General features: G+C 37.5%; 3 protein-coding genes and 1 non-coding gene across 4 annotated transcripts; 3 read left to right on the plus strand and 1 right to left on the minus strand.

Moving 5' to 3' along the window:
* Nucleotides 1-75222: 75222 nt before the first annotated feature.
* LOC125224592 lies at nucleotides 75223-76050 on the plus strand. The gene has a single exon (XM_048128007.1). The coding sequence runs from the start codon at nucleotides 75226-75228 to the stop codon at nucleotides 76048-76050; it is 825 nt and encodes a 274-aa protein (XP_047983964.1). The 5' UTR covers nucleotides 75223-75225.
* LOC125224996 (uncharacterized protein K02A2.6-like) lies at nucleotides 76015-79654 on the plus strand. Its single transcript, XM_048128514.1, has 2 exons — nucleotides 76015-76142; nucleotides 76559-79654. Exons 1-2 carry the CDS (start codon nucleotides 76138-76140, stop codon nucleotides 79344-79346), a joined length of 2793 nt encoding a protein of 930 aa, XP_047984471.1. The 5' UTR covers nucleotides 76015-76137; the 3' UTR covers nucleotides 79347-79654.
* Nucleotides 79655-101987: 22333 nt separating this feature from the next.
* On the plus strand, nucleotides 101988-111460 carry LOC125224593. Its single transcript, XM_048128009.1, has 8 exons — nucleotides 101988-102347; nucleotides 102993-103219; nucleotides 104851-104910; nucleotides 105648-105710; nucleotides 106219-106329; nucleotides 107122-107220; nucleotides 110972-111093; nucleotides 111428-111460. Exons 1-8 carry the CDS (start codon nucleotides 102256-102258, stop codon nucleotides 111458-111460), a joined length of 807 nt encoding a protein of 268 aa, XP_047983966.1. The 5' UTR covers nucleotides 101988-102255.
* A 25863-nt stretch (nucleotides 111461-137323) lies between these two features.
* On the minus strand, nucleotides 137324-137395 carry Trnah-gug. Its single transcript has one exon. It is a non-coding gene; the product is annotated as a tRNA-His (tRNA).
* Nucleotides 137396-138595: the final 1200 nt, after the last annotated feature.

The following is a 138595-nucleotide window of genomic DNA, read 5'->3' on the forward strand; positions in this document are numbered from 1 at the left end:
TTATTAGGATAACCTTGCCACTTCACTAGTATTTCCTTTCTGCCAGCAACTCGACGTGAACGTAATATTTTATCAATTTTATACTCGTTGGAGGGGAGGTAAGTTACTTTTTGTATTTCTTTTGAATAAAACGTCCCAATTATGCGTTCGCCTTCCAAATCCCTTAGTGTATAAACAATCCGAGGAGATCTTTTAATAATTGAATTAATTATAAATATTTCATCACTCCAATTACTTTCGTAACCTTTTTGAAATATATGTTTGTATTTAGTGATTCTAACATGATCTCCTACGTTTAGTTTTGCAGTTTCTGGTGAGATTTGTCTATCTGTATTGCGATCATATAAATTACACCAAACAGTCATAATATTATTAGAGTTAACATCAACTGGACACATTTTTATGCTTGAATGATAGCTGTGGTTGTAAGAATAAAGAAGATCTTGTAGAACATTTATGTAATTATATGTATTCTTATGAGTGAAGTAACGCCACATTTTCGTTTTAAGAGTTCTCTGGAACCTTTCTACTATACTTGCTTTAATAATTATCAGGGTTATTAGTGGTATAATAATTAATATTTTTACTTTTGAAATAATCTCTTACCACCTTTGAAACGAATTCCGTACCTTTATCAGATTGGATATGACGAGGAACTGAGTTGGCTTCAGTAAATATGCTTTCAAAACAATGTTTAACTGTTGCTGAATCCTTCTTCTTCATGGCTCTTGCAAAAGCATATTTACTGAATACATCGATAACACAAAGAATATATTTGTAACCATCATTAAATTGACTATATGTACTCATGTCACTCAAATCAGCTTGCCAAAGTTCATTAAAGTTAGATAGAATGTATCTATTTCTAGTAAACCGCCTATGAACAGGTTTATGTAGTGTATACGTGTCTTGAGATTGTAACCATTTTTTTACATCTTCTTTATTCATTTGACCTTTCATTTCCTTTGTTAAATTATTTAAACTACTATAACCAGCGGGATGAGAGATATCATAGTAGATTCTGTTAATATCTAATAAGGAGTCCATCTTTCCCAATTTATAGTTTTTGCAGATGATTTTTGTACTCGTGTAGTAAGAGGAGTAGATGTGTTGTTTTCTTTATCTAACGAGGCTCGTGTTCTTATAGAAGTAGAGGGGGTAAAGGGCTCAATCAAAGGAGTGTCATTAATAAATGCTAAATTTGTAGGATTACCTATGCATGACTTAGGAACTTTGATATCTTTTAAAAGTAAAGCAAACACTTCCCAGCCAATTGGTTTAGGACGTTTAAGACATCTAACCGTGTCGCTCACCAAATCAGTAATATTGCTATTTTGAATAGTCTGGTTGTTTATAACAACTTCACCAGTCTGCTTCCACCAAATTTTAGGTTTACTTAAAACAATGTAATCTAATAGCGTTCTAGCTTTTTTTCATAAGATTTAGGTAATATCTCTATTATTTTTGATGGACTGATCGGCATTGATTCTTGATTTATTTCACCAGGTGTCGTGTTAAACAAAGATGGTGCAGCTATCTCAGTTATATCACCTTTCGCTGATTCCTTATATTCTGTCTCCTCCTTTTTGGGTATCTTTGAATTTATGATATCATTACTTTCTTTGTTGAATTGATCGAACCCCTCCATTACTATAGGTATCTTAAACGGTTTTCGATCTGTTTCAATAAAATGTAGAAACCGCTGCAATGCTTGAGAATAAAGCATCCATTTTTCACGATCGTTCATTTTACTTTTGAGAATTTTTTGCATCTCTTCATCTAGCCGAGATGAGGAATTTTCAGGAGGGTTCTCATTGCGTTTCAACTTTTCAATAAAGTCCGATTCAACTAATAACATTTTTTTCGTGTTTTCCATTTTGTTTATTTATGATAAAGAGTTAACTAAGGCACTTAGAACTGCTCCTAAAATAATAGGTAAAAAGGCACCTCCTTTTTGAATTATAACCGTTTTTCTTAATTTATGTTTACCTTTTGAAACTAATTTCCTTAATATGTCTTTGTACTTTTTTAACTTTGTTTTTTCCTTTTTTTCTAAAGGAATTTTCCCATTCAGAACGTTATAAATGCACTCGCATATAATGTTGATCTCTTCATCATCACAAGATTTAAGTAATGCAGTACGATATTTGGGTTTAAGCAAGTGCAATGCTTCTAATAAATGTTTATATGTGTTTACTCTTGCATGCATCATGTAGAACTGACTAAAATTTGTTGATTTTTATCATATTTAAATCCTTTTTTGGGTACATACACTGTGCAATGTCCATCAAATGGAAATATTTTTGTTTTAAAACGACATATGTCATTTGTATTTTGTTTCAGATCAATCATAAGGTAACCATGAGCATCCTTTGTAGCATCTTTGTAGGCTTCATCCACGAATTTTGAGTTTTCAGGACAAACTTGTCGTGACAGGTATCGTATTTGAGTTTTATCTCTAGGGTTCTTAAAAAATACAATGTAGCTTGTGTTCAGTGAAATATCACGTTGACCTCTTCCTTGATGAAATATGTTTTGTGTTATATAAAAAACACTTAAATTTCTATGATGACTTCCTTTAGTAAAAATATCAACAACTCGTCCATCTGATTCTCTCATTAAATCATCTATTATTAGAAGTTTAGGTTTTTTCCCATCGAAAGTTGAAAAATCTGGTATTCCTTGACTATAATTTACATTTTCTAGATTATAAAGAGGTTGCATTTCATCATAACACCAAATAATTTCATCAAATTCTACGTTAGATATCTCTTTAGTATTATTCAAAAAATTTGTAACAAATTGAGTTTTGCCACACCCACTGGGACCTGCGACAATGGTAGTGAAAGGATGATAAAAATGAATCATCTTTGAATGCTGTAATATGTTTAACAGTGTTGATATGAATGCGGATAGACATTAAATGGTGCTATTCAATAAACATATTACTATTTAAACTAAAGTAGAGTAAAAAAAAACTGATAAAAAATATGTATATTTATTCTGATATTAACACTTTTCTTTATAATCTATTGTTACATTTTATATACCCAACCACCAATTTAAATTTAAACATAAAAAACAATAAATCTATGTTTACAATATTCTTATGCCAAAACACGAATAAATGTTAAATTAAACAATTAATTAAAATATAATTTACAATTAAATTTAAGTTAACTATTCAAATTTACATACAAAATATATATTACAAACAATAATTCGAATTTGAATGTTCTGTCATTTACATGACAAAATTTAAATTATTTTTTTATTTTACAATGTCCCCACGCAAGGGTGTCACAAGTGTTTTCTAATAAGTAACGTTTTGTATCATCATGAGATAATGATATTTTATTAATTTTTTGAGTGAATATTACATGTTTTATAGATTTAAATCTTAGCATTTGAGCACGTTGCACATTTTTGTTAAATAAACATGTTTTGAAATTATTTAGAGTAAATTTCTTTGTAACACATACATTGACTCCTTTAGCTTTTGATAAAACACCATATTTACCTTTTTTGTCATCATTCTCATCATATTTTTCAACATCTAAGGCATACATTTTAGATTTTAGACCAACGAACTCTTTTAAAATTCTACCATTATTTTCATCTTTGAAAAATCCTAATCGCTTTTTATTTATAAGTGGGAAATTATATTTATTGATAGGAGGATAGTCAGATGTATCAAAATAGAAATTAAGATCTTTTTTTATATCTGCATAAAAATTTTCAGTGAAAATTTGATAAATTAAACTATCCGTATCTGTATAAAGAAGTTTGAGTTTGTTAGGATATTTGATTTTCATGTAGTTGTAGTGAAAGTCATACATTAAAGTTTTTGATATATCTAATACACAAAACCCCAAATAAATCGGTTTATTATAAAAGACTTTAGTTTTTTTCAATTGAACAGCTACTAAATTCTCTGAGAATATGGATAGACTGTGGAACTCAGGTCTAGCTATCAAAGACTGAACCCCTTGCGATTTCCCTCGATTTTCCCAGTGATTTAATAATTTGACGTTTACACGTTTTGCAACATTTTCCATAGTCTTACCGAACACTGAATTGTTCATTAGTTTAAAAAAATCTTTTTCAAAATCAGATGATGCCAGCGATCTCATGTGGGTATTTAAATCTATGTAACTTTTTAACCACATAGACTGCTGAAATTTAAGAATGCGATGTATTTTACTTAATACCAAACCATTCTTCAAACACTGTTTTAGATTTCGATAATGAATTACATAATTAGTTTTTCTATTTAAATTAGGAATCAGTTTTTTTTCTTTACAATTACCCAAACAAACGTTTTCAGGACAGAATGGTAAATCTGAATGTGAGTCATGAATTTCGTTAGGGTATTCGAGGTCAACTTCTAATATGAAACCATGATCAGCGTCATCGGCTATATTGAAGTCTGTATCTACATGAACCCATTCAAATTTACCTGTAGGGAGACATTGAGACATAGCCCATCCGTAAAGGTTGTTTGCATCAAAATATATAAGATAGGACGATGGTATGTTTGAATCAAAATCACCCATAAATTTATTATTAGCTTTCGCATATCTGTTACTACATTGCGATATGCCACCTCGAATATTTTTTGCAATGAATGATATTTTATCTATATCAGTTAGGAGTTCTAATTTTATTTTTGTAGTAAATAACATTGCATCCCAACTTAATCCTGGAGCAGTATAATAATGAGCGGGATCTAAACCATACGTCTTAAGACAAAGGTTTCTAAAATTTTCAAATACGTCAGCCAGTAACAAAACATCTGTTTTTAGGTATAAATCGGAGTAATCGCCCATATTTTTGCAACGAAAATGGGACCAAACATCTTTTGCATGATTATAATCATCTTCTGAGATGTGACTATCAGTCAAAGAACTAAAAAAATTGTCTTTAGAGGGAAGATCAGTTAACTTTAAAGAATCGTATGATGTCATGTATTCATACGGATACACACCCTTTCGTAATAAGCGTTTAAAATCGTCCTCACAAGTGAAATTCAATTTTAATTCATGAAATTGTTTAGGAAACAAGTTTTTTGCTAGTTTATCAAGACTGCTGGGCATAAATTTAAGTGAATCTACAAACCTCAATTTGATTGTGCGATTATTTATTTGTAACTTCTTAGAAAATGAAATGTATTTTTCTTTGTTCTGTGGAATCAATTCAATGTCCCCTTCCACCAAACCAAGTCCATGTACTATGAAATGACTATCATAGTTACTCAAATTATGAAAAAATACAGGTATAAATTGAGGTGCTTTGTATTTTTTAGAACAAAATGTATGTGCTACGCCTTCGTAAAGACCAGTATGGAAATTGTAGGAAATGATAGAATCACTATTTAAATTTCTATCACAAATGTAACATGTCCTACTCTGAGCAATATGTTTATTATTTTCAATGGATAAAGGCAATGGAGTTTTTCTGAAAGTATTCCTCTTACAAATGCTTTTTAAATCTTTTTCTATGTACTTCATAAATACCTGGGTGCAATCTTTACCTTTGTATGTTCTATACACAGACAATTTATCATTATAAGAACACTTAATATAATATCCAAAACTATATACCTCATGTTTTTGAATATTTGTAGTAGAAGATGTTGTAGGGTTATTTGACTGTGTTGCTATTGGGTTTAAAAAGGCTTCAAAATCAGCATAAACAACAAAAGGCACCCTTAATTTACGTTCGTAATTATCGAAGGTAACTTCATTGGTGGGAACGTTTTCATTGAACCAGTTTTTCTTTTTATCTTGTTCTGAAGGTAAATGTGTGCAAACATGGAAACAATCGTTTTTTTGATGTTTCATTAAATTTTCGTGAGTTGTGAAGTTGGATAAGCATCCATCGCAAATATGAACAGCATGCTGTGTATTTGATAATTGCTTAGATACTAATCTAGATAAGTTTTTGATAAAGCAATAATGTCCGTTACTATTTTTGGATATATACAATAAGTTCAAATGGATATCTTTTCTACACTTTGTTAAATGCAATGGTCCTACTATATCATGTTTTTTATTTTGAGAATTGTATTCAATTCCAAAAACGTTTATGCTCATATTATTATTATTTTCAAATTTTGGAATATCCCCCAATTTTATTGGAAAAGTTAAATCTCTAAAATTCAATTTATTTTTATGAACAATATACGATTTAGTACAGTTTGAACGATGGTTTGTTGGGGGGTATAATCCTGACAATACTGCCCATCTAAAACATTCTTGATCACTATTTTTTACATTAATAACTGCTTTTTTATTTTGAATATCTCGTGGTAACTCAATATAAGAAGAACCGCGCAACGGATTAAATTTGTTAACATTAACATCTAGATAGTTAAATTTTACTAAACCCCACCCACTGTCTTTTCTTTCAAAGTTAGATAATTTTGTTAATATATCCTTAATCACGGACTCGAAAATTTCATCCTTGTCGCTACTAGTATCAATAATATTGTTACATAATTGGAAATCAAAAGTATTATTGATTTGTTTGCTCTCTTGTGTAAAATCGGCATTTAGAATAAAGTTAACTTTCAATGCAAAATGATTACTAAGGGAACGATCCAATAATGCAAAGATTTTATCTCTATTCTTTTGTAAAATAGTTTCAGGTGTAAAAGGTTGGTAAACTTTTTCATTAAGTAGTATTCTATAAGTGGCCACCCTATTCTTAAACGCATTCTCAATTAATTGAACATCAATCCATTCTAAGTCAGATCTTATAACATTATTTTTATGAAGATTACTGTTTAAATGATTTTTAAAATATCTTTTAGACACTAACTTTTTACATACAGAACATTCAATTTCAGCATTATTATTTGTACTTACAATGACAGAAGGGGTTGGTTTAGATGACGTTGATGATGTAGGCTCAACAGCTAGGCGACTTTTCTTAACAGATACTTCTTCTTCTGTCTCTAAAACTGTAGCCGACCTTTTCAATCCACCTCCTATTTGAGAAGATCTAAAACAACGAAAACATATACATTTATAAATACTCTGATGCGAGATATAATTAAAAATATTTAAATGTTACTTCATTTATACTAACTCAAATCTTTTCGACACTGCTGACAATAGGCTTGCATCATTAAAACACCGTCAATTACATCTTCAGATACAGTTTTCTTCTTGGAATCGTTGATATAATGACCACTACATGGTGTAAAGTATGGTTTAATATCAAAATCTTCCACTAATGTAGAAGGTAACTTATTTTCTGTGTACCAGAGCCTTATACTGTTATGGAAACATTTTAAAATAAATTCTTTACTTAATTGTGCAATCTTGTCACGAGGTAAAGTGGGACCAATATGATAGTAAGTAAAAACCATTTTGGAAATGAACGTCACAAATAAGTATTACAATTATTGAAGCACGGTGGTAAAACACTGAATGATAACAATCTCAGATACCCCGTTTATATATGTGGGCTCTCCCACCTCACCATCAACGTAACAATAAGATCAAGTATCACCTCGTTAAAAAACTATCCTATTGTTCAGCAGGTAATGGAATAATCGCTACAAGTAGAAACAAGATCCGGTCATAACAAGTTAAAACTCAACATGAAGCAGGTATTCGTTAAATGGTTTGAACATGCAGGAACATGAATATTTTAAGTGGAAATAACTTACGTCTCTCCGTGACATTGGCTCACAAGTCGGGCGGCTTCATATAACTCTTCATCTAGTTCGATTACTTCACAGAGTCTTATAAGTTCCGCATCATAAACATCACAGTTCAGAGAATCCATTGTCAAACGAAGCCGCCTCCCCACATTGAGTTTCTGCGTTAAGTAATTCAATAAAGAGTATACATTTTATAAAACAAAGAGGGTTATTACATATTAACAAATGTAGTGGACCGACTTAACACTTTTCGTCATTTTTAATGTGAAACAATGCAAAAGAATATCTTACAAGGAAATTTACTTAAATCATAAAAAAGAAAGATAAGAAATGTGAAACACTTTAACACTATCCTACTGCTATCGTTAAAAATTATATTTATCACTGTTTCTTATTATCTATAAAATATTTTACACATGTGTCCTTAGAAGCTAATTGTTTTGTAATATTATATACAATATTTCGCGTATTTTGTAATTCCAAGTCGTCTTCCAACGCAAAATACTTCAGTCTGACGTCCGCGTGCTTCCAGTGTTCCGTGGATGGGATGTTTTTGATTGTTTGCATATCATATATCTCTATTTTAATTAAGTGAGATGAATACGCCCCATCATCTTGTCCAGATGATAAATTAGCCACGCCTTCTGGCGAACTTTTGCTTACATTCGAAGACCGTTTCAAGGTTTTACACTGCTTTTTAGGTCGTTCAAAGAAGCTGTCAATATTATTTCCAGGACGTTTCTTTGCGAGGGCTTGCTTAACTTTGAAACCAGCTGTACCTTCCTCATCGGTTGAATCACCCTGATTTTCCGGGTAGTAATAGTTCTTGAAAGTATTTTCAGAGAACTGAAACAATGAAAGACAATATTTTAAACACTATTAACAATTCTATTAATTAAATACAAAGAACACTAGACGAAACAATATTATAAAAAGGCAATATGGGTTACAGTAATTTAAAAAGAAAAACATACTCACGTCCATTGTTGGATCTGTCTATAACCACTTCACTTTTGAACGCACACTCCACTTCTCTATATACCACACTAGATACAAGGAGCTCTGGTACAGAAGGCTGCCTCTACAGGAATACTTATTCAGCCTCGACTCTCTTTGGCTTTTATACTCGTAATATGGTAGAGAGCAGGGGAACGTACCATAAATCTTGTTTCAACCAGTTCATCTTATACCTGAACGCAAACAATAAACTTTTTGTCATTTTACAATACAATAAACATCTATAATAAAGCAACTAAGTTGTTACAATAATAAATTCAAGTCACAAGAATTACCGGTGCGTTAGTCTAAAACATGTTTACACCAGTTAATGCTCTTTGTTAAATATGAATAGAAAGTATCATGCCTTGACATGTTCGTCGAAGGATCTCTTTACCCAAAACCCGAATTATTCAAATAAGCGGAAACAATAAATATATATTATCTTTAAAAATGCACAAAAGACATTTTTATTCACATAGAATTAGCCTTAAACATGTTTTAACCGGTTCTCAGTTTCTCACGTCGTAACAAGTTTATTGAAAGTATGCATTCTCTTAAACAATACACAAGTCATAAAAAATAATAATAGACATAGGTAAGTAAATTATTCAAAGAAGGTACAATAAATAAAGCAATTAAGCAAAAACGCAACTTCACAAAATTACCGAGGTTTATTCAGATACAAAACATTGAAATATATGTAAAAAAAAAAGTTTGATAAGATGGGAAATTAACTTTTATTAAGACGTAATCAAAAAATTGACTTATTAATCATATGTACAAATTTGGTAATACAACAAAGAGATGTATGATAGAAATAGGTATAAGATATCATAAATATTCGAGAAAAAGAAAGATACGCTAGATAGGATCGTTAAGTTTAGGTATTTGGATAAACTTAAATGTAACTCAGAAGTTCTTAAGTTAAAACGTAATTATAATACATTTCATAAATACCTACATTTATAGAAATAAAAGTAAAAGTAGGTGAAACTCAGTTAGGTTTCATAAAGGTAAGTCTAGACTACTTAGGTTAACTAAGAGTAGGTTTTAATTAAATTTGGTTAGGTTACGAATGGAAAAGTTAGGTATTTTAATTAGGTTAGGTTAGGTTAGAATCGCAATCCATATGATTACAAAGTTATACTAAAAATTAATTATAAAATACCTATCAGTATGAGACACAAGGAAAAGGTGTGCATGACACTGCCAGGTAGCTGGGTAGGGTAACAATGGTCTAGCGCCGAGTCCAGATCGAACAATAGAAAGGGTCGGTAATCCTTTTGTGACCGTCGTGCACAAGGTTTATTGTGTAAAGAACGTATTCTGTAAATACTAGAAGGAGGCTTCTGAGAGCGTCGAGACCCAGCGCAATGAATCTAAATGGGGGGCTATTAGTTTTTTTTTTTTTTTTTTTTTTTTTTTTTTTTTTTTTTTTTTTTTTTTTTTAGGTTCAGTAAGACCATGGATGGGCGGTGGTGGGGTCCTGGGAGCAGGCCCCAGACCCGGGCTGGTAACGGGGGTACCCTACTACTGGGCATATTGGAACGGCCGGGAGAGATTGTAATGAAACAAATGCTGACGCTGAATTATAATTATGTTTTCAAGATCACTCTTCGTTTGAGTTTAATAGTAACCGGATGAGTTGTAGGTAATTAAAATAGACAGTTGATTTGTGATTTATTTATTACCTAGTACTACTGTAGTTCGAAATGGTAATTTTTTACCCCCCTACGCAAAAACGACGGGGTGTTATAAGTTTAACGTGTCTGTCTGTCTGTCTGTCTGTTGTGTGTCTGTTTGTAGCATCGTAGCTCCCGAACGGATAAACTAATTTAGGTTTAGTTTTTTTTTTTGTGTGAAAGCTTAGTTAGTCGAAAGTGTTCTTAGCCATGTTTTATGAAAATCGGTCTACTATGTCGAGGTTTTTTTTGTAATTTTAATTTTGTGGTTAAGTTAGTTAAATATCAAATCAACCATATTTCAAAATCTGAATGTGGTTTCAAGACAGCAAAAGGTAAGTCTTGAAATGTGAAGCAATAGTATTTGCAGCAAAGTGGGAAACGTGGAAATGGCCTTTGACTTCCACATACGCCATTACTTCGTAATATAAAACTGCCGCAGTTTTAGACTATAAACTTCTGTCGCAGCCTTTGCTTTTTATATGTAACTCCGTATAGACTGATAAAGTCTAAGAAAAAACCTCGAAACCATCATGAAAAATACACGGTCGTCTAGATGGCATTACGCGTCCTTTTTAGGGTTCCGTAGTCAACTAGGAACCCTTATAGTTTCGCCATGTCTGTCTGTCCGTCCGTCCGTCCGTCCGTCCGCGGATAATCTCAGTAACCGTTAGCACTAGAAAGCTGAAATTTGGTACCAATATGTATATCAATCACGCCAACAAAGTGCAAAAATAAAAAATGGAAAAAAATGTTTTATTAGGGTACCCCCCCTACATGTAAAGTGGGGGCTGATTTTTTTTTCATTCCAACCCCAACTTGTGATATATTGATGGATAGGTATTTAAAAATGAATAAGGGTTTACTAAGATCGTTTTTTGATAATATTAATATTTTCGGAAATAATCGCTCCTAAAGGAAAAAAAAGTGCGTCCCCCCCCCTCTAACTTTTGAACCATATGTTTAAAAATTATGAAAAAAATCACAAAAGTAGAACTTTATAAAGACTTTCTAGGAAAATTGTTTTGAACTTGATAGGTTCAGTAGTTTTTGAGAAAAATACGGAAAACTACGGAACCCTACACTGAGCGTGGCCCGACACGCTCTTGGCCGGTTTTTTTTATTTTTTATTTATTCTGTATTAAAAAGGTTTGTGTGGACACTCGATTCGTGAATACATTTTACATTTAATTTGTTGTGATACATAGGATAAATTAAAATTACAAATTAAAAATTACCACTACAATATTAGCGGATAAAAATTAAATAGCGCCCACTCAAGTAGATATAGGAGAAAAACTTAAGAAAGTACCTGTTGTATGTGTGAGTGACGTGTTCGAATAGGCGTGTGTTTTGTTTGTGTTACTAATTTTAAATATGTGTTCTCTATTCGAACACGTCACTCACACATACAACAGGTGACTTTCTTACCCCTATACACAACTTACAACTGATCGTGCATTGCATTCCTTATCTCAGGGCAGCGTGCGCGTCAAGAAGGACTTAACGTCAAGAATGACTAAAATAATCCTCGTCTTGATTCTTGGCTAGATGGCGCCTAATATTAATAATTAACAATTTTAATACATTTAACAATAGTCAAAATGGAGGCACAAAAGTTTTAATCCTGTGTCGAGAGGGTGGGGTCGACCATTATTACAGTATCCATGTATCTCTTTGGAGTTGTCAATATGAATTAGCTTTGAGCACTAATTTCACCAAGTAACAAGGACTATAGTTCTGCTTACATCAGAAATTCGTTGCATATTTCATTATTACTGATTTCGCTGCAGCTCCCGATCAAATTACGAATCAAATGCTTTGAATTTGAAGCCTATTCGACGCGCATAAATGAAACCGATATCAGAATTGAAAGTGGGCATTAAAATTTATGCTTTTCATGTAGTTCATAAGTTGGCAGAACGTTCTATGCAGAACAAAACGCTAGATGTTATGAACGCGTCTACAGATCGCCCTTACGCACTGCTTTTTTGCTAAAAGTGCGCATCTGGCATGGCTTGAATTACGCCAGAGGGTAATGCCATATTTGAGTAGTGAGCAAACATATCCATGATAAGCCTGAATCGCAATTTGCAGTCTCCTTGGTACTAATCTTAGCCAATTCCCAAAGGACATAATATAGCAGTACTGGCTAAGGTGTGAAGCTGAAGCGTCAATGTTCTAGTTTATGTTTCCGACCACGAGATGGCAGAGCCTCCATCGCGCACGGTCGCTATAAAATATCCGTTTCTAATAAAATCATGTCAATTGTAATTTGATTTGTTCGGTATTTTGATCTTATCAGCGAATATATTTTACACCTCGGTCAAACTTGTCAATTTTTTTTTTCTTGAATATAATTGTGTTGTTATGTTCGTGATTGTTATTCACACGTATGAGTGCGAGCGAGACGCCCGATGATTCCAATATAATTCTCATATCGATTGAACGCCAGGTGCGCATTCGAACAGGCCTGAAATGCTTTGATACCAAAATCTGCTTTTAATAGGATTTTCAAAGCTTTTGAAGCTCAATCCTATTACCGGGGATTCGGTCTTTTGTGTTACATTTTTATTCTTTGCGGTTTAATTTAGACTAGAGGTTTCGTATTGTGTAACTTTTTAATGAAAATGGTTTATTGTTTCGGTTTTAGCTTCGATATATTTATAAGTAAGTAAAGTCATCTTCTTTTTGTAACTTAAAACACATTTTAAATTTAATAAAACCCCTGACAAAGTGGATCGATTTTCATCAAACATGGCTAAGATCACATCCGATTAATGCAGCTTTCAAACAAAAATAAAACGGAATCTCAATCAGTTCATCCGTTCGAAAGCTCAGATGCCACAGACATACACACAAATAGACAGACACACAGACAGACACGTCAAATTTATAACACCCTGTTGTTTTTGTGGTCATATATTTATATTATATATTTACATACGCATCCGGAGAGATGGGCCAAGGTAGCGACCGAATGGGTGCCACAAATTACCAGAGGCCGAGGTAGACCAAAGATGAGATGGCGGAAAGACCTGGACTCATTTTGTGGCGGCTGGCGAGAGCATGCACAGAGCCGTGACGAGTGGCGGAAAACAGGGGAGGCCTTTGCCCAGCAGTGGGACACACTATAGGCTATTAAAAAAAAAATACATACGTTAATGTTATCTGTTCGCCTGCGGAATCCGGAATCTCTCCAGCGTCCATTTTTGTATTTTTTTAAATGCAAATTAGACTAATATTTAATTAGCACATGTTGACACCTTTGTAAAGTAAAAAAAATATAATATAAATGTTATATTTCAGATCAGGTCAGGGGCCCATTTCTTAAAACTGAAAGTTACAAGCGGAAGTCTCTTTCCAACTTGTCATATTAGACAATGTCTACCACTTGTAAATTGTAACTTGTAGCTTCGAGAAACGGCCCATGGTCTTTTAATTCCACTTTCCATACCTATTTCCGCTACCCAAAGATTGTCTGGTAGAGATCGCTCTTTAGCGATAAGACCGCCTGTTGTCTGCCTCTATTTATAATCATTTGTTTTGTCTCCACTGTATCTTTTGCTGAGGTGTGCCAATAAAGAGTATTCTATCTATCTATCTATCTATTTCGTTTTATCATTGTAGGTAACGTAAAATCATATTTTGTCGTACGCAGGCAGAAATAAAAAGAGAATCTGTCTAGACAAAATAAGAGTAAAACACAGAAAAACAGATAAAATGTTTGCAGTCGGACTCAGACTGAGTAAATCATTTTCATAAAGGGAATATTGTGGAATAAATGGTGATAATGAAGTAAGCCCTTAACTGAGGTTTAGATAAAGATTTTGACAGTTATTAAATTAAAACGGGACTTAATCGCGTAAAACTTACGTTTATATTTAACCCGACGTTTCGGACATGGCATTACTAAAATGAGTGAAGATCGTGTTATTTTAAATCAATATATTTTGACAGTTCTTTTACAAACACGAACTAAAGATGTGCAATGTGCATGTTTAGCAAAATTTTGTTGATTGTTGAAAACTTTTCGGATATTAAAGGGTCTATTTTTCAAAGTAGCCAATAGCAATAAGTAGGGACTCGTTTTGAAAATCTATAAGGTTAGGAATTTGAAGGTATCTGTTAAAACCATGCGACAATAAAAAAAATCGCAATTATTTTCTCATACTGATAAACCTACTTAAACAACGCTGGATGGATTGTGTGAAAGAGGATATGAGGAAGAAAGATGTGAGTGTTGAGATGACGAAAGATAGAGGAGAATGGAAGAGGAAGACGTGTTGTACCGACCCCACATAACGTGGGATAAGGGTAGGAGGAAGGAGAAGACTGATAAACCTACTTGTATAAACTAAAAAAACAGAAGAATCAGAACAAAACAGCATATACGCGGTTTTGATCATCCATTCCTAGAGGAAAATACGTTCATAAAAGGCCATTGTTCAGATTCCTCTTGAAAAACCCGAAAACTTAGTTTAAGTAACCTTTGTCAACGATAAATAAGAAAATTGACCAAACCATTTTCATCCTTTCCCCTTTTCCCAAAGATAACCCTTTCATCCCATTCTTAAACCCTTCACGACCCTGCGAAAACAGATCCTACTTTTAATTCAGTTTAACAATGAAATAAGTTTTTATCACTACTAGGCTTGTACTATCAGCTGCAAAAGTGCATGGAGAAATTATGAATGAATTCATTGATAAATTCGCCATGCACTTTTGGGGCTGATAGTACATGTAATAATAGTACAAAAGTCACGATTCCCTCCACTGTACTAAACCATTCCCAAATGATTCTGTTCTTTAGTACGTTTAGTACGCTACAGACACGAAATAACGGGAGCAAGGAGCCGAAGGAGTGACAAAGACAGTACCTAACCGGACGGACACGTACGGATTTGTCCGTCGGATCTGCCTGAGAGATGTGCCTGGCGAACACATCCGATCCTTTGGTTTTCAGCACGGTCAGCGGACGAATGGGTATTCGCGGACAAATCTGTATCTATTTCTCGCCACACATGGCAGCAATTCCCGTCAACTTTGTACAAAAATTAAGGGAAAAGTTAAATTTGTTTTTATTAATTCCTATTTTGTTACCAAGATTTTGTTGATTAATTGAGATTTTATTAAGTTTTATTTCGTCATTAAGGTTCTCTAGTATCTATATTTTCTTAATTATAACAATTATCCTGTATATATCTTACGAAAGTCGAATTATATTACTAAATGTTGGTAACAAAATAGGATCAATTAAAATTTGCTGACGTGGCATTGTACAAAGTTGACGGGAATTGCTGATGGACGGATGTGTCTGCCAGGCATAATATGTCAGGCAGATCCGACAGACAAATCCGTACGTGTATGGCTAGCTAGTATAGCTAACCGACTGACCCGACTCCGACCGAACTAGAACCGACCGAAAGCACGGACGGCCCTCGGCGAGTATGAGCAAGATAGCACATAATTGTCATTCCGCAATGCTTAGTTTGTCTAGATGTACTAGTGAACTAAATGTACTAAAAGACCGAACTAGTACATTTGTGAGATTGTACTAACTAGTGATCACCAACACTAGTGATTGTACCAACTGGGAGTGATCTTTTCAGTGAACGAGCAGGCACAACTCTAATCACTAACACTCTTCCCCCGATTCTAAAACGGACAAGTTCAAAAAGAACTAAAAGGTCGCTAAGTCTTTTCGTCTTTAAAATATCCTGAAGAAGGAAAAGGGTCCTATTACACTGGGAAATAAAAATATAGCGAAGACTCATTACTAATTCGGTTTGAGCATATTGTCGGAGGGGTCCGCCGTAATGAAAATTTAATAATTTATTTCTTCGCGGTTTCTTTCTAAGTTTGTGCTCGGGGATTTGGGAGTAATTTTGTTTCTTTGGTATTTATTGGGATGTGTGGGTGTGCTTTTTATGTGATTAAGAAGTTCTTTTGAGTTAATATTGATTGAGGAGCGTAACTAAGATATTAATTAATTGTTGGATTTTTTTTATGTGTATCATTCGTTTTATTCAGGATGATGTGTGAATTTGTCATCACGCTCATCGCCTACCTTTAATATTAATTTAACTGCCTACCCGTAGTTTTCATCAATTTCTGATAATTTCTCATAAAGGAATTAAATTTTAACATGAAAAACTACGACGTTGATGAATGTTTTGTAAGACATCCGCTTAGTATGCCGTGTTTGTAATTTCCCTTCAAGACACATATTTCCCGTGAGACTCAAACATATTTAAAAATATTTTAAGCGCGTTACTCACGTATTACATCGACTTAACACGTGAGTAACCCGCTTAAAATATTTTTAAGACACATATTGTTTTAAACATAATGTTTGTCTGATCCAATCAAATATCCTTGAACAAGTTTGATCTTGTTGTTTGGAAAAAATTTACTTGTATCATCAATATTGTGATTTATCATCAATATAAACCCGCAACAAGTCGAACTTGTTAAATTCACACTGCAAATTAAAAAACATAAAACATAAAAAACATAAAACATATTTATTCAACTTTACAAATTCATATACAATATACACAGACTTTAATTACAGAACTTTGAATTTGAAAAGCAAACCCTTTGTGCCTTACCAATAGTTGGCGTGATTCCTACACTAGGCAATGCCTGTCCCGTAGGAAATCAAATTACAACCGAGTTACCATTACAGGCGCGAATTGCTACAAAAAGAGAATAGATTGACTTATATAATATCTAAGTTCTAAGTTAAAACTAAAAACTAACTATTTAGTTTAGGTATTTATTACAGGACAAGTGTGGGTGTGAATTCGCGTTTATGAGTGTGTGTGTGTGTGTGTGTGTGTGTGTGTGTGTGTGTGTGTGTGTGTGTGTGTGTGTGTGTGTGTGTGTGTGTGTGTGTGTGTGTGTGTGTGTGTGTGTGTGTGTGTGTGTGTGTGTGTGTGTGTGTGCGCGCCCGCGCGCGCGTGTGTGCGTGTGTGTGTGAGTGTGTGTGTGTGTGTGTGTGTGTGTGTGTGTGTGTCTGTGCATGTGAGTGAGAGCGTTAGAACCAGACTAATTTCCTTTCAGAAGGCTTTCGGTTTCGTTGTACGTTAAATTGCCTAGCCATTCATGAAGCGTAGTTTTCAGTTCTTTGACAGTGAGGGTTTTAGTGTTTACCTTGCTGCTTACTTTATTGTAGATAAACGGATGTAGGTGCGAGCTAAATCTTTTGGCAAACACGGATACCGACTGAGGCAAGGGGACTTTAAAGATTCGCTTTTCAAGCAGTGTAGTATAAATGGGAGACCTCAGAACCTCAGAATTTCTCTCAGTGTACTGTGCCTTCATTTCACTGTAACTTGTTATGGTCCTCCCACACTGGAGTGGACTGTTATAAATGTTATATATCATTTTAAAGTCAGTATAAGCGGATTCTACTCTATTAAATGTTTGGTAGGTATTTAATATACACGTGTTCATGGTCTACACGTGTAACTTCATCATTAATCAAATAACAAAAGTATTCTTGTATTTTTATTGAAAATAAAATTATTGTTTTGTTACTAACCACTCCTGGAAATTAGATCTGTCTCGTTTCGCATTTTCAGTAAAACGAAACTTAAATAAATTATTTTTTACCTAAACTGACGCTTCTACTTATTCCCAAAAGGGCTTAGCAGGCCACTTGCCTGTTTCAAGCTGCTAATGTTTCTGTGCCACTCTTTCCCATCACGGAACAATGGTGTTCCGGACCTTGGGGAGGCGTGCGCCGGGCCGAAGCCAACGCGTAGAGGCCCTTTTGACACTTTAATGAAATGTAAGGGGTACACCGAGCGGATGTTGCCCTTGCCCGTATCATGGGACACACGCAGAGGCAGCACCCGCCAGGGTGTAAGAACTATTTGAGAGTTAATGGAATCTAAAATGAACTGGGCTATTTTGATGAAAGTGATGGACTAATTACTGCCACTCTTATTATTGTTGCTGCTTAATTTCTTGTTTGATCTTATTTGTTGTATGTAATTACTTAATGTGCACAATAAAGAATATTATTATTATTTGTATCTCCGTTTAAAACTCTCGGGTCTTTCGAGCCCGGTCATTTATAAGGCGTGCGTGGGGATATAGATCCAACACGTAGAGGCCATTTGGAGAGCTTTGATGTCATGTAGAATGCCTGCTGGAACCCATTCACGGGTACATGAATAGATACCCGTGAACCGGTTTCAGCAGGCATTGGACTATTGTAGAAAATGGAAAGATGCCTGTTCTATGGTTTAGATTTGGATGGAAATAAGACTGGGCTATTGCTAAGAGTTCGGGACACCTACCATAACATTGTAAATACAGTGTTATCGAGGCAGGCGGTGACTCGCCACTCGGTAGATGGGCACCTGATTTGCCATCACAAAGACGGCCAGGCGCAACACCGGCATGAGTAGCTCAGGGGTGTCGAGAGGTGGTGCTGCGCTTTCTCCGAAGTTACTCGCGGCGTTATGCCCTTTAACGCTCCGTCTTGCGTGAGCGACGGGCGACGCGATGCGATGCGACGCAATGCGACGGCGATGGCTCAAGGTCATCGCGTATCCATCGCGCGAAACTTCGGCACTAGCATTTTGGTGATTAGAATCACAAGATTCGCCGTCTTTCACAATGTGCAAATGGTCTAGCGGGTTTGACTTCTAGGTGGAATCGTTTGCGCCATTAGTGTCGTGAGTTCGAATCTCGGCTCACGCAATCTTTTTGCATTTTTATTTACTTTTTTTCTTTTATGTTCTACTAGCTTTTGCCCGCGGCTTCTCTTGAAAGACGGACAAACAAACAGACACACACACTTTCCAGTTTAATCAGTATGGATTATTTGATTTTGTGTACCTGCTTATTTCTTTCTCTAAGATTCTACTTTCTTATTTTTTTTTTTAAGAACTCCGGGTTTTATACTAACAAGGAAAGTTTTAAGTAGCACACAATAATACTGCATTTTGTTTTTATTAACTTAATGTTTATTTTAATCCATACTAATATTATAAACGGGAAAGTGTGTGTGTGTCTATTTATTTGTCCGTCCTTCACGGCAAAACTGAGCGACGAATTAACGTATACTATTTACTTATAACGAATGCTATTTACTTAATGTTGAAATGAAAAAATGTCATACAGTGTAACCCAGTGTTTTTTAATGCTGCCATCTAGTGTCTACTGGTATAACCACTACACTAAGAGCCCTTATTCCTTAGAGCGTTCATCAATTTCGTGAAATAGCCATTGATAGATGGCGTTGGTGCTCGGTACGCGAGCCACCGGTAACGCAACACACAGGCAAGAATGATCTTGATAGTTTTGAATTTAATTGCTAGTAACAATTCTTTTGGTTTCATGTGTTAACTTTTTTGTAAAGTTTACAAGAGATAAGAATATATTATTATTATATGGTACCTACTAATTGTAAGTAACTTAAAATAAACAGTTTCAAAGAGCTGAGCTGTGTGCATAAAATTACATGTGTTATTGGCCCGGCTAATGAGATCAAACATGGTCGAGTTACGATAAGTAGAATAGCAGTTCTGTTATTCATTTCCTGACTCGATCATGTGACCTTGGACATCATCGAGATCGACGCTGCTCATCAGCCCAAATGTAATAAGCCCAAACATAGTGGAGTTATTATGAGTAAAATAGCAGTTTTGTTGACCATATCCTGACTCCACCATGAAAACCAGAACCTCATCCTGGGGGCCGGTTTTTGAATCTTACATATGGGATTTGTCACTAAAATACCGGTTGAAAACAGTGAATTGCTTATTATTTTCAGTGACAATTTTCTGAATTCGAACGCGTGAGACTCAAAAATCGGTCCCCTGGTCCCGAAATATAATAATAATTCAAACTCTCATCAGATTTCAAGTAAAATTTCTTGGATAAAATTGCATGTGTAAAAATAAGGCGGACCGTATGCCTGTTTGCTACCAACAGGATCAAGATTTGTTTAGTCGCAGTACCTATACAGCACTTCTCAGAACTATCTAGCTGCTTACGCTTACGAGAGCACGGTGCGCCGGACTATCGAACGTAGGTCCACTGTCTATGAGCGCTGGGCGCAGACTGAACTGAGCAGTGAGCGGGCCCGTGTCAGCAGTGTATTTTATTCGAATTTTATGTGCTTTAAAATAGTACATTACGATACAAGTGCGTAAAAAAGGAAGTTCGAAACGAGTGGCGATAAATTAAAACACGACCGAAGGGAGTGTTTTAAATCGACACGAGTTACGAATTTCCTTTTCGCACGTGTATCGTACGACGTTTTTCAGTACAGATGAGCCTCCGAAGTTTCGACCTGGCATATAATGAACTACTTCTCGCACTAGTGCGTAAAAAAAACACCATCTGTACTGAAATAGTACATTTCGTTACAAGTGCGAGAAGTATGTCATTACTTCACGAGTCACGAGACATTTTGCCACGAGCGGCACGCGAGTGGCAAATCTCGGGACGAGTGAAGAATGACATTCTCGCACGTGTGACGAACGACGTTTTTTAATACAGTTGCGAAAAAACACTACTACTTACAACGAAATAAAACAATCCGAACTATCAATTTTCCCATGGACATTGACGGATTATTTGACAACTCAAAGGCGTATTTTTGAAGCTTTTAAACTTGCGTGCATGTTTTCGAGTTTGCTATTCATCTAACATAATTTATTTCATTGGGTGCCATAAAAACATAAACATTTACGATTTGGGACGATTGTTTAATGTACAACTACATTTTAATTTAATCGATCCATTTATGCCCCGACGTATTGCAAATAACGTAAAATAATTATGACAAATCGCGTAACATATTATTCTCCTTCCTTTCCCTCCGGACCTCTGAGGTGATCAGACGTGTAAAATATAAACCTCCGCGCAAAAATATTTCAAATTATTTAAATAAATACTTAAAATTTATTCGAGCGGTTACCAGGAGCGCAGAGGCAACGCGGAGTCTACAACGGCACAAAACTACGCAAGTGAGTAAATCGTTCTCATTCATTACTACAAGAGCTCAAGATATAGTGGAAATGGAGTAAATTTGGGCGATCGCCAGTCTATGTTGACCTCCGACTGATAACAGGCAAGCTAAGCCCCGCGCTTAACCAGTACTGACTCCGGCGAATCTTTGGTGCCCGGTAATACATAGACTAGACAGAATGTCCCCGCAACGTAAACCTTCCTCCAACATCGTGTCTGAGGCGGATAGTAAAACTGTTCGCACACAAACTTCTTCTGGAGCTGACTCGGAGGCATCAATTAAATCAATAGACAGACGGTCTAACCCCCGCCTTAAAAGAAAGCGTGAAAGCAATAGTGAGCAAATAGCGGAGATGATGGCGGAAATGAGAAGTATGTTTGCCGATTTCAGAGCTCACCAAAGCTCCCAGGACTCTACGTTAGAAAAGATTTCCTCTTCTATGGATGAAATTAAAGCCCAGAACCTTGAATTGCGCCAAACTGTGGATTTTGTTTCTAACAAATTGGACTCTGTGCAAACTCAAATAGACAAACTCGAAACGGATCGCAACAAAAACTTACAGTATATCCAGGTCCTGGAACAAAAACTGGAAAATCTTGAACGATACAGAAGGTCCACGTGTGTAGAAATTAAGAATATACCCCATAGCAAAGGAGAATCCAAACTATCCCTCATCACACAACTGTCAACGCTAGCGAACGTCTTGAATACTCCCATAGACCCGCAGCATGTCAAGGATATCTTCCGTATTACCACCAGGGACCCTAACATGAAGACAATTATTATTGAATTCAACAGCGTACTTACAAAAGAGCACCTCATACGGAAATATAGGGAGTATAATAAAAGTAACAGCACGTGCAAACTAAACACGGAGACCCTGGGCATCACTGGCCCGCGTAATCCTGTGTATGTATCTGAGAATTTATCCCCACAAATGAAACGGCTGCACTACATCGCGAAGGACTTCGCAAGCTCCAACGGATATAAGCACTGTTGGGTGACTAACGGTAAAATTTTCCTGAGGAAAAAAGAAGGAACCAGTCTGATCCTTATCAACAGTGAACATGACTTAAAGAACTTAGAAAAACCTAACAACATTGAGTGACTAGACCTTGTGAGAATTCGCGCTCAACATGATTATGATTTTATGCTTTTTGTTATCATATTTAGTTATTATTACTTGATGCATGTTAACTTTATTCTAACGGTCTTATCAGTTATGAAATTCAATTTATATGTTTATTGTAACGCCAGCCTGTCGCTTTTAAATGTACACTTTAATAATTCAGTCTGCTTCCCAATCAAAAAAATTCAATGCTATCTTAAGACCTTAGCTAAGAACCACAGATATGAAAGCCCTTGCATTTTGTCTCTCATCCTGCGTGTGATGCAACCTTTTATACACTTTGTTGATATGCCATTTGTTAAATTCTTGAAATCACCGTGATTGATACACTACAAATCTGTGATGACTTAGAAAATATTGCAGTTTCCAAATCATATATCTCATCTCCTGAAAATAGTCTTGCGCTTCTCCCCGACATAAATGAATCGCTCACAGTATTTCACGTTAACATTAGAAGCATTACATGTAATTTTAACAAACTTCAGATACTTTTGGAAAGAATAAGTTTTTCTTTTGATGTTCTCGTGCTTACTGAATGCTGGCTTAGCAAATGCCCGTACATTCCAGCCTTACCAGGATATACATCATTCATGTCTGATTACACAAACCAAAATGATGGTGTAGTAGCTTATGTCAAATCCGGCTTAACTTGTTCGGTTGTAAAGCGTACATTTAATGATGCTAATTGTCTTGTTCTACAGTTTTCTGACGAAATAGCTTTAGTAGCCCTATATCGATCACCGTCGACAAGGAACATTACAGGATTTCTTGACTCTCTTGAAGACACACTTTCCTCTTTAAATTGTTTTAAGTCAGTTGCCCTAGTTGGCGATATTAATATTAACATAATACCAGGAAGCGGTGATAATAATGCGGACCCTTATCTTACTCTTGCTGCAGCTAACGCGATGCTGCCTGCTCATATGTTTCCTACTAGGAATAATAGCTGTCTGGATCACGTGTTCCTTAAAACGAATACAACGTCTGTTACAATAATTTTAGACTCACTCATTACTGACCATAGCCCTGTTATCCTCTGTTGTAGACGTAAAAGAATATTAAATAAAACCTCACGTAACCAAACAATTTTTGACGAAACAGCTTGCAAGAAAGAAATTGAAAAAAGGGATTTTTCTTTTATTGTATCAATTACCGATGCTGAAAAAGCTGCATACTCACTGGTTACTACATTAAATGAAATTATCAAAGCTAACTCTAAAACTGTCGTTATTACTAGCAAAATGCGCACTATCAAGCCCTGGATGACACCTGGTTTGTTACGTTGTGTCAGAAATCGTGATCGTTTATATAAGTCAAGTAAAAGAAACCCTCATGACCATCTAGCAAAATTAACATACACGCGATATAGAAATTTCTGTACAAATCTGCTTAAAAAAGTTAAAAAATCGTATGAGCAAATGGAGTTCCAAAAAGCAAAAGCGAACCCAAAGGCCACGTGGAAGCTCATTAAAAATATAACTAATATTGACCAAAAAACATCCTCGTCACTCAACCTACTTACATTAAAAGAAAATCCTAAGGCTGCAACTGATTCGGTAAATGAATACTTTGGTAGCATCGGGGCGAAGCTCGCGTCAAAACTTACTGAGAAATCCAACATTATACAGAGCACACCTATGGAATCTTGCAATCCAGCTAATTCTATGGTGTTAATTGAAACGGATAAAGAGGAGGTTGAACGCATAATAATGGGACTACGAAATTGTGCTGTTGGTTGGGATAGTATACCAGCGACACTACTTAAAGCCGCGCGTCACGTTCTTGTGCCTATATTAACTCATGTTTATAACCTATGTTTGTCGTCTGGAATATTCCCGCGGGTATTTAAGAAAGCACTTGTACATCCCATACATAAGGGCGGAGACAGAGACAGTGTCAATAATTATAGACCTATATCCGTATTAACTACACTTTCTAAAATTCTTGAAAAAATCCTTAATACTCGTTTGATAAAATATCTGGATACATATTCAATACTTTCTGATAATCAATTCGGTTTTCGCAGTGGGAAATCTACAGAGGATGCTGTACTAGCTCTCACAAACTCCATTATTAATAATTTGAACTCCAAGCAAAAAGCTATTGGTATTTTTCTAGATCTGTCCAAGGCCTTTGACACTGTCTCTGTTCCTATACTTTTGGCCAAATTAGAATGCATCGGTGTAAGGGGAATCGTGCATGACATGTTTAAAAGCTACCTTAGTAGTCGTACGCAGCAAGTTCGTATAGGTAATTATACAAGTGATGAAGTGAGTCTTTCGTTTGGCGTACCCCAAGGTAGCGTCCTAGGGCCAACATTATTTTTGATATATGTTAACGATTTATGCAAACTGAAAATCAATAATGTTAACATTTTTGCTTATGCAGACGATACTGCTCTTCTTGTGCACGCACCAACATGGGAGGAAGCACGTCTGCTGGCCGTAGATACATTAAGGATAGTGATGCAATGGTTAGCTTCAAACCTACTAACAATAAATGTTAGCAAAACTACTTATGTCACCTTTGCTCCTAAAGCATCATCCTTACCGACAACTTTGATGCCTGTCTATGCTCATAGCTGTAGTCCCAATGATGCATCTTTGTGCAGTTGTAGTGAGCTAACGCAATCTGACAGTGTAAAGTATCTTGGTGTTGCAATTGACTCCTTAATGACCTGGAGTGACCAGGTGGAGGCAGCGGTGAGTAGAATAAGAAAATTGATTTACGTCTTCAAGACTCTTAGAAATGTGGCTGACCAATCAATTCTTAAAACAGTTTACTTCTCTATGGCCGAGTCTATATTAACGTACTGTTTGACGGCCTGGGGCGGGACGGGGAAAACAAGACTCTTACGCTTGGAGAGAGCTCAAAGGGCTGTGCTTAAAGTCATGTTTTCTAAACCTATCCGATTTCCTACTTCTGAATTATACCAAATGGCTAAGGTCTTAACTGTTAGACAATTATTTGTTCTAAAAATTATTTTACGTAAACATATTGAAATTCCTTATGTTAAAAAACAACCAAAGCGACGTGCTGGCCGTGTATGCAATCTTAAACCTACTCGCATTGCTCTGGTTAGACGTCACTATGACTATCTCTCGGCTAAATTGTATAACAAAGTAAATTCTTCGCTACCTATTTATCAACTGTCATGCTGGGAATGCAAGAAAAAACTAAAAAACTTTTTACAGAACCTCAATTATTATGAGACTGAGTTACTATTTGAATGAGCATGTTAAATATGTTTCACTATATTCATAAATATTAAACTATTACTTCCTGAAACAATTACCACATGTTTGAACTAAGTAAACTTAAGTTTACTAAACTTCTAAACTGATGTGTCTATTAGATATAAGTAAGTAGAACATAAAATTCACTATGTTCCGAGGTGGGCGTAAATAGCTGCGACACAGTTTAATACTAATGCAGCTGATTACGAACAAATTTGTTACTTAATGTATGTTATTATGTTCAATAAAAATCTTTAAATCTTTAAATCTTTAAATATTGAGGTTTTTTGTAGACGCCTCTACTTTGACAGTAGAAGACGCGTTTCGTTCCAATCATGTTCTGTTTACACGACTCATTATGACCGATTTTTCAAAGTATAAACCATTTTATAAATTATGTTTAGTATGACTAAAAGTAAACAATTACATATGAAATATTAACGTTTTAAATATTAATCACTTAATAGTATGTTTATAGTTTTATTCTGTCTTAGTAAACTAGACTAATATGAAAACAGCTCGGTAAGTATTCGTAAAATGGAACGTATATACTTTTTACGCACTAGTTCGTAAAATACAACTTCTCGCACGCTAAACAGCCAAAAAACGGGCACTTTTTGAGCAACTGTATTAAAAAATATCTATCGACACAAAGGTATGTCTTATATGTATTTTTTTTTATATGGCAACAAGAAGTTCTGGTTTAGGATAATATTATTATTTAAGAGTTACAATAAATGCAGGAATCGCAGGAATTACAATGAACGCCCCTTAAAGAGTAGTCTAATTTTATTTTTTTTGTATGGGTACCTTTCCTTGTTAGTATAAAAGCCGGAGTTATTAAAAATAAAATAAAAATAAGAATGAAGATTCTTACAGAAAGAAAAAAGTAAACAATCAAATAATAGAAAATAAAAGAAACAAAAATAAAACTGCAAAAGCACGCCTCAGCCGAGGTTCGAACTCACACCGCTGGCGCGGCGTCCAGACGTCGAAACCGCTAGGCTACGAGCCCGTTGTAATAACTAGTTAATTTTGTGATCCTATTCACCAAAGTCAAGTGCTAGTACATATATCGTAAGGTCAACGCACTAGTGTTTCATATTTTTAGTTCACACTTAAATTTTAATATTTTACGCAGACAATCACGTATCACCGTGCACATAATCAAAGGCTGTCAATACAAGTTACAAAAGTTGTAATTTCCTTACTTTTTAGGCACATTACTCCTTTGGTCAACTTATGTTAATTTGAATATTTTGAATTTTTATTATAAGAAAATATAAAGAATGAAATGTGAGACTAGTAATCAATCGTTATTTCTCTAGTCCGACCTCTCTACGTATTGAATTTGCTTCTAAAAATCAAATAGCTTGATCGCGCGCCCATCGCCATCGCATCGCGTCGCATCGCCGTCGCGGGCCGTCGCTTACGCAAGACACTCCCATATGAACACAGCGGTTTGATCGCATCGCGTCGCATCGCGTCGCTTAACATTCGCATGTTCATCGCTAGTTCGTCGCGTCGCATCGCCGTCGCGTTCCGTCGCCCACCTAAGACAAGTCCATAGAGATAGAAGGTTTGATTTCGTCGCATCGCATCGCATCGCGTCGCCGTCGCGGGTTCGTCGCTCACGACCCCTGGAGCGACAGCTCAGACGTTCCTCTCTGGACGGCCAATGAAGGCAAGCCAGAGCTGAGAGTCCTGCGGGTCCCCTTGGGGTTCCACTCCGACCGACGAAGACACGCCGGAGACGGAGACCCTGACCGACTCTCGGGAACACTCGGGTCCGTGGGGTCGTCACTCCCCAACAGCTCGCCACGAGCTGCCCTGCGATTATTATTATTAATAAATTGGCAGAAATCGAAATTGTGATATTTGTGCTACTGCTGTGCCAGGTTGCTAATCCATTGCACACACTAAAATTGAACCTATATCCCACTTCCATATACATGCACAGGTAATTAACAATATAAATCTAATTACAACCACATATGTTACATGGATCATTAATATAATGTTGATGAAAACGCTGAATGAACCTCACCCACCCTGACCCTGACCCTGACCGTCGTTTCAAGGTCAAACTACTTAATTGACTTTAACTTCTATAGCATGTGGATATCATGTCGTCACATTGCATGTTGGATGCCTCATATCTGAGCATTTCTTTTTTTTCGTCACTATTATGAAATGTGATATTTTTGAAAACTCAGAATCACTAGCTTCTTCAATCCTAATTGAAATTCAATTCCTTCAATCAAAATTGTCCCATACGTTTTTTTCTTATTTTGTTACCATTTTCCATACATGTTGTTTGGGGTAACAAAAGAGAAAAGTAACAAAAATGTATGGAAATTCTGGGACACTTTTTGTCTCCCAGTAAGATTGAAAGTACTCGTGATTCTGAGTACAATTTAGGTACCTAACATTCCCTAAAAAAATCAAAATAAAAAAATGGCAAAAAAATGAAATGCTTATCTAACCATGATGAGCCACTAAAACACTATTCGCTTATGACTATACTTAGATACTTTTCTGCTACGAACGTCAAGTTGTAACTGTTGTAAGTGCTTGACAAAATAAAAACATCGACAATCCTTTTATCGATATATAGCCTTAAATAAGATTATTAATTACCCCTAATAATAATCTCTAAAATCTTGAATAATAATGAAATTAATTAAAATATGGTTCGTTTTATTATTATTGTCCATTTATTTCCAAGCATGTGACATTTGTTATAAAACATTAATGTTATATGCACATAAATTCAAGCCTATATTCCCTAAACTACTACATGAAACTACTCAAGTTTCAGTGCCACGGCAATAATTAATGACATAGTTAATTATAATGATGAATGACATATTATAATGTAACTTATCGATGAACTAAATATCGGAAGGAAGTCACTAGTGTCACTTCGTTCGTGCTAGAAAAATATCTAGGTAAGGTACAGCGGGGCAAATCTCGACTGGAGGACAATTGTAACTAATCCATTTTTTTGATTATTACACTATGATGTTGAGTTCTACATGTATCCACTGAACACGCCTACCATATATAACCAGTGGACACTATTTAATAACGCAAACATTGTAAAACATAAATTAAATAAATATTATAGGACATTCTTACACAGATTGACTGAGGCCCACGGTAAGCTCAAGAAGGCTTGTGATGTACATGGAAAAATAGACCAGTTACATTTGCCCCCCAGTCGAGATTTACCCCGTTGTACTTTTAGTCCGAGTTCTTAACCAGATGTACAGTCCGGTCTGGCAGAAAGCATGAAACTTGGCATGTATATAGCTTATAGGTTTATAAGAAAATATGGAAGTAGAAACACGCCGAGGTGTCAATGTTTCCCCTCTTTCCCCCCACTTTTGTATCCCTGATTTCAGTTTTTTAATATTTCCTTTAATATTTATATAAAGCTAGAACTTATAATTTTCAAACTATGCTCATTTTCCTCTAACAATATTTTTCTTTGATGACTTGAACGATAAGTAAGACTAGCAACTTTGCTCTTTTACCTGTGGCGATGTTGCTTCACAAAATTGTTCCTTGGGTGAAACTGATCCGATTTAGCTCAATAGTCATGAAATCGCACGTCACTACCCCCCACAAAGACAAAGGGAAAGGGCCGGTTTCCTCGGTGAAATCTATGCATTACTTCTTTTTGCTCTTAGTGACTAGGGCAAATCGTATATCATTTTCGTGTAATATAGAGACGAGTTAATCATTTCTGAAAAAATCGTTGCACCTTTTCATACAAAACCGGCCAAGAGCGAGTCGGACTCGCCCACCGAGGGTTCCGTACAAACTTTCAATGGTAAAAATAATCATTACTCATACTCATATTCAATATTTGTAACGCCATTTTACACGTCAAGATTTGATTTAAAAAAATAATATTCATACAACAATAATACTTAGAGAATAAATAGACAGAAGATTGAAATTACAAAAAGTTAGGCAATATTCACATAAAAAATGCACAAAAATATTTTTCTAATTAGGTAATAAAAAAATTGTCATAAGTGTAGAACGGGTGCTCGACTCGACCAGCCAAATTTTTAAGCGATACTTAAAGTTCGACACATTAGGCGCTTCAACCACATATTGCGGCAATTTATTTTTCCCCTCACTACCTCGGAAACACGTTTTGTCCTTCAATACCTGCGGGTAAAAACGCATTTTATCCACTAGTGGATAAAGTAATTAGACCTTCAATAATAGTAATTTTTTATGCTTTAAAATTAATAAAAGTGAGTGAATCTAGTGATGACGATGATTTACCACCTGTGAAACTACTGGAAGCAGTGATAACCGCGCTTTTTGCGTTGTATTTTCCTCGCTATAGTGAGGGGAAAAGTTTTGTGTTACACTCGCTTCGCTCGTGGTTCAACTATAGAATCCTTTCACTTGCTCGTTTTTCAATTCCACACTCGCCGTTAAAATACAACTTTGCACCCTTGTATAACAAATAACTAATAGACGGCAGGGTTCATCACATGTGTTAATTTGTTGGATTTCGCCAATTTACGGTCGATACCTACTATAACTTTACGGCATTTCGAGTGTTGTACTTGGAACACATGTTGTTCGTTTTGTCACAGAATATATAATAGTACAAGTACAGAAGGCTCACTCCTTTGATGTTCACAAAATGCCGCCATTCTAAATTCTTACCTACATTAACAAACGGACCGCACGCGAGCAGCCAACATTGAATTTTATTGCGCCGCGTGAAGGTCGTCGCCAATGAATGGGCCGCGAACTCGCGGCCGCTGACATGTACACTGACATAACTCTAATACTAAATTGAATATACTCTAAGGCCGTTTTCACATTATCCGATCCGATATCGGATGTCGAACCGACATCCTACATCCGATAAACGCTTCCGATAATGTCGGATGTAGGTCCGATAAAACGCATTGTTCCAAATCAATGAAGTATGATTTTGGATCAAAAAATATTTAAAAAATAATTTATATTTAATAATTATAAGCACTATATTCCAAATATTATATTGTAAAACTAAATTATAAACAAAAAAAATATTCAGAGTGTCAGGCAAAATAAATAATTTTACATTCAACTATATAAATATATATATTATTATATATATATATTCAATATTATATATTGTAAATAATATTGCTATACTTGTCAATAGTTGTCATGCTTTCTAAATTTATTTTTCTCACTGCACCCACATTCGCGAATTTCTGTTTGGCCCTATGGTTGACTGGTAAAGAAAGCCTTAAGACATTAAGTCCGCGATTTGTACTTTTTTCCAATTGTGCAATAAAGTTTAAATAAATAAATATATCTACTAAAAGATGAAAAAAACTAGTATCCGCAATTCGGACCGATGCATTACAACCTTTTTTTTTTCAATGGAAATTGTCAAGTAATTTGAATTTCGATCAATTAACAGCTGTTTAATAGACGCCATTTTTGTCACGCACACTACTACATACGTATACCTACATTATATACGCACACAAACAAATATTATCGGCCGACAACTGGCGGGGGGTCCGGCATGCCAAAAATAGTCGGAAGCGTCCTGCCGATATCGGCAGTTCGATGGTGCCTCGGACAAAAACTGTTGTAGGAGAGTGCCATCGGCATTAAATCCGCAATTTTTGCGTTTTATATCGTTTTTTAGTAATAATGATCTATTAAATACATAAATGAAGACCTGGAAGCGTATAAATCTTACATTTTACGTCCTTCCTACATCCGATATCGGATCAGATAATGTGAAAACAGCCTAAGGTAGAGCAGAGTCTAACTGGGGAAGTATACCTCCGCTTTACAAAAGACCGCAGTCAAGTAGCACTAGAGTTTTGAATGATTCACGGTTATTTTCATTAGACTTAGGCCTCTTGTCCACGACACGGTTTCTCGCCGTGAAAACCTACGGTTAATTCGCCGCGTGTAGGCACGGTCGTCAGTGTTGTATGGATCACTATGAAAGCTTGTAGACGCGCACGGTCGCGCCACGGCACGGCGCCGCGGCCGTGTGCGCCGTGACTGCCCCTCGGCTCGCCGCGCCTACGCACGGCGTGATTTTCATCAGTGTTGTATGGCAGTCTATGGGAGCGTGTCGACGGCGCCGGATGTACGCACGGATTCGTGACTGTTTACATACGCTGATTCCCGATTTTGTTATAAAATGAGCATAAATCAAGAATTAGGTATTAATTACATTTATTCAAGAAAGTAATAATATACGACACACTTTTAAAAAGGTTGAAGTAGCCTACGTATATGGGATAAGACCATCGAAGATTATAAAATAAGCTGCTCAAACATGCCAAGTAGCACTAGACCTTACTCATTGTTGTGTTCCTGCCGGTGAGTAAGGCAGCCAGAGCTCAACGAGGGTGCGGTATGCTGACAACGGAAGTAATTAGGATAATAGATTGTCCTTTGAGTCGTCGGCACCCAGGCCCCTTCTAAGTACAGATTTGTACAAGTTTCTAATGAGTCGAGTCGGCAACGCACATGTGCCACTCCTTGAGTGGCAGGCGTCCATAGGTTACAGTGACCGCTTTCCATCAGGCGGACCGTATGCCTGTTTGCCACCTACGTGGTACAAAAAAAACTCTCGACGAATTCACCTTAAACATTAAAAACTAAATCAAAATCGATTGATTCGTTCGGGAGCTTCATAGCCACAGACATACAGACATGTCAAGCGTCAAACCTATTATTATTATAACACTTCGTCGTTTTTGCGTTGGTGGTTAAAAACAAGAAACCTCCTTCAAAACTATAATAAAACACAACTCTCTATGAACATTGGTCAAGTGCGAGTCGGATTTCGACATTTCCATACAAAAAGGTCATGAGCGCCTGACGACATGTGATGGCAACGTAAACTAAATTTCGTACTTTAAAGATTTTGCGTATATTTTGGAAACTATAAGAGATAGAGCAAATAGACTTCAGATTTTGGTTGTCGGTGGCACAATTTTTTTGTTTTCGTATATATACACCTTTTTTTGGACCTATGTGGGCAATATTATGGTCAGTAAAGTTCTAAATGGTCTTAAGCGCCTCCTTTTTAGTAGGAACTTAAGTCATTTTGGAAAATGATTTTTTTTTTAACAATTTCTAAAGCAAAACGAAACAGAAGTTGATTTCTTTATACCTGTCCAACGCGCTTACACCATTTTAAGACGTTTAGTAACTACTTGCAGCGGAAGTGAGTGAAATTCGTAATCTGAGTTTTTTTCTCTTAAGTCCGACTTACGCTTGACTGTAGATTTCTAATAGGTTTTCCTGTAATCTACAGGTAGAGGGCTATCTCGTGTATTTTTTTGAAAATTTTACGCTAAGTAGTTTCGGAGATAAGGGGGGGGAATGGTCATTTTTTGCTTATTTTCTTAAATTACTTCTAAATTACCAAAATAAAAAATATAAAAAAAATATATTTCAGATGCTGATAAAATGTTTTATCAGCATCTGAAATATATTTTTGATAACTAACACAATATAGTTTTAATAACTTTGATTTTTAATTTTCAATTTTACCCCCAAAAGTGACCCCTGTGATTAAATTTCATTTAATTAAATTACATGTCCGTCTTTGGGCCACAGGTTTACATACGTGTGCCAAATTTCAAGTAAATCGATCCAGTAGTTTCGGAGAAATCGGCTGTGACAGAGGGACAGACAGACACGCGAGTGATCCTATAAGAGTTCCGTTTTTCCTCTTTGAGGTACGGAACCCTAAAAATAACGATTTTATAGACAAATAATGATTTTTTATGTATTTAATTAAGTATGGAAGTTATGGCATTTACAGTTACATCGCGGCAATTATCAACAAATAAAACATAGGACAGATTAGCCAATAACCCAGTTCTGATGATGGAATCCTGGAGAAGTCGAGGGAACTCCTCCAATATTAAAGGCATAAGATATAGTGATTTTTGTGTTTCTATAAGAACAGCATGCATTTACGTTCAGAACAGTGACAAATCGTTATTTTTGTATGTTAAGGTGCAACGATTTTTTCAGAAATGATTAACTCGTCCTTATATTACACGAAAATGATATACGATTTGCCCTAGTCACTAAGAGCAAAAAGAAGTAATGCATAGTTTTCACCGAGGAAACCGGCCCTTTCCCCTTGTCTTTGTGGGGGTTAGTGACATGCGATTTCATGACTAAATATTGAGCTAAATCGGATCAGTTTGACCCAAGGAACAATTTTGTGAAGCACAGGTAAAACCGCCACAGGTAAAAGAGCAAAGTCGCTAGTCTTACTTATCGTTCAGGTCACCAAAGAGAAATATCGTTAGGGGAAAATGAGCATAGTTTGAAAAGTATAAGTTCTAGCTTTATACTTCTAAAGACAATATTGTAGAGAATTTAATGAAGAACATATTTCTCCTAGACATCGTGATGGTAGCTTTCACGGTTTTCATGGAAATATTAAAAAACTGAAATCAGGTATACAAAAGTGAGGGAAAAGAGGGGAAACATTGACACCTCGGCGTGTTTCTACTTCCATATTTTCTTATAAACCTATAAGCTATATACATGCCAAGTTTCATGCTTTCTGCCAGCAGGGAGTGTACTCTCATACTAATGAGCCGCTTCCGCCCCGCACTATTTATACTTATCACGTTTACAAACAAACTTCCATTATGCAGGAGTCACTTTTCTCTTTGCAGCTGACTTCCCAACTAACAAAAATTAGTCTTATAGTGGCTTATAATGCCAAAAATAGTACTCTTATAATAACCTTGTAAACCCTTTACAAGAGGGCATTTGGGCACACCTTATAAGGCCAAAAACCTTATATCCCCCTTGTAGTTGCTATATTATTAGCTTTCTTATCTTGTACGTGCTTTATTATGGCATGCAATAAGAAAGTTAACCTTATAATGGCAAGAAAAGTGCTTTTAAAAGGCTAATGTACTAATAAGAATCATATTTAAAGCTTTAATAAAGGCAATTATTCTTGTAAGAATCATATTCAAAGCTTTAATAAGGGCAATAGCTCTTGTACACGTTTTGTGATCATCAGATATAAGGGAGTAAAACTCATAACGGCGAAACAGGATGCTGTTTTAAAAATTTATTGTGCTTCTCGTAGTGATTTATGTGTACATCATCATCAAGTCATCCATTTTGCAAGTTAGTAAACGGTAAGTTAACTTTTACATATTACAATTATTTGCTTATTTATTATGAAAACGGTGTGGGAAACCAATTTCATGGTGAAATGTGATATAAAATGTGTTGTATTATTAATGCGCCCTTGTATTTCAACGGTTTTGTACTAAAAATGCGGTTAATTAATTTTGACATGTCTTGAGCAAGGCTGTTATAAGAATAAAAGCAGTAAGCACATCATTTACAGATACTCTATAAGAGTAAAAACTTTATAATAGCCACCGGTGTTACTTATGATTCGCCATTTTATATATCTTTAGGGTTCCTTCTCACAATTAGTGAAATCCCGAACCTTACCATCTAGTTAAATATTTGTAACGGATACCAGTTAAAAATTCATAACGTTATCGTTAGAGAGCAGATTTCAGGTAGCGATTTAAATATTAATATGAATATGACTCGCATACAATATTTATTATTTTTTCTACACACGAAAAAATGTATGGGAACATAAAAGTAAAACCCTTTTTGGATGCTTTTGTGAATATTGGGCAAAAATTATAATGATAATAAATAAAAATAAAAAAAATATTTATTTATACTTATTTCTTTAATATTTCTTCTGCGCATTGCACAGTAAAAATTTCTATTACGGCTCAAAGAATATAAAAATAAGAATAATTCGCTTCTATATATTTAAATTGAAAGTCCATTATTTAGAATAAAATACTTTTTTTAAAATGTAGTTTGTTGAAAAAATAACATTAATTTAATCTAATTATTCAGTGAAGTTTGTGGTGTGCGATGTAGGTAATAATAATAGATTATAAACCATATGACATGTATTTAAAAAGTTGCACTAGTCATATCCATATTAATATTTAAATCGCTACCTGAAATCCGCTGTCTAGTTATCATGTACTTGGCGCAAACCTTTGAAATTGCATTTTTGTTCGAAAGACCGTTCTTTTTAAACCGGTATTTTGGGGAACGCTTTGATAAAGGTTTGGTTCGATTAACCGGCATAGAACAAAATAAAACCGTGTAGTCCGCAGCATGTCAGGTAATACTGATATTTTCAATATTTCATTAGAAAGTTATACCTAGAATTTTCAATTTAAAACAAACTTGTGCTTCGGAATATTTAATCTTCTGGTGCCTTATTTTATTACTTCCTATTGATTTATTGTAAATGCTGAGTCAAATACTCTATTTGATATTTATTATTATGGTTATTGTTACAGAATCTGTGGATGAGATACATAGTCAGCCGTTTTTAGTGACGTGAAGATGACAACTCTTCTCCTCCTCTTAGTAAGTAAGTGCTATTGAAAACCACAGACGATTTCAGTACCGCCATCACAATGGACTTTGTGTCGATAACTATAAACAGCCTAGCCTAAGACTTCAAATATTTTTTTTTATTACAGATGAACTACAAAACGGCACATATTCTGATGGAGAAAATCAGTCACAATCATTACTTACACCCAAAAATAAGCCCGGAGTGGTGGATCAAAAAACAATGATCAAAATGGAAGAGGACGCAGGAAATAGTTTAGGTTGTAAGAAAATCACACCAAGCAAAGATGACGCTGATAATTCAAAACAAGAAAACGAAAATCAATATATCTTTTGTGAATTTGATGAAGACCTCGATAAAAGAAACTACTTATTATTTTGGAAATTTACTGATAAGTTAATTACAATTTCTACCACCGTGTAAGCGCTCTGAAGAATATATTAATATTTTGAAGTATGTAGACTCATTGAAACAGCAACATCGTGAGCAATAGAACTGAAAATATTAATCTTATAAAGTTACTTGTATCGGTTTGGTTTCGTTGCACATACATAAATATCTTAAAAACAGTGAGTTTGGCTTTATTTGTCCTCAATTTTAATCTGTCTTAGGCCCAAAAGAACTACATATAAAATCGGTTTCTTCTTAAAATAGTCGAACATTGTATTCACTTATTCAGATCGTCCAACATTCACAATGATAATCCGCAATAAAATATTTTTTTTATTTCAGACCAAAGTCCATAAAGTAAGGAATACAGTTTTGGAACTTATTCTAATAAAGTTAATCTTAAAAATTTATATTAGTAGGTACTGATGGATAAAAAAACTGAGTGCCTTGGTAATAGTCTCTTATACGCTCAGTTATGTATAATTGGCCACCTCCGAGTGCATGCTAGTCTGGTATAACCGGTGGACACTCTATTTAATAATGTAAACATTGTAAATCATGAAAACAATGGACCAGTCACATTTGCCCTCCAGTCGAGATCTGCCCCGCGGCCCCGCTGTATATACCTTAACATTTTTCACCGCAGAGCTACAGACACCTTAAATAAGAACAAAAACTATAATTATTAAGCTAAATCCAAACTCAATTCATCATTTAACGATATACCTGTATTACTGTCACTGCTGCTTGCCTGCATATTCTTATAATTATTCCATAATGGCATCCTCTACGGAACCACTAATCGATAAGTTGGGATCAGATTGTTCACATTCGCTGGATTTTCAAAATGACGAATCAAGTTTTATAAAAACTTTTAATACGACACTTTCAAGAATAATGCCTTTATAATTATTGTATAAGAGAAAATGTATTGCTTTAATTCTTTTAAATACTTTATAACATGCTATAATTTGTTTGCTGGATAGACGTTTTATAATATGCTCCTATGAGGCATAAAGCATCATAGTTATCTTATGCATTGCTTTTATAAGAATAATTGGCCATAACAAAAGCTTTTATAGTGCTTTGAATATTATACAGCGATAAGGCATTTTAAATGGCTTCTATAAGAATACATATTTTTAAACCCTTATTGCAGTCATATAAATTGGACTTATTAACGTGTACATGGCCAAGTTATAAGAGTAAATGTACTATTGGCCAAATCCTCTTATAATGAGCTACTATAAGAGTAAATATTTTTAAACCCTTATTGCAGTCATATAAATTGGACTTATTAACGTGTACATGGCCAAGTTATAAGAGTAAATGTACTATTGGCCAAATCCTCTTATAATGAGCTACTATAAGAGTAAATATTTTTAAACCCTTATTGCAGTCATATAAATTTGACTTATTAACGTGTACCAGGCCAAATTATAAGAGTAAATGTACTATTAGGCCAAATTCTCTTATAATGAGCCGCTATAAGGAACTCTGGCATAATGAATGCTATTTTAAAACTACTATGAGTGTTTAGCCCTTATAGATTGATTTTATAAGGTTGTTTTGTTTGTTGGGTTTACATCTTTATGCACAGATGCAGTGAAAGTCTAAAGTCATATTTACTCTTTCATGGGTACACGCTAAACAACTAGTAGCCAAAATTCTGGAATATTTCTATTACTAAGTTACTTACCTACTTGAGTTGACTGTTAGTTAGCTTTTGCTCGCGGCTTCGCTTGCGTTAGAAAGAGACAAAAAGTAGCCTATGTCACTCTCCATCTCTTCAACTATCTCCACTTAAAAAATCACGTCAATTTGTCGCTCCGTTTTGCCGTGAAAGACGGACTAACAAACAGACACACACACACTTTCCCATTTATAATATGAGTATAGATTAAAATGAGGTAAACAATTTCCATACATACTTATAAGTATTTCCTGCCATATTGAAGCATTTTACGTTAAAATTAGCGCTCTCATTTATTTTCTACTATTTTATACTTTCGTCCATTATATACCGTTTTTTGGTATTTCTTTAAATTCCCCTTTTAAATTGCCAATCTTAAAGATTACCCTTTTCTTTAATTTCACTAAGAACATCTCACAAAAACCCCACTAAATAGCGTAGCATATTTCACGCAAACAGCGCCATCTATCAGAAACCCGCTGAAACACAACCAATTTAATTTGACGCATCAAATCTCCCGGGAACCCTTCCACTTATCTCCGTTACCCACTTGACGTTCACACTCCGCCCGCTTTTATGTAAAGTTTTCTGTTAGATTCTCCGTTTTAGGGTCCCGTAGTGAAATGAACCCTTGAAGTTTTGTCTTGTTCGTCTGTTTATGTGTGTCTTAAAAGGAGCAGAGATAGCTAAAAGCAAATATCTGTTTTAATACTTAAAGCGTGATTGTATAACTTAATAAATAAATGATGATGATGACATTGTAAAAGATGATATTTTTTTAGGTAACGTCACTTTTAACACACAGTTCGGTATCATATATCGTTGTGACATCTTGCTCAAATCATAGAAGCATTGTTCAAATATGGCAATAGTGGCAACAAGGTGGAACAAATTAAACAATTTGTAAAACGTAAAAAAGTGCTAATATTTCGAAGACCATGACATTTTCGTCAAGGTCAAATTCGCTGAATGAGATAGCTATAATGAGATGTCCTGTCACCCCTTTTCGTTTTGACGTTAGTTTTAGGGACAACTATGTACAAATGACAATTTTTTGGCAAGCGCATACTTACTGATATTATATTGTAGAAACCGGTACTACCACAGAACTTAATTTAGATAGAAGAAACAAATTCATATATTTGTATAGGGGCCGAGCGTGTCAAATTTTGTACTGAAGTTGATTCTTGCCTGTAATTTTAAATATGTCTCAGGCTCTTGATTGTTCATAATTTTTGTGTTGTTGCAATTGAATATCACGTAACGAGGCATTTTTTATGTTTTGGTTGACTTCAACTTACAAAAATTGACGCCCGAAAGCTGCAAGCTGCGATTAAAGACGGACAACTCAGTGGATTTCACTGAGTTCATTTGACACGCTAAGTAGATACGTTTGCTTGATCTATGGTATATATGACATCTGTGGGTACTACAGTGCTGCCACTTTTTGATTTCTACAGTTTTTGTTGTTTTGTACAACGGAACCCTTTCCCTCATCTCCGTTCACACTTGGCGTTCACACTCCGTCTGCTTCATAAATATTGAAACGGAACCCTTTTATATAAAGTTTTGTTTGAAATTCTCCGTTTTTCTTTCTAATTGTGGTCTTTTAAATGTTTTGCTTACTTTAAATCCCTTTCTTTTATCATTGCTTACAGCCGTTTTATTTAGCGCAAAGTATTTTGATTGCTTGCATACTTGGAATTTACTGCTAGAATATTTTTAATGCAATTGCTTCAGAAAAGTTATCAAATTTTTGTATTTTTTTTTTTAATTATTACCTATCAGTGTTATCAATTTTGTGTGTTTTGTTTGTGTGTGTATTTGACGACCGGTCTGGCTCAGTCGGTAGTGACCCTGCCTGCTGAGCCGCGGTCCCAGGTTCGAATCCCGGTAAGGGCATTTATTTGTGTGATGAGCACAGATATTTGTTCCTGAGTCATGGATGTTTTCTATGTATAGAGGTATAAGTATGTATTTTATCTATTTAAGTATGTAAATCGTCGCTTAGCACCCATAGTACAAGCTTTGCTTAGTTTGGGGCTAAGTTGATCTGTGTAAGGTGTCCCCCAATATTTATTTAATTATTATTTATTTATCAGTCATGCGATACCGGTCTAGTGATAGTATCATGATTTAAAAAAATCATTTACACCTTCAAATCAAGGGTGAACAGGCATCTACTGGGCGAGCTCACTCCATCGTAGGCCACGTCTTTGCCTTTTGGATATTTCAGTCTGTGGCCAAGAGTAAGCCTATTTATATAATTAAAAAAAGAATCTTTACTTAATAGCGAGAATATCACGAAAAAGGACAACATAGTAAAACATTTTTTCAGTACAGATGGTGTTTTTTTTACGCACTAGTGCGAGAAACTTCGGAGTGCCATCTGTACTGAAAAACGTCGTACGATACACGTGCGAAAAGGAAATTCGTAACTCGTGTCGATTTAAAACACTCCCTTCGGTCGTGTTTTAATTTATCGCCACTCGTTTCGAACTTCCTTTATTACGCACTTGTACCGTAATGTACTATTGTATGCTTCTATAAAATACACCGTTGTGGGCTCGAATAACCCGAAAGATTTTAACAGTGTATTCCTGACCAGATTTAGAGACTATAATTTAATATAATCTTTTCTGGATATCGCCTAGTTTCAGAGCTATTACCGATTGAAAAAAATATTTTCTAATCTACGTTGATTCCATTATGAAGAATACTCTCCCTATCCTCATTGATACATGTTAAAAAGTAAGAAGTAAATATTTTCAAGATTGAGGTTTCTAAAAAAAAAATGTTGAAACTCATTTTAAATGCCAGTTTTATAAATAACATTTACTTTTTAATGTTAAAATACATTAAAAAATAGTAAAAAAAAAAAAATACAAAACTCATATAATATTTTTGTTTGTTTTTACGTCAAAAATGCGTGATTAAAACCCTTTCGTGTTATTCGGGCCCACGTTGTATATGTAGATAGATACTCTGTTTAAAACGATTCAATATGTTTATGTAGAAAAACACTGCATTTGCATAACACTGAACAAAATTTCGCCAATGCACTCTATTCAAACTAAAGACTTAGTTCCACCTGTGAAATTAAATTGAAATCGACACCGACACCCGTCTCGCTCGCACACACGGCCATCCATATCTCCGTCTCACGTCCACAGGTGCGTCGACTGAAACCCATAAATTGTAAACCTCATAATACTCCCCTCGTTTTCCAATTTCGAATATCAATAACTTTAGCAAAGTCTTAAGACGCTCGGTTTCTTATACGAACTTGTACTTTGAATTTTAGAAGTTAGCTTTGAAATTACAGTTCTAAGTTAAGAGGTTTGGAAAATTATACCTTGATATTTTCTTTTTACCCTAACAAAGGTTAGCTTTCTATACTTTGCTTGTGTGAGGTAATTTTGCGTCTCATGAACCAATTTGCGTACGGCGAGAGATTCTAAGAATGTGTAATTGATAAATTCTGAGGGGCGCGCGATTTCACGGACTCGAATAAGGGAAAGGGAATGAATGTATGGGAAATGTATCGTTCGTTGAGCGTGGAGAATAGGCAGGTGGGGAAAGTTATTATACGCATCTATCGCTTCCTTTAATCAAAGAGGATCGAGTATTATAGAGAGTTACACTCAAAGTAAAATGTGTACCTAAACACACACACAGACAGACAAACAGACAGACATACACACACACACAGACAGACACGTCAAACTTATAACACCCCGTCGTTTTTGCGTCGGGGGTTAAAAAGGAAGTACGAAACGAATGGCGATCAATTAAAACAAGACCGAAGGGAGTGTTTTAAATCGACACGAGTTACGAATTTCTTTTTCGCACGTGTCACGTGTATCATACGACGTTTTTCAGTACAGATGACCCTCCGAAGTTTTTAATAGAAGGAAACGATGACTTGGTTATGAAGATGTTTATTACTTGAACGGAGAACGGAAGACACTGATACAATTTAGGATGTTAATAGTAGTAGGACCGAAACAAGAATGAATTCCCAACGCACCAGAACATTCATCTGACTTTTTATTCAAACATTTAAATTAAGTTCTAAGTGCGTTTATGTGGCTACCTAACATTTTATTTGGTTTACAAAGCATGCTGATTTTTCCAACAGTTTTGACCTGGCATATAATGAACCACTTCTCGTACTAGTGGGTAAAAAAAACCCTCCCGGACCACCAGGTTGAATTCCTAAAATGTTGAAATCCCGAAATGTTGACTTTCCCAGAATGTTGATTTTTTTCAGTTTCGCAAAATGTTGAATTCTTATAACGTTGAAATATTAAAAAGTTGAATTCTCAAAATGTATACTTTCAACATTTCGGGATTTCAACATTTTAGGAACTCAAGTTTATATTCCTGGAATCTTTTTTTAACATGGGTATTTTTTAATATGATTTTTACTCAGAATCGCGAGCTTTTTGGTCCTAATAGGAGAAAAAAATTGTCATGTGTCAAGATTTCCAGACATTTTTGGGATTGTCCATCCCATTACCGATATAGCTATGAAAAAATGGTAAACGGAATGGAAAACAAATCTTGGGACAGTTCCTTTCTCCTATCAGGCTATCAGGATTAAAAGAGTCCACGATTCTTTGAACAAATCACATAAAAATTACCAAATAAACCAAATACCGTTTAACACTAAAGACCTACTTAATCTTTCTGGTTGGTTGACTGTTGGTTGACCATTGGTTGACTGGTAGAGAATGTTTCAAAGCATTAAGTTCGCCATTTATACTTCTGTATGCCCTGAGATAATTTCGACATACAGAAATACTCGGGTAATTTCGAAAGGGGAATCTTGATATGATGGAAATAATGGTGATTTTATGTGACTTTCGAAATTAGACGACGTTCTAAATTACCCCAATGCACCCTACTTCAACAGCCGACAAGGTCAATACCCTGATGAACTACGAAATGTTTTCACTTGTATCGCACTTAGGGTCATTAGTAACCCTATCAGCTGTTAAAGTATCACTCGGGACCTTTGCTACACCCTGTAGGTACCTACCGCAAATTCAATCTTATGGAAATTCAACATTTTAGGGTTCACCATACCGCAAAATCAACTTTCTGCAAATTCAACATTTTAGGATTCAACAAGCTGCAAATTCAACTTTATGCAATTTGGACATAAAAAGAACTCAACAAAATGCAAATTCAACATTTTAACATTCAACATCCTGCAAATTCAACTTTTTGCAAATCCAACATTTTAGGAATTCAACTTGGTGGTCCTGGAGGAAAAAAACACACCATCTGCACTGAAACAGATATTTTTGGTAATCGACGGTGTTTAAGTACTTTTTATTATGTATCTTTACGTTTTTTCTTTTTTGTTAATTCCTTTTTACTTAGAAATCGGTACAGCTATTTATGAATTAAATTAAAACTCGTGTGTCGTTAAAATTGTTATCACTTTCCTAGACATCGAAATAATTTTGTTTAAAATATATTAAAATTTTGGGTATTATTCCAAAGTCAATTAAGGCGGTATAGGCTTAAGAAGATTAAAAATAGAGGGCAGCCTTGCAGCGTTATTAAGATTCTTACGCTACACGCCAACAGTGGAGCCACACCTCGGACACTGGCGATCAAATATATGAAAGAGGACCGTTCCTAGCACACAGTCTAAGCTCGTGTAGGTGAACGCGTACTATGCTTGTATGAGTGACATATGACAGGTCGACTGTTCGCGTTTTTGACAGATGGTAACTGTGAGGTAACTGAGAGGGGGTGGGCGGCACTTTCAGAGGGGAGCGGGAGTGGCCATACTGTACGATAGTACTCTTTATTATACTGTGGTGGAGCGGTAGCAATCTAGCAATTGTTTGTGATGTACAAACTTGTATGAAAGGGGGCTCATGGTCGTTGGTCGTTGGTCATCGCGCGGTTGGTCGACTGTGTTGCGTCTTTCATAGGTTTTCAGATATTACGTATTTTATAATATTCTGTTTTACATAGGAAATACATTTTTTGTCAAATAATTATGTTAATCGTTTGTAAATTATAAATGGAAATATATAAGGTCCTAATTTATTAGATGCAGATATTTTTACAGCTGATAGTACTCGGTCTCTGGAGTATATTAAACCGTGAAACATTATAGCTTTTACGATGTTTTTTTGGAGAAAACGGAAAAACAAATTTGCTACGTAAAAACACCCTGTTTATGTGATTATTAAATGAAAACTCATTGAACAGATTCTAGTACCTCTTTTACGTACCACTTAACTGTAACTGGCCACTTCAATGACATGTGCAGTTTTCCCGCCGAACCTTTACGACATTTACAACAAACAATTGTTGACATGACAGACAGTGTTATTGTGACATGTGATAATGCACATGATGATTTTTTTTAGACGAAATTATAATAATTTTTTTTGTTAGGAAAATGAAATCAAAAAAGTTACATGAAAAGATTTCTTAATTTATATTTAAAGTTAATTATTTTAATGTAAAGTATCATGTGTTAAAATATCTGCAACTAATAAATTAGGACCTTATATATACATGAAAAAAAAAACGACAAGGCCCATTGGTGGCCGTGCCGGGAATCGAATCCGGGTCTTCTGCGCGCGGCGGGCGGTTGGTCTAGTGGTAAAGACGTTAGCCGCGTAATCTGAAGACCCGGGTTCGATTCCCGGCTCGGCCGCTAGTGGGCCTTGTCGTTTTTTTTTTTTCGTGTATGATATCTATGTCAGTTTATAATTTATAAGTGTGACTACTTGAAAAACAACATATCAAAAAAATATTTAATAAAATAATTTGCTTTTTTCCCTAGTCGTTTGTAAATTGTTTCTGAAACAAATTTTGACGCCTGAACTGGAAAAAAAAAAGATTGCTGCACTGAAAACAAGGAGAAATGAATCAAATTTTTAACCGATACTGTAGTTTCCGATTTTCCCTTTCTACTTATATAACGCCCCGCTTATCCCAAGGCGTCGCCTTACCTCATTTTCACTGTTCCAATGATTGCCCCCCCGGCGATATTTTAATATTTTCAATTAAAGATAACGTACTATCCGACTTTTTGAATTTATTATTACCTTTTAAATATTAATTTCCTTTTGTTTTCAGGTAAGGAGCTTAATGAAATGTCTTGAGAAATGAGGAAAATGTGAGTGAAAAGAAAATTTCGGGCCGTATTTTATGCCGCTGGCGTATTAATTGAAGCAGAATATTTTCTTTTTATTATGAGTACGAGTAATATGATTTGTGCAACTGTAACAAAATTTCGAAAAATTCATAACCATCGGCATCGTATGCTGTAGGTAATAAAGGGCAAATTGTAATTGAATAAATAAATATTATAGGACATCTTACACAGATTGACTAAGCCCCAAGGTAAGCTCAAGAAGGCTTGTGTTGCAGGTACTCAGACAACGATATATATAATATATACATAGAAATCATCCACGACTCAGGAACAAATATCTGCGCCCATCACACAAATAAATGCCCTTACCGGGATTCGAACCCGGGACCGCGGCGTAGCAGGCAGGGTCACTACGCGCAAGGCCAGACCGGTCGTCAATGCATTCCGCTTTGCGCGCTGTTTCTACCTTCTAATTTAAAATCTGTGTGAAGGTAGTGTGAGATGCTAAATAGTGTGAGAATAGCTGAGTTTTTTTTGTATCCGAATAATTACACAGTAAAATACTGGTCAATACACAGTGCACTTGACCGTCACGGACCAAATTGCGCGTCGAGTGGAGAGAGGTCTGTCAACTGAAGGAGTCAACTGAATTTACACTCGTGGGCACAGCCTTTGGACTAGTGGAGTCTATTTAATGGAGTTTATGTAGAAGTAAAACATTAGTTTTCCCTCGGCGCAAAACCGACGGGGTGTTATAAGTTTGACGTGTCTGTCTGTCTGTCTGTTTGTCTGTCTGTCTGTGTGTGTATGGCTGTGGCATCGTAGCTCCCGAACGGATGAACCGATTTAGATTTAGTTTTTTTTTGTCTGAGTGCTGAAAGCTGAGTTAGTCGGGAGTGTTCTTAGCCATGTTTCATGAAAATCGGTCTCCTATGTCGCGGTCCGGGCTTTTTTAACCGACTTCAAAAAAAGGAGGAGGTTCTCAATTCGACTGTTTTTTTTTTTGTATGTTACTCGATATCTCCCGAGAATCGTGGACCGATTTTCAAATTTTTTTTTTCAATCGAACGGGTATAACCCCGAGATGGTCCCATTGGCACCAAGTCGGGGTCTGATGATGGGATCTTGGAGAAATCGAGGGAACTCTTCAAGTTTTATAGGCACATGTAATGTTTTTAGTGTATTTTTCAAAGGTACACCAGTATTTACGCCTGATGGTAATAATTTTATGTGGCTGAGCTGATGATGGAAGGTCAACTCCTCAATGGTTAGGAGTTAAAGGATAATTCTTTCACTACTGCAGATATATTCAGACTGATACATATAATATCAATAGGAACCACTAAAAATCAACAAATAAATAATCTTAAAAAAAAAACCGCCTTCAAAAATAAGTGCGTTACAAAACACGGAGAAACTAAAAAGCAAAAAATAATAGACCTTTGAATTTAGATTTCTTATCGGATTGCAATAATCTAAACATCCAAATTATAAAGAAATCAATTATTTTTGTAGTCGGTACCAGACCTGTTCGTCGCCTTGCTATTTCCTGTTTGCCCCACCCAACCATACGCAGGCTGGCCCCGACTCCAAAAATAATTGATTTGTTTATAATTTGGATGTTTAGATTATTGCAATCCGATAAGAAATCTAAATTAAAAATTCTATTATTTTTTGCTTTTTAGTTTCTCCGTGTTTTGTAACGCGCTTATTTTTGAAGGTGGTTTTATTTTTTTCAAAATTTTAATTTTGTGGTTAGGTTATCATGAAAGACATTGATGACCGATGATCTGGCTTAGTGTACCCTGCCTGTTAAGCCGCTCTCGGCTGTCCTGGGTAGATATTTTTGTTCCGGAGTCATGGATGTTTTCTAAGTAAGTAACCGTGGGACTCGGTCAATCTGTGTAATAATGTCGCATAATATTTAGGTACTTATTTATAAGAAAATTTAACTGTGCGTGAGCATTTGAAGTCGAATATTTCAAGAAACGCTAATTTACTGTAAAACCATACACGTGGCAATAGTTAATGCGGAACTCGTGTCGATTTAAAACACTTCCTGGTAGTGTCTTCGTTTCTATCCTTATATTTTATCAATTTTATTTTCCTTACTTTGGTCCTTAGAAACCATTGAGTGTTTCTAGAAAGATCATAATAAATAAATATCAAATCATCGTTAAAGAAAACGCAGGTAGAATTAAAAATGTTCGCAAAAAAGTTTATTAAAATAATTTTTAGATAACAACTGGTTGTGGTTATTCCTGGGGCCCATTGCTCGAACGATATTAGACTAATAAAATTAGTCCACGAACTGTCAAATCGTATGGGTTTCCAAGACAACACACTAAGGGCCCATTTAGACGGTACGAGAACTCGCATACGAGTTTTATTACATTGCGGTATTTGATGGCTGTGCAAAATTGTATGTAACCTCAACAGCGCGCAACGTAACTAAAATCGCATGCGAGTTCGCACGCCGTCTAAATCAGGCCTGTTAGACTAATAACTTTCGAGAAATGGGCCCCTAGCCGAAACGTTGGAAAAAAAGGTAAAATAATGTTAATTAATCGCGTTCGACCTGTGGGTGACTTTAGTAATTTATATGTTTAAGTTACGCCTTGCCATTCTGCCTTCTCGAATATCACTGACAGGTATTTGTTTTCATAATAACAGTCGAATCAAATTTCACTATCAAAGATACACCCGAATATCAAACCCATTAAAAATCCTTGTTAAATATTGTATGATTCATGCAAATGTGTAGCCAACTGTCAATATAAACCTTATCATATTGAAATACAGTGTATGAATATTGTGTCCATAAGGGACCATATATTTCGGAGGGTTACACTTCAAACGAAGGGGCAATGTTAGGAGTGTCCCTCGTAGGGTGACCAGATGTTCTGAAATGTTTGTATGAAGTGTCTATTTTTTTATTTATGAAATACTGGCTTTTGCCCGCGGCTTCGCTCGCGTTGGAAAGAGACGAAAAGTAGCCTATGTCACTCTCCATCCCTTTAACTATCTCCACTTAAAAAATCACGTCAATTCGTCGCTTCGTTTTGCCGTGAAAGACGGACAAACAAACAGACACACACACTTTCCCATTTATAATATTAGTGTGGATAATTTTTGTCTATGGCAAATTACTTTTTTTTTCGTAAAATGAGGTACTACAATGGAAATAAGAAACACTAGTATGTAACGTCACGGTCGATCAAGCCGCCTACTCTTTATAGTTCTTTACAATTCACATATATAATGAAACAGAAATTGTCTATTTAAAAAAGTCTAATGTGCAATTTGGCTATCATTTGTTTTTCAATTTTACGAATCTACCGAATCGACTGCAACGATCTTCAAACCTTTTCAATTCAATTCAATTCAATTCAATTCAATTTATTTATTGTTCGAATGTGAGTGGTTATAAATGATGATAGGGTTAGTATTTTGTAACATCACAATCTGCCAGAATTTGGCGTACAATACTCTTGACTCTCAATATGCATGTCATTAAACCAATTAAAAATAAAAGTAGATATCGCAATGTCAGATTTGAAATACATAATAAGAAAATAAAAATTGTAAAGAACATAATAATGATAGGTGAATGTCATGCATACAGAAAAGTGGCTCATATAGAATTTTCATAATGTCAAAAGAAGTAATTATAAATTGATAGATTTGATTTAATTTTCAATATCAAACTTCTAATGGAAATAAAATAATTACAATTAAGACTTATACTATATATACAAATAACTAAATAAATTAATAATTACAAATAAAATTAGAAATAAACTACTCACTAAATCCACTCCGAGTCCCTCCAGCTGCAAAGGAGCCCATCACGCTCGCCGCGTTGAACCGCGATGGACAACCTTTGCAACAGGAACGACCCGGAGCGGGGGTCGTGACCACGCTCGCTCAGCCTCCCGCCCAATTCTCTAATAAAGGTTTTGGCCTCTGCGCACCAACAGCCAGTGGTTTCTACGGCAAGAGGGACAAAAATATAATTGGACAGGACCGCGTATTTTTCCCGCTTTCGAGCCGCCGCCGCTTCAGCCGCCGCCCCCGCCGAAATTATAATAGAATACAATAATAAAAAATAAAAAAAATAATTACATATTAGTGGATACAAAGTGTTCACCAATTGAATTGAACATTTTTTGTAAACACCACTTAAATAATTTGGTTTTGAAACCTTGACAATCTATGGATTTTAAATCATTTGGTAGATAGCATGTTCTTCAAGATAGCATGTTCTTATCTTAAAAGTCAGCTAGGCATTCCAACTCCTTATGGGTTCTATGTCCATAGATGGCGGTAATCGCTTACCTTCATTTCAGGCGATCCATCACCCATGCTTTCCTCCTACGTCCTTAAAAAATCATAAAGTCAATTACGTATCCGAAGTAAAACTACTTACCTAACCTAACTATCCCAATTCTAAAATACCCTTCGCATGGCCTTTGTCTTTCAACTGTTCCATTCGTCCTTTGCATATTTGTTTGTCCCGGAACTCAAACTCCCTTCAAAGTAATCCTTTTATCTGATCTACGGATCTGCTTAATGCGGATGTCACTTGTTTCCTCTAACTAAAGGGCCCTTTACACGACACGACGCGGACGGCCCAATATTTTGAAGAAGAATAACCACAAAAGTAAATTTTGAAAAAGCCCCGGACATAGTGGACCGATTTTCATAAAACATGGCTAAGAACACTCCCGACTAACTCAGCTTTGTTAGACTTCTGTCTGGCTGTGTGTCTGTCTGTCTGTGTGTGTGTCTGTCTGTGGCATCGTAGCTCCTGAACGGGTGAACCGATTTAGATTTGTTTTTTTTTTGTTGGAAAGATGAGTTAGTCAGGAGTGTTCTTAGCCATGTTTCATGACAATCGGTCCACTATGTCGGAGGCTTTTCTAATTTTGCGAAGCAAACAAGCAAATGACACGTTTGATATAAAAAAAACCTACGGGCGCAATAAAAAAATATTCGTGTTGCCTTAAATCTTGGTAATGTCTAACAAAAGACCCATTTATACGTCTGGTTTGTAAATAGGGATGTACCCCCAGTGTCTTCTGGGTTTTATGAGTCGATTGTACAAAAACCAAACGGCAAGTATCACCGCACGTTCTGAATATGTTCCTTTTTTTTTTTAAATACTACGTCGGTGGCAAACAAGCGTACGGACCGCCTGATGGAAAGCGGTCACCGTAACCTATGGACGCCTACAACTCAAAGTGTGTCATATGCGCGTTACCACCCCATTAGAAACTTGTACAGTCCCTTTTGCTGTGTTAAATACACAGTAAAAAGGAGTGCACAAGTTCCAAGGAGGGTTCGGGTTGCCGACGACTCAAAACTCTCAAAAGACATAGGACGGAATAAGTCAGTTCCGTAAGTCCTCCCGTCATCAGCACACCGCACCCTCGTTGAGCTCTGGCAGCCTTACTCACCGGCAGGAACACAACACTATGAGTCACGATACCGATGATATATGAGTCTACTCCGTTTCCATTTCATCGACAAATAGGAACACGAACGAACCTTAAGACGCTACAGGAGCGAAAATGCTAAAATGGAAAGCAGCGTCCTTTTAATTTGGGAATTTTAGTTAAATATACTAGATTTATCGAAAAAAATTGTTCATTCAGAACAACTCACTTAAAAGATATTGCCACAAAATCTAGGTTCTGCTCTCGACTGTTTCCTCCTTCAAAACTTAGCGTCTTTAAAAATAAAAATATCAAAAAAATCAAAACGGTCCGACACAGATAATAATAATAATAATCTGTGTTGAAAAAATCATTGCTCTATCTTCAGAAAATAGGAAGGAAATAGTCAAGAGCGTTCGTATGGAGAATTGACCCCTCCTGGATCCTGTATCGTCTTAAATTATTGTCATTATGATGCTTCCGTAGTAGCTGTTTAAATGTTTTCTTACGTTTTTTTTTATAAATGGGCTTACTCTTGACCACAGACTAGCCAAAGGCAAAGACGTGGCCTACGATGGAGTGAGCTCGCCCAGAAGATGCCTGTTCACTCTTGATTTGAAGATTGCCGGGTTATATGGGCTCGGAAATATAGCCGCCGGCAAGGAATTCCACTCCTTGGCAGTGCGCATAAGAAAAGAAAAAGCAAAGCGCTTCGTGCGGATTCGTGGAATATCCACCAAGTAAGGATGGAGACCGGCTGTGCGTCTAAGAGTCCGATGGTAGAATGGGGACGTCCTTCGGATAAGATATTATATAACAGCATTGTCTGTCCTGCATATCAAATCAAATCACAAATCTGATCATTTCTCAGGAAAATGATAAAAAGTCCTATGTAACTTAAGCATATTGGCTTCAATCAACATTCCCACTTTTCTTCTGTATGCGTAAATAGCAACCTGACATTTCGTAGACAAGTTATGAATAAATAAAATAAAATTAATTTATTTCGGACATAAAAAGTAGATAGATTTCTCAAACTAAGACGACCATATTTAACAAAATCTGGGGACTCGTACAATGTAAACGCCCCTTAAGCTTCTTGTTTTCAACGATATCCTCCTTGAAAGGGGCGGGATTGCTCGTATCAGAGAACTTGTTATCTTTCAGGAGATACATAGTTATCTGATTTTTCTGTAAAGAAGTAAAATTAGCTTTTGGAAGACGTTTATCCTAGGCCACTAAAGAACCTTTTCACAGTAAACGTCAATGGGACTTCTATGGGAAATATAACACGGTGTCAATGAGATAGGGTTCTAGACTGACCTAGGAGTCATATTGGCTGACCGTACTTATCCCGAAAAAAGCTATTCTTAACCCCCGACGCAAAAACGACGGGGTGTTATAACTTTGACGTGTGTGTCTGTGTGTATGTCTGTCTGTCTGTCGGTTTGTCTGTCTGTCTGTGTGTGTGTGTGTATGTCTGTCTGTGGCATCGTAGCTCTCGAACGGACGAACCGATTTTGATTTAGGTTTTTTGTCTGAAAGCTGAGTTAGTCGGGAGTGTTCTTAGCCATGTTTCATGAAAATCGGTCCATTGTGTCGCGGTCGGCGGTTTTTTTCAAAATTTTAATTTTGTGGTTAGGTTATGGAGTCACTCTATGTCAAAACTATTTAAGTATGTATGCAATAACATAACCACAAAATTAAAATTTTGAAAAATACTTCGAACGCGACAACCGGACCGATTTTTATGAAACATGGCTAAGAACACTCCCGACTAACTCAGCTTTCAAACAAAAAAAAAACTAAATCATAATCGGTTCATCCGTTCGGAAGCTACGATGACATGACACAGACAGACGCGTCAAACTTATAACACCCCGTCGTTTTTGCAACAGGGGTTAAAAATCCGTCGCTATAATAAATCTAGCCACTCCAAAAGTCATGTTATATTACAATTTTATGATGTGCTCTGAAGTAAATATCCATGATCAGAAAAACCCTCGGGTTCTATCCACTTCATTTGATTATAGTACGTGACGAATCGATAGTTCCAGCCAAAGACGAATAAATCAAATAGACTGACAAAGTATTTTTTCTACTCCCGTAGTGTTATTCGTCATTTACAGTATTGTGCATAGATGTTTAAAACCCTACATAAAAGTTGCCAGCCGGGGCCCAGCGCCCTGCGCACCCACACATACGATATAGCTCTTAAAGCATTGTTAGGAAGCCTTTAATGGATATAGCAGGGTTGCGCGGGGCGCCAGAGGGGCTGACGGCGGCGCGGGGGAGTGCAGAAACAGAGGGGAGGCCGATGCGTCAAAATACAGGAAACCGTGCGAATTTCACGAAAGTTATTCTAGAAAACTATGAAAAAGTAAGTCCATGGTCGTAGAAAAAGTATTATATGCAACGGTGTTTAACTGAGTCAGACAGATAGACATACAGACACGTCAAACTTATAACACCCCTTCGTTTTTGCGTCGGGGGTTAATAAAGAAAAAAAATGGCTCCAAATGTGTCTACAAACTTGACATTGCCCTTAGATTGACAGTCTTTATTATCCACTAGTCCCTTCTACCATCAATAAAGTAAAAAATCTCAGACTTCAAATGCTTTGCTACGTGCCTTCAAGTGAATTAGTCTTACTCAACTCAGAAAGCTAATATTAGTAAAAATAAAATAGCTTTAAATTCAAGGAGGGATTGATTCGAGCTACGTGCCCCGACTGTTGATTCAGGTTCAGACAATGATATATTTTTGTTGATTTCTTTCGGTACTTTTGGACTGAGAGATTAGGAGGCTAATTCAGATTTCAAATATCGTCACTACTTTGAAAAATCTCGTATCTCACTCTGCTCCTCAAAGTTAAAACGCAGTAAGTCTATATGCATTCCATACATACTTACTACAATTTTCTTTTAATTGACAGAGGAAGATACAAGTTTTTTTTTAAGTAGTGACGATATGTTGTGTTTTTTATTTTGATTGGATTAGTGCACGCTCAATAGAGCGACCAACAGGTCGTGCAGCGAGGCGGGGCGTGCGACATACATATCAAACAATTGAAACTCATACAAGTGTCCTGAGTCGACGCTGCATATGAACGCACGCCGCCCGCCCCGCTGCACGCCCCGCCGACCGCTCCGCTCCGAGCGTTCATTAAGACGGTACAGGAGAGGACAATTCTCCATACAAACGCTCTCGACTATTTCCTCCCTGATTTTTGAAGATAGAGCAATGATTTTTTCAACACAGATTATTATAAGTATTTTTTCCCCTCACTAGCTCGGAAACACGTGTTTTGTCCTTTAATACCAGCTGGTAAAAACGCATTTTATCCACTAGTGGGTAAAGTAATTTGACCTTGAATAAAGTCAAATTAACTGCTTTAAAATTGATAAAAGTAGGTGAATCTAGTAATAAAGATGATTTACCACCAGTGGAACTACTGGCAGCAGTGATAAACGCATTTTTTGCGTTGTAGTTTCCTCGCTATTGTGAGCCGAAAAGTTTTGTGTTACACTCGGGTGCAAATGTATTTTACTTCTCGTGTGTTAAAAACTCGCAAGTTCAGGATTCTATTCTTGAACCACTCGCTTCGCTCGTGGTTCAACTATAGAATCCTTTCACTTGCTCGTTTTTCAATTCCACACTCGGCGTTAAAATACAACTTTGCCCCCTTGTATAACAAATAACTATTTATCTGTGTGTGACCGTTCTGATTTTTTTGATATTCTTATTTTTAAAGACTCTAGAGCCCTTTAAATATTTCCAAAATGGGCGTTATTGATTATGGCGTAAAAAAGGTGTGGTATTCAAAATTGTTGACAATTACCCAATAAAGCTAAACGGTCAGACACTGATTATTTCGTTGTTATTCAGATCCTCAAATTTGGTTACGATTGATTACGTTTTGAAAGAGGAAACAGTCGAGAGCGGAATCTCCATTTAAAAAAAATATTTTAAATATCTTTTAACTGAGTTGTTCTTAATGGACAATTCTTTTTCGATAAATCTAGTTGATAACACTAGTTATTAAACTAAACTTCCTAAATTGAAAGGGGGACTCCTTTCCATTTTAGCATTTTCGCTCCTGTAGCGTCTTTAAGGGCCGAAACATATCTGTCAAGCATCGATCAGTTTGACCTGACACAATCAGAAATTTTTAAATACGATTACTGTCAATGATTAATGCAGTATATTTTATTGGTGTCGATTATTGGAAATATAATTATTTTATTCGTATTTTTAGTTCGACCAAAAATTATTAAATACGTGAAATTTCAAGCTTTACGCAAAGGTTAAGGACAGTAAAGAATATATATATGTACGGGAAAATTCCGAGTAGAAAATGATCTAAAACGATAAAGCTCCAAAACTCAATGGACCGCAACAGACAGCGCTGCAACAAGGTTTAGTGCAGCTCGGTGCACCGTTACGTTATTGGTGATTTTTGACGTCCCAGCGGCCCGATGCGAACTCTAAGATATGCCATATACTAAATGATCAAACGAACTTACCTTAAGTGATGTTCGACCATTATTATATGAAGTGCTTCATTCGAAGATATATAATTTACCATGTAGTATATTTATGTTACTAGGCAACTTAACGCATTTTTAGAGCTAGATTCCAAAGCTGGAAAAACAAAATAGTAAAATTGGATATGTTAGTGTCGGACATGGCGTTACGAAATACTACTTTCTAAGCTAGCTAAGCTGTCACATACTACTTTCCATCATCAGCCGTAAGAAGCATTTAAGTTGTTAACTAAAATGTCACAGAACGCATCACATGTATTTTTTTCTTTTGACAATGAAGTGTCTTGTGTCCATCATCAGATGAGTTCAATGATATCATTGGCGGGCGACAAACACCTCATAATTATCATTTTATTAGGTACGTAAGTTGGTCCGGCGAAATATGTGATACCCTCTTATGGCTCTATGGATTACTTAAGGACTGATTCGTAACGAATTTGACAAATTCGAAACTGTGTAAAAGGCGAACCGAAGCCGGCCGAATCAAACTTTGTTTTTCTATAATGTGATTGTATTATTAAATAAAATCTGCTAACAGATTTTTTAGCACTTTTTGCTGTAGATTTCTCTGTCGAAAAGTAACCAATGCCAGGTAACTCATTAGTTACCTGGCATTGGTTACTTTTCGACAGAGAAATCTACAGCAAAAAGTGCTCATACCATATCTGAAAGGCAATTTCTTTACGATTCCTGTGAAACAATGAAAATGTATACGTATTTCCAAATATCTACTTTACCGGGAATTAAGCTGATGAGGCATTCCTCATCAGCTTAATTCCCGGTAAAGTAGATATTTGGAAATACGTCTACATTTTCATTGTTTCACAGGAATCGTAAAGAAATTGCCTTTCAGATATGGTATAATCTTGGTTGCCAGGTAGTGTTGAAAATTATTTAAATGCAAGTTTCGTCAACAAAAATCAAGATTTTGACAGCAGTTTGTCGCCGAACTATTATCAGCGTTCACTTTAATTTTATTTATCTAGTTAGTTGAGATTTGCTTTTAAAAATGATTTTAAATAATATAAGAATTTTGTGATTCTGGCAATTTGAATGGTGGAATGTATAATACAAAGTAAACTAGAAATTATCCAAGAAAAAGCACTCTGAATTTATCAAATTTGTTACGAATCAGTCCTTACTTCAACTCTTACACTGGTTTTGGTTTTACTGAGATAGTGCTCTAGAAAATTCTACATACATAATTGATGGCTTCACTTCACTCTAAGATACTGGACGAAAGATGTGCTTCGAGAGCCCCAGATAACATTTAGGTATTATGTGAGATTTTCCACACATATGCTTTAAATGAATAATAATGTCTGAAGCTGGCCGTGTGAGAAAATGAATTTATTTAAACTTTATTGCACAGTAAAAATATACCTTGCCTGTGTGGTGACGGGTTAAGAATTTCACCACCCCCTTTCTTCCCGTGGGTGTCGTAGAAGGCGACTGTGGGATATGGGTTAAATTGTGGCGTAGGCGAGAGGCTGGCAACCTGTCACTGCAATGTCACAGTTTCGTTTTCTTTCAACCCCTTTTTTGCCAAGAGTGGCACTGAAGCTTTAGTAGTTTCATGGTTTCCGCCTACCCCTTTATGGGATACAGGCGTGATTGTATGTTGTATATAAAAATACACAAACAACATACAAATGTTGTATATAAAAATATACAGTTACAAAAGGCGGACTTAATGCTACATCAAGCAACGTTCGAAGTCTAATAACTTGTTTGACAAAGCTCAACGAGTATATCATACGATGCTTCTGTAAGTACTGCTTACTTACAGAAGCATCGTATGATTCAGTGCTCAATCTAAACACATAGGAGTAATTCCATTCCAATTATTTGGTATTATATTTTAGCTCATAAAATACCTTTATTTTTTACACTTGAACTATATCTGTCGCTGATACGCCTAGCTTTCCAAGAATCGCATTGACTTTCATTACTCTGTTCGTAAAATGCTCAGCAGTTGATATTATATGACACACTTTCCTACATTTCACATGAATCCATCTATCCAATCCAGAATTCCATCCAGCAGGAATTCCATTAGTCTTTCCAGCAGTCCACTCCGAGTAAATGTTGTGAAAAGCGTCCAATACACATTCCTCAGCCGTGGCCAATAAATAGCGAGACGTGGACCACAGACTACTTAGTCACTGCACTATGAGAAGATATATTTAACATAACATAAGATAAAACCAAAAAAAAGATAAGATATCAATCACTACTCATACTTATAAACGCAAAAATAATAAGACGATTGTACGAAGAGATTTTATATTTTATTAGTTGTTGCCCGCGGCTTCGCTGATCGCTCGCGTTAAACTCGAAAATGGCGGAGTGCTTCATCCAAACTTCCACCTCCGTCTTAGGGAAGTGGGGGGTTAGAAAGAGACAAAAAGTAGCCGATGTCACTCTCCATCCCATCAACTATCAACACTTAAAAAATCACGTCAGTCGTCGTTTTGCCGTGACCGACGGGTAAATAAACAGACACACACACTTTCCCATTTATAATAATTATTCTATATCTAAGTGTGGGATGCTACCTGCGTAGACACATTAGCACCGTCTCACCTCCAACGGACCAAGATAAAAGCGGGCGCAGCGGCAGAAAATGCCGAAAATTTGAAACGTAATAAATACAAAAGTCTTGGCAAAGAATACCTTTTTGTACCCTTTGGTGTAGAAACTCTAGGTCCATGGGGCCCCAGCGCGAACAAGTTGTTCACAGAAATCGCGAAGCGTCTGGTTGAGGTAACTGGTGATCGAAGAGCTAGCGACTTCCTCGCACAACGTATCAGCATTGCGATACAGCGAGGAAATGTCACCAGTATCCTTGGTACAATGCTTCAAGGGCCTATTTTAGACATTAGCTAGCTTTTAAGTTTAGTCTTAGTTTCTTATATAATTATGTAAATATGTTCATGTAAATAAAGAGAGTTTTGAGTACTAGAGAGAATTTAAATACAATCTAAGTGTGGAGCAACAGCCTTCCGATCTGCGAACCTAAAGGAGAACTAGCTCTTTTTAACTAGCTCTAAAGCAACTAGGATTAAATTCACATGTTCATAGATTTGTCCATATAAGAGTAAGTGATCCTCGGCCTGGACCTATTGGCTTGCTTTATGAACTACGAATAACCTTCCATGAGAGGTAAAATAGATGTACAGGTGTTTTGCGTTTCTAAATATTACAAGTAAATTCTCCAAGCCGTTTTTATATTTAACTAGCTTTTTCCCGCGGCTTCGCTCGCGTTAAAAAGAGACAAAAAGTAGCCTCTGTCACTCTCTATCCCTTCAACTATCTCCACAACGACACGACACAATTCGTCGCTCCGTTTTGCCGTGAAGGACGGACAAACAAACAGACACACACGCTTTCCCATTTATAATATTGGTATAGATGAGTAATAACATTATAAATTTACACGTTTTCTCCAGTAACTTCTTCTTAAATATTTTTCATTAATTTCTTACCTCTTGATTGTCAACTCCAGTTCATTCCTAATTACCCGAACAATACACCCTTTGTAAAAATCCTCGGCTTAATTACTCTGTATCAGTAGGTACAATAGCACCATCCGTTCTTATCTTATCTTATGTCCGTCGCCGAGAGCAAATCCCACGAAATCCGTGAATAGACGCTAGCTGGGTGCAAGTCAAGAAAGGAAGTCTGTTTAAAATTTCTAAAAAATAACATTAGGGCCAGTTGCATCAACCACAGTTAAGACAAACGTCAACGTCACGCAGGAAAAGTCCATGCAAATTCTCATGCAGAAACTAAGTGAATGATGTGGCCGGTACCTAAGACTCACTAAGGACTAAGGAAGTATCTTGAGGAGGCAGCCTACAACCTACATCTACTGCGTAAGCTATACAAGCCAAATGGCCGATGAGCATTTCTGGTCGCATTGATCAAAGCCGTGACTCCGTGCGCTCTACGAAGAAACTTCTGCTTCCAACCAATACTCTTTGTGATTTGCATTGCCCCCTGGTATGCTAAAATGCCACTCCGGTCTCATCTCCACGCCTCCTTTTATCCCACCAGCCCAAAATATACAATACGTTAGCGTTATGTACTTTGAGCGTTAGTGGAGCGCATTGATATATACCTGTATTTGCATGTACATGTACTTTATGCAAATAAACAATCTGAATCTGAATCTGATAGCGGTGCGCTGGACGAACGCTGGCGTTGCGTCCAGCGGACGCTGGCGGGAACTAACGAGCGCGGATTGCGAGCGGAATGCAAGCGGAACTCCAGCGTTCGTCCGGCGCACCGCTATCATTGCGCTCCGCTAACGGTACGCTATCAAAACGCTTTATGTGTGGCGACCACTCGCTTATAATTTATACTAAGCAATAATAAGCTTACAATATTCTCAAATATTTTTGGTTGATTGAGTACTACGCCGTAGCTTGCGTGATGGTCGCCGTCGCATTGCCTATCATCGAATACTACTTGAACACGCGCTTAAGACTTGTACTGAACATAGACAAGACGTCTCGGCCAGATTCTGACGGACAATGGGAGAATGGGGCCACGGTGGAGACTATTATCAAAGGGACGCCGGGGACACAGGGGTAGGTTGGACAGATCAGCCCTTTGACCGGGACTGTTAAAAAAATGCTGTCAAAGTCAGGTGTAACTTGGATAATGAATCATTCTTCTCCAATATTTTTTGGTTGAATGAGTCTTAGGCGTGTCTGGTGTGCATTATGATTATTATGAACAATACCCGGTAATCTGTTTTTCCTTAACAGTTGAGTGATTTATTCGTAAAAAGAAATGAAATAGAATAGGTGCATACATATAAGAGAGATATAGGTACAACCATCAAGTGAGGCGAATCACGTCAGCTACCAAGCAAGAAGCGACAAAAACAGAAATAAGTAAAGGTTAGATTAACATTTTACACAATCATACATACATTAAAACATAAACTCAAACTGCATTGCTAAAAGATGTAGGCAGAGCACATGAAACTGCTCAAGTTGCCACTCGGCAAATAAGGAGTTAACCGATTCGTTTCGTGTTCCATTTTCGAAAACTTTAAATTTTAAAATGACACGTCTGGCGTGTCATAGGTACCCCACACGTAAAAAACCTTGATGACACGCCTGTCGTGTCATCCGCACAGAAACATACATACACACATACATATAATCACGTCTGTATCCCATAAAGGGGTAGGCAGAACACACTAACTACCAAGTTTCAGTGCCACTCTTGGCAAAAAGGGGTTGAAAGAAATCCAAATTGTGACATTGCAGTGACAGTAGGCCTAGCACATGATTGCCGCGAGAGTATGTCGCCGCGAGATAGATCACACGTTTTCTTCTAACTGTACTAATGACATAAGGACGGGTAGTCTATTTCGCGGCGACATATTCTCGCGGAAATCATGTGCTAACCCTGCTGGTTGCCAGCCTCTCGCCTACGCCACAAGTTAACCCATACCCCACAGTCGACTTCTACGACACTCACGGGAAAGGGGGTGGTGAAATTCTTAACCCGTCACCACACGGAGCCGCACAGAAACGGTTAAAAGAAAACGAGAGAGACTTCGCCTCCTTATGTGTGTTTTATCGCCTGTACAATGGGTTGTGTTCTGAGGAACTGTTTGACATGATGCCAACGGCCACTTTTCATCATCGCATCGCTCGCCATCGACAGGGCGCTCATTCACACACCTTGCAACCTAAATGGTCGCCCACCGTGCGGTTTCAGAGGAATTTCCTCCCACGAACGCCCCAGGTATTCCCGATGAACTACAGTATGGGGTTTTTCCAAAAAAGGAGTGTACAAGTTTCTAATGGGTCGGCAACGCGCATGTGACACCCCTTGCGTTGCAGGCGTCTATAGGTTACGGTGACCGTTTTCCATCAGGCGGGCCGTATACCTGTTTGCAACCGACGTGGTATTAAAAAAAAAACGAAATTGTCATCAATCAACATTTTAACTCGTCCTATATAATATAAATAATTCAAGGCTTTTCTCGTCAATCTACCACCAGCCCACCACACACGCCGTAACGCAACTCCGTGTTTTTCTCGCCGCGTCACGCCGTGAATTTTGATGGCGGATAAAAATTGTATTTTCGCCCGTCAGACATTTGCGCTAATGCTATCATATGGAGCCGGGCAAAGTTTAACACCCTCAATTTTTTGTGGGATATTTTGACGTAAAGTTGCGTTGGTATACGTGAATTTTTGGATAGCCGCAAACACATCTCGGACAATGGCGATCAAATATATGAAAGAAGCGCGTTCTTAACACACATTCTAAGCTCGTGTAGGTGAACGCGTATCATGCCTGTATGAGTGAGATGTGACAGGTCGACTGTTCGCGTTTTTGATAGGCGTTAACTGTGATGAGGTAAAAGAGAGGGGGTGGGCGGCACTTTCAGCGCGGAGCGGGAGTGGTCATACTGTACGAAATTACTCTTTATTAGAGATGCAACGAATAGTTGTTTGGCCGGATACCGAATACCGAATATTCGGCCTAACCATCGGCCGAATATTCGGTATCCGGCCGCCGAATATTCGAACAGCAGAATTTTACCTACAATACCTACAATTTAAGCAGGGAGCGGGCGCGTCGTGCAGGTTTTGACTTGTTTCATAGTGAACTTCGCGCGGAGTCCATTTTTGTTTAAATGTTTATTTTATTTAATAATAAAGGGCAATGATTATATGTATTATAACCGTAACTGTTTTTTTTTACATTTAATTTGCTTACTCCAAAATCATTCAATCAAAAATAGCACATCCGGTATCCGGCCGGATAGTACGTCGAACGAATATTAAACAAAAATATAAACAGTAAAAATTGTAAACAAAAATATAAACAGAATGAAATAAAAAGATGCGAAAATAATATTAGAAAAATTTGGGCTACAATAAACTCTTGGCTAGGGGCCCCCAAACCGACGGTCGACTCCGTTGTTTTGAAATACCTAGGAAAGACTGATTCAGTAAAAAACATATGCACAAAATTTGCTAACACGTTTACTCAAGAAATAGTTAATATTAAACATAACTGTAACATCAAGTTCCTAGACCGCCAAAGTTATGTTAACCAATGTAATATTAGTTTTAGATTCCAAAAAATAAATCACATCGAAGTCGAGAAAGTTTTTAATACTATGAGTACAAAATCGCCTGGGCGGGATAGGATTAGGGCTCCCGGTCGCGTCCGTGTTTCGTGTACCCGTTGCCGGGTATCCGTTCCCGTGTTACACGAATCCGGATTTCTGGCCCGTTTGGAACGGGTAATTAGGGACCGTGTAATTAAGGTCCGGGTACCCGTGTAGTCCGTGCGTCCGGATCGACGGACTCTAAAAACCCGCGGGTCCGATCCGTTCTCGACCTATAGTGATGCTTGATGATCGTTCGCGTTCCTGGTTCAAGCGAATATGAGAACCAAAAATGATAAAACCTTAATAACTAAAATGAGAAAGGGACAGCGGAGCAATTGTGACTGGGGGACAAATTTTAACTACTCGATTTTTTCCATTTTCGGCATTATTAATTATATATCAGGGCACGCGTTTTCAGTGGCCTAAATTAGAAAGCATGAAACTTGGTATGCACATAGCTTTGACGTTCATAAGGATAAATTTAATAGAAGTAGAAACACGCCGAGGAGTCAATCTCTTCCCCCACTATTATCTCCTATTTTTAGCGTTTTTAAATTTTCACGAAAACTATTAAAGGTAGGTATTAAAGGTTTTGGTAAGTAAATATTACGAGTAGGTACTTACCAGAAAGATGTCTAGGAGAAGTACCATGAAATTCTCTACAATATTTCCATTTAAAGTATATTACTAACAGACGGTAGTGCTACCCCTACTCATCCCACTAGTAGTTAAACACAAATATTATGCGGGGGACTTAAGCATAATTTGAAAATGATGAGTTAAAGCTATATACCTTAACAGACAGTATTGAAGAAAAATTTATGGAGAATATACTTTTCCTAAATATTGTGATTATAGCTTTCACGGTTTTCATGACAATATAAAAAAAAACTGAAAATAGTGATATAAAAATGAGGGAAAAGAGGGGAAACATTGACACCTCGGCGTCTGCGTACTTTTATTTTTTTCTGTTAAGTGTTTGCAAGTTATCTATATACATGTCAAGTCTCATGCTTTTTGTCACACCCTATCCGACTAGCTCAAGTTAAGAACCAGGACTATGGATACATATTCACTTCAAAGTGGTTCACTCCAAAATAACAAAAAAAAAATACCATTCTTAACTAGGTATTTGTAAAACAGCGCGGCTACATCTAGAACTTTTCAAACAAAAGGTTTGTCCATGTCAAAGGGATGCCAGGTGTGAGGTTTGAGTGTCATTATTATCAGTAAAAATCACCACGGGTATTGGTTATTGTGCCGCCCACAAGTCATTATTATCTTTGTCTTCTCATGCGACGTTAATTCTACTAACTTCTTGGATAAAAACTAATAACTCGATAGTTCAAATACATTTCCTTAATTTGAAGGATATTTATGAAATAAAATGGATTATATCGCCTATAAGTAATGAATTTACAATTAATTATGGGTGTCACCCGTTGACCACGGACGCTGTAAAGTGTTCGAAACGTCGGGGTGAATTGTAAATTCAGTATACGTGATATAATCCGTTTCCATAGTTATGTATTTATCTATTTAAGTATGTATTAGTACACGCTTTGCTTAGTTTGGGGCTAAGTCGATCTGTGTAATGTCCCCAATATTTATTTATTTATTTTAAAACTATGAGACATAGATATAACTATAATAAATTGCATGAGTAACTGTCGCGGTAACCGAAGACAATATTTTGAAGTATATTTGTCAACATATGTACATATAGTAAGTACCTATAGGTGGTATGGTCCCTACAGGTAGTTAGTAAGGCACCATGAATATCATAAAACAATCAAGTAATAGAACTAATATAGTATTTTTCACACAAACCAATACCCTGTTTAGACTTCTATTAGTTAACCTAGAGACAAATAAAGTCCATTAAACTCTACTTTTCGCAATTGTCTTAAGCAACTTTATTGTAAAAAAAAAACAGTAGACTAGTGTGCCTGGCGAATTAGATTAGATTAGATTAGATTTCTTTATTTCATGATAAAAATTACACTATAAATTTGCTACATGTCAAAATTATGTTTATCTTCTCATCATGATCGTCAAAAATTACATAATAAATTCCAAATAAAAATAATTGTGTCTCCCAAATGAGGATCGTCATTTACAAAGAAAGAAAATACACATGCCAAGCTAAATAAAATTAATAAATTAAGTTACAATATCATGAAATTATCACGAAGCAAGAAAATGGCTTATGGGCCTATATGGAATACGTTTGTAATATTTATATTGAATATCATCATATTATTATCTAATCTGTACGAGTAGCCTATAACGTAACGGGAACAAGTGCAAAAAATATAGTTAACACGTTATTGATTCAAATAAAACGAGTATGTATAAAACCAATTCGTATTCGTTCGCTAAATTAATATAAATTTTAAATTTCACCTATTTTTTAAATACAAACCGGCACGGCAATAAGTCGATCGGTCCGCCGGCCGCCTCGTGTGTTCAATACCCGAACGGTGCCGAAGTCCGTGCGTCCGGCCGTCCGGCCCCGAACACCGATTCGGCACTACACGCGCGAACGGCACTACACGGGAACGGACTTCGGCGGGTTCGGGTAGTTCGGACGCTTAGCACCGCCGGGGCTAAGGGGCCGGGCGCACGGATCGGCGGGTAGTAACGAATATCCAGAGCCCTAGATAGGATCAGATTGCAAGATTTAAAATATGTTTCAAAGGAAATTAGTCCCATTTTAGCAAACTTTGTTAATATGTCTACGGTGTCTTTGTCTACGGGAAAATACCCGGATGAACTAAAACAAGCCCTTATACGGCCTATATTTAAACAAGGAGACCACTTAGATTATGGTAATTACAGGCCTATAGCGATTTTGTCTATAATTAATAAAATAACGGAAAAAATTGTAATAAAACAGATAAGTGCTTTTATAGAGAAAAACAAAATTATCAATGACAAGCAGTATGGTTTTAGAACCGGTCGTAGTACCTCTACAGCCTTGGCAGATTTTACAGATGAAGTAAATAGTAACTTAGATAAGAAGAGGTATGTAGGTATGTCGCAGTAAGATAGATAAAACCGTTATATAGTTATAACCCTAGGAATATAATTATACGTCGTAACATAGTTAAACGAAAGCGATTAATTGCTATCTTACTAGGAATATAACTATAATACGTTACTAGTTTAGTCATATAGTTATATGACTGGATTCAGTCTAGTGAAATGATTGTAGGTAGGAGTGCGACGGTGCGGCAGAGGTATAGTTATAACCCTAGGGATATAATTATATGCCGTAACATAGCTAAACAAAAGCGATTCATAACCATCTTACTAGGAATATAATTATAATACGGTAGGTACTAGTTTAGTTATATAATTATATCACTGGATTAAACTTAATCTAGGGATATAATTATAATACGTCTCTAAGTGGGACTGGAACCGGAAGTCCCGGTTCTTTATAGTTCTATACCAAAAAAAAACAAAAGGAACCCTTATGTCGCGACTCTGTCCATCCGTCTGTGTGTTTAGAGAGAATAAGCACATTGAATTGGAAATAATTAACAAATTCTTGCCCTACACAATTTTTCACTGTGGTTTGTTTGTTTAACGCATATAATTATATCCCTAGGGTTATAACTATACCTCCGCCGCACCGCCACACTCCTGTCTACAATCATTTCACTAAACTGAATCCAGTCATATAATTATTTGACTAAACTAGTAACGTATTATAGTTATACTCCTAGTAAGATAGCAATAAATTGCTTTCGTTTAACTATGTTACGACATATAATTATATCCCTAGGGTTATAACTATATAACGGCTTTATCTATCTTACTGCGACAGGTATACTTTTCATTGATTTTAAAAAAGCATTTGATACATTGGATCACGAACAGCTGCTGCAGGCGATGGATGAATGTGGTGTTCGTGGTCCAATGTTGAAATGGTTCCAAAGTTTAGAAGTCGTAGAATCATTTAAATATCTTGGCCTAACTATAGATAAACATTTCAGCTGGAAAAATCATGTAGACACACTTTGTAACAAATTGCGTTCAATATTATGTAAATTTATTAATTTGAAAAACGTAGCTAGTAAGAAAATCCTATGTATGATATATCATGCACTGGCAGACGCAGTTATAGGTTATGGAGCTATAGCTTACGGGCGTACTTTTAATACTTATCTTGACAGAATACTACAGTTACAAACTAGGATATTAAAAACCATATCAGATAAGAAAATATTAGAACAGTGCAACCGAAACTATAAAGTCCTATACCAAAAAATGGAAATCTTGCCGGTGCATGAAAAAATAAAGTACCTAATAGCAACGGACCAATTTAAAAAAACTGATTTTAAAAAGCCTAAATTATATACCCGTAGTTTAAGAGATACGACTATTCAAAAGTATGTTGAACCTTTGGCTAGTAACTATTACGGGAAGAGAACGCGCAGTTACCTGACACCCCGAATTTTTAACAATGTTTTCCTTGAAGAATCATGTAACAATAGTAGTAGTAAAGTAGTCTTTAAAAACAGAGTGAAAAAGTTCCTATTAGATACTCTCATTTAGATCATTTCAGTGTTAGTTTAAAAACATAGATACATTTATCAATAAGTAGCTTTAGTATACTATGCTTCTTGGGAGGCGGCGTAAGATGTAAACAACCTACGTGCATACATACCTAATGTAGATTGTAGCATAGGATATGACTGGATCTGTTGACATGTTACGTGTCCTCCAAATTCAAATTCAACTGTTAGTGGTTAGTTTTGTATTAACTGATGGTGCATGTTGATGAATAGTTATAAGTATTTAATATAAGAGTGCATAACCTCGCCGTTAAACTTTGGTTTGGCGAAATTGTAGCAGTAAGCATCTTTATAGTGTTATTAGAAATAAATTAAAAAAAAAGATCATAGACATTGACAGAAAAATTTGATTAAAAAATAATAACCCCGTAGTAAAATTTAATTATTTGATATATTAACAATTTTTTTAATATTATGATAAGAACATTTATCTTTTTTAGGAAATACATTAAACATTTGCAAGGTTATTTTATTTCCTAAAATCTACACTATTATTGACATAGATAAACTTATTATTTTCGTAAATATTTCACTACCGTCCTCTCTGACGGCTGACGACCAACTGAATGAAGCGCCAACGTGTAAACGCAGTTGGCAATTGGCGCCAAGATCCTTTGATGTGTGGACAAAAAACCGACACGAATCGGTTGGCCGGCAAGCGCAAGCGCCAACTGCCAACTTACGGCCAAGTAGCCCTCTACACACATGGCCAAGGGGGTTGGTGGAACTGTTGGCCATGTGTGTACAGCGGCCATAAGAATAATTTAATTTCATGACGCCCTGGTTGAGTTAACGAAATCTCGCTTATATTCAGGTAAAATGCATAACGAATAACCTTTATAGGTTAGCCATGCTTCATGAAAATCAGTCAACTATGGGTTTCTTCAAAATTTTAATTTTGTGGTTAGGTTATTTAATTTCTAGTGCTGCTTGTGTATCAGTATCTTTGTTATGAAATTTCTCAGACATACCAAGCTACGAGTATATATAATTATTTCTCAAACATGGTATGAAATATTGATGTTATGTGCCTTATAATTGGCAGCGAAGTATGACGTTGCAGGTGCGGCTAGGACGATTGATAGATAATGGAATTTCATACAAACCTTGCAGGCCAAGGCCGGCAAAGTCCTCTTTTTAGGGTTCCGTAGTCAACTAGGAACCCTTATAGTTTCGCCATGTCTGTCTGTCCGTCCGTCCGTCCGTCCGTCCGTCCGTCCGTCCGTCCGTCCGTCCGTCCGTCCGTCCGTCCGTCCGCGGATAATCTCAGTAACCGTAAGCACTAGAAAGCTGAAATTTTGTACCAATATGTATATCAATCACGCCAACAAAGTGCAAAAATAAAAAATGGAAAAAAATGTTTTATTAGGGTACCCCCCCTACATGTAAAGTGGAGGCTGATATTTTTTTACGTTCCAACCCCAACGTGTGATATATTGTTGGATAGGTATTTAAAAATGAATAAGGGTTTATTAAGATCGTTTTTTGATAATATTAATATTTTCGGAAATAATCGCTTCTAAAGGAAAAAAAAGTGCGTCCCCCCCCTCTAACTTTTGAACCATATCATTAAAAAATATGAAAAAAATCACAAAAGTAGAACTTTATAAAGACTTCCTAGGAAAATTGTTTTGAAGTTGATAGGTTCAGTAGTTTTTGAGAAAAATACGAAAAACTACGGAACCCTACACTGAGCGTGGCCCGACACGCTCTTGGCCGGTTTTTTAATTTCCAAACACAGATAATTGTGACATAACATCCAGGTATTTAGCCAATTTAAAAAAAAAACTATAAGGGGCTTTATAGACGTGCCGACTGCAACTGGTACGGGCCCTAGACAATATTTGATTTTGGGTGCGTTTTCATACAAAAATTCGTTTTTTTTTTAATTTTTTTTTTAACTTTTTGTTTTTTTATTGGGTTGGTAAGAAAGTAATGAGCGATCGATTGAATGCCACATAAAATATTTGAGAGAGTTCTAGAATTTTCTATGGTCAAAAGTATATAAAGGGCGAGTCGCACAGTTTCTCGTCAGTCATTCACTAGCTGTCGCCGAGCTAATATAAGGAAGAAAATGGACGAATTAAAAGTGCATGTAAGGCATTGCTTACTATATGAATTTCAGTCTGACCATTCAGCCGCCGAAGCAGTGCGTAATATATGTCAGTGTGTTGCTCCTGAAGTTGTGTCTGAGGCCACGGCGAAACGATGGTTCCAGCGGTTTCGTAGTGGCGACTTTTCATTATCAGATCAACCTAAGTCTGGTCGACCGGTGAAGATTGATGTAGCCAAATTAAAAACCTTAATTGAAGGAGATCCGAGGCTAACGAGTCGTACTCTTGCTACCGAGTTAGGCTGCTCTCATGTCACCATAGAAACACATTTACACGAGTTGGGAAAAAACTACAAATACAGTGTTTGGATACCGCACGAACTTGATAGAGATCAACTAAACCGTCGTGCCGATATCTGCATACAGCTTCTGTCTTTTCGCCGCACATTCAACTGGTTGGACCATCTTATCATTGGAGATGAAAAATGGGTCTTATATATAAATCACACACGCAAACGTCAGTGGCTAGCTCCAAACGAAAAAGGAATAGAGGCACCAAAAACAGAGCCTCACCCGAAAAAAGTTATGCTGTCCGTTTGGTGGGATATTCATGATATTATTCACTGGGAACTCCTACCAAGTGGAATGACTGTTACCGCATCAGTATACTGTAATCAGCTTGAAAATTTAAACCAAAAAATCTGTCAGAATCGTCCACAGCATGCTAAAGTTTTTTCTTACACGACAATGCTCGCCCACACATTGCAAAAGTGACTCGGCTAAAGCTATTGGAGCTAGGTTGGAAAGTGATACCTCATCCACCGTACTCTCCAGACTTGGCACCTACGGATTACGCATTGTTCAGATCGCTAAGCAATGCCTTGAATGAAAAAAAGTTCGATGATCAAGCCCATCTACGACAGTACATAGCTGAGTTTTTTGAATCTAAACCTAAGAACTTCTTCGCCGATGCTATTCATTCTTTACCAGAACGATGGAGACAAGTAGTAGATAACGAAGGCCGTTATATTTTTGATAAATGATTAAAATAATAAATTAAATAAAAATTACAATATTGGTTATGATTCGCTCATTACATTCTTACCAACCCAATATAAGCGTATACGTGGTATCAAAGGGGAACGAAAATTCGATTATTTTTGCGCTACGACGCACCGTTTAGGAGATACAGCCATCCAAAGTTACTATTTTCAGTAGACTTTATTTATTTCATACCATGTTTGAGAAAAGCACTATACATACCTCGGCGGGAAATGGGGTTGCCGGCCGAAGACATATAGACGGCCGAGCGAAGCGAGGCCGGATAGGTCTGAGGCCTTTGTCCCGGCCTCTGTAGTAATGTACTATTATATCTAGTACCTACCTACTAACCAGTTACAGAGACATTAGTCAGTTAATTATAGCGAAAGCGATGGCTCCACGCTCATTATTTATTGACGCGAGTAATGTCAATCCGAATGACGGAATGGCATACAGTATAATTGTAGATATCTACCTACATCCATACTTAATATTATAAATGGGAAAGTGTGTGTGTGCTGTGTTCGTTTGTCCGTCTTTCACGGCAAAACGGAGCGACTAAGTCACGTGATTTTTTTATGTGAAGATAGATGGAGAGACTTGAAGGGAAGGGAGGGAGACTTGAAGGGATGGAGAGTGACATAGGATACTTTTTGTTTCTTTCTAACCCCCCCCACTTCCTTAAGAGTTTGTGCAGCATTCCGCAACTTTTTAACTTAACTTACTTAGCATAGGAACACAGACGGGGGCCGCAATCCGATTGCATGTGTGGAAACTGCAAGCGTTTGCAGTCTGCCTGTATTATAGGCCTTTAGGCAAACTCTATTCTGTTCGGTGTTTTTAAAACTATTTTTAAATAGGGATAGCCTAAGAGCATACCACTACAGAGTGGACGGACACACCGCCGGCGGACGAAACACAGCATTCCAATAAGGTCCAGTTTGCCCTTCGGGTTGGAAGGTCAGATGGCGGTCGTTTTCGTAAAAACTACTACGCCAAATCTTAGGATTGGTTGTCAAAAGCCCCAGGCACCCATGAGCCGTGGAAAATGCCGGGATAACGCAAGGAGGATATGATAAATCTTTAATTTAACGTTAGTTCTCAAAGAGTAGTTCCAATATGTGACATCATTTATTTATGCCTCGATACCGTCTGGCTGCCTAATGCTTCGGATAGAATTTCCCAAGAGCACTAGTTTTTCTAGACTTTGATAGATGGGCTTGAGTTTCACTTGACAGCGGCCATTTTTAGGGTTCCGTAGTCAACTAGGAACCCTTATAGTTTCGCCATGTCTGTCTGTCCGTCCGTCCGTCCGTCCGTCCGTCCGTCCGTCCGCGGATAATCTCAGTAACCGTTAGCACTAGAAAGCTGAAATTTGGTACCAATATGTATATCAATCACGCCAACAAAGTGCAAAAATAAAAAACCGGCCAAGAGCGTGTCGGGCCACGCTCAATGTAGGGTTCCGTAGTTTTCCGTATTTTTCTCAAAAACTACTGAACCTATCAAGTTGAAAACAATTTTCCTAGAAAGTCTTTATAAAGTTCTACTTTTGTGATTTCTTTCATATTTTTTAAACATACGGTTCAAGAGTTAGAGGGGGGGGACGCACTTTTTTTTTCTTTAGGAGCGATTATTTCCGAAAATACTAATATTATCAAAAAACCATCTTAGTAAACCCTTATTCATTTTTAAATACCTATCCAACAATATATCACACGTTGGGGTTGGAACGAAAAAAAAAATCAGCCCCCACTTTACATGTAGGGGGGGTACCCTAATAAAACATTTTTTTCCATTTTTTATTTTTGCATTTTGTCGGCGTGATTGAAATACATATTGGTACCAAATTTCAGCTTTCTAGTGCTAACGGTTACTGAGATTATCCGCGGACGGACGGACGGACGGACAGACATGGCGAAACTATAAGGGTTCCTAGTTGACTACGGAACCCTAAAAATGGAAAAAAATGTTTAATTAGGGTACTCCCCCTACATGTAAAGTGGGGGCTGATTTTTTTTTTTCATTTCAACCCCAACGTGTGATATATTGTTGGATAGGCATTTAAAAATGAATAAGGGTTTACTAAGATCGTTTTTTGATAATATTGATATGTTCGGAAATAATCGCTCCTAAAGGAAAAAAAAGTGGGGGGGCCTCTAACTTTTGAATATGTTTAAAAAATATGAAAAAAATCACAAAAGTACAACTTTATAAAGACTTTCTAGGAAAATTCTTTTGAACTTGATAGATTCAGTAGTTTTTGAGAAAAATACGGAACGGACGGACGGACGGACGGACGGACGGACAGACAGACATGGCGAAACTATAAGGGTTCCTAGTTGACTACGGAACCCTAAAAAGGCTGTAATAAGTAGATTCGCTCAGAGTTCGAAAACTCGAAAATTCGCGTTTCCCGGGACCTTTTTTTTTACCACGTCGGTGGCAAACAGGTATAAGGTCCGCCTGATGGAAAGCGGTCACCGTAACCTATGGATGCCTACAACTCAAGGGGTGTCACATGCGCGTTGCCGACCCATTAGAATCTTGTACACCTATTTTAGATCCCAGCTTGATTAAATTTTCACCCCCGAAATCCCGTACATAACCAATTTCAGGGAAATCGTTAGAGCTGTTTTCGATATCACTTACAAAAATTTCTCGTTTAAAGGTATCAGATTATATTTGAAACCCTACTAGTTATCCCAATAATTAAATAATTAAATACGTCTAAATTAAATCTTCCTTCTAATAAATAACATACGACTTTATATAAGAAAACACACACAACACAATTTGGATTTCTTTCAACCCGTTTTTGCCAAGAGTGGCACTGAAACGTAGTAGTTCATGTGCTCTGCCCACCCCTTTATTGGATACAGGCGTGATTATATGTATGTATATAAGAAAATACACAAGAAAATATTCAACCTAAAAATGTTGCCAATCGCCTCTTTACTTCTTAAAATCTATAAATTCTCTCGGAAATGAACGTTTTTCCTGCAGATAAGGAACACCATCAAAAAGAATTCTCCATTATCTTTTTGGCTCTTAGTAGCTCGATTTTTTAGGGTTCCGTAGCCAACTAGGAACCCTTATAGTTTCGCCATGTCTGTCTGTCTGTCCGTCCGTCCGTCCGTCCGTCCGTCCGTCCGCGGATAATCTCAGTAACCGTAAGCACTAGAAAGCTGAAATTTGGTACCAATATGTATATCAATCACGCCAACAAAGTGCAAAAATAAAAAATGGAAAAAAATGTTTTATTAGAGTACCCCCCCTACATGTAAAGTGGGGGCTGATTTTTTTTTCATTTCAACCCCAACGTGTGATATATTGTTGGATAGGTATTTAAAAATGAATAAGGGTTTACTAAGATCGTTTTTTGATAATATTAATATCTTCGGAAATAATCGCTCCTAAAGGAAAAAAAAGTGCGTCCCCCCCCTCTAACTTTTGAACCATATGTTTAAAAAATATGAAAAAAATCACAAAAGTAGAACTTTGTAAAGACTTTCTAGGAAAATTGTTTTGAACTTGATAGGTTCAGTAGTTTTTGAGAAAAATACGAAAAACTACGGAACCCTACACTGAGCGTGGCCCGACACGCTCTTGGCCGGTTTTTTTAAAGTATGTTTTCTTTTAATTTGCCTCCAGGAAAATGGCCAGTCCCAAGATTGGTTTGCGTTGTATGTAATCTCAATTTGAAATGCGCGAATATTTTTTCTGGAACGTTATTCGTGTTATTTTATTATTCTGGATGTGTACCCAATTTCTTCATTACGGTTATTCTATTAGCAATCTTAATACAGTCGTAATTTTATTTTATCTAAGTAAATTTAATTTTGATTTGTGCCAAATTAGATTTCCTTATTGGAGGGAAATAGTACAGTTACAACGAATAATTATACAAATCACTAGTAGGACCTGATTATTTAGAAGAAACAAAAGGAATTTGAACCTGAGAAGTCTTATTAGGATTACAAAGTACGGTTTTCTCACGATTCACGAGTACATTGTTTCTTTACCTCGCCGACTAGGAGCTAAGGGATTTGATCGACGAAATCGACGTCAACGATTGTAAGCAGCTTGGCTAGAGGATCTAGCCAACCTACCGGACGACGAACGATCGAGCTATAAATCTGTGAACCTATAAGGCCTGAGCACACCTTCATATTGCGCGTTCAGCGGGTCGGGGCGTGCGGCGTGCATGTCAAACAATTGAAGCTCATACAAGTGTACTGAGTCGACGCTGCATAGGGTGGACGCACGCTCACCGAACGCTCCGCAATGTGTCCACTCCGGTCATAGTAAATCATAAAATATTTTTGTACTTTATTTTATTGGATCGACCGGCGACCCCAACCTAACGTATTCTCATACACCGGCCGCAGTCGACGCGCGTTATGCGCTTGAAACGCTCCATTGAATCAAAGCCGCTAGAAAGTTTAGATAAATAAAGCGTAGGTATTTGTCGTTTGCAGGTAAGTGAAGGACCTGTTACGTTAGTAACTTAGGGGTAAATTTTCCATACAAACGCTTTCGACTATTTCTTCCCTGGTTAAGATAGAACACTGATTTTTTCAATACAGATTATTATTATTTTTATCTGTGTCGGAACGTTTTGATTTTTTTGATATACTTATTTTTAAAGACTCTAGAGCCCATCAAAAATTTCCAACAACGGCCTTGCTGATTATGGCGCAAGCGCAAAGGGTGTGGTATTCAAAATTGGTAACAATTAGCCAAACTGTGATATATGTGTACCAACTTATATGTATGTATGTGGGTACGCCTATATTACTTACTTATGTATAGATAGGGTAGTTATAACCATTCAGTCTCGAATTAAACCTCATACGAATCGAATCAAGTGTTTGTGTCCAATACCTAGATTCCAGCCCCCTGTATCCTGGACTTTATAGTGGCGACGAGACGATTAGAACCTACGGTCATTACGTGTGTTAGGTATATAACTTCTTGTTGTGCGCGAGAGAACGATAACGCAAGTTTTTTTTTTTTATGGGTGAGGCGGCGGCGCGAACAATGGCGGTCGGCAAGATACCGGAATTTAAAATTGGAACGGATAATTGGAGGCTGTACATAGACCGCTTAGAACAATATTTTTTAGTAAATGAAATTGAAACGACCTTGTATGTGCCAACGTTAATTACAGTGATGGGGGCTGAGTGCTACGAACTTTTAGTGAATTTGTGCACGCCCGATAAACCGTCAACCAAAACGTTCGCACAGGTGACGTCGATACTTGAAAAACATTTACAGCCTAAACCGAGCATCTTAGCTGAGCGTTTTAAGTTTAGACACAGGAAGCAAAGTGCGAACGAGTCCATTTCGGAATATGTGGCCGTGTTAAAGCGTATGTCGAAAGATTGTGACTTCGGTACTTGGCTAGAGGACAGCTTGCGTGATCAGCTGGTTTGCGGCCTGCAGAGTGAGACTATACGCCAGCGGTTATTTACAGAAGAATCGTTGGACTTTGCGAAAGCGTACAAATTGGCGGTCAGTATGGAGGCGGCGGAAAAAGACTCGGCTCTCGTGGAGGGTCGCACGGGACCGGCGAGTGGAGCGGGCACCGTGGAGTGCCAAGCGATGACCCCGCGCTGGGCGGGAGGCCAGGCGGGACAGCGCGCGGCCGCGGGGCGCCTCGCGCGGGCCGGGGCGGCCGCGCTGGCGGCGGCGGCGGCGGCGGCGGCGGCGGCGGCGGCCGGGGCAAGGCTCCGGCGCGCGGCGCCCAGCGGTGCGCGGCGTGCGGCGGCGCTCACGACAAGGCGGGATGCCAATTTGCACGTTACGTGTGCCGGGTATGCAATAGACAGGGGCATTTAAAGCGTATGTGCCCGAATATGGCGGAGCAATACGAAGTGCATGCCAACACTGTGATGAAGGACGATAATATGTTCAGTGAAGATAGTGATGAGGTAATTATTACAACTTTAAATCAGTTATCAGCTTTAGCATATAAACCGATTATTATAAAAGTGAACGTGCAAGGTTTAGATATAGATATGGAGTGCGATACGGGCAGCGCCGTTTCGTGTATAAGTGAGAAAATGTACATGGCAGTTTTTAATAAGTTAAAGATAGAAAAGTGTAACTTATACCTACGTTATTATACGGGTGAGTGGGTGCAACCGGTGGGTTTAATAAAACCATTCGTGCGTTTTAGGGGCGTAGAGAAACACTTAGATTTATTTGTTATACGAAACGGCAAAAGTATATTGCTCGGACGCCAATGGTTATATGAATTAGATATAATTAAGGGTTTGATTCCCGTGGCAGAGTACAGTGAAGTGAATAATGTCATAGATTATGATTTTAATTATAGCGCTTTCAGTTCCAGATTCTCTGAAGTGTTTGCGGACGGCCTGGGGCGGTTCAACGGTGGCAAGGTCAGCATCCACCTGCGCGCGGATGCCCGGCCCATGTTCCTGCGCGCGCGGCCGCTGGCGTACGCGCTGCGCGAGCCAGTGGAGCGCGCGCTGGACCAGCTGGTGCGCGACGGCGTGCTCACCCCCGTCGACCGCTCCGACTGGGCCACGCCTATCGTGCCGGTGGTAAAAAAAGACGGTAACATACGTATCTGCGCTGATTTTAAATTGACCTTGAACCGGGTTTTGGAGGTTGATCGTTACCCGCTACCTAGGGTGGAGGATTTATTGGCACGCCTGCACGGGGGAGAACGGTTTAGTAAGATTGATCTGTCGCAGGCCTACGCACAGTTTGAGCTGGATGAGTCAAAAAAATATACGGTAATAAATACGCACAAGGGTTTATTTATGTATAATCGCTTAGTATACGGCCTATCATCTAGCCCTGGGATATTCCAAAGACATTTGGAACAATTATTTTCTGACCTGCCGCACGTGGGCGTATTTTTAGATGATGTCATTATTACTGGTAGCAATACGAAAGCTCACGTAGACAACTTATATAAAGTATTTGAGCGATTGCAGGCGTACGGGTTGCGGGTAAGGAAAGATAAGTGTGCGTTCTTTGAGGAGTCGATTAATTATTTGGGTCATGTGATTAGCAAGGAGGGCGTCCATACGTGCCCGGATAAGGTAAGGGCTATCGTAAATACGCCCGCACCTAGCAACGTGACAGAAGTTCGAGCGTTCATAGGCATGATAATGTATTACGCGAAGTTCATAAAAAACGTTAGTACAATACTTACACCATTGTATAATTTGTTAAAGGCTGGAGCTAAATTTGTTTGGAGCGCGAGTTGTGAAGAAGCGTTTATCAAGGTCAAACAAGTACTAACTTCGAGTGAAGTTTTGGTACACTATTCGGGTTCCCTGCCATTGGTTCTCACTTCAGACGCGTCAGGGGTGGGGATAGGTTGCGTGATATCGCACCTCACACCGGAGGGCGAACGGCCGATCGCTTACGCATCGCGGACGCTCACCCCAGCCGAGCGGGGATACGCACAGATTGATAGGGAAGCGCTAGCCTTAGTGTACGGTATTCGCAAATTTCATCAGTATTTGTACGGTCGTAAATTTATATTGAGGACAGATCACAAGCCACTCACGTATATTTTTGGCGATAAAGTAGGCATTCCGGTGATGGCGGCGTCCCGTTTACAACGCTGGGCTATTTTACTGTCAGGATACAACTATGAAATTGAATATGTACCATCGAATAAAAATTGTGCGGATGCGTTGTCTAGGCTTCCACAGGGGGTCCAAGACCAGAGACAAAAACAGGATGTGACTTACCTTAATTTTGTCGAAGATTTTTTGCCTGTTACTAACGAACAAGTTAAAACGGCCACGTCACGGGACTTAACATTAAGTAGGGTGTTATCGTATGTGCAGTCGGGCTGGCCGACATCGTGTCAAGACGAGGAGATAAAACCTTTCTTATTAAGGCGGCACGAGATGTATGTAGACCGAGGTTGTTTAATGTGGGGTTACCGGGTTGTGGTGCCAACAATTTTGAGGGAAACAGTTCTTAAGCAGCTGCACGTTAGTCATATGGGCATAGTCAAGACTAAGGCCTTAGCTCGTAGTTACGTTTGGTGGCCCAATATTGACGCCGATGTGGAGGCGCAGTGTAGGCAATGTGAGACATGCGCCGCGGAGGCGCCTGCACCGGCGCACTCGCCTCCGAGTCCTTGGCCGTACTCGACCCACGTGTGGAGTAGACTACACGTAGATTTTCTGGGCCCTTTTAAGGGTAAAACGTTTTTAGTACTAATAGATTCGACTTCAAAGTGGCTGGAAATATTTGAAATGCTTAGGACGAACGCAGGAGCAGTAATTAAAGAACTAAGAGCAACTTTCGCGCGTTTTGGGTTGCCAAGACAATTAGTATCAGACCAGGGTCCGCCGTTTACCAGTAATGAATTTAAACACTTTCTTGACACGAATGGGATAAAACAGTCTTTTTCGCCAACGTATCATCCGGCGTCTAATGGAGCCGCGGAGAATGCAGTGAAATTATGTATGCGCGCGATTAGCAAAGCTATTAGAGAACATATCGATATCGACGCGGCACTGCAGACATATCTCATGGCGTACAGAAATAGCATGCATAGTACTACGGGAGAGAGTCCGGCGATGCTTTTGCAGCGGCGGTCGTTACGTTCGCGTTTGGACTTGCTCCGCAGCGAGGGGGCGCTAGAAGAGCGAGTCAGGTCGGTTCAGCAGCGACAGGTCGAACATGCAGGTGGTACGCAACGTCATTTCCGGCCGGGTGATGAGGTCTGGGCTCGCGATTACACCAATAATGATAAGTGGGTTAAAGGTACGGTGCTGGGTGCCGAAGGTTCACGGAGATACACCTTGGATAGCGGTAGCGGTAAACCTATTCTTAGGCATATTGATCAGATCAGACGCAGATCTAGGTTATCGACTGTACCCTGCCCTGAGGAACTCAGCGAGACTAGAGAGCGGTCGTCAGGGAATGAGGACGGAGTCGCGCGCTCTAGCCAGCAGACGGAAGTGGGCGAGGAAAACGCACAACCGGGTCAAAACGAGGAAGTAACAAGGGCGGAAGCCAATGAGACAAGTGTTGCTAGTGTGCCTCCCCCACGTCCGTCTCCACCGCCACAGCGTCGATCCCCATTGAACCTCAGGCCTTTACCAAACAGAATTCGTAAACTGGAAATAGATTAATTTTTAGGAGAGAAGTATAGGTAAAAGTAAGGAAGGTTATTATAAGTGAGTAGATAATAGATACAAAATAGTTTAAAAACAAATAGTTGTTTCAAAAGAACTTCATGTTTATTATTGTTATAAATTACTGTAAGATTTAAAGATTAAGAAGGGAGGTGTGATATATGTGTACCAACTTATATGTATGTATGTGGGTACGCCTATATTACTTACTTATGTATAGATAGGGTAGTTATAACCATTCAGTCTCGAATTAAACCTCATACGAATCGAATCAAGTGTTTGTGTCCAATACCTAGATTCCAGCCCCCTGTATCCTGGACTTTATAGTATCTGAGTCTACAGTAGGGTTTTGACATTTAGGATAACTTCCCCGGAAATGGAGCGAATAGTGACCCATTTCTCAAAGTTGAAAGTTTCAAGTTACAAACGGAAGTCCCTTTTCAACTTGTCATATTAGACAGTGACTCCTTCTTGTAATTTGTAACTTGTAGATTCGAAAAATGGGCCCCAGAACACCCAAAGGGGCTTTACTAGTTTTTACTAGAATTTTTCAGTGAAGGTTAGAACGTCAAAGTTGTTCTAGATTGCTCTGAATTTTGATGCTTATGCATATAGCATACATTCACACAGAATGTCAATAAACTTTCATGTGTGTAGTTTATCAGGTTGTGGGATAAAAACTAGAATAGTTATTTGTTATACAAGGGGGCAAAGTTGTATTTTAACGCCGAGTGTGGAATTGAAAAACGAGCAAGTAAAAGGATTCTATAGTTAAACCACCAGCGAAGCCAGTGGTTCTAGAATAGAATCCTGAACTTAGCGAGTTTTTCAATACACGAGAAGTAAAATACATTTGCACCCGTGTGTAACACAAAACTTTTCCCCTCACTATAGCGAGGATACTACAACGCAAAAATAGTACATTACATCAGAGGCCGGGAAAATGAGGATTTGCGGCCAAGTGGGTATATACCGGATAGGGATACGAGGCCGGGAATCCGTTTTCACGCCGAGGCATGTATAGTGCTTTTCTCAAACATACAATGAAATAAATAAAAAATGCTCTAAAGGACAATATTTTATAAAAAAAAGTTACTTTGCAGGCCTAGGCCTGAAAAATAATATGAAATCCCTTTACAGTCCTCTCGAGTTGTTGCGCCCAAAAAGCGATACTTCCCAGCCCATTTTAAGGAACGTAAAGACAATATTTCATTGCATGTTTGAGAAAGTAGTGGTAGTGTAAAGTAGTAGTGTTTGCTTTAGTAGTTTCATGTATTCTGCCTACCCCTTTATGGGATACAGGCGTGATTGTATGTATGTATGTATGTTTGAGAAAATGCGTTTATCACTGCTTCCAGTAGTTGCACAGGTAAATCATCTTCATTACTAGATTCACCAACTTTTATCAATTTTAAAGGTATAATTATAAAAATTCAAGGTATATAAAAATAAAATGCGTTTTTACCCGCTGGCATTAAAGGATAAAACACGTGTTTCCGAGCTAGTGAGGGGGAAAACTATTTTCACAACTTGTCCTTGACTATAAAATTGAATCCGCCCTTGCCAATCCCTAAGTAGAGAAGGTTGGCTCGACACTGTCGATGTTGTACCTACTTTGTGACTTTTCCTTAAGGACATAACGTCTATTACTTAAACAATTATAATATACTTACATGCATAGAAATGTGCAAATAAAAATATTTAATAAAATAACCGATGTAACAGCTCTATACAGATACGCATCAAAAGTGAATTGTAAGGCAAATCGCGTAATGTAGACAAGCTTGCTCGATGCCATCTATCATGCGAGGATCCTATTTACCGCCCTAGGTAAATAAGGTGCCCTTCCTGGCCTCCTAACAATGATACATTGTGTGACACCTTCAAGAAATGTTAGGCTTATTATCTATTGAAAGGTGCTCTTTGAATAGAAGGGTTTTTAAGCTAAGGATGGCGATGCGCGCAATCTGCGACGGACAGAGATTTTTTGCAGTTCCACTGAATGTTGAAGTTTCTTCAAAAGTTTTCATAAACATTCATTGAATATTCTAGTAATGCTACAAAGCGATTAGTATGTTACAGGAAGTAAATAAAGGTGATCTTCAGTAACAAACATAAATACAGTAATTTTAAGTTTATTTTCTATAATGCAGAAACGTCTTCGAGCGATATTACATATTTTTAAATTAAAGGAAAAATTGGAAATCGGAAATCGGAATTGGAATCGGAGGTGTGAATTTTTCCATTTTTCTTTAATTTAAAAATACCTACAGTAAGTTTAACTTACGTACTTAACTTACTTTATTGGCGTGATGTTCCAAAGTAAGTCTTGGCCAGTAAGTTAAATAATAGTAAGTTCAAAGATTATTGTATTTTATACATATATGTGATGTGTGAGGCATAATTCTCTTTAATATCATAGCTTGTAATTTAAAACATATTGAACCACTTTTGGGCTAAATAAATATAAGGACCAGACAGTCCTCAACAATTTCTAGTCCTAAACAAAAGCTCCCGTTTTTCACTCAATTTATTTTCCACGGTAACAACAAAACCATATCTATTCCAAACAACCTCTACCCCAAAAAAAGCCACCCTTTTTCACCTATTGACAGTCGAAAAGATCAATTCCACCGTCCTTATCATTTGCCTGTGAATGAATTTATGTGGCATGCCCCCTTTATTTATGGTTACCGACGATAAAATGTAATAATTGCTTTTGGTAATCCATTAGGGTATAGCATGTCGAGCCCTGAATGAGCATATTCAGGGTAAAAATGGCTTGATTTGTTATATGTACAGGTGCAGAGTCAGAATGAAGATCTCTGTTTGACAGTGGTTCCAAAGCTGACTGGGAATAGGATCTGACTAATCTAACACAAACTGCCCAACTCTGGATTTTTTTATGACTTTTATGACATAGAAGGCAGAGCAGATAGGTCGCCTGATGGTAAGCGATCAATGCCGTCCATGGACAGCCGAAACGTCAGAAGGGTTGCGTGCATTAAACCATCTTAAAAATCCCTATTACACGATGTTATATAACATTTTATAACAGATAATCTGGGAGCAACATTACAAATAGTAAAGTATAGTAAACCCCCAAGATAGTGGACCGATTTTCATGAAACATAGCTAAGAACACTCTAGACTAATTCAGCTTTCAAATAATAAAAACTAAACCAAAATCGGTTCATCCGTTCGGGAGCAACGATGCCACAGACAAACACACAGACAGACAGACAGACAAACGGACAGACAGTCAGAAACGTCAAACTTATAACACCCCGTCTTTATTGCGTTTTCAGCGTTGCAGGCGATTAAGGTGCAAGTAAAACTCATGAAGTTTAGGTATAAGGATATAATATCCAAAAATGATACAAAAAGAGATTTAAGTACGATAAGACGCGTGCGGCGCTATGGCAGCCGCTGGAGCTAATGGTCGGTGGTGGGGCTCATGCCCCCGGCGCCCGCGCCCCGCGCAGGAACCTGTTGTCGTAGACATGCTGGGGGCCCGTTGGAGGGAGCTGAAGGGTCGATCGGCGCTGAAGTTTCCTCCAACATGTCATCATCGTCGACGGGGAGAGGGCACACCTTGTTCAGTGCCCTTCGTTCTATTCCTCGAATAGTTCTAAAATCGCCCACCCTGGCGATTCCGTCCTTGCCGTAGTATAATTGATGAACACGAGCAAGTTTCCATCTGGTAGGAGGTAGGTTAAACACTACCATTGCACCTTCATGAAGAGGTCTGTAGGGATGTCTCCATTTTGTGCGTTTCTGTAGCTCTGAGAGGTACTCGTTCTTCCACCTCTTAGCGAAACCGTCACGCAGCGACTCGATCAGCTGATAGCGCGTCTTTATGCCCTTTCCGGCTGCAGCAGGAGGGGACGCCAGCGAAGTCAGGGGCCGGCCGATGAGGAAGTGCCCTGGGGAGAGGGGAGAAAGGTCGCTGGGGTTACATGTAAGAGGAGTGAGGGGTCGGGAGTTGAGGACCGCTTCGACTTCCGTACAAAGGGTACTAAACTCCACAAACGTTAAGCTAGAGTTACCTATTGTTCTTTTTAAATGATATTTTAAACATTTAATATTTGATTCCCACAATCCACCGAAGGTAGGGGAGTAAGGGGGGTTAAATATGAACTGAATGCGCTCTTCGGCTGTATAATTATATATGGACCTCATGCCTGCCTGTAATGCTCGTCCTAGTTCATTGTTTGCACCCACAAAATTGGTACCGTTATCACAATAAATTTGACTAGGTCTTCCTCTACGCGAAATGAATCTGCGAAGGCAAGAAATGAATGCTTGAGCACTAAGGTCACTAACGGTTTCTAAATGGACTGCCTTAGTCCAAAAGCAAATAAATATACAAATGTAGCATTTGCTAATTCTGTTTCCGCGTCCTATTTTGCTTGAAATGGAAAAGGGACCGCAGAAATCTGTACCCGTTATAACAAAGGGATAGTTAGGAGTGATTCTACTAGCTGGCAGGTGGCCCATCAGCGGCTCCATGGCTTTGGCTCTAAGACGAGTGCAAATTACGCAGCGATGGTATATGCTTTGTGCCAACTTTCTACCCCCAAGGGGCCAATACTGGTCTTTGAAGCTTGCCAGAAGTAGCTGAGGGCCCGCATGCTTCATGCGTAGATGCTCGGCTCGCATCAACAATTTAGTTAAGTAATGTTTAGCGTGTAGTAACACTGGATGCTTTTTATCATAGCTATAATCACTATTATCAAGCCGACCACCTACTCTCAGTACGCCGACGTCATCAAGAAACGGGGACAGCTGTAACATATGGGATGAGGTAAGTTTTTTATGATTATTTATTAGTTTTATTTCATTTTTAAATGACTCTGACTGAGCTATTTTTATAAGGTAAGTTAAGGCTGAACTGAGCTCATTTTCTTTAAGGGGCCCAGATGATCGATTATGTTTTTCTTTGATTTTACAATTACTTATGAATCTGTGTACATAGCCAATTATTCTTTTTAAGCGTAATGAACTTGAGTATCTTGTTATGTCAATTAAATTATTAGTTTCATTGTTATGATTTATGTTTGATTGTAAGACTTTTATTTCAGGTAAAACAGTCTCAGCGGTGGGGTTTTGAGGCCATTCGGATTCTACATGTTTCAGGAAAGCTGGACCTTCCCACCACAAAGAAGACTCGACAAGGAGACTTGGAGCTACTCCTCTCGAGGCGAGGTCAGCGGGATTTTTATCAGTGGGCACGTGTCGCCACGAGTCTCTAGAGGTAAGCTCACGAATTTCATTCACTCTGTTACACACAAATGTTTTAAGTATTTTAGGACTCGTTTTTATCCAGCCAAGGGCTATGGTGGAGTCGGACCAGAAAACCGTTCTGTGTATGGAGCAACGGAGAGCTCCGCTGACCTTCGAAACTAATCTAGCACCCAGTAAGGCTGCTGACAATTCTAGCTTCGGTATAGTTTGAGGCGTCAAGGGACAGACTCGGGTCTTTGCGCAAAGCAGTCTGACAGTTATAAAGTCTGTACTATCTGTGGTACGTACGTATACGCACGCGGCATAAGCATCTTTAGATGCATCTACAAAACAATGGATCTCACAATTGACAGGGGCAGAGCATTGTACATGTCTAGGTACAGAAACCGAAAGTAAAGCATGCAAATCATTATGTACTTTAAGCCACGTCTTCTTTATGTCCGTGGGTACTTCCTCATCCCATGTCAACTTGAGAGACCACAGTTTTTGAAGTAAGATTTTTAGTGTTATAGTGCAAGCACTTAAGAGCCCAAGAGGGTCAAATATTTTACAAGTGTTAGATAAGATTGTTCTCTTAGAAACTGTTTGATCTTTAGGTATAGGTTCTATGGCAAATGTAAGACAGTCAGTAGCTGGGGTCCACTGCACACCTAAAACACTGGACTGTTTACTAAGGTTTAGATTTTCAGATAATGCCGAATCCTCAAATATATCAGGACAATTGCTACGGAATTTGTGCACCGGAAAGCATGCTGAATTAAGAGTACCTACTACTCCATGGAGTATGTGAGACAAAGTATCTTTACTGTCTGCACCTGTTAAGACATCATCCATATAGCAATCACTTTTAATGACTTCCGAGACTAACGGATCCGGACATTCTAAGGCAAGCTGCAGCAGGCACCGTGTGCTTAAGAACGGTGCTGAGGCTGTGCCGTAGGAGACTGTATTTAGTTGAAGCACTTCTAAAGGCTTCGTACTATCTTCGCGCCATAATATTAACTGTAAGTGTCTTTGGGAATCGTAAATTAGGATTTGGCGATAACATTTCTCTATATCTCCCGTAAAAACGTATTTATGTTGACGGAATCTAGTCAAAATATTAAAAAGATCATCTTGCACTACTGGGCCTACAGGCGCTTTTCATACTCCCATCAAAAACGACTCTCAATTTGGTACTTTCACTTTGCTGTAGGTATGGAATAAAGGCGCGTAGCAACAATAGCGAAGAATGCACAATAGATAAGAAAGATGATTTGCAGAAAGAAGAATTATGAAAATATTTTTTAATTTAGTAAACTAAGTACGAAAATCAAAACTAGGCAGGGTAAAGAGGTAAAAGGTAAGGATTGAGCACTCCCCTGGAAGAAGATCGATGTGGAGACACGCGTCGCTTGCAGTCCAAAGGTCGCGCGCCGCAGTTTCTTTGTCTGCGCTTCTGGAACGTTCCGCCTTCCCTGTTGCTAGGTCGCGTACGCGCAGATGTTTTGAGGTTTTTAGTCCTGTACACGGTCGCCAATAACTTGCAGGCGATTAAGGTGCAAGTAAAACTCATGAAGTTTAGGTATAAGGATATAATATCCAAAAATGATACAAAAAGAGATTTAAGTACGATAAGACGCGTGCGGCGCTATGGCAGCCGCTGGAGCTAATGGTCGGTGGTGGGGCTCATGCCCCCGGCGCCCGCGCCCCGCGCAGGAACCTGTTGTCGTAGACAAGCGTGTTGGGTATGTCCCGTTTCTGCAGCGCGTCTGCCATATTTGCACAAGCTCCCACGAACGAATACTATGAAAATCAAGTCGTATTTATTAAAAAGTTATTTACTCTAACTTAACACTATTAAACAAAAATCTGATATCGACATAACTTGTCTCAATGAAAATCCAGGTAGTACATTTATAACTTGTCTTCAAGTACCTCTACAAACTGTCAGATAAGAGATACTTATAGAAAATGTAGAACAGACAGATACATAACCTAACCACAAAATTAAAATTTTGAAAAAACCCCCGACCGCGACATAGTGAACCGATTTCCATGAAACATGGCTAAGAAAAGAACACTCCCGACTAACTCAGCTATCAAACAAAAAAACTAAATCGAAATTGGTTCATCCGTTCGGGAGCTACGATGCCACAGACAGACACACACACACACACACAGACAGACAGACACGCCAAACTTATAACACCCCTGGGTGGCTAGCCGAATGGCACAATCGCTCACGAAACGCTCACGAAACGAAGCGCTAGTAAATATCTATCTCTATCGCGCTTACGTATTGGCGCGACAGAGCCAGCGGCGTATCGCTTTCGTTTGGCGTCGGAGAAATGCCATTCGGCTACGGGGCCTGGTTTTTGAGTCGGGGGTTAAAAACCGTTTATAACTTTAGTTGAGAACGCCTGTCCCTTGTCAGACTTGTAAGCAACGCTTGTAAGTTATTTTAAAAGCGAAAATGTAAGGCATTTATGGCAACAATGGAACGCTCTTCGGATACCTGTTTGTGAGTATCGTATTTGAGAAAATTCTTTAAGTACATTTTTGAAATAAATTGCTTATTTTCTTTTCATATCGATGTTGCCAGATATATTTACCGAGATGTCTCAGGATATCTTATATCATCGAAGAGCATGTCTTCGCATCGGCTGTGGCCATGAGAAGCCCAAATAAGGTTTTAAAAAAGCATAATGACCCTTTGGGGGGACCTAGTGTTCAACAGAATGACATGATGTTACGATCCTCAGCATTGAAGGAACGACTGAAGAAGAATGACTCTTTTAGCCTTTTGGAAAGCCACATCTTTTAATAACGTTTGGAATGCACAGTACCCTAGTCTCCGAGTAAATAATGAGGCTTGACTAGCACGGGCCATTGAACTTGACGATCTTCCGAGTCATAGGACACAGACTGTCGACCGTGCTAGTGCTATACAGTGCAACAGTGAATAGTCGTATTGTAACGGATTCATTGAATTTACAGAATTTCTACAAACCCTCACGAAACGAAACGCTCGTAGATATTTATCCCTATCCCTCTTGCGTATTGGCGCGACAGATCTACTACCTTTCGCGGCGTTTCGTTTTCGTTTCGCGTCGCAGAAATGCCATTCGGCTACGGCACCTGGCCTAGCGCGTAGTGACCGCCTGCTAAGCCTCTGTCCTGGGTTCAAATCACAGTAATGGAATTTATTTGTGTGATGAGCATAATAAATGTACAACTTACGTTCTTTTTAACACCCGACGCAAAAACGACGGGGTGTTATAAGTTTGACGTGTCTGTCTGTGTGTGTGTCTGTCTGTGTGTGTGTGTGTCTGTCTGTCTGTCTGTCTGTCTGTCTGTCTGTGTGTCTGTCTGTGACATCGTAGCTCCCGAACGGATGAACCGATTTAGATTTAGTTTTTTTTGTCTGATAGCTGAGTTAGTCGGGAGTGTTCTTAGCCATGTTTCATGAAAATCAGTCTACTATGTTGCGGTCGGGGGTTTTTTCAAAATTTTAATTTTGTGGTTAGGTTATAAATACATAAAAACATATTGGGTTGGCACAAAAGTAATGAGACACTTGGTTTACGTTTTATATTTTTTATTATTATTACAATACAAAAAGCTTAGTCGATGATGTAATCACCATTAGCATCTATAACTTCTTGCCAACGATCCGGCAAAGTTTGGATGCCTTTCGCCCAGAACTCTGATGGCTGTGCCTCGAAAAAGTTGTTCAACTCCACCTGTACATCATGGAAATCATTGAATTGTTTACCCCGCAAATGTCGTTTCAGGGCTCTAAACAAATGAAAGTCTGATGGTGCGAGGACTGGAGAATAAGGTGGGTGGGGTATCGTCTCCCAGCCCAAGTTCTGCAGCTGTTGCCGAACGGTAGATGCGACATGAGGTCGAGCGTTATCATGTAGTAAAATTACAGTGACTCGTCTTCGTCGTTTTTTCTTGATATCAGAAGATAGTTCGGTGAGCTGTGTTGAATATTTGTTAGTGTTTACAGTTTCATTGTGTAATAGTTCATGAAACCGAATGCCTTGCGAGTCCCAGAAACAATAAAGCAAAACTTTTAAGCGGTTCTTTTGACTCAGCTTCGGTTGAGTTGGTGGCGTTTCTTCTCGAGGCAGCCAAAAAGCACGACGTGTATCGTTCTCATAATAAATCCATGATTCATCTCCCGTAACCAGATCAGTCAAAAACTCTTTACGTCGGGGTCGCAGCAAAAGTGATTGACAGATGGCGACACGGACTGCACGACTGGTGTCGGTAAGGATGTGCGGTACCCATCGAGCCAAAACTTTTCGATACCCAAGCTCATGCAGATGGTATTCCACAGCGTGGTGACTGCAGTTAAGTGCTTCCGCTAATTCACGAGTAGTAGCATCAGGATTCGACTGTAGTTCGCGGTGTAAATCGTCATCATTGAATGCAGGTGGTCGCCCTGAGCGTGACTGACTTTCAAGGCTCATTGTAGTTCTATTAGTTCTAAGATGACAAAGAAACTAAATGTGCAATCGAATTGATACCTCCATTTTATTCAGGTAAAAAATCTTTAAAAAAAATTACAAATGAATTATTTATAAGATTAAATCTCATTGAACGAAGTCCAATAACGAATCCCGCCATCTCCGCGAGGCGTTAATGAAATCAGACGCCGTTCCGGGCCGGGCCGGCAATCTACAAATTGTATAAGTGCTCTTAACCAGTTTATTTCCCGGGGGTGGGAAAGGTAAATGTGGGGAAATGGTGCTTTTTCATTATTGGACTATCAATATGGGAAATATTTTACGGTTATTTCACATGGTTGTTCTGTGGCGATCCACTGAGAAACGGCCGGTTTGAAGGCCCGGGTACTGATGGATCGACACAGGTAAGGTCTTTTGGCCGCACGATCATCTGCCGTTCTCTCCACATGGCCGAGCCAGCGAAGACGGCCGCGGCCGGTTGGAAGGCCCAGGTACCGATGGATCGACGAGGTCCAGAAAGACCTGTGTGCCCTTGAAGTGACTGAATGGCATCAGATCACACGGGAAAGGAGCGAATGGCGAAGTCTAGTGTCGGAGGCCAAAATCCACATCGGGTCGCTGAGCCAGCGAAGTAAGTAAGTAAGTTAAGTTATTAGTCTACCAATCTCAAAGAAGATTTTGCCATAGTGAACTGTAAACTAACTGTGACTTGACTATAACTTATTTTAGTGGGTACTGTACACTCAAGGACTTTAATTTGTTGACCCATTTAGATGTCACAATAGATAAGTTATTATTTTATATATGACGAAGCCTGCTGCGGATATCATCATTGGTTTGTTTGACGAAGCTTGTTGTTGATTTGGATTTGTGGCCACCTGACGAAGCCTGCGTTGCGGATGAATTTTCGCATGGGACTAGTGTTAAGTACTGTTTTATTTTAAGGTTGGAAGTGTAATTTTTGTACATGTATTCTTGTTTGAACCTAATAAATTTTGTTACTTCGTAGTTAAGGTATAACCTAGTACAGTATTAAATGAGCTAGAAGACGATCAACAAATTAACGAACCCTATGGAAAATACCTGGTCTACACCCGTAGTCGCGGCAAGCCCCCTTAGATGGAGAGATGACGTCTGCCAACTAGCTGGCGATAACTGGATGCGGATGGCAATGGACCGACAAGCGTGGAGGAATGGAGAGGAGGCCTATGTCCGAAGACAGGCGCTTTAGAGGCTGCTATAGATAGATAGATAGTTGGAAAATACCTGAGCCTGTTAGTGTACGAAGTGTATTTTTAAATACGAACGAAGATTTTTTTTATTATTGGGCCTAATTCATTCGCTATTGCCAACCAGTACCAGTGCAGAAATAAGTTAAGTCGATCGACTAACTTATTACTCAGGACCCGGGAAAAAATACCTAATCCTGTTAAGTGTTATCTTCACGAAACCTCTTTTTAACCCCCGACGCAAAAACGACTGTTTGTCTGTCTGTGGCATCGTAGCTCCCGAACGGATGAACCGATTTAGATTTAGTTTTTTTGTCTGAAAGCTGAGTTAAGCGGGAGTGTTCTTAGCCATGTTTCATGAAAATCGGTCTACTATTTCGCGGTCGGGCGTTTTTTTGTAAATTTTAATATTGTGGTTAGGTTATATACCTCTAACACGAATAAAAACCTTTCGTTTTCTCATTGTGTTATTTCATTAACCATTCCTTCCATTCTTATATCAGTGTATCCAATCTCATTACAGCAGAAACAAGAAGTCGATCGACTAACTTATTTACCTTTCTTGAGACCCGGGGGAAATAACTGAACCGGTTAAGTGCTCTTATACCATAGTAAGGTTTATTTTCACGAATGAGCGGTGTTTGATTGAGTTGGAGGTGTTTGATGAACTATATGAACCCCCGACGCAAAAACGACGGCTCATCTCGGACACTGGCGATCAAATATATGAAAGAGGCGCCTTCCTAGCACACATTCTAAGCTCGTGTAGGTGAACGCGTACCATGCTTGTATGAGTGAGATATGACAGGTCGATTGTTCGCATTTTTGACAGGCGGTAACTGTCAGGTAACTGAGAGGGGGGGACGGCACAGTATAATAAAGAGTACTATCGTACAGTATGGCCACTTCCGCTCCCCGCTGAAAGTGCTGCCCACCCCCTCTCGGTTACCTCACAGTTACCGCCTGTCAAAAACGCGAACAGTCGACCTGTCATATTTCACTCATACAAGCATAGTACGCGTTGATCTACACGAGTTTAGACTGTGTGTTAGGAACGCGCCTCCTTCATATATTTGATCGCCAGTGTACGAGGTGTGACGACGGGGTGTTATAAGTTTGACGTGTCTGTCTGTGTGTGTGTGATTTAGTATTTTTGTTTGAAAGCTGAATTAGTCGGGAGTGTTCTTAGCCATGTTTAATGGAAATCGAGCCACTATGTCGGGGGTTTTTACAATAACCTAACCACAAAATTAAAATTTTGAAAAAACCCCCGACCGCGACCTAGTGGACCGATTTTCATGAAACATGGCTAAGAACACTCCCGACTAACTCAGCTTTTAGACAAAAAAAACTAAATCAAAATCGGTTCATCCGTTCGAGAGCTACGACGCCACAGACAGACACACACACAGACAGACAGAAAGACAGACAGACAGACAGACAGACATACACACAGACAGACACGTCAAACTTATAACACCCCTTCGTTTTTGCGTCGGGGGTTAAAAAATGAATTTTGTGGTTATTTCCTATAAGTTTCACTATATTAAGGACCTATACAGACGGACTGCAATTTTGCGGACTGTATGTGAACTGCCGACGTTGTAGTTGTCGTGAAGTCAGCGTGCAGTTTCCATACAAACAGTTCTTAACCGTGGTTTGAACCCGCCACTCTTGAATAATTATCATCCTCCTTGCGTTATCCCGGTATTTGCCACGGTCATGGGAGCCTGGGGTCCGCTTTGACAACTAATCCCAAGATTTGGCGTAGGCACTAGTTTTTACGAAAGCGACTGCCATCTGATCTTTCAACCCGAAGGGTAACTAACTAGGCGTTATTGGAATTAGTCCGGTTTCCTCACGATGTTTTCCCGCCACTCTTGAATGCCATCCACATTAAACATAATTATGAATGTTTACGTATAAGAGCACTGAAAACCCCTGATTCAATTTTACTGACCCCACGAGTCGAGCAAAAGTAAGAAACCTACTCCGAAGATCCACCATTTTCAAAAACCATATTCGCCCCTCATTCGCCCCCCATAAAAAAAGATAAGGGTGTATCGGCGGCCTATACCCTCTCAAATAGAACCTTTTCGCAGCGAGTCCCGGATACTCCAATGTATGTAAATGGTGGTTATCATCCGTGGAAGTGTTTTAGAGAAGATTGTTTTGAATAGGAATCGGTGTGTGTGGATTTTTATGGGTATTAGAAAATAATGCAGGAATTTGGATATAAGTACCATTAGCGCTTATTTTAAATACGACGACTGTTGTACTCATTTTTATATTAAAGGAAAAAATGGAAAAATGTACGCTTCCGGCGGGACTTGAACCCGCATCATTTGCAATCCGTGCAAGGCTCTTAACCAATTGAGCTACGGAAGCCACGCCGGACATCGCAAATCTTTCCATGCCTTTCCTTATGTACACACGTCTTGGGGTGACGTCTAGCGCCATCTACCGACAGACTATTACATCTTGTAACGGCACTGGAGTCTCAAGTTATATTGAGAATTCACCAGTAACAATGTGCTAACCCATACTAAATTTATTTTTTAACAAGCAGAAACGTCTGCTAACGATTCTAAACATTTTTATATTAAAGGAAAAAATGGAAAAATTTACGCTTCCGGCGGGACTTGAACCCGCATCATTTGCAATCCGTGCAAGGCTCTTAACCAATTGAGCTACGGAAGCCACGCCGGACATCGCAAATCTTTCCATGCCTTTCCTTATGTACACACGTCTTGGGGTGACGTCTAGCGCCATCTACCGACAGACTATTATGTTGTACTGTACACTGTTGTACTGTACATTACGACTACAGTATTGTAATTAAGACGCTACGATACCCCTCATTTCTCCATACAAACGCTCTCGCCTGTTTCCTCTCTGGTTTTTGAAGCTAGATCAATGGTTTTTTCAACACAGACTTTTATTATCAATATCTGTGTCGGACCGTTTTGCTTATTTTGATATTTTTGTTTTAAAAGGAATTAGAGCCTCTCAAAGTTGGCCAAAACGGCTTAATTGAATTTGCCAGAAAGAAAGGCGTGGTATTCAAAACTGAGATCAATTATCCAAAAAAACGAAACGGTCCGACACAGATAATTTCCTTGTCATTCCGATTTCCAAATTTCGTAACGATTGGCTAAGTTTTGGAGGAGGAAACAGTCGAGAGCGGAACCTCGATTTTTGCAGTTTTTACGCGGGATTTCGCGCCTGAGCTGCAGTTGTCCCTATCGCACCAAATTTAGGGGCGGGGCTAAGTTTTTATATACGTACACTGAAATAAAGTGATGGGAAATACTCGACATCTAATGTCGATAATCTAGTGATGTGAAAAGTTATCGATATACTACGTCGAAATATCGACATACCGTGTTTGACGAACTTTTTAGTTATATGTGTTAGTACTATTATATGTTCATATTTAAAATTGGTGGTCCAAAAAAGACCAGTCTGCTCCGAGACCACGGGGCAATGCCGTCCTTGAAACGTCGGAGGTTAGTGTTTAAAACATAGTAAATACGCGATTAAGTCCCGTTTGCAATTTTAAATATGTGTAAAAATCGTGAAAGTTTAAATCTGTATTATATATTCTGTGGAAATACTAAGTCCATATTTTTATAAGTATAGGTACGTAACAATTGCATACAGGTATAGGTTTATTTTATACATGCATAACTTTTCTCGTCATTGGTTTACTAGTAACAATTATAAAGTTATGCTGTATTTTACGATAGATTCCACGAATATTAGGCAACTATTTGGTATTCGGTCTTTTCAGCCATTTTGCCGAAAATTTGGTATTCGGTCATCATTGTTTATTTATTACTATTCTGCCGAACACCAATTAGGTAAGTTATATTAAACATAACGTTACGTTACGTGGGTGTCGTAGAAGGCGACTGTGGGATATGGGTTAAAGTGTGGCGTAGGCGAGAGGCTGGCAACCTGTCACTGCAATGTCACACTTTCGTTTTCTATCCACCCCTTATTTACCAAGAGTGGCACTGAAACTTGAGTAGTTTCATGTGCTCTGCCTACCCCTTCATGGGATACAGGCGTGATTGTATGTATGTATGTATGTATATTAAACATATTATATGTACTTATTTACACACAATAAAAACAGACATAATATTAATAATTTAAGTCATGTTTTAAAATATTAAAAAAAACGATGGGCCTTATTTAGTAATACATAGTTTGTTCAGGTTGGTACCAGTACCTGCCCTTAATAAGGCCCAGTGCTTATATTTCTTCTAAGTTTTGTCAATCATGCCGTTTTGTATAATTTTCTTCGCAGACATAGAATCAAAAAATGCCCTAAATAGTTACTTCTCTAAATAAGGCCCATCGCTCGCTTCTTAAGTTTTATAACTTTGTGTAAACATTGTGTTCATGAATTCAATCATCAATTTTTGTGATAAGTATTTATACTACGGTCTGTCGTCTAAAACACATTTATTCAGGACTATGCATTTAGGATATGGTACTCTAAATTAGAGGGGTTCAAGTCTTAGCAAGCAGTGCGTCAAGGTCAATGTGGTCAAGATAGGCAGACTTTATTTCATATTAAGTTTAAAGGGACAAAATTAGGTACTTAATTAAAGTAGTGTGGGGTAGCCTGCTGTCCTACGGGGCAATAAATATTATAATGTATTGTGTTTATGTGTATTGTGTATCATAAGTACTGGGCGTTTGCGGGGTCGCCTTCCACTCTGAAGCCACCACTTAAATACTGGCGCTGTTGATAGCTCATCTTTAAAGATTATATCCGATCCATCTCTATTTCCGCAGCGCTACTTCTTGGGTATCGAAGGTTGTGAACATGTGGACACATGGGCGGCATGGGCCTTATTTCATACCTGCATCAAATAAGACCCATAGTTTTTCTGTTTAATAATACTTACTTTTTACTTTTGTACTTACTGCACGAAATTTTTGAACCATTTACACTTATCAAGTTATAAAATGTACATAACATTTCGAAACTTAATAGCCGGGCCTTGTTTGCATTGACATTACATATGCCCTTAGTAGGTAGATGAAATGAGTATTACCAACGTTTTAATTCTGCGGTAACAAAAATGCTTTGCCGAAAAGTATAAATAAGATCTAAATAATAAAAGTATATAAAGTATCTATACGTTTAAATAGCCTAGGTTTAAATTTAGCTGGCAAATTAGTTAAGCATTTTTATGGTTGGTATGCATGTTGGTAACCACGAAAAAATGCACATTTTATTACATTATGATTATGGTAAGTAATTAAATAATTAACTAAATATTGGGGACACCTTACACAGATCAACTTAGCCCCAAACTAAGCAAAGCTTGTACTATGGGTGCTAGGCGACGATATAGCGCAGGACACCATCGCGATCACAGACTTCTGGCCGAAAGGTGTGGTTTTTCGGCGATTCCGGGGCAACTTGCCGAATCCTACACCGGGGCAAACGACGCAACAGAGCCACGCTGTTACGTCATCGCCCAAATAAATTGTTTAGTTTTAAACTTTATTGTTTGTTTTTTTTTCATGTTCTTACTTACTGTTTTTTTTTCTTTTTTGTTATCTAAGTTTCGTGACGTATTGGTTTTACTGTAATGTCATGTAAACATGTTTTTACTAATAAATAAATAAATAATACATACTTAAATAGATAACATACATACAAACAATCACGCCTGTATCCCATAAAGGGGTAGGCAGAACACATGAAACTACTAAAGCTTCAGTGCCACTCTTGGCAAATAAGGGGTTGAAAGAAAACGAAACTGTGACATTGCAGTGACAGGTTGCCAGCCTCTCGCCTACGCCACAATTTAACCCATATCCCATAGATAAATACAAAACCATACTTAAATAGATAAATACATACTTATATACATAGAAAACATCCATGACTCAGGAACAAAATTAATATCTGTGCTCATCACACAAATAAATACCCTTACCGGGATTCGACGAACGACGAACGACGACGGGAACAACCGAAGACAACATTAAAATTAGGTAGTTAATTAAAGTACTTTGAAGTAACCTGCTGTCCTACGGGATAAATATTATAATATATATAGGTATCCATATATTTTTATTCTTTTCCTTCCGGCGACCGTCCTTTGTCACCCATGTTTCACAACTAAAGAGTAAGACGAAATTGACGAGTGAAGATTCTCTGACTGAAACAATTACTTTTCATATTATTAATGTTTACCATTACACACAGAGCACAATCTCATCATCGGTAAATATTGTCAATTTTACTTTATTTCGACGTGCGTTTATCATAGCGCTCTTGAATAATACGATTTTGTAAAGAAAATATCTCCTAGATACATACTATCAATTGTGTCGCTTAGTTTCAAACTTGGGTACTTAAATCCATTCTGCTTTAAGATTGAATATATAAAAAATATATATTAACCTTGTAGCAGAATGGATTTATCCAGGTTTGAAGTTAAGCGACACAATTACGCTTAATTTGGTATGTAAGAAATACCTTATTTTTTGTTAAGTTACTGATGGGCCTTATTTCATACATGCAGCAATTTGGGAAAAGTGCACCTACTTAATGCACAATTGCACATGGACCCAATTTTTTAACCCATTTACACTTATCTAATTATAAAATGTACATAACATTTCGAGACTTTTAACCGGGCCTTATTTGTATGTAGATTACAGATGCCCTTAGTTGGTAGATGAAATGAGTGTTATATACGTTTTAATTCTATGGTAACAGAAATGCTGATATGTAAGTATAAATAAGTTTTAAATAATAAAAATATCAAAAGTATCTATACGTTTAAGTACCGATACCTAGGTTTAAATTTAGCTGGCAAATTAGTTAAGCATTTTTATGGTTGGTCTTGTTCTGTGCTAAGCCTAGTATTTCTAATGCTAGGTAGGTAATATGTATACACAACCCTAGAAAATTAGAAATATAAGATGCATATGTAGCTTTCCATCTGAAAAAGGTCCTTATGCTTCATATGCAATAAGATTTTGTTTGGCAGATTTTTTGTTAGAATTCTGCTAAAAAGTTCTAATTACCTTGGAACATAATCCGGTGTCAGGTAAGTATAATAGATACCAAATTGTTACCTAGTTAAATTTTCCTACGCTGTCACTTCTGTCAAACATGTGCAAAAAAAAAAGAATAAGATTCACATACATTTTTGGTAGGTAGATACTGTCAACCAATTATGTAGAATCCTAGGCCACTCTAGAACCCTGTCGTATTGACACCGTCCTTTATTTGCTACAGAGTCAGTTTTACTTTTACTGTGAAAGGGTCTAGATTGGCCTATGACCTAGGATTCAGATTAATTGGTTGATTATACGTACCTACTCCTATAAATGGCTTCTCTTTGAAATCGAAAAGGTTTTAGCTTTTTACATACCTAATAACTTTATTTCGCTAACAATGTTCAATTCAATTTAAGAGCTGGGCTCTTGTCGGTGCAGCTTGATGAAGTTGTCTCCACTTTGGTCGATCCGAAGCCAGCCTTTTAGCCTGGTACGACACGGCCCTTACATGTTCCTTTACTTGGCTCATATAACTCTTTCTTGGCCTTCCCCTTCCTCTCCTTCCATTTAATTTCCCTTCTATTATGTTTGTGATGAAATGGTCGTGTCGTAGCAGGTGGCCTATCATCTTTCCTCTCCTATTTTTAATAATATTCAATAAGGTCCTCTTTTCCTTCACTCTATTTAGGACTGCTTCATTGGTTACTCTTTCTGTCCATTTGATCCCTTCCATCCTTCGCCAGCACCACATCTCAAAGGCTTGCAGGTATTCTTCATCTCTCTTTCTTAGCGTCCATGTCTCGCTTGCATATAGTGCTATGGCCCATACAAATGTCTTCATAAATCTCTTTCGTAGGTTTAATGCTATTCCTGATCTAAATAGGGTTTTTTTCTTATAGTATGTCTGCTTTGCTATCGCAATTCTTGCTCTTATATCTGTAGTACATCTTGAGTTTCCTGTTATGATACTTCCCAAATATTTGAAGTTCTTGACCTGTTCTATTTTTGTTCCGCCTATTTTTAATTCAGCCTTTACATTGTCTTTCTTAGATGCTATCATAAACTTAGTTTTATTGTTATTAATTTTTAATCCAAATTCTCGAAATGTGTTGTCCATTAAATTTACTAATATCTCTAATTCTTTACTGTTATCGGCTAAGGCTGCTATATCATCAGCAAATCTAACAAATACTATTCTCTCTCCATTTATCTTGATACCTAGATCTTTAGCAGAATCCAATACTTTCAATATAGCGGCTTCAATAAATACATTAAATATGAGTGGCGACAATGAGCAGCCCTGTCTAACCCCCTGCTTTATTTTAGCTTTTCCAATTTCATCTCCTATTTCTATTATCGTTTCTTGTTGTCGGTATAGTTCATATATTATCTTTCTGTCCCTGTAATCCAATCCTATTTCTTTCAACCTTTTCATCATCAGCTTCCAGTCTACCCTATCGAACGCCTTTTCTAGGTCTATAAAGGCTATGCTTGTGTTACGGCCTATGTCCAATCGTCTGTCTAAAGTCAATCTTAGTGCCAGTATTGCTTCTCTAGTACCCTTCTGCTTTCTAAAACCATATTGGTCTTCTCCTAGGTTATTTTCAATCTTATCTCTTATACGGCACTGTATTATCTTCAACAGGATTTTTGAAGCTTGTGATATTAAGCTAAGGGTTCTATGTTCCTCACACTTCAAGGTATTTGTTTTCTTTGGCAACATTACTGTTTTAGTCGTTGTAAAATCTTTAGGTACTTTTCCTAAAACGTACATTCTTGATACCAGCTTGAAGACTTCCTCGGCTAGGATCGGGTTGTTAGCATATTTTATCATTTCTATGTATATGTCATCTGCTCCTGCGGTTTTTCCCTCTTTTATTTCTCTTAAAGCTTTCTCAAATTCCTCTCTGATAATTTCTGGCCCCATTTCCTCTGTAGGTATTTCATATTCTGTCTCTATATCACCTTCATCTAGTCCATTTCCTTTGTACAGCTCTTCTACATATCTTATCCACCTTTCCATAATATCCTTAGTGTCTGTTATAATGCATGCATTCTCATTTAGTATTATCTTTGACTTTGATTTATGCTTACTATGTAGTTCTTTGATAATCCCGTACGCTTTATCGGTTTGTCCACGTTTTATAAGACTTTCAATTCTGTCACAATCCTTTTCCATATCTTCTACTTTTGCTTTTCTACACAGCAATGTTATTTTGTTAGTAATTTTCCTATAGCTTTGCATACTTTTCTCATCGTTTTTGTTTCTTAAAGTTCTTCTTTCTATCATTAGGTTTATAATGTCTGATGTAAGCCATTTCTTCCTAGGATTTAATCTATTTTTCGTTGCAGTAGCTTTGGCACTCTCCTTCATTATGTTCTTTATGTCGTCCCATCTCTCATTTATCTTATTAATAGAATTGTCATTTATATATTTGTCTTTATACTCTAATAATTTATCTCCTATTGCGTTACTATATTGCACATTTGTTTCAATATCACATTTCAACTTTCTGAGATCAATTTTCTTTCTTCTATTTACTCTCTTGATTTTTTTAGGTTTGACTTTAAGGTTGCACATAACCAGGTTGTGGTCCGTATTCACATCAGCACCTGGGTAGCTTTTGCATTTTGTCACCCACTTCCTGTGTTCTCGTTTTAGCAGTATGTAATCTAGTTGGTACCTATCTCTGTCACCCGGCATTTTCCATGTGTAACGCCTTCTATAAGGTTGATCGAATAACGTATTTGCTATTGTTAGGTCGTGTTCATTGCAAAATTGTACCAGTTTTTCTCCTCTCCTGTTTCGATTCCCCAGCCCGAAATCTCCAACTGTCTCCCCATCCCTACCTTCTCCCACGACTGCGTTAAAATCTCCTATTATTAACAACTGTTCATTTTCTTTATTTGTGTCAATTAAGGTGTCAATTTGCTCGTATACACTTTCTACTTCGTCTTCGGGGTGTGCGCTGGTCGGCATGTATACCTGAATTATTAGCATATTTTGCGGTTCCGCCTTGATTTTGACAGCTGTAACTCTGTCGCTAAAATGCATCGTGTTTTCAATTTGTAATCCCCACTTCTTATTAAGTATAATGGCCGTACCGTTCTTTCCTCTATCTGCTCCCGTAAATATTATTCTGTAGTCGTCTTTCCAATAGTCTCCACTTCCCTCCCAGCGTGTTTCGCTTATGCCTAGTATGTCTATGTCTAATCTTCTCATTTCACTCAAAAGTTCTTCCAGTTTACCGTCAGGCAGCATCGTCCGCACGTTCCAGGTTCCTATCTTCATATCCTGACAAGGGTTTCGCGGGATGACGACCGAGGCAGCCTTGTTTCTGCCCCTGCCGGACTCGGACCGCCACGGGATGTTACTTCGTGGAAGCCCGTTGTCAAGGACTGTATTCTTTATTGTACTGTTCATCTTTGCTACGGGGTGAAGGGAGTGTAGTGAGGTGGTTTCCCCTTGCCTTCCTCACCGCAGTTCAACAGCCGTGGGTGTGCCTGTTGATGTCCATTTCGAGCCCTACCGGAACCTGCTTCCCCGGCCTCTTCATGGTACTGTTGTTGCTGCTGCCCAACTCCAGGGGAACGCTTATTTAATGGCGGCGTTTTTTCGCCATGTCACGAAGCCGTCAACGAGTCTATGTGGTTTTTTATAGACAAGCCTGTCCCACCAGACTTCCCACCACGCTCTGGTAGCTCCGCCGCTGTTTGGTCGGGGACTGCTTATTGGATATTCGCAGCTAACCATCATATCTGATGGCCGTTCCATTATCCGCCGGCTATGGACCCCGCTAGTAGCGTACAGCTCAGCCCTAGCAACTAACAATGTGACTATCTTAAAAGAAATCATCTTTTAAGATAATCACATTATGTATAAGATAAGGAATTGTTTCTACCATTCCTTAAAACATTACAAATTTGCATTTTAGTCAAATCATTACACTTAATATCTTCACGGAGTCCAAAACGTTATGCATCAGAAGTCCGAAACTAGACAAATATAGAGAGCGCTTGAGCGCGAGTAAGTACTCGCGCCGGCGGCGGACGCGGGTGTGTGCGTGACGAAGCGCTAGTAGATATCTATCTCTATCGCGCTTGCGTATTGGCGCGACAGAGCCAGCGGCGTATCGCTTTCGTTTGGCATCGGAGAAATGCCATTCGGCTACGGGGCCAGGGGCGGCTCACTCCGCGATTGTATCGCCGCGCTACAAGTACATGCTGGCGGCCGCGATTACCATGGGCTGCCCAAGTGAGAGCCGTATTACTTTACTCAGAAAGTAAGTGAGTTTACGTTTGTTTACAATATATTGTGCCTAACTTCACGCCAAAGAAGCTGCTTCTATCCCTTTCTAAGTTTATCAATAAACGGAGAAAGAACTATAGGCGAATGCTACGCCTCTGGTGTTTACGCGATGGAACTAAAATCATAAGTAAATGTAATTTACCTATCGAAATCTGTCAATATTAGGGTCTACTGCAAATTTCGAAACATACGCACTGAGGGATTCTTCCTCTTTCACTTTATACTGATAATAGTAAAAGAGACGCATGTCCACATTTCGATAACTTCGGTATTCGGTAGTAGGCCTCAAACCATAGGCCAAGTCATTCTGACGTGACACAGTCTTTGGAAACTCTTATATAAGAAATGATTGTATGGCGTTCGGGTTCTCAACGTGTCAACATAGAGACATCATAACACATTACTGGCAACACTGGTTATTTTGATGTCATAATTGTCAACCAGGCCATAAAAAAAAATAATTCATAAATGTCATTATGGCGGCATTTCAAATTTAATTTTACTTCAATTTTACAATCTTTTGTCTTTTTATTTTATAATCATATTTTTTTTATTTTATAAGTAATCTTATGTAGGTATGAATCACACTCATTTGTAACTCGTTGCTGTAAAACAGTGAAATGGTTGGCAAAAGCCGATATTGTGAGATTTGTGGAGTGAGAGAACGTCTCCGGGGAGGATTCTTTGCTTGCTTTCCTAAAGATGAACAGCGGTAAGCCAAAATCATTTAATCAAGATAGAAAACTTCTTGACGTAGGCCCTTGGTTTTAAACGTTTAGGGATTTACATAATGTGCTCGCGTGTAGGTAAGAATTTGAATGGCGGCATTTTGTGAACATCAAAGGAGTGAGCCTCCTGTACTTTTACTAGGTACTTATTATATATTCCGTAGTACTAGTTGACTACGGAATCCTAAAAAAGCTTTCTTCACAATGTTCTCCTTTGTTAAAAATGATTGTAATGGTGGTTGATCCCAATTTTTATAATTATATGTATTATTGCTGGCATGGTTGATATACGAATCAAATTATAGCTTTCTAGTAGGTACTAGTCACTGAGCTAGGTCTGCAGGCCGACAGACAGGCATGGAGAAACTATAAGGTTTTCTAGTAGACTACAGAACCCTAAAAACCCTGGATCACTAGGATATTCTTCAACGAAGTTATTTAATTTATATGTTATCTTTAGTTGATTATTTATTTCAGTATCCCCCTCAACATACACTTTTACATAAAGAGTGTTTTTTTCAAGTGGGACAGTATGGGGAAATCCGAAAGTATGAAAGATACAAAGAAACTGTCCTGTTGTAAAAACCTACACCTATAAAATAAATGATCGAAACTAAACTTGCTTACAGGTGTAAAACTTGGGTTAGACAAGTAGGAAAAGAAGATCTTGTTCATATACCGATAGAGAAACTACATGAAGTTCGTCATATTTGTGGTGATCATTTTGCACAGAGAGACTTTGGCAAGACAGGAAAAAGACTAAAGAAGAGAGCCTATCCGAAGTTACATCTTTCAGCACCTCCGCTAACAGAAATCCAGTTAATACCATTCCCTCAACATATTGCAAGCAAACAAGGTAACTATACCTTCTAGTCTTACTTATCCTTCTGTAAGTTATGCCTGACTGGTTGGCGGTAGTTGGTAGTAATTAGTAAACCTGCCTGCTAAGCCGATGGCAGTGGCGGTACAGCCATATAAGCCCAAAAGCCGGGCTTGCCCTAACATTTTTAAAATCGCGCGCTAATATTAGATATTATTAAGTTCTCCATAAGTGAAGCTCACGGCCGACCGACCATACGGTACAGACCACAGCATGTTGCCATGTTTTGCCGTGGCGCTAGTGCAGCGCGGAAGAGCACGTTCACTACGTTCAGCTCTCAGATGAAGGATACTATAGATTTGACACAAGGGTACACCCGTAAGGGACAGATATAGAATAATGGAGCGAATTTAAGAATCACTTTAAAAATGGCTGACAGTTTACCATACACAACCTACGTAATTTGGGCGGATAATAAGCTTGACAAGTCACGTCCTTATTGTTTGCCACAAACTCGTTTGTGGCAGCGGCGGAAAAAGTGAAACTATGACAAAGACAAAAAATAACATTTTGCTCTCTGTCACTCTTATTATAATTTGTATGTGACCATCTCGTTCTGTAGTGGTATTATTATTTGGCTGTCTAGTCTATAGTATCCTTTGTTTAAGGTTCAGCTATATCTTGCTCGCTCGCACTCGTTGGCTTGCAATGGGGCTTGCTCTTGCATCCTTTTTTCCTAGCTTTTAGCCTACATTCTGCCTAGCAACTTATATAACTATTTGTAGGTATATATAGAACATTTGTTCCACGATCCGGGCTTTTGGTATGAAGTGAGGAACAAGATTGAGCGCGCGTTTGATTGACAACTTCAAGTGTATTATTATTTAGTCGAAAGTTTTATTTGCGTTAAGTGAATGTGCTCTTCTTCGTTTTCTTGTTATTAAGTGTTTAATTCGTTTAAAAATCCAATTGACAATGGATGAATTTGTTTCTTGTGACGGTGACAAATGCGTGGTACACATATTACTCGACGAAGGCAAGGTAAAGTAGTTAAATTTTGCCCAAAAACGAGACATTATTTCCGCGCGAAAACCAACGCCCGGCTTGTGTATTTCTCAGAAAAGTGCGGCGCGTAATAGAACATTTTGTAGGGCTGTGAGTTCGAAAATTGAAGATTAAGTAGTTAGATATTGCCAAAACGTACCTTTCGGCTTGCCTCACTTTGAAACCCTAGGCACGCCACTGGCGGATGGTCCTGGGTGCTAATCCCGGAAAGGGCATTTATTTGTGTGATGAACACAGATATTTTATGTTTGCGAGTCATGGATGTTTTCTATGTATTTGTATAATATATTATTTATAATATTGTTGTGAGTACCTACCCATAATACAAGCCTTCTTGAGCTTACTGCAGGACTTCGAGTCAATTTGTGTAAGAATCCATACTACCTATACCTATTATAAGTGGGAAAGTGTGTGTGTTTGTTTGTTTTTCCGTCTTTCACGGCAAAACGGAGCGACGAATTGACGTGATTTTTTAAGTGGAGATAAGTGAAGGGATAGAGCGCGAGCGAAGCCGCGGGAAAAAGCTTGTGTGTCCTATAATTATACCTATAATAACGTATACAACGTTCTATTATTACTTACACGTTGCAAATTATGTTCAGTTTCAGATGCTGTACATCGACTTGATCAAGAGGAACCTACGCACACTGGAACTTTAAATGGTAATGTTCATACTTTTTCATATTTGGTAATCTACTCCAAAGATTTGGTGTGAGCACTAGTTTTATGAAAGCAATGCCACCTAACCTTCTAACCCAAGGGCTAACTAAACCTTATTGGGATTAAGTAGTCCGGTTTCCTCACTGTGTTTTCCTTCACCGAAACGCGATTGGTACTTAATAAGTACATATATCGAATGATATTTCGTACATACTCGTTATTTCCGAAATACTCATTGGTACGATCCGACAGGAATTAAATATGTAGCACCCGCGTGCGAAGCTTTCTCGCGTGCTGTGCTTAAAGAATGGGAAGGTAGAGGATATTTTTTACAAGCTGTGTGCGTCAAAACGTAGAAGCTAAATTTGACCCACTATCCGATTTCTGATTGATCTGAAATTTTGCACACATGTGTAAATCACGTGACATTGCAATATTATGGTATCATGGAGCTGATCTGATGATGGAGCAGAAAGGTGGGCATAGGAACTCTGTTATGAAACGTCGTATCCCCACCGAGTAAGGGTTTTTTAGAAACTACTCGGAGAGCAGTAGATGACTGTGAAAGAAAGGTACAGTCGTCGATAAAAGCTTGTGCCAAAAATGAAATTTTTGCAAAAACTTTAATCATATTTAATGATCATCTAGTTACAACATTTGCTCCGTAATTTTCATTGGATCACACTTTTCAGATATTAGAGACTGTAAAAACTATTAACAAGTTGCAAATTATGTCCAGTTTCAGATGCTGTCCACCGACTTGATCAAGAGGAACCTAATACGCACACTGGAACTTTAAATGGTACCTAATGTTCATACTTTTTCACCGACGCTGAGAATAGGCTAGTTTCCTAATGGTCAAATCAGCTTCTTTTTAAGAACTGTTGAAACGATTTGCAAATATGGAATTACTATGAAATACTGAGGAGTGATGTCACGGTTAATTCATTTACTTTATATCTTTCTCTTTGACTTATTTAATAATAATCATGTTTAAACATAACTACTGTCCATATTTTTCTTCTAATTATGTGGTGCTTTATTTCGTGCACTGCATAACATATTTTATTTTAAGTACAGGAAACTAGCCTATTCGACGGAAGCGGTTACCTACTCATATAATAATATTCCGTCGTCTGTGTATGTATGTGTGTGAACTTTCGAGTTTTTCACATTGTAAGAATCACAATGGCGGTTTTTTACGTACCTAGGTATGATAAACCGCTCATAACTTTAATGTCATAATCATGATAGTCGCGGGTTGAGGCTAAGTAAAGCGTTATTTTAATTTAAGTGTTGTTTGATTTTAGCTCCAGTAGCCGCGAAATGCCACCGGCTTACAGACGAACTGCCTGGGCCTAGTAGGTCTTCAATAGTTCCTGAAATACAAAAAAGAAAACAACCTTATCGAAACACCGCTGGTAAGTATAGGTTTAACCGACTGTCTGTCATGACCTTAAAATAACTCAGAGGGTAGGTACTTATGCGCTATTGGGACAAGTCAGGTTTCCTGACGATGTTTTCGTTCACCGATATTTTTAAAAAGATAATTTAACTTCCTAAAAAGTCGCAGGTTTTTACCGCTGGGCCACCAACCGTCCCAATATTTCATTTAGAAGAGTTAATGCATGGTGTAGCGGAGAGTGTGATAAAGCGTAAGTTCGTGCTGTCGGGATAGCGAATAGAGTTTGTGGACGGGGGCGGAGTTCTATGCCACTGATAGGGCGAACTTTTAATGAAATGAGAGATAGCATTGGAAGGGTTAGGAATTTGGCCGCGTATTAAAGAATAACTTTATGAGAGCTATATTTCTCCTGCACTCTAGGGAAGTGTATTACTTATACCATCCCAAAGACGTAAAGGGTGGGATACAGATGTGGATCGTACCCTTAGAGTTTACGGACAAGAAAGCGTACGTACAAAAGTTTTTTGCATCCTCTCCAACATAAGAGTATACTGATGTTCATGGGGACTCCATAAAATAGCATTAGATATAAGCCGACTTGTAAAGGGCTACTGGCATTGCACTTGATCGTGACGAGAAAAACGTAATGAAGTTTTGTAGTTAAGATACGTCTACTGCTACACTCTGCTATACAATCCAAGAATTTATGCAGGATGATCTACTATGACGTTAAATAATACTACTAAACGTTAGACCAATTTTGCCCTCCCCAACCTTATTCTGATTTATAAACACTATTTAATTTCAGACCCAATACCCGCCAAGCGTCCCCGTTTGGTGAACAAGTTGCCTGGATCCAGTGTGACTTCTGAAGATCGAAAATCAAAGCAAACAAATTCAGAGACAGGTAATATTATTTTTATCTCACTAGTTTAAAAAAACCTTCTATGAGAGTTAAGATTTTATCAATAATATCGTCACTACTTTAAAAAAAACTTGTATCTTCGTCTATCAATAAAAAGAAAATTGTAGTAAGTATGTATGAAATGCATATAGACTTACTGCGTTTTAACTTTGAGGGACAGCGTGAGATACGAGATTTTTTAAAAGTAGTGACGATATATTATAAATATTACACGTCCATCAGTTATTTAACAGCAATTCAGATTATTACAATTTCGTCTCATTACAATTTCAAATATTAAGATATGGGTATATTATTAAACAATTATTTTATACTATTTATAAGTTATTAGGTAGATCAAAAAACTCTTTTATGTCATAAAAGGAGTAATTCTAAGAGCTATTTTCTTAACTTTTTTAAAAATTGGTAGGTACTGCCTGCATTTTTTATTTCTGCTGGGAGTTTGTTGAAAATTCTAGGTCCTACGTAAAACATGATTTTAGACGACTTAGTCAGTTTGGTAGTATGAGTTTGGAGTTGATTTTTCGAACCCTGTCTGGTGCGGGTGATTTTTTTGAACGGTTATAATGTGTCCAAATTTTCATTGAAGTGTTTTGCCACCTCATAAATGTACTGAGTAGGCAGTGTGAGAATATTGTTCTCTTTGAATAGGTAGGTTCTAAGCCGGAGTACTAGTTGGAACATAAGATATAATGCGCACAGCTCGCTTTTGTAGAATGAAGACACGTCGCCATTCGGCCGCCGTAGCCCATAATTCTAAACCGTAACACATAACTGAGTGGAAAAGTGAGGAACGGTGACGAACGGAGTTCTTTGGAGGGTAAGACTCGAGATAGTCGACCCAAGGCATAGTATGCGCTTGATAGTTTACCACATAATATAAATATAAATATTATAGGACATTATTACACAGATTGACTGAGGCCCACGGTAAGCTCAAGAAGGCTTGTGTTGTGGGTACTCAGACAAGGATATATATAATATATAAATACTTATATACGTAGAAAATACTTATATAATAGATTATCATCTATGTGTGCGTCCCATTTGAGACTGGAATCCAGTGTGATGCCTAAAAATTTGCTGTGTTGTACTTGTGGTAGTGTGGTGGCATTACGACAATGGGCAATAGCCTCCATTAAGTTAGTAAATATCTATAAGGAGTTGATAGAATCGTCCCACGATAAGTGTGCAATGAATTTCACAGCCTCGCCAGTGCAGATGTTATTTTAAACGTCAAACTTTGATGAAATTATGACGTTTACTTAACCCTTGCAGAGGCGGGGCTATTAAAATCTATGCAGACTTATCGTGGGACGATTTCTACAGCTTCCATTAAATTGGGAAGTGTTGGTTATGGGCGACGTAGCCTCTATTAAATTGGGAAATGTCGGTTACGGGTTTACATAGCCTCCATTAAATTGGGAAATGTCGGTTACAGTTTGACATTGCCTCCATTCAATTGGGAATTATATCTGTTATGGGTAAGGTACACAAGTATCGGGCAGTAAAGCAGCAATGTCTCTAGGTGTTAGATGTAGGTAGATTATACATTGTATTAATATATAAGATTTAGTTCATCCACAAGCAAGTCATCATCAAATATGTTCTTGATAGATGGCAAACTAACAGTCAGTAACAATACTAACAATGCTCATCAGTGCGACTGCAAAATCAATTAAATTTAAATCAATTAATAGATTTTAAAGCATTGATCACCTAGATGTTCAGGAGCGAAGATACAAAGGAAAGGGGAAGATCATCCAGACAGAAAGAGAGATGATGCTGAGCTGTTTTTGGGTGTCTTAGAAAAGTCTTGTAATGAACTTTGACTACGATTAGGTTTCAAGGTCTGATGATGAAGCTGGAAGATATGAACTGGAACTAAATGATGGAACATCGTATCATAGATGTTTTTGGGTTTCTTAGAAAAGTCTTGTAATGAACTTTGACTACGATTAGGTTTCAAGGTCTGATGATGAAGCTGGAAGATATGAACTGGAACTAAATGATGGAACATCGTATCATAGATGTTTTTGGGTTTCTTAGAAAAGTCTTGTAATGAACTTTGACTACGATTAGGTTTCAAGGTCTGATGATGAAGCTGGAAGATATGAACTGGAACTAAATGATGGAACATCGTATCATAGATGTTTTTGGGTTTCTTAGAAAAGTCTTGTAATGAACTTTGACTACGATTAGGTTTCAAGGTCTGATGATGAAGCTGGAAGATATGAACTGGAACTAAATGATGGAACATCGTATCATAGATGTTTTTGGGTTTCTTAGAAAAGTCTTGTAATGAACTTTGACTACGATTAGGTTTCAAGGTCTGATGATGAAGCTGGAAGATATGAACTGGAACTAAATGATGGAACATCGTATCATAGATGTTTTTGGGTTTCTTAGAAAAGTCTTGTAATGAACTTTGACTACGATTAGGTTTCAAGGTCTGACGATGGAGCCGGAAGATATGAAATGGAACTATACATGATGGAACATCGTATCATAGCTGTTTTGAGGTTTCTCAGAAAAGTCTTTTAATGAACTTTGACCACGATTAGGTTTCAAGGTCTGATAATGAAGCCCGGAGATAAATACATTTACATTATACATTTCGTATCATAGTGTATTTGCGCTTGTGAGAAAGGCCACGTAATGAACTTTGAACGTTACGTTTTCAACGTTATAACAAACCTATTATTGATCAAAGCGAAGCGAGGGCTAAGTTAGTCATAAGTCATAAGCATTTATTGCATTCATATTTAAGTCTTAAGTAATTAGGTACATAATATGAACCCTGCAAGGGCGCAGCAATCTTAACCTAGGTGCTTAAATACTACTAGGTACAATAGTTTAATACTTAACTACTACAGTACAATAGTGAGATTAAATTATTTATCACATTCCAATCAAATAGACAAATTTTGGTAGATATATATTGTAATATACATACATACATACAATCACGCCTGTATCCCATAAAGGGGTAGGCAGAACACATGAAACTACTAAAGCTTCAGTGCCACTCTTGGCAAGTAAGGGGTTGAAAGAAAACGAAAACTGTGACATTGCAGTGACAGGTATTGAAAGAGAGATTGAGAGATATTGTAATATGTATTATATAAACATAAAAAAACACCCATTACTCAGGAACAAATATCATCAATCAAATAAATGCCGTTACCGGGATTCGAACCCGGGACTGTAGCGTTATAGTTTTGAGTAGATTCGGACCGGCAGGATATCAGCCCCCACTTTACATGTAGGGGGGGGTACATATTGGTACCAAATTTCAGCTTTCTCGTGCTTACTGTTACTGAGATTATCCGCGGACCGACGGACGGACGGACGGACAGACATACATGGCGAAACTATAAGGGTTCCTAGTTGACTACGGAACCCTAAAAATATTTTTGGCTTTTATATTTTTCACGTATAAAAGCGTGTTTTTCTAGTGTTTTTTAAACTATACATTTATTTTAGATTGTCAACCTATTACTATAGTAGAGACACTCTTTGAGATGATAATTAAATGTATCTTGCATAAAGAAATGCATAAAGAATTGCGAACGTCACAATCACAACTTTAACGGTGACTGCCGTTTTTGCTAAATTTGTTCTGCGCTCTCTTAATTCGACTGTATTATGTAGTTGGATCCGTGAGTTGGATTACCAACTTATACCAGGTTAAATGACTTGTTTTTTTTAATCTATTTAATCTTGGTTACAGATTGCGACACGAGAGTTAAGGAATTACTGAAGGAATTAAAGAAAGCTAAATCTAGCATACGATCACTCAATAAAAACGCAAAGTTGATAAAAAACTTGGAGTCGCCATTCCTGAAAGAAATTGTTACTATGGCAATCCAAAACCAAAATCGCAAACCTCGAGGTCGCCGATGGACAACAAAATATAAAATCTCCTGTTTGTCTATATTTAAGAGGTCTCCAAAAGCATATCGATATCTCCAACATTTGGTGCCAATACCTAGTATTAAAACGCTACAAAATATTTTGAAGAAAGTCCCAATGGAAGCTGGCATCAGCAAGCAAGTATTGGAGTTTTTGCAGAAAACTGCGGCAAACTTTAAAAAGGATAAATACTGCTCATTACTATTCGACGAAATAGCGATAAAACCGCGACTAATTTACAACGTAGGGAATGATAACGTGGACGGGTTCACAGATTTGGGCCATGGTGAAAGGAGCGGCCTGCTAGCGGATCACGCCTTAGTATTAATGCTACAAGGCATACGTAGAAAGTTCAAGCAACCTCTGGCATTTTACTTTGTCAAAGGTACAATACCTTCGGAAAAATTAGCTGCAATAGTAAAATCAACAATAAAGGTTATAAACGAGATAGGATTTAACGTGCTTGCCACTGTCTGCGACCAGGGTCCAACAAACATGGGAGCGATGGCAATACTAAAGCAACAATCACCTTCTGAGCAGGGCCCATCCATCCAAAATTATTTCCATGTAGGTGACAGAAAAATATATATAATTTATGATGTGCCTCACCTTTTTAAATCGATCAGAAATAATATCTTGAAATACGGGAATATGGAAATGGGCGGCATTACCTTAAAATGGAACGTTTTGAGAGAAATAGAAGAGATCAATAAAGTCAATATGCTTTATTTGACGAAAATAAGTCCCAACCACGTCAACCCAAAATACAGGGCAAAGATGAAGGTGAAATATGCCTCACAGGCTTTAAGTAATTCGGTGGCAATCGTATTAAAGATGCAAGCTTTGCTTGAGCAAAACCCGTCAAAAAAAAAGTTCTCAACGAGTCAGGTGAGAACATTCAAAGACTGGACCAGCTGTTCGATTATACAAATGGTCCATCTGGACCAGATGATGTCAAACGGGGCATAAGGGAAAATGTATCCAAAAAAACAGATCATATTAAAAAATGGGCCGCTTGCAGAAAAATGCTCGAAACCGTTAGCTTTTTTAGTGATAATGGCATTCGAGCCACAAATGTGAGGTGCATTCATGGATACCTTACAACCTTATGCTCTTTAAGAGACATTTGGTCCGAAGTGCAACGCCTCGGTTTTGAATATTTAAACCTTAGACAGTTAAACCAGGATTCACTGGAAAATCTTTTTGGTGTTCTAAGACAGCACAGCCCCACAAACAGACATCCCACAGTTTCCTCATTTGTGGCAGCTTTAAAAACCGCAATTCTTTCGGGGATGTCTGCTCCGCACAGCCGTGGTGCGAACTGCATGAAAGACACAAACAATTTGCTGTCCGACTTACATGACATAGTTTTTAAATCTACGTCGTGCAACTCCGAAAACAAATCTAGCGAAAAAGCTAGCGAAGATGATCACAAACAACATCCAGGATGCAGTAAAGATTTCGGATCTTCGTTCACTAAAGATGACCCGGAATCCTTAGCAATTTTACTCCATTTGCCGGACGATGATGATGAAGATGAGACTGCGAATGATCTGTTGACAATCGAAGGTCAAGCAGTTGTATATGTTAGTGGGTATTTGGCTATGGTCGTTTTAAAAACACACAACTGTGAGAAGTGCAAGGAATCTCTGACCGCCGCGAATCGAGATGATCCTTCGTTAATTTACATACAACTGAAGGAGTGGTGGAAGGATAGGCCCTCTTTAACCTATCCAAACTGGAAGGTTTGCAAGTTTGTGTCAAACTGCGTCAACGTGTTTGAAAAAGAAATTGTGCCTATTCTTCACACAAACAATATAGCTAACCAAGCAATTACGTTCTTCATGGCTAATGGGGATGGCTCTTTTATAAGTTGTGACGAACACCGCACTCAAATTTTTCACAAATTGATAGTACGGCTGGCCGTTATGTTAATAAGACGACAGTGTCAAAGAATTAATATTTCGTTATCTGCTCAAGAAGAAAAATCTGCTGACACGTACAAAAAAGCACAGCAACACGGAGCCGCTAGATAAATATTTGGTATCAAAAAGGCGGTGTCCCAAAAAGGACCCTTTCCGAGTTAGTGAGGAGAAAATAATAATATATTGGGTTGGTAAGAAAGTAATGAGCGAATCATAAATAATATTGTAATTTTTATTTAATTTATTATTTTAATCATTTATCAAAAATATAACGGCCTTCGTTATCTACTACTTGTCTCCATCGTTCTGGTAAAGAATGAATAGCATCGGCGAAGAAGTTCTTAGGTTTAGATTAAAAAACTCAGCTATGTACTGTCGTAAATGGGCTTGATCACCGAACTTTTTTTCATTCAAAGCATTGCTTAGCGATCTGAACAATGCGTAATCCGTAGGTGCCAAGTCTGGAGAGTACGGTGGATGAGGTATCACTTTCCAACCTAGTTCCAATAGCTTTAGCCGAGTCACTTTTGCAATGTGTGGGCGAGCATTGTCGTGTAAGAAAAAAATTTTAGCATGCTGTGGACGATTCTGACAGATTTTTTGGTTTAAATTTTGAAACTGATTACAGTATACTGATGCGGTAACAGTCATTCTACTTGGTAGTAGTTCCCAGTAAATAATACCATGAATATCCCACCAAATGGACAGCATAACTTTTTTCGGGTGAGGCTCTGTTTTTAGTGCCTCTATTCCTTTTTCATTTGGAGCTAGCCACTGACGTTTGCGTGTGTGATTTATATATAAGACCCATTTTTCATCTCCAGTGATAAGATGGTCCAACCAGTTGAATGTGCGGCGAAAAGACAGAAGTTGTATGCAGATATCGGCACGGCGGTTTAGTTGATCTCTATCAAGTTCGTGCGGTATCCAAACACTGTATTTGTAGTTTTTTCCCAACTCGTGTAAATGTGTTTCTATGGTGACATGAGAGCAGCCTAACTCGGTAGCAAGAGTACGACTCGTTAGCCTCGGATCTCCTTCAATTAAAGTTTTTAATTTGGCTACATCAATCTTCACCGGTCGACCAGACTTAGGTTGATCTGATAATGAAAAGTCGCCACTACAAAACCGCTGGAACCATCGTTTCGCGGTGGCCTCAGACACAACTTCAGGAGCAACACGCTGACATATATTACGCACTGCTTCGGCGGCTGAATGGCCAGACTGAAATTCATATAGTAAGCAATGCCTTACATGCACTTTTAATTCGTTCATTTTCTTCCTTATATTAGCTCGGCGACAGCTAGTGAATGACTGACGAGAAACTGTGCGACTCGCCCTTTATATACTTTCGACCATAGAAGATTCTAGAACTCTCTCAAAAATTTATGTGGAATTCAATCGATCACTCATTACTTTCTTACCAACCCAATATTATTATCCTGTGAATATTTTTATATATTTATTAGGATACTAGCTGTACTCGCGACTTCGTTCGCGTAAAGTCTTATTTATAAGTAATTAACTGGGAATGTAAAACGCAATTTGTATGGGAATATAAACATATAAACCCTTCTTTTTACCCCTTTAAATCAAAAAGTTACTTAGTTATTTTTATAGATATTAGCTGTACCCGCGACTTTTGCTAAACATTGATTTGGGAAATGAAACTATTGCGAAACGATTCTTGGCAAGTTGAATCTTGCAAAACGTTTTTAGGGTTCCGTAGTCAACTAGGAAATAAAAATGAAAAAAATCACAAAAGTAAAACTTCATAAGTACTTTCTAGGAAAATTGTTTTGAACTTGATAGGTTCAGTAGTTTTTGAGAAAAATACGGAAAACTACGGAACCCTACACTGTGCTTGGCCCGACACGCTCTTGGCCGATTTTATTGGGAAAAGGGCAGAATACCGAAAGAAAAGTACCGATACAAAACTGAATGCACTCACACAGGAACATTTCCATCATCATTTGTACAGTCTGCAGCAGAACTTGCTAAGCGGGCTCACAATGAGCTTTGGCACGACCTTATCGTTATTAAGACTATAACGCTCGCTTGCTTAGCTACTTCTGATGCTGACTATATTAGGGCACAGAATATATAATAGTACAATTAGGGATAGATAGTTTAGAATATGCTACCTAAGGGCTAAGCAAATTCTAGCCATCCACTATAGGGCATTTCTCAGGAGGCGCGTTTTTACGTGTCCGGGGCAAAAAACGTCAGAACGGACTGTTCTAAAAATCTGAATTAATTCAGGCATAATCTATAGCCTCTGTTCTACTTGGTACACTATAAAATTATTTATTTATTATTTGTATAATATAAGTAATAAAATATTAAACGCGAAAAATTACCTTCGGTGGGCGTGTCCCGCACCCAGAATTTGCAAAACAAAAAATCATAACTCAAGATGGAGTTGTTGATCGCAGTTGATATAGATATTCACGTATAAGGTGTTAGTTAACCTATAATATTTTCTATATAAAAATAATATGTTAGCTAAACTTATCCAGTAAAGACAAATTTACGATGTGTCCCGGGCTAGTGACTGATTTCGGTGTAATTTGTTAAACATGACAGTACTCTTACAAATTAGTAGATCAGGGACATAGTGGCACAAATATAGTATGTTTTAGCTATTTTTTAACCATTCAGTGTAGAGGAGATGCAGTAGCGTTTCATAAAGGGGACTTTTTAAAGGTTTCTCAGTCATTCGGTGGGTTTGGTCCCATGTTTTTTAAGATTCGGTGGTTCAATTTACTCTCACAGTTTTAGTGCATTTGTCGTTATGTAAGGTACTAATAAATCCTTGAAATGATGTTATTTCGGCATTATGACATCTCCTCTGTATCATGCATGCTATTTCAGTTATCTCCAAAAAAACGATAAAATTTGATATCAGTGGTGTTGATTTCCGTGGTTTCGGTGGATTTTTTGACCACCGATATCAAAAAAAGTGACCACCGACTTCGATTGCCGCGTTGTAAATTGGGTTTTGTTTATTATTTTCTAACATTTCATACTTAAATAGTAGGATATACTTTGTAAAAACATAAAACTATGTTTGTAAGCAAATTAAACCATAGTATGGGTACAAAATTCACTACTCGATAATGACTAGTATATTACCATGTTAAATTTAGTAAAATAGCGCGATTATGAGCCTTTTTACATGACCTGTCGTCAAATTAAATAATAAATTATATATAAAGTTGAAATGTGGAATAATGTGTAAAAAATTGAATTCCGTGGTGCAAATTGATTACAGTGCCCATACATAATTTCGGTGGTTTTAAAATGTCAGATTTCTTACAAATTATAAGGTTCTAATGGAGGCCTCCACCACCAATATTTTTTATATTTGGGCTAGATTTTAGTAAATAGACTGATGTATCAAAAAAGTAGTAAGTAAATAAAAATCAGCACCGAAATCAGGCACCGAACGTCATCTCTGAGAATCGCCCTATACTTGTCAGTTCTAATACATAGCTGTAAGAATGTATGCGATGCGCCTTCACCACCACGGTTGTGTCGTCAGCAAACAGTACCGTCATGCCTTCGGCAACAGAGGTAGGAAGGTCGTTTACGAATATTAGAAACAGGGTATTTCCAAGCGCAGAGCCTTGTGGTATGCCCAGGTCTAACATGCCGGCTTCAGAGTTAATGTTCTTGCCTTCTATTTTGACCTTAACCCTTGCAGAGGCGGGGCTATTAAAATCTATGCAGGCTTATTGTAGGACGATTCTATAATTTGTATTTTACATCACCACACCATTGTAGTAGTGCAGATTATTAATAGAATTAGGTTGTTTTGGTGTAAGCTGTAAGCTGTTAGTTTGGTTCTATATCGGAATCCCTAAACGTTTAACGTGTGTTTAGCATTATACAGTTAATAGGTACTTTTTGTAACTGAGGCAGTTGAAAATGAACATTGATCAGTTTACGAATAGTTTCAAATATCTAAGTCAAATTGTAAAACTTAAACAAATTGATTTAAACTAACACGATCTTAAACATGTTGTACTATCAAAAACAGGCTAAGTGGGTGTGATAACACTTTTCTGGAATTAGCAAACCTAATAGTTATCAATCAATGCCCCTTAGTCTATGAAGCCTTTGTGCAAATTTTCAGCTTTTTAAATCAACATCTTCAGCCTCCGCATTAGGTTTGAAATTTTGAAAATCTCATAAGTACAAACCTGAAAATTCAACTTTCAGATAAAAAAAATTTCGACAGAATTATGTTTAGTATATGTTATTGATACATATAATTATAAGAAACTACCAAAAATTGCCAAAATAGTGTCAAAACCGCCAAAGCTTGCCTAGTTTCAGTACCTACATTGGCCAAAATAGCCGCTAAAATACTGAACATTTGCGATTTTTAATGCTATTTTCGCAACTTTTGGTAGTTTCTTGTAATAATATGTATCAGTAATGTATACTGAACATAATACTACCGAAAAAAATGTTTAAAACTGAAAGTTGAATTTTCAAGCTTGTATGAGATTTTCAAAATTTAAAACCTAATGCGGAGGCTGAAGATATTGATTTAAAAAGCTGAAAATTTGCACAAAGGCTTCATAGACTAAGGGGCATTGATTGATAACTATTAGATTTGCTAATTCCAGAAAAGTGTTTTTTCGCTCCAACCTAGTGTATGTACATCAAGAAATCCTGGTGCGGTATAGGTACTTCAGGAGTTAGTGCTAGCAATGTGCCAAATGTGCGCCAAAATGCGGGAAATGTGCTCTTTAAACTCCAGAGATACTTATAAGAAATTAATGATACCCGCCATTCTGACGTAAGGTCGGCGGGTGCAATTTCAGTTCTAGCTAATGACTGCCTACTCAAGGGTGAAAGTGCTGCCTATGGTTAGTGCTCGCAATGTGCTTCCACATGTATGAAGCACAAACTAATTCAGAGAGTCGTTCGAGAGTAATATGGAATTGAATAAATATATCTATAAACGCCTGCTGAAATAAAATAGATCACTTTTTTGTGTAAAACGCGTATTGCTAGCACTAACCCTAGGCAGTACTTTCACCCTTGAGTAGGTAGCCATTAGCGAGAACTGGAAGGGACCTGACGTCAGAATGGCGGGTATTATTAATTTCTTAAATATCTCTGGAGTTTAAAGAGCACATTGATTGAATTTTGGCGCACATTTGGCACATTGCTAGCACTAACTCCTGAAGTATATCGCACCAAGATTGCTTGATGTACACCCGCCATTCTGACGATCATTTTAGGTAGGTACCTCTTAATCGAAAATCACATAATTTTGATTGTAATGATAAATATTAGACAATTTGTTTAATAGTTCAATAGTTCTTTATTTGCATACCATATAATTTTACAATAGGCACATATTATATGGACCCTGAAAAGGGTATAGCAAGAGTTGATACTTTACAATATCTTGTATCAGAAGTACTTAATAGCTAATTAGCTTATACTTATTATTTATTTATCCTAAAATGTAAAGAATATATGAAAATTAATAAAAGTTATATAAAGCTTTACGGGGCTTTCATTCATTCAATCATTTTAAGACAATAACACTAGGTTTAGGGCAGTATTTAACAACCTCATTTATGGGGCCCTATTTATCGCTTGCCTTTTCGGTTGTAATCGGTTCAGAAAATCACTTTTATCGATTTTTCACATCACTACTTCATAAAACCTTCTTGATATGATAATGCTTAAAGGACTTGCATCCAGGCCATAAATGTTATTTAAAAAAATGATATGATAATATAGCAACATTTTATTTTCCTATTTTGCTACAAGTGGAACTCGAGTGCAATACAAATCGTTCGACAGATACTTACTATGAAGTTCCGTCTCTTAGAACGTAGTGATTATATTCTCTTTGACGTGACATTTCTGTCAAGTTATACAAAAAATCACACGGAATTTTCACGATTATATTTGCAGTTTTAAATAAAATTATGACTAACATATTGCATTAATTTATAATATTAAGTGAAATTCAAGATTAGCTAAAATTGAATAAAAACATAAACCAGTGAACAAATCAAATAAGGTAATGAGTTATTTTTGGCCATCATATTGTACTATTTACAATTGAGATGATTATAATGCTCAAAGCAGTTTTTGGTTTCAGAAAGATGACGGAAGCTATGATTGAAATCAATATTTCCGAACAAACCCGTATGGTATTCAGTCAACATGGAAGATGGTTCAATTGATATTAATACTGTGGCACTCTGGCAGTTACGCTACTCAAAACCTTAGGGCAGCAGAGGGGAGCAGTACCAATTTATAGGTGTTTTTGTTCCGCGATGCACTTAATGGTATTATTGGCCATGATCATCACAGGTATATGTATAGAAGTGCTCCAATAAAGGAAAAAACCTCAACTCCAAAAAATAATCCTGTTACTAAAATAAAGTATTTCATTAATTGACTTTGTTTATTTGTGATGTTCTCGAGTAGTAAAGAAATAGAAATATTTTTTACAGAAAAAGGGTACATAGCATCTTATATAGAATTAGCTTTTGCCCGCGGTTTCGCTCGCGTACTAAAAGAATTCTTATTCAAACATATACAAATAATAAAATTTTCATTTGGATCCGTAGGTTTCTATGCAGACGTTTGTCTGCGTTTTTTTCGATTACTCATATTACTATTGTAAAAAAGAAATGCTTGCAGTGGTTGTACAAATGTTACACAGCGACCACAGCGTAGGTAGTAGGTACGAGTAGGTATGTATTCTATATACACTGAGGAAACTATATATTGTATACAACAGAACTCACATAGCTCCGTATCTCGGCACTATTGTCGGTGGGTAAAAAGTACTTTCTCGCATTATCGCTTACAATTACCGATTGCCGACCGATTACCCCTATCCCTATCCCTATCCCTACTCCTATCCCTATCCCTATTAGCGTTTGCTCCCGGGAAATACCGGTACCAAAAGTACCGGGAATTCCCGGGATTTTCAGTCAAGCAAAGAACCGGGAAATGAACTTGAAGGCTGTTTTAAACCCTATAATTTATGAATTTATTATGCACACTATTGGCGCTTTGTAAATAATTTGTAATTGTTCAAAAATACTTCTTTTCATTCATAAAACATTGTATTGTGTAGTTACTAAATAGTCATAAGTTTAGCATTTCAATATGTGCAATATTACTTTTATGATTTACAAAGTAATTGTTATTCCTGTAATTGTTTCTTCTGCTGTATGTTGTATTAAATATTGTATGTTTGCGCTGATGGCCAAGTTGCCAATGTTCCCAATAAATTAAAAAAAAATTAGCTTTGTCAATTTTGACACAAGGACTTAGCTGAAATGTCAATCGTTGACGCTAAACCATGAACTTTAAATCTATGCGCTAAACGCCGATCGAAATTCAGTCTAGCTCTGTCATGTCAATACGGAAAAGTGATAGAGATAGCTAAGCTACGATAACGACGATGTTATCATAATCGTTTGTGCATTTGGCTACGTGCCCTGCCAAAAAATTAGATACAATTTTTTCTTGTTTCAAAATGCTTTTTCTACTCACTTTTGTATCAAATTATAATCTTCATATACACCCCATAATGGCCTAATCGCCTTCAAAAGTTCTATACCTTACCTTAGACTTTGTCGTTACCTACATATGTCGATGTCGTTGTAATTGATGTTTGATATGTACGTAAACGCTGAATTTTAGGTTTTTAGTTTTCGTTTCACGTCAATTTATTAAATACTTAGCCTGTTACTCAAGAATATTACAAAATAAACAAAGTCACAGAATGAGATACTTTATTTCAGTAATAGGATATTTTTTTTTGAAGTTTTTTCCTTTGGTTCACTTCTAATATATACCCACGAGTTATGGTGACTATAAGTACAAGTATCGTGCATTGAGGAACTAACATGCCCATGAATTGGTAGGTACTGCCTGCTGCTGTAGGTAATCAGTTGATTCTTAACTGCCTCATTCATTATCAATTTGAACAATCTTCTACGTTGGGTTTGCTGAATACCATACGGCTGGCATGGAAATATTGTTTTCAATAATATCTTCTTTTTCTGAAAGCAACCAATATAATCATCTCAACTGTAGCTAAACAGTACAAAATGATGAATAATAAACCTAATTCATTACCTTTGTAAAAGTATCAAGCACTGGTTTCATCACTGGTTTATCTTTTTATCGAACTACTGACTAACTGCTACATTTAAGCTGTTCTTTAATTTCACGTAATATTATATACATTAATACATATTAGTCATAATTGCATTTAAAATTGCAAATATAATCGTGAAAATGTTGTGGGATTGTTATATAATTTGACAGTAATGACACATCAGAGTGAATTGGTGGTTTACTTTTACGTTAGTGACTGTCATGATTACTCACGTAAAGTATTGAGTTTTCACTAGAGACTGTCAAATAGTTCTGGTTCTATTGACTTCATACAATCAGAAAGAGAGCGCCTTAGCTGTAAACATGCTGTAAAGTTAGGAACGTATTAAAAACTCGGAGTAAACACGTTAAGGTGGCTCGCTTTCCATACAAAAAACATCTACCATTTATTTAGTCACCGCACACTACAACTAAATAAAAATATGCGCATACATCTACTATACATTATCCATCGTCGCAGTATTGAACGAAATACATTGTTTCATACAGAAATCATGGAGAAATCCATGTGAATTTTTTATTAATTTTACGAAAATGTGCGTGCCAAATTTTGTGTACAGACACAGAGCCGTCATATTTCGCGCATTTTTAGTTGACATTGTCATCAGTGACACTTGGCTCTTGACAAGTAATTATTTAAAGATATTGGTTTACTTAACTCAAGCAGACTCAGAAATAATGACGCATTTTGTCAATAAAGATACATATCGTGTATTTCGACACTGCTAGTGTAAATCGAAATGGCGTCTTGGTCAAACGTATTGACTATGAAGCAGAAGATCTCGAGTTCCATTCCGGAGTCTTTTTTAATCATTTGAACTTTTTTTGGATTTATTAAGTTTTTTTAATATTTTTTAATAGAATAAATATTCTATTAAAAAAGACTTACTATATTTCTTTCCTATTTTTTATTTTCATATAAAAATACAATACAATCTTTATTGTGCCTTTGTTGATAAAATAAAATATTACACGTCAGGTCAGGTACATAGGTCATAGTGTGGGCATAGTATTAGTAATGTGCTGACTTCCTTACATTTACTGAGCTAGTTGACTTATGTTATTGTTGTGTCGTTGTGTGAATGTTTTTCTTCAACAACTAAATAGTTATATATATGAATATGTATGTAGGTATGTGGGTAGCTTTTGCACATTGTAATTTTTCCTCAGTCACCCGTTGAGCTCAGAGACCACGAACGCTGTAGTGTTCGAAACGTCGGGATGAATTGTAAATTCATTATACACGATTTAATCCGTTTTCATAGTTTTTATTTCATGAGTAACTATCGCGGTAACTGAAGACAATATTAACTAAATGGTTACAAATAATAATTATCATCAATATAATCTGGTCCAGGCAGGCAATTATGGTCGCGCGATAAATGATAAAACATCTGTCCGTCCCATAATCGCACTTACTAAATAGTGCGACAGGGACGGCCTGATATTTTATCGTCTATCGCGCGACCATGCTACCCGTGCTGTACTAGCTTTTGCCCGCGACTTCGCTTGCGTTAGAAAGAGACAAAAGTAGCATATGTCACTCTCCATCCCTTCAACTATATCCACTTAAAAACATGTCAATCTGTCGCTTCGTTTGGCCGTGAAAGACGGACAAACAAACAGACACACACCCATTCTTATTTGTAATTTTAGTATGGATTTGACATTATTATTTATATTTAAATAATTATATACGTATAGCCTAATTTCGTCGGTAACAGCGTGTTATGTAATGGCGTCGTTGGTGACCAGTCGCCTGTCACGCCGTGAAACTGCGTTCGAATCCCGGGATTCTATAAACTTTTTGTATTTTTTTTGGATATAAATTTCGTATTTTTTATTGACCGAGCAAGAATGGAGAGCCGAAGGTATCAATTTTATCTTAGAGAACATATTGATTTTTTTATTGTCATTTAGATTTTCTAATTATTAAGTTGAGATATAAAACACAACTTTTAATACCCTCGTTAAATATAATATATTCTCGAAATTACTCCTCCAAAAAAATCATTCGAATCGTACTTTAGAAACTAAAATTTATCTATACTTTTTGGAATTTTTTAAAATATCAGATTAGGATAATTATGTTAGAAATTCTGAGTTCGACGAACCCAAAAATTAGTACCATGTAAGAGAATAGGTTTGTAATCTTTCTTGTGGAAAACGCTCAGTAACTACTGTACGAGTACATATACATTTATGTATAATAATAAAACAAAAAATAGTGTCTCATAGTGTTGTGTTCCTGCCGGTGAGTAAGGCTGCCAGAGCTCAACGAGGGTGCGGGGTGCTGACGACGGGAGGACTTACGGAACTAATTTGTTCCGTCTATTGTCCTTTGAGTCGTCGGCAACCCAAACCCTCCTTTGAACTTGTACACTCCTTTTTGCTGTGCACACACAGCAAAGGGGAGTGTACAAGTTTCTAATGGGGCGGCAACGCGCATGCGACACTCTTTGAGTTGCAGGCGTCCATAGGTTACGGTGACCGCTTTCCATCAGGCGGACCGTATGCTTGTTTGCCACCGACGTAGTATAAAAAAAAAAAAGAGAAAAAGTCCTGGATTCGAACCCAGTACTTCCATGCAAATCATGCGATAACACGTATTTACCGCAAGGCTATTTAAACAAGCTGTCGCCGCGTGAAATTATCGACTAGAAGGAATACAAAAACACTGTTTGTATGTGTGAGTGGTACTTAAGAATAGTGTAAAATAGTAAATTTATATACATTTAAGGGGATTAACGTTACAATGAGAAGTTGAATGTATGTTGTAATACGTCAATTTTAATATTAAATGTTCGCGAAGCATAATTGGAAGTATATAAATGCCTGTACGACTCCACAAAAAAAATAAGACCGGTAATTTGCAAATTAACGCCATCTAACGCAGCCTGAGCTTCGGGTAACCTAGGCGAGCCACCTTAATAACTTATGGTACCGATGAAAATTTTAGTACGTAAGCGTTTCCGCTTGGAGCGCTGTTCAGTTTTTCCATACATTTTCTGTAACTCTCACTGAAAACGTAACGTATTTTTTCACTTAAAAAAGTCATGGTAAGGCTACAGGGGTGGCGCGCGTTCTCACGGAACGCACGTTCGCACTTTCTATTGTTACTTTACGTCGCGAGTTTTTTTAAGGTTCATATGCGATGTCCACGTGTGGAATAGCTAATAATGCATAGTTAAATAGACATCATGACTAAAATAGGACAATCTTACACAGATCTTACTGATGAAGTCCCACGGAAAAGTTCAATAAGGCTTGTGATGCTGAAGGGTTAAACAAAAATATATAAATACTGTATATATACCTAGAAAGTACCCAAGACTTGAATATATAGCATAACATTTTATCTGAGAATTAATTCGTTTTAATCCATAGGCAACCCTATCATCCGACGCTGCGCACGTGCGGCTCGTTTCTTTGTTAGAATTTTGTAGGCATTTAAAAAGGCGGCATTTCGTGAACATAAAGCAGTGGGCCTTCTGTACTTGTACTATTATATATTCTGTGTAAAGACCTAAAAATCTCAAATTTGAATTCGTGCTTCGGTATCGTATCCTCTTAAGTTCAGTACGACTGTGTATGTCTGTCTGTTTGTCTGTCTGTCTGTCTATGTGTGTGTGTCTGTGGCATCGTAGCTCCCGAACGGATGAACCGATTTGGATTTAGTTTTTTTTTGTCTGAAAGTCTGGAGTGTTCTTAGCCATGTTTCATGAAAATCGGCCCACTATGTCGCGGTCGGGGGTTTTTTCAAAATTTTAATTTTGTAATAAGCTTTTCTTTACTATGTTTTTGTAAAATAAAGAGTTACTACTACTACTACTATTAGTAAAAACTGTTAGCACCAGAACCTACAGTCGCTGTGGCCGAAACCGGTCAGGAGGATATAATATATATAACCCTGTCGTGTCCAAATCCAGCAAGCCATATGTCCTGTCCAATTGACATAATTACAGTACCTACTAATAAAAACTACAGTAAGTGCCAGTATAGTGTCTCCATAAAACCCCTCTTCCATAGAACCCATGTATGCAAAACTCACTAAAATCACATTCACCATGTCATCAGTGGCTAAGTTCATTCGAAATCATTCACTCCGATATAACTCGCTTCCGAACCGAATTACCCTAAACCGTTAATTCAGCAATTCCCGTCAACTTTGTACAATGCCACGTCAGCAAATTTTAATTGATCCTATTTTGTTACCAACATTTAGTAATATAATTCGACTTTCGTAAGATATATACAGGATAATTGTTATAATTAAGAAAATATAGATACTAGAGAACCTTAATGACGAAATAAAACTTAATAAAATCTCAATTAATCAACAAAATCTTGATAACAAAATAGGAATTAATAAAAACAAATTTAACTTTTCCCTTAATTTTTGTACAAGTTGACGCAATCCTACTAAATGCCATCCGCAACTACATTGCCACCCGAATATGACTCTTAAGATAATGAAGGGAAGGAATGTGAACTTAGAAATTCAATTTCGGAACTGTAAACATTATTTTGTTTTTATTGGCGCCAACAATTTTATTTATGCGTTCCAAATTTAAATGTCATTTCTGAATCAACTGTATTACTCTTTGTTTAAAGTTAGTAAGTTAGTAATGGTAGAAATAAGTTTGTTAAAAAAAGGTTTGCCATATTTCGAGTGATTCTGCAAAATTAAGAATATTATGGCGGTGAGGTAAACAGACTTTTTATTAAATTTGACCCTGTGGTTATTGAATTGCCCTTTCCTTTTTAATTACTCGGTTTTGGTTAATTAACGCGCGGGATCTAATTTTGGTAAACCGTTAAAAAAGCAATAAAAAGAGACATTTGGGATGATAAACTGGTTTCGGTTCATCATCATTCTGGCACTTTTATACTTAAGGATTAATAATATCAAGGACCATTTAATACTAGACTGATATAGCCCATACAAAAAAGCGTACCCCTGAAAAAAGCTTAGTTTTTGCTTTAAAACTAGATGGCGTTGTTTCGTAACCCGGGAGTGGAAAAAAACATATTTTCACCCATATTTTTACTTGTTTTTATATTATACTATGAATAACTATCAAAAAACTATATTTTAATATCAAAATATTGGCTCAAAACACAATTTTTACAAATTATATTATTTGGTCGGCCTCGACGTAGTTGTGATCGCCTCGCTGGCTAAGTTTGTTCGCATGTTGTCTAATTATTGCCAAATAAAATGACTAGATGACGTTGGTGGACTAGGAAAATGTCACATCCGTTTCGTTGTTCATTAATATAATATACTTAGTGATAATAAACCTATATGTTGAGCTCAAATACGTTCAACAAAACGCAATCATTGTGCCAACAGATGTGACATCCATGTCACATCACAAATGTCATTGTATGATTTATTGAATATTCATAATATGGATATTAAATATTTTAGAATCGCAGCAGCAATGCGAGTAGAGATACAGAATTAATAACGGTATAAATTAATAATTGTATGACCAATGACCTCATACATAAATTAAGAAAGCGTGATAAGAGAGAAGTGTGGAGTGGATGTAGATGTGGTGACAAAGATTGAGATGGGTATGTTAAGGTGGTTTGGGCATGTAGAGAGGATGGATGAGAGGAGATTAACGAAGAAAGTATATGAAAAAGGAGTGGAAGGGTCAGTTGGTAGAGGAAGACCTAGGCGAACTTTTCTTGATCAAATCGGGGAAATATTGCAAAGAGGCCAGGTCAGAAGTACTCGAAACCGACGAGCGTGTATGAGAAATGTTATGAAAGTGTGTGAAGCGAAAGTGGTTTGTCAGGATCGTAGTAAATGGAAATCCGTGATCTCTGCCTACCCCTCTGGGAAACAGGCGTGATTGTATGTATGTATGTATGTATGTATGTATAAATTTACCAGTTTAGGTGACAGAAGGCGAATCCAATTTGTAAACATTAAATGTGCTAAGGAAAAGAATCTTTCTGATTTTCAACGGGACACGGCTGAAGGGGCGAGCTGGTTTCGACTGCGCCCATGCATCTCAATTGTCCAGAAAGTTCATTCGAAGATCATTCTGCTTATAATAATCTGAGTAATCACAGTGAACGGTTTGACAGTACTTCAGCTAACATGTAGAGAGACTTGCTAGCTTCGTCGGTCAGGCTTCGTCTTGGACACAACGCGGACTTGTATGTCACTCCGAGCACCCTAACCATCGGCAGCGTAGGCCATGCACTGGCCGACTAGGTGTGGCACTTTGGATTACGTTTTTATAATAAATTAATGATAGTTTGTATTGTTTTAGTAATATATTTTCTACTCGTATACTACTCGTTTGGTACTCGTATAAACCTAAACTCTGACGTAAGTAATAATTAATGAGACTAAATGCGTTTTCACATTATCCGATCCGATATCGGATGTAGGACTGATACCCCATACATTACAGGCGCTATCTTGGATTTTTTCCAATTAAATCCTTCCGACATCCGATATCGGATCGGATAATGTGAAAACGGACTAAGACAATAGATACCTTGTTAGTGTTATATACCTATGCCTATGTATATCCCACCAAAAACATTCTGTAAAAAATAGCCGTCTCGATGGAGCTGCTTGTTTATCTCTAAAAAGTAATGAAATCTACATAAAGTTCCTTACTGCGATTTCTTTATTATTATAGTTAACTAGCCTTTGCCCGCGGCTTCGCTCGCGTTAAATTCGAAAATCTCTCCACAAACTTCCATCCTCCATTCTAAGGAAGTGGGGGATATAAAAAGAGACAAAAAGTAGCCTATGTCACTTTCCATCCCTTCAACTATCTACACTTAAAAAATCACGTCAATACGTCGCTCCGTTTTGCCGTGAAAGATGGACAAACAAACAGACATACACACTTTCCCATTTATAATATTAGTATGGATGTTGTGTGACTTGGCCGTTGAAGTGTAGCGGTGCTGGCGACAGATTGGTGCAATGGTGTCATGGAGCACCTGGTTATAAACTTCTTTATACCCTTGTGTATAAAGAAGTTTATAAGTTTCATATTCGATGGTCCGAGCTAAGGTTCGTAAAGCCATGAAGCCGAGCTGATGATCATTGACGCTAAACGCCGATCGAAACGCAGTCTGAAGTGGGCGATAGACGTACGATACGAGCAAGTATGCGTACTTATGGCTCGACGACCTTTTTCGATTATGTGTCACTGTAAGTGCGTTTTCACATTATCCGATCCGATATCGGATATCGGACCGATAATCCATACATTACAGGCGCCATCTTGGATTGTTTCTATTGAAATCCTTCCGACATCCGATATCGACCATCCAACGCGTACTTGCTCGTACGCCTATCACCCACTTGACGTCGCGCCAACACTTTATGGAAAAAGCGGGTTTTCGACAACATTCTACCAATAAGATTTTAGACATTCAAAAATCTTCAATAATACTCAACTGTTTCGGTCGCACTTGTTCAAATATAGGATAGGATTGGTGTGAGTGAGACGGTCAGGAGATTGATTGTCAACATGATATCTATCATAAACACCGTTCGAAATGGCCTCATTAAAATCTAAGTTTTAAATATATTGAAAGTAATATTACTAATCATTGACGTCACGCTCAAAATGAAAGAGATAGAAAATTTGACAGTATGGTACTCTTTTGCATGATTGTCATAATTCAAAATAAGAACGATGGCTTGCGTTGTAAACAGGGACTGAAACATGACACGGGCCCCTAGCGTCATCTATATACTTTTCACTGTATCACTTGTAATGCTGTTGAACTACCGCGTGCGTATTTTTAAAAAAAAACGACATTTTTATTCAAATGACACTCTTAGTGACATCTAGTGACATAGATTTACGGCTGCCAACGGGGTACGGTATTTAGTATGGACTCTGCTGGTCCTTTATAATCGTCCTTGATAATATTATATTATATACTTTTCAGGCCGAGTTCAATTTTATTTGACAGCTCCATTTCTCTTATTTCATATTTTACGAAAAGGCGAAAGATATGAGTGACAGATGCGTTCAAATAAAAAAAAACTTTGCATTATTAAAAACGCTGGAGTTACCAGACTTATGATATGAGCTGTGACATGTAAATTTTTGTTTACTTATAAATAACTAGCTTTTGCCCGCGGCTTCGCTCGCGTTAGAAAGTGACAATTTGCCGTGAAGGACGGACAAACAAATAGACACACACTTTACCATTTACCTATAATATTAGTATAGATATAAGAATTGTTTTTAAAGCATTGCCGAAATATAAGTATTCTTAGCACAGATGTCATATATACCATAGATCAAGCAAACGTATCTACTTAGCGTGTCAAATGAACTCAGTGAAATCCACTGAGTTGTCCGTCTTTAATCGCAGCTTGCAGCTTTCGGGCGTCAATTTTTGTAAGTTGAAGTCAACCAAAACATAAAAAATGCCTCGTTACGTGATATTCAGTTGCAACAACACAAAAATTATGAACAATCAAGAGCCTGAGACATATTTAAAATTACAGGCAAGAATCAACTTCAGTACAAAATTTTACACGCTCGGCCCCTATACAAATATATGAATTTGTTTCTTCTATCTAAATTAAGTTCTGTGATTCTTAGGTTATTTTGTTTAGTTTTTAAATTTATTCAAAACGTAGTAGGAATAAAACTTGGCTAAATGTACTTTTTATTCTAATATATGTATAAGGTGTTAATAATGATATTTTTTTTTGTTACAGGTATAATACTTACTTCTTCTGCACAGGGAGGAGTAAGTAATTATAATTATAACGCTACGGAAACTAAAGATAAGATAAGATAAATAACCTAACCACAAAATTAAAATTAAAAAAAAACCTGATATAGTAGACCGATTTTCATGAAACATGGCTAAGAACACTCCCGGCTATTTCCGTTTTCAAACAAAAAAAAAGAAAATCTGAGTCGGTTCATCCGTTCGGGAGCAACGATACCACAGACATACAAACAAACAAACAGACAGACACGTCAAACTTATAACACCCCGTCGTTTTTGCGTCGGGGATTAAAAAGGATAATTGTGTCGCTTAACTTCAAACCTGGGTAAATCCATTCTGCTTTAAGGTTGAATATATAAAAAATATAATATGATCTGAAAGATAATCAACCTTATAGCAGAATGGATTTACCCAGTTTTGAAGTTAAGCGACACAATTTTCGGACATATATTTGGCCGTTTGATAAAAGCCTTCAGTCAACTTACAAAGCTGCAAGCAAGAGGCAAGATATCAATTACAGCTAAGCTAAGTCATTTCGGTAGTTTAGTGTTACTACCTACAGTTTCCTACTGTTACTAACTTAATGGGAATTTCAATGTGTACTAAAGAGATAATGGCAATGATGAGGTACCTAGTTAATTACTCCTTACTTAGTCATACCTTAATTGGTAAAGATTAGAGATGGGCCGAATATTCGGTATATTCGGCAAGATTTTTAATGTTCGTATTTGGCCGAATAGTTCGGTGACATTGCCGAATATTTACCGAATAAACAAAGTAAGTTGTGTCGTAATTCATCGGATAATGAATTTCAGCATTCTAAGGGAGTTCAAATGCGTTAAAATATAAAATACAATATTCTTTTAAAAAGGTAAAATAACGTACCTTGAGAAACCGCAATGGCATTTCTACGACGCGGAACGAAAACGAGACGCCGCAAAAGGTAGTCTGGCTCTGTCGCGCCAATACGCAAGAGCGATAGAGATAGATATCTACGAGCGTTTCGTTTCGTGAGCGTTTGTGCATTCTGCTACGCACGCTGTACAGTCGCCATCAGATATATAAGAGCGCCCGAGGTACTCAAAAATATCTGAACACGCCTCTAACGCCTAGGCAATAGAGGCGTGTTCAGATGTTTTTGAGTACCTCGGGCGCTCTTATATATCTGATGGCGACTGTACCCAATGCGTGTCCGTAAGTAGTTACCCTCAATGACCAAATAGGGATGGATAAAATGAGTATCATTACATTTTTTGCTGTAATGAAATTATTACCATTTAATTAAGACACTTGAAGCATCAATTGTACAGTTAATGAAGTGAAAAGAAAATTATAGCTTGTTTTACTGTGGTATGTCTGAACAAAGTATAAGTCTGTTTTTTCATTATCCGATCCGATAAGTCATAAGTCATAAGTTATTTATTGGTAAAGCCGATTTACACGTTATAATATATTTAAATATATCGTTAATAATTACAATCCAATCGGATTCGAATCAATCCAATATCGGATGTCGGAAGGATTTCAATGGAAAAAATCCAAAATTGCGCCTGTAATGTATGGGATATCGGTCCGACATCCGATATCGGATCGGGTAATGTGATAACGCACAAAGATACAGGTACAAATTCGACTAGCGGTTAATTTTTCTAAAACTCAAGGAGTGTATAATCTTTATTTGCATATTTACATGATTATATAAGAAACTAAGACTAAACTTAAAAGCTAGCTAACATGTCTACAACCTAACCACAAAATTAAAATTTTGAAAAAACCCCCGACCGCGACATAGTTGACCGAATTTCATGAAACATGGCTAAGAACACTCCCGACTAACTCAGCTTTCAGACAAAAAAAACTAAATTAAAATCGGTTCATCCGTTCGGGAGCTACGATGCCACAGACAGACACACACACAGACAGACAAACAGACAGACAGACAGACAGACAGACAGACAGACAGACAGACAGACGGACAGACAGTATAAAAAGTCTACATTAAAATGTAGTGTCCAACTGCAAATGGCCTATATTACTTTTTAATGGCTGTCCTAATTGTAAATGGTAGCGCATTTTCAATCCGCCGGGAAACCGTTTCCTTTCACGTAATAGTGCATTTTTATTCAGCCTCCATTTCTCGTGCTAATTCTCAATTAAGGTGTTGTCCGTCACAGTAACGCCTTTGAAAACAGTACGAATGAGGCGGATTTCCTCGACCGCATTTTTTTTAATACTACGCCGGTGGCAAACAAGCGCACGGCCCGCCTGATGGAAAGCGGTCACCGTAACCTATGGACGCCTGCAACTCAAACAGTGTCTTATTTTATTTTATTTTTATTTTATATATATTTGGGGCATCAACAGCGATACAAACAAACAAATGCTTAACATATTAGAATACAATACAGTAAGCCAATTAAAGATGTCCACAAGAATATAGTGAATACTTAATACATATCACATGCGCATTGCCACCCTATTAGACACTTGTACATTCCCTTTTGCTGTGTTATTTAAGTACGCAGCAAAAAGGAGTGCACAAGTTCTAAGGAGGGTTCGGGTTGCCGACGACTCAAAGGACAATAGACGGAACAATTTAGTTCCGTAAGTCCTCCCATCATCAGCACACCGCACCCTCGTTGAGCTCTGGCAGCCTTACTAACCGGCAGGAACACAATACTATGAGTAGGGTCTAGTGCTATTTGGCTGCGGTCTTCTGTAAGGCGACTAAGGCGCTTCTGTAAGGGGCTTTCAAGTACAAATTCGAGTTATAAACTGTAAGGCCCACTTGCACCAACCACTTAACTCAGGGTTAGTGGTCTGTCATCTGTCAAATTCGATATAAAATTATTATTTATTTAACCAACTTACCCTCGGGTTAACCCTCCATTTTCGTTGGTGCAAGTGGCCCTTATAGACATAAAAGCTCCTAATTTTTGTTCTGTCACATGGACGATTTTCCACAACTCGAGAACTAATGGTTATTTTTCATATGGGCCGTGCGTGCTTTATCTCATTAATTCCCTTAATGCAATGTAAAAAAATGTTGCCATTTTTACAGATTTTCAAGTGGCAAAATCATGTGCCAATTTGCATAAAATGTCTTCTTTAGGGTTCCATACCAAAAAGTACAAAAGGTACCCTTATGGTGTGACTATGTGTGTCTGTGCTCGGTGAATCGTCATTGTTATCCCTTTACCGCATATTGTTCCATATTTGGCCGTTATAAATGCTACTCTACTGACAGCTGTTACAGTTCAAATTTGAACAAATATTGCATACGTCACAGTCATGCGGTAAAAGGTTAAGTCAGCGAAATATTGTGAAATAAACTTATATTACTGTGTATACACTGTGTACTGCGCCGGTACACAGTAATTACAGGCCGTGCTTTATCTCAGTAATTCCCATAAACTATGCATGCCCAAAACAAGGATTACCGTAATGCCTCGTTTATTGTTCGTTGCTAATTGGAAGGGTCGCGTTAACATTTTGTAAGATTCGGGAGGCTTAGTGTATATAATTCCGCTCCGGCTGTGGAATGAGCTCCCTGTCGAGGTATTCCCGATGAACTACAGTACGGGGTTCTTCAAGAAAGGAGTGTACAAGTTTCTAATGGTTCGGCAACGCGCACGTGACACCCCTTGAGTTGCAGGCGTCCATAGGTTACGGTGACCGCTTTCCATCAGGCGGGCCGTATACCTGTTTGCCACCGACGTGGTATAAAAAAAAATTCACGGCTAGACTTGGTATTACACTATTACAGTCTGTGTAATTCACGGCTATTCTTGGTTTACAGTCGCCATTTTATACAATGTGTTTTTATTGATGTCCGTTAACTTTAGGGGAATGTTTTTAGGTCAATTTCTCTAAGAAACTCGTGTCTTAAAAACTCTTACTGTTATCGAGTTATGCAATAACTTAACCACAAAATTAAAATTTTGAAAATACCCACAACATAGTGGACGTATTTTCATGAAACATGGCTGATAACACTCCCGACTAACTCTGCTTTCAAACAAAAAAAAAACTAAATCTAAATCGGTTAATCCGTTCGGGAGCTACGGTGCTACAGACAGATACACACACAGACAAACAGACAGACAGACACGTCAAACTTATAACATAACTAACACCCCGTCGTTTTTCCGTCGGGGGTTAAAAATTAAAGTTAATGAAAAATCTAAAATTGCGGAATGCTCCATACAAACTTCCACCCATTCAAGGGAAGTGGGGGGTTAGAAAGAGACAAAAAGTAGCCTATGTCACTCTCCATCCCTTCAACTGTTGTTGTTGTATGTCCTAAGGTACCCCATAGGTGCATAGGGCCTCCACAAGATCCTTCCACGCCTTTCTATCTTGAGCCACCACCTTGGCCTCGTTCCAGCTCAGTCCATATTCCCTCAGCTCGTTCTCAACGCTCCGCCTCCAGGTGTGTACGGGGCGTTTGCGGGCCCTCTTTCCTCCTTGAGGCCGCCACTCAAACGCGATACTGGCGCTGTTGGTAGCTCCTCTTCGAAGGGTATGACCGATCCATCTCCATTTCCGCAGAGCCACTTCCTGGGCAATCGGAGGTTGTCGGCACATACTCCACAGATCCTCATTTCTTATAGTTTTCGGCCAGAAGATACGGAGGATCGACCGGAGGGACTTATTGACAAACACTTGAAGTTTCTGCGTCAGCCCCTTTGTCACTCTCCATGTCTCACAGCCGAAGAGAAGCACGGTCTTGACAATGGATTCGAAGAGGGAGATTTTCACGCGGCGAGTAAGCACGTTTGAATCCCAAACAGGCTTGAGTTGAGCAAATGCAGCTTTTGCCTTCTTAATTCTGCTCTCGACGTCATCGTCTGCACCTCCCTGACACGACAGTGTACTGCCGAGGTACACAAACTTGGAGACTGATCACCTTCCCTATCCCTTCCCTGATCCCTTCAACTATCTCCACTTAAAAAATCACGTCAATTCGTCGCTCCGTTTTTCCGTGAAAGACAGACAAACAAACAGACTCACGCTTTCTCATTTATAATGTTAGCATGGATATGTTACGCATGCCAGAGAGTCAAGTAAAACTCCTGGTATTCCTACAATTTGAACTTGTTCTATTAAACTCACTCGTCCAATTTGGAGAGAACTACGCTGAAATAACGCTTCAGGTAAAAAATTGGTTAGGCGAGCTCACTCCATCGTAGGCCACATCTTTGCCTTTGGCTAGTCTGTGGCCAAGAGTAAGCCCATTAATAATAATTAAAGATATATATATAGCCGGGTAAATCCGTGGCAAAAGTAACATGAGTCACGATTTTATGGCATGTTCCATTTATTCACGGTGCAAATTCAAGTGTACTATAATATATTCTGTGGTTCAATTGATACTCTTTCCCGATATATGCATAGATCCTTTCATTTGCAACTATACACTGAGAGAAATTTGCATTGTGAATTTAACAAGTTCGACTTGTTGCGGTTTATCCGTTTGAATCAGCCAAACGTATGTTTAAAACAATATGTGTCAGGTTGTTTTTATAAAATCGACTTATTGATTCAAATATATTGCCGATTCAAATGACAAGTACCTTGTTGTTTAAACCAAAGAGCACGTAGGCGCTATTTTATCCAAAAAACTTGTTGAACGAACATGAAAACTGGTTGTATTTTCTCTCAGTGTAGTTCAAATAAACGATCAATGAAATCGTTACTCACGTTACGCCGTGTCTTGCGTGGGCGACGGTCGCGCGACCGTCGCCGTCGCGTCTCATCGCATCGTCTACTTCCATATCGATAAGGTTTGATTTCGTATGCGTCGCATCGCCGTCGCGCGACCATCGCGCGACCGTCGCCCACGCAAGACACGGCGTTACTCTTACGCGGATTCTCCCACCCTTTTGTCGCAGTCGAGTAATAGCGTCGTTAAAACGAGGTTAAAGCTGGGAGACAAGGAACGGAGTTAAATAATTGTTTAATTAAATGAAGTAGAACATAATACGACCGGTCTGGCGCAGTCGGTAGTGACCCTGTCTGCTGCGCTGCGGTCCCGGGTTCGAATCCCGGTAAGGGCATTTATTTGTGTGATGAGCACAGATATTTGTTCCTCAGTCATGGATGTTTTCTATGTATATAAGTATTTATATATTATAATATATCTTTGTCTGAGTACCCACAACACAAGCCTTCTTGAGCTTACGGTGGGATGCAGTCAATCTGTGTGTAAAAAAAGAATTGAATTTCAATACAAATAGTTTAATAGGTACTCATTCAAAAGCGATATTACTTTATTTATATTTTATATTTTCGTGTAATTATTACTACTTAACTCAAATTTAAGTTATCTGTGAAGTGAAATATGAAACCGTACCTATATATTATATGTATCATGAAAGTATGATTTTAGAACATGACTATGTTCTCATAATTTAATTTCATGAGTAACTATTGCGGTAACCGACGACAATATAATAATTATGTGTTTGTGTGTTTACACAGCTTGAAGCTAATTTATTTACTTAAAGCCTGTAGGTATTTTTAGATACCTTTAGGTACTTACCTACTCCGTACTCGTACTATCAAAATGAATAAAACAAATTGCCTATGGTAATCAATAAAAGCAACGCGTTAAATAAAACAAATATTTATACTCCGTAACTAATTATTTATACCACAGACGCGTAATGGAATGCACAATGAGGATTTCTTGTAAACAAATCATTACGAGCACGGCGTCGGATGCATGCCGCCATAATAGAAACGACAGCAAGCACTTCAATCGAAATCAAAACAAACTTGCTGAGAAGACTACTAGCGTCATCTATGTCACTATATATTCAACTTTTAGCTCTTATTAGTGTCAACGAAAAGTTTTGTTCACGTCGTTCGCTATACTAGCGCTAGATGGCGCTATAATTAAAACTTGGCTCAATAGTTACGCTACTCGACGTTAGATGGCTCTTTTTCGTCATATTAATGTAAAATATTAAAATATTTTAGTTGAATTTGTAATGAATGCTGAAATTAAAGAAATTCGATAACCTAATACATTGTTACATAACATTTCCTAAAATAAATAAAAAAATAAGTTATTAAAACCTTTTTAAAAAAATTCCAAAATAGAAAACCTTAACATTTTCAAAAAAATAACACTATTTATAATTTAAAAAATCCAAATGACCGTAATAAACTGCATAAAAATATTCAATTACAAATATTTTACAAAAATAAAATAAAATCGTATACATTTTTCCATTAAAAGTTAAAAAACAAAATGTAAATAAAAAACTAAAAATAAAACGCAAAAAGAACGCCCCGCCATGACAGTGTGTTGCACTGCCGTGACCAGGATTCGAACCTGGGTTACTACGGCCACAACGTAGGGTCCTAACCACTAGACGATCACGGCTATCGAGGCGATGGGTGACTCGGCGAAATTTCGTATCGCCTTCGACAACGTTACACAAGTCAAGTAATCCAAGTGTTTGGTCGAATTATGTAAAATGGAAGTTACGCTGTATGTTCTTATCTTTATATTACTAATAAGAAGTTTTGGACCCGTTACACAAAATGTGTAATTATTTATATAATGGCAGCAGATATTTGTCTTTATGGTAAGTACCTTGCTGTACAAATTGCGGAATTTGTTACCCTCTTCAAGTTTTTTCTCTCATTTACTCAAAGGTTAACTGAAAGAGATCCCTCAAAGGGATAAGTTCGCCTTTGTACTTCACATCTCAATGTATGCTATTTTTTAATGTGTTTTTGTACAATAAAATGTTACTAAACTACTACTACCTACTATTTATTGAATGAAGAAATAAAGGTTACTTATAAGTACTTATTATAGGTACCTAATCGTCTGGCTCAGTGACGACCGGTCTGGCTCAGTCGGTTGTGACCCTGCCTGCTGAGCCACGGTCCTGGGTTCGAATTCGAATCCCGGTAAGGGCATTTATTTGTGTGATGAGCACAGATATTTGCTCCTGAGTCATGGATGTTTTCTATGTATATAAGTATGTATTTATCTATTTGTTAATTAAGATGATAAAATTGTTAATTAAGATGATAAGTAGCTCTGTAACTATAATTTAATAATTGAAATATTTTGACGTGTAAAAAATGTAAATTTTTATCAATAAATGTATCTTATCTTATCTTATCTTATTTACGTATGTATATCGTCGCTTAGCACCCATAGTACAAGCTTTGCTTAGTTTGGGGCTAAATTGATCTGTGTAAGGTGTCCCCAAAATTTATTTATTTATTTATTTACTTATAGGTACCTATTTATTTATTATTTATTTATTTAAACTTTATTGCACAATTAAAAAAGTACAAATGGCGGACTTAATGCTAGCAGGCATTCTCTACCAGTCAACCATGGGCTAAACCGAGAGATCGTGTTGGTGCAGGGTCATAAAACAGTTAAGTAGAATTATATACATATACCTAAATTCTCTGCGATTTTACTACATATTAACATATAATTCCAGGTACTGTTAGAACCACTTATTTTATTGATATTCGTTATGTAGGTATGATCTTATTGTTGTTTTATAAAGAATGAAAGTTGAATAAAATAGCATTTAGGTATTAGTTTTACCAC

Source organism: Leguminivora glycinivorella, chromosome 3 (genome assembly GCF_023078275.1).
Source record: "Leguminivora glycinivorella isolate SPB_JAAS2020 chromosome 3, LegGlyc_1.1, whole genome shotgun sequence".
Taxonomy (NCBI): domain Eukaryota; kingdom Metazoa; phylum Arthropoda; class Insecta; order Lepidoptera; family Tortricidae; genus Leguminivora; species Leguminivora glycinivorella.

Coding starts and splice junctions, on each gene's coding strand:
- LOC125224592 (XM_048128007.1), top strand. CDS start 75,226: ATGGGTGAGGCGGCGGCGCGAACAATGGCGGTCGGCAAGATACCGGAA.
- LOC125224593 (XM_048128009.1), top strand. CDS start 102,256: ATGGTTGGCAAAAGCCGATATTGTGAGATTTGTGGAGTGAGAGAACGT. Junction 102,348..102,992: donor TTTCCTAAAGATGAACAGCG/GTAAGCCAAAAT, acceptor ACTTGCTTACAG/GTGTAAAACTTGGGTTAGAC. Junction 106,330..107,121: donor ACCTTATCGAAACACCGCTG/GTAAGTATAGGT, acceptor ATTTAATTTCAG/ACCCAATACCCGCCAAGCGT.